Below are 119,427 nucleotides of genomic sequence, written 5' to 3' on the forward strand. Positions count from 1 at the left end.
CTTTGGCACCCAGTGTTCCCTTTCACAGCCAAAACCACACTGGCAAGGTAATCTTGCCAAGGGAGCCCAGGCGAGCCAGTCTCCTCCTGCCCCACACACCTCCCAGACCCATGAAGCCCTGCTAAGCCTCTCCCTCCTCCTTCCCAACCGTGCATGCAGACCCCCGAGAAGAGGGGAGGCCCCACTCTGTACACATGGCTGGGACAGCCCTGCCCCTCCCTAGGAGGAGTCCCCCCCCCGTTTCAGAAGTAGACCGGTGTGTGCCAGGGCAGGTGTACAGGCAAAAGCAGGCAGCTCTGCCTGCAGCAGGCCAGCTCCTCAGATGCGGCGTGAAGCCAGCAGGAGCTGAGGCCATTTCGCCCTGCAGACACTCAGCTTTCAGGTTGCATTGAAAGATTGTAGAGAACAAAAGCAGACGGGAGCAGCTCCCCGTTCCCTTTATGCCTCCCATCCCCTGCGGCTCACCGCGTGCCAGCCCAGGCACCCCGGGGTGTGGGACCACCCCGGGTGGCACGGCAGGGATCGCACCGCGATAACCTCCAGCGCCCTCGGAAACCCGAGGGGGGCCGAGGTGCCCTTCTGAAGGGACGGGCGCATCCTCCCTGCTCTGCCCGGTGCCAGCGAGAAGCCCATGAGCAGGGCCGGGGCTTCGCCAGGCTGGGCCGGGGTGGGAGCCGGCGGTGGCCGTGGCTCCTCTGAGCACGGCTGCGGCTAGTACTCCTTGGCCTCCTGCAGCTGGGAGAGGTACTCCTCCTCGGCGGGGTTGTCAGCACACCGCCGCCCGTTATTGGGGGGCCGGACGGCATGGTAGCGGCTCCAGTCGCCCTTGCAGAGGATCCAAGGCAGCATGTCCACCTTGTAGTGCAGCTCCGGGGAGAACTCGGTGCTGATGAGGTTGGGGACACCGGCCCCCTTGCCGCGGGTGATGAGGCGGGTGTGCTCGTCGTAGCAACAGTGCTGGGCAGCCAGGGTGGTGCTGTCGAGGGAGAGCATGGAGCGCAGGCAGAAGCGCGCCGTCGGCTTGTAGATGTCCAGGCGCTCCTTGGGGCCGCTGGCGTCCCGCCATCGGAAGCTCTTGCCCTGCTGCTCATCCTGCAGGTTGACAGCACTGTAGACGGCCTCCAGCGGGTAGGAGCAGGGGCAGCTGGGCAGGTCCGTCAGCACCTTGCTCAGGTACTTGGTGAGGAAGTCGCTCTTGCAGTTCAGCCACTTCTCACAGCTGTCCACCTCTGGGGGGGGAGGGCACCGAAAGGGTGAGGGCATGCGCAGCCCGCACCCCGCTTTACCCAGCTGCCTTTTGCCTGCAGCCTTGCCAGCACCACCAGCGGAGCCTGCAACCACCAGGCAGGAGCAGCCAGGCTCCTGGGATGAGCTGGAGCCAGGCTCCATCCCTGAAGCAGTGACAGAGGGAAGGGGTTTCGTGCTGGGGCAGAGCTGCCCTTGCAGGGGCTCTGCCTGGGGCACCCATCACTACAGGGGCCGGGCTGGCAGCATCCCCCCATGGGAGAGGGCACGCAGCAGGCTGGCCTCAGCCACTGCACTGCAAAGCAGGACAGTGTTGTACCAGGCCTGTGGGACGAACTGGGTTTCCCAGCATGACTGCCAAAGCCTGCACGTGGCAGTGGTTTGGGTGACTTAGGTGTGGACACTAGATGCGGGAGCCCTCGGCAGAGCCCTCCCCACCAGCCAGCTACACCTCCCGTGGGGTCTGGCGCTGAAGCCCCCAGTGCAAGGCAGAGGCAGAGGCTGACCTGAGTTGAACAGCTCTGTGGTGTTGTCGCTTTTGAAAGGCGTCTCCTCTGTGGGGAAGACCATTTCCCCCTCTGCTCCTTGAGAGGGGAGAAAAAAACCCAAAGAGCCAGGTTGAACACCAGGAAGAGTGGTGGGCTTTTTTAATCCGTAAGAGCACCAGACACCATTCCTCTTCCACCCCCTCTCCCACCACTGCTTTGGCAACACGGCCTTGTGCCTGGAAGGAAGGGCCAGCAGCAAGACACGCAGGACAGACCTGCCCAAGGCTGTGGCTTATGCAATCCCAGTGGATGGAGCTGGCTCTCAGTGTGCCTCAGGAGAGGATTTCAAGCTCCCAGTGTAAGAGAGGCGCAAGGAGTCGCCCACCAAGCTGGACACCAGCTCTACCACCGTTGGGCACCATGTAACTGCCTGGGGAGCCGTGAAGCCCCATCAGAGCTTCTTCACAGAAACAAACCCCTGTGGTCATTAGCCCAGATCACATTAAACATAACTAGTTCTTGAAGCATGAGCAATGCCCAGCCTGCAGCGGTGGGGGACCAGCCCACACCAGGGTCGGACAGTGCCCAAGCACTGGTATGGCCGAGGGCTCACCAGGGCAGCGTGGCAGGTCGCAGGTCCTCGACTCCGTCGCTGTGCAGGCATAGCCACAGGACCGGGTCCTCTTCTGGTTGCCACTGCCACAGCTGATGCTGCAAGGGGACCACGGGCTCCACTCCTCCTCATCTTCATAGTCTGTGCATGGCAGGGGAGAGGTAGAGAATGGTGGACCTCAGCAAAGCCTCAGCAGGAGGGAAGCCAGCAGCCACCCGGGACCTCCCGCAGCTCTGGTCTGTCCCTTGGATGTACTTTACAGGGATGCAGGGCTGGCGCTGCCCGGGGCACATGGAGGTGCCCAGCCATGTGATGCCAAGCTGGCCAACCTTGTCCTCACTTGCAAGCCCAGGGAAGCCATCTCCAAGCAAAGGCTCTCGTTCTCATAGCTTTGCTCATGGTTGTACCAACCCAGACAGGCATCGCTGCCCATCCCCATCCTCACCAAACCTGCCCAGTGCACTAGCCATGATGCTGAAGTATCATGTGTTAGCAAAGGATGACTGGTTTTGGGCTCATGGCCGGGAAGCTGCAGGAGGGAGCTGCTGTGGTGCCCTGGCCCGTCCGCCCGCCAGCACCTGCCATCTAACCCTCTGCAGCTCCTCTCCTGGGGAGCACCCAGATCTGTGGCAAAGGCTTCCGGCACTGGTGCCACTGCAGGGACCTGCATTAATGGCAGCAGCACTTGCCATTAAACATTTACACCCTATTTCTCATCTGAGCATGTCTTCACTAGAGTCCACGCTCCAGTCTGATTACATGCAAGGGCAATTCCCTCTGGGACGCTGGCATGTCTGACTGCTGGCAGCACCAACTGAGTGCTAGCCTTGCTCCTTGGCATGCTTGCTTATTTTTTAAGTAGGAGCTGAGCACCAGTGTGCTGTGATCCCTGGTGCAGGGCTGCTCCCTCTGCAGTGAGACAGGGCTGCGGGTCAGGCAGGGCAGGGGAGGGCAGTGCCAGTCTGCGGGGCAGCTGCACACGCCCAGGAGGACTTACCATAATTATATTTTTCCTTAAAGATCCAGTTCTTCTGCCCAGGCCACTGCTGGTCCCAGTCACCACCCACCCCACTGAGCATGGACTCCTCCTCCTCATACTCTGCTGTGTAATCTTCCTCCTCATCCTCCCTGTCCCCTACATCCAAGTTGTCATCCTCTTCCTCCTCCGCATCCTCCTCCTCCTCAGTGGGGTTGGTGTATTCCCAGAAGAGGGGCCAGAAGAGGTCCTTGTGGGACAACCACTCAGAGGATGTCAGGGACCAGTCATTGCTTGTCTCCTTCAACAAGTCCATCTCCATCTCAGCCTGAGGATCATCCACCACTTCAATGGTCACCTGGAGGCCAGATATGAGGCAGGGCAGTGAGCTAGGGCACAGCCCTGGGACAGACCTACCAGCCCATGCCCCTGCCTGAGAGGCCAGAGATGCTTTGGGCTGCAGGACCAGGCCATGAGCGCAAGAGGTCTTGCCTTATCCAGAGGGACGGAAACCAGGACAGAGGGGCAGAGCTGGAGGCACAGGGGGGCTGGTGGTCACCCACAGGGACCAACACCACCCTTGGAAATTGAGAGGTCACCCCCATAGGAGTGTTTGCTCATGCTCTACGGAGAGGGGCTGGGGGGGCAGGGAAAAGGCCATGAGCAAGTTCCCCTGGCAAGGAGCTTGTCTGTGCCAGCTATTTGCATCTGGTAGTTACCAAGAAGATAGATGGCAGCGGCCACACGGACCCCACTCACGAGATCTTTCCTCTTAGGGAACCAAATGAGGCTGGGGAGCACATGCAGCACTCGCCCGCATCCCCCCGTGGCCTGCCCAGACCTGCTTCCCACCTGGATGTTGGGGTTCTGGGCACTCAGGTCCATGTTGGCCAGCTCTGGCAAGCTCTGCAGGTCCAGCACGAAGGGCAGGCTCTCCTCCCGGCCAGCACCACCGGGCTGGGGCACCGCTGGGCTCCTGGCAGCCGGCTGAGCCACCCCACGGCGCCTGTGCCGCCGCGGGCCAGCCTGCCCGCTCCGCCTCAGCCCCCGCGCCTTGCCCGATGGCGGCAGCTCCTCGTCCCCCGCTGAACGGGAGTCGGATGAGGCAGAGACCTGGAGAGGGAAGAGGTGGTGAGGACATCTCCTGAGGGTGGGTGTGTGGGGAGCAAACCGTTGCCCAGTAAAGGAGAGTCTGGTCTCCTCCACCAAACGGTTCTTCCACCCCATCTTATTGCAGGATCAAGGCAGTAATTAACATGTTAATTAATCAAGTTAATACCCAGTGGCCTCTGCTGTGCCAGGGCTTGGCCCCACTGCACCTGAACAACCTACAGGTAGACTCAGGCTGGTGCTTCCCATCCCCACGACCACTCTCTCTGCTCCCCTCTGCTGTCCCACTGCCCATCTTGCCTGGCTTTCCGCTTCTTGCTCTCCCTTTTTGGCCATTGCTTGGTCCCTGGAGACGGGTAACGGCAAGGGCTGCTTCTGCTCACAGTTACCAGAGCTCACGTTTAATAATTTTATATGTTTATATTAAAAGTTTATAACAAGGGCTTTATGACAAAGGGGAAAACCTCACCTAAATAAGTTGTTCTGTGGTGTAGGTATTAGGGCAGATGACTTCAAGCAACAAAGGTTTAACTGAGATTTCGGATGCTGCCCAAAGGCTTCCACAAGGAGGGAAAGAAACTGATGGTAGATATAACCCAGCTACCTTTATCTCGCTGGGAAAGGGAAGATGCCCAGCCGAATAGGACAACAAAACTTACTTGCCAGCGCTGCCAATGGCTCTAACCGTGGCTGCCGCTGTGGTGGCACGTGGCGCTTCGGGTCCAGCCCTGCCCAGGAGGCGCAGGGGGAGCAGGCAGGGACCCTTGCCAGGGCAGCAGCGCCAGCCAGCCGGCAATGCGGGGAGGCGGCCAGCGAACCCTGCCAAATGGCCGGGGTCACACCGAATTCCCACGTTCCTCGTCCCCGCGCTCGGCACGCGCTGGCATGAAAGAGTGCGAGTCAAAGGGCCAGCAGGCTCCAGTGCGCCTGAGAAACCGGAGATGGGAACAACTGGCAAAGCCCCCCCGCAGCATGGGCTGTCCCTGGGAAGGTCTGCAGAGCCCTGCAGCTCGAGGCTGAGAGCAGAGGTGCCCAAACCCCCAGCATCTCCACCAGCGGCTGCCTATTTCTGGCTGCCCAGCTGAAACCCCCTTTTGTTCCCAAGCTCTCGCCCTTCGCGCCAGCCCAGCTGAGAGCCGTGGGATTAACGAAGAGAGCGGCATGCCCCCTCCCCATGGAGGGATGCAGAGAGGCATTTCTACCTGCAATTAGAGCCAGATGGTTTGGGGAAGGACTCCCCTCCCTTTCATCCTGATCACTGGAGCACTTCAAAGGCAGCTGGAGCCTGGCCAGGCTCTCATGAGCGTACACAGCCTGTCCCCAGCCCTGTGCCCGCACATCAAAGCCCTCAACCCCCCAGTCCCTGGGGGAGGGAAAAGAGCAGCAGGGACGCTGCTGGTCCCTTGGCTGCTGTCCAGAGCGGGCTGGATGTGGGGAAAGGCTGGTGACAGACTTCACCAGATGGGCCCAGAGGAGAGAGGGCTGCGGGGAGGAGGGAGCCTGTGCTGCCTGGCAAGGTGTGTTTGGGGCTCACCCCTCTCCCTGGCCAGGAGGGCTCCTGTGACACTGCTGGCAGCAAACATGGGCACAGACAGACCCCTCTGCCTGCACCTTCCCCTCCCAGCTCCCTCTGCCCTCATCCAAAACTGCAACGGTTTTGGGAAGGACCCATGGGAAGGATGCCCAGCTCTGCCCCAGCTTGTCTCCTGGTCTCAGCCCCTTGCCAGGTCTCCTCTTGTGCCCAGAGTCTCCCTGGGAGGCAGCAAGGAGGAGTCCAGGTGGAGCAGAAACAGCAAGGGGGGGCTGAGCAGGCAAACCTGGCCATGTCCCCATGCTGGCCACATGATACCACCTGCCGGTGCTGGGTTTGCTGCCAGCTGCGCGTGCCCAGCGCAACCCCTGCACAAGGGGCTGCCAACAGTCCTGCGAGGCTGGCGCTCCTCCCTAATTTGCAATGAGCTTTTCGGGGCTGGGTAAGCTCATTTCACAGACGATCCAAATTTAATACACATGGAAAGCAAGGTCTCCTCTAGCAACAAGATCCAAGCTCACCCAAGGGCATCAGAGCAAGTGAGCCAGGAACAGACTCCAAGTCTCCAAACTTACACTCAGTGCCTAATTCAGATTTTACGCCCAAACAAGCTCAAGAAATTCAGAGTACTGTTCCCACAGGGAAAATGTAAAACTACCCCAGGGGAACTGGCTGTGAGAGTGTCACAGGGTGAACAGATCTCCCTCGGCTCCTAAATCCTCTGGAGGCACAAAGACCCCGGGGGTGTCTGCCCTGGGTGGCCCAGAGTCCTTCAGCAATGGTCACTGCACTCTACCACCCAACCCTTCCCTCCTGCTAATGTCTGCATTGCTCCAAGGCTTTGCTGGGTTAAAATTTGTCCCTGCATCAAAAGATGTCCCTCCTGAGCAAGGTCCTGCTCACTGCCCTGCCCCAGCCAATCAAGCCATGGATTTTAGCGAGGTCTTATGAGGCCCAGTGTTCTCTCCGGGTCAGAGCATCCATGGCACCACGATCCTGACGGGAAGATGTGTCTTCTCCGGGCAGATGTGTCTTCTCCGTGTCACCAAGGGGCTCCTGCCAGCCACACAGGCAGCTGCCCTCAGGGATCGCAATCCTGCCGCGTGACACGCACCCTCTCCTCTGCCCTGCCTAGGGAACAGCTGGATAAAGCCATCAAGCCCGGAGCTAAGCCACTGCAGTGCATCAGCTAGGGGAAGAGAAGAGCTGGCCTGTGCAGAGTGAAAACTCTACTCCCCCGCTCTCCATGGAGCACAGGAGAAAGGCTGCAAATCGTCACAGAGCTGGTTGTCAGCAGCTCCCTTCTGCTGCTGCCAGGGAAGGACACTTGCCACCACACTGCAGAAGCAGAGCGCGCAATGCCGGGAAGTCATCAATATCTCACAGCCGAGCTCCAGCCTTTTCCTGTGACCAGCCAGCACCAAAGGAAAAAGCCAAAGGGGAAATTGCTGCAGCTCCTCCTGCATACACTTGGGATATCCTGCCTGGCTGGGAATAAGGGCTTCCAGGGCAGGAACCCGAGGGAAACTCTGGGGCAGCACTTGGGAAAAAGCATGCACTTTCCATTTGTGAAGACCATGTTTAGACTGAAGGCTATAAGCAGGATCACACCCACCTCCCTACCAGCCCAGGAGCCCTTCCCACATAATCCAGGCTCTCCCACATGTAGGACTGACCACCTAAACACCTTGGGGCACAAGCTTAGCAAAGATGTTAGGAAAGGGAAGGAACTCATCAGCAATTCACCCCAGTGTCGTGCCTACTTTGTACATAACATGGGTGACAGGGTGTATGGAAAAGGTGTGGGGAAAGGCCACACATCATTTCTCTAAAGACCGATGTTTTCCCATTTCTAGTTCACACACCTCTATTAAAATTGCTTGGAAATCTGAAGATGGTGAAGAGAGCAGCTGCAAAACCATGTCAAGGGATGGAAAGACTTTTCCAGTGAAAGACTTGCACAATTCAATTTGTTTGTTACATTAAAAAGAGAAAGCAATGACTTGATTTCCCAGTTCTTTAAGGCAATAAGCCATTCAGGCACCAGAGACTCTCTAATCCAGAACAGAAACACATAATAGGAACCAACACGTCCGAGGCAAAGCCAGACAAATTCAACTGAGGAATAAGGATCGTGCTTTTAACATCGTAGGTGATTAACCACAGGAACAAGCTAACAAGGAAAGTGGCAGTATCTCTTGTGCAGACAGTCAAACCCATGTCACTGGGCTCAACACATATGTACCACATCTGTGCTAGGGAAGAAATTCAAGGATCTAGTGATTTCTTCTGGTCTTAAAATCTGTGATTTTGCTATAAACTTCTCTAAGACTCTGAACTGAACCTGGGTTAAGAAAGCAAACGACTGCTGTTCACATGCTGCAGCTCTTACATAAAAATTATTAGAGATGTGACATCTCAGATCCTACAGCAGTTTGAAACCTGAAAACATCAACAGACTAGTCCCTGTGCTGTACTGTCCTTTGGCAACCAGGGACACCACTGTGCTGCCACCACAACCACAGGTACTTGTCCCTCCAGCACGTTTCTCAGCATCTCTGTAGGCACTGCAAGTTGCCACTGAACCCACCGGCAGTGCTCTTTGTAACTATATACATTGCTAAGCAGACCTGCTCTTCATCATGGGGTTAAACCCAAGCCAAGTACACTTGAGATAACTCCCAGGGAGCAAAGCACTGCTGGAGCCTGTGCATCAGCAGTGTGGAACAAGCGAGTCCCCGGCATAGGACAAGCTCAGAGGATGCAGCTTCCACCCACCCCTATCCGAGCCAATTAGTGAGTATATAAACTCGTTCAGCTTGAAGCAAAGAAACCTGTGCACATGGGAGTCAGATCAGAGGCAACGTTCAGGCTGTGCTTTGAGTTTGTTAACACTGCAGTGAAGAAAATGACGTATTTGCTAAAGGCCGGTATTGCACTGGGCTATAATTATGAGGAATGGGGGGTTTTGTTGCTTAATCATTACTGCTTGTGTTAGGCTTCCTTTGAACAGTTTTACCACACTGTACTGAAAAAAGAACCCAGCAGAGGAACTATTGATCTTTTCCCAAATAGATCTGAGTCTACACAAGCATCTTCCTACTCTTTCCCCCAAGCTCTCTGCAAAATTATTTTAAAATCTGTCCTGCAGTTTGTTGCAAACTTGCCCACTTATGAATTAGCCAAGTACAAAATAGAAATCAGAACATTTTTTTTCTTTTTACCATAAAACTTTTCCTTCCATATTCACCTAAATGAGCTGCAAAGATCTGGAGAGAGCTTTCAAAAAAAAATTTATCTTCGGATTGAAACCAGGCAGGAACAACTCCAGAGCAGGGTTTTATTATAAAGCTATGGAAGCAGAGGGATGCTGGTTGGTTGCTTCAGAAGGAAGCCCGGCCTGTCTGGGGGCAGGTCTGGGGCTGTAGTTTGTGGAAAGGCTCAGGGCAGTTTTCGCTGGTGGGAGTGGGAAAAAGGGAAGGTTCTTCCAGTGCTAACAAGTAACACTGTTAAGTCTCTTTAAAATAAAGGAAAGCTGAACAGCAGCGTCATCAACAGGAACAAATGCAGTGTGCTACGCTGCCTCCATCCCATAGTGCTGAGCATGCTCTCTCCTTGATGACCCCACCACAGACACTGCTCAAAGAAAGGGCTTTTTTAGCCCAGCCAGCTGAGACCGCCTTAGCCTCCCGAGGGCTGTAGTTTGATCCTCCTGGCTCATAACCCATCCATCAGCACATTACCCATCCACGGGCAGTCTTTCAGCCAGATGGAAAATCCACTGGATGCACATCAGGCAAGTGACCTCTGCTACCCACCAGCTCATCACCCGCTTAACGGATTTCCCAGAACTGCACCAAAGCACAGAGTGCTTCTAGAGGTGTCAAGAGCTGGGTGGGTACCTACAAGAAAACGGGGAAGGCGAAGATGTCACCCAGTCCCTGTTACTGTCTGTAAGACCTCCTGAGCCACAATCCCAATGATCAGACACAGCACCTTTAGACTTATAGGCAAGTGGTTTAGCAAGAGCCATCACTCAGGGTTTTGACAGGTGAGCTCTGGAAGATATGCCAGAGGTAATTTAAGGCAGTGGATACCTCCAGCTGCCTCCCTCTTCTTCTGCCCTGGGTTACATTCCTGCCCACAAAGTGGCTGTGGCACAAGTGGCACATGATCTTCCAACTGCTCTACTCACTGGTCTACATCAGGGTCAACTCGCACTTGAGTGCTGCTTTTGTTTGTTTTTTAAATAAAGACACAAGCATCTCCCTTTAGGTTTTGGGAGAGTTCTGCAAGTGCTCGTGGAACAGACAAGGCACTTGGTTATCATGCTTGCGTGGGCAGATCCTGTTTATGACAGACCAGCAGGAGCCAGCAGCAAACTGTGGGCTGTGCAGATAATTATTATGCCCTCATGATTATAATTTTCATGCAGTTACCAAAATACTTTAGATCATATGGAATCACTCTCTTTTCCAATTAGCTTCAACCCAACTGTCTTGAGTAGGGAGCTGCAGGAGGCAGCATCAAAGGCTTCCTCATGTCTCATTTGTTTTCATGTCTCACAATTGCGACAACTGTAATCTCAAAACTCTTTCCAAGGTTGGTGACTCGGTTGCCCCTGAGGCAGAGCCAGCCCTGGAGCAGAAGACACCACAACACGGAGAAGCAGCAGCATGCAGCACCGTGAGGAGCAAGGACACAGCATAGTTGACTTTGTGCAAGACCGAAAACGGGGCGGTTGGCCAGGCTGCTGTCAGTGCTCCTCAACTGCCCGTCCCTGTTGGCACAGCCTGGCCCTGCTTACCGCAACTGGCTCTTCTGCAGGCATGCTGATGAGTAACTTCCCCGTGGCATCCTCAGCCAACTCCCCAGGTCACTTGTGACGCAAGGCAGACAAGTAGGAGCCTGGTGGCTTTTCGCCTCTCGCCGTGCCTGGCTGTTGCCCTCCTCAGTGTGACAGGCAGGTACTTCTCTACCATGAGTATCTTCTCCCGCTTTAACACTGAGACTAATGCTGTAAACCCCCCATTTTGCAGACAAAGGAAATGGCATGCCCCAGGTCTCTCAGGTAGCCTGCTGCAAGGCCAGGAATAGATGCAAGTCTCCCCTGTTGTACTTGGAGAAGGCTCTCAGGAAGGTCCACCACAGCTCAGTTTCTCCTCCCCACCTGCCCCCCAGGAGGGCCTGCCCTGCCTCCCACACAGATGGGCCACACAGGCCTTGCAGTGGAGAAGCTGGGGCATCTGGTTAGCACCACTGACATGTCTCAGCACAGTAGCCAGGGCTGTCCTCACACCAGAGACTCTGCCTAAGTGCACAGGTCCAAGGGCCGACCCTTGACAGGTGGTGCCTGCGGCGAGGAACCCAGCCAGTGGCAAGGCACCCTTACCTGAGGAGGAAGATACCCCTGAGACCTCTGCTGCAGCGAGACCAGCTGGGAGCTGCTCAGATAGAGCACAGCAGTGGGTATAGGAGCAGGGACTACACAGAGGGGTCCCTCAGAGAGGTGAACAGACACACATCCATACCCTCTGGTGCTCTCTGGCAAATGCTCCTGCTAGGGCATGTGTTTTCTGTTAACAGAGTTGAGCTGTAATAGGCATAAGCTCTTAATGCGTTGGACTGAGTTGCTGTTAACTTGTTCCAGCTCTAAACCCCATGTGCTTCAGTAACCATTAACTTGTTCCAGCTAATGATCCACATTTGTTAGCCTGCACACTGTAACCCTCCGACAGCTCCAGCTGCTGCTTCCTTCCCTGCCTCAGCCCAGGCAAAACTGCAAAAGGAAAAAACCCCAAATATAGCAAAGCAAGTGCAGAAACAGGAGGGACCAGACCAACCCCAGCCTCCCCTCGCCCCCCCCCCAGCAGTCTGCTAGAAGATGTTGCAGTGAGGGGGAGACACAGGGCAGGTGGGAGTGCAGGGGGTACCCACTCCCCTTGTCCCACGCAGGGTGCACAGGCTGCCCCCCACCCCCCACAGGCAGAGGGGCAGGGAAGGCAGCCGACCAAACAGATGCAAATCCATCGGGGATCCCTTCAACAACAGACAAAAAGGGCACCTGAGCTGGACTAGGAGTATCTCCACAGCCTGCACAGGAAGGGATCCAGGCAGGGATGCTGCGTCTCGGCTTTCCGAAAGGGCAAAGCTGGGGTGACGTGCAGCCAGCAGCCCCTGCCCCAGGTGTTTGGCTGCAGCTCCCCAGCCCAGGGGTGAGCGCAGCTCCTCTCCCCAGCCCAGTGGCAGGATTTAATGACTCCATCATGTCAGTGTGGAGTGGAGGAAATGTCTCGGTATAGGGAAACCTTCCTCTCTGGCTCCAGTCTGTGTCATTCATAACTCAATTGTTCATACGCTTTTCCAGGACAGTCCCTGTTACTTCTAAGTGCCTCACCAGAAAATAATTACTTTTTTTTTTTCCCCACCAGATGGAAGCATGAGGCTTGTAGGGCTGCAGAGTCAAGTCCAAAGTCAGAGAAAAACTAGGGCACATCCAAATTGGGAGCCCCACTTCCCCAGCATCTTAGTCCCCAGTTGAGCCCTCCTCTTCCTTTTGGCCGGTCACTTCCTAGTGGGACCTCTGCTGCAACCCCAGGACTGGTCCCCAGGGTGGGCACAGACATGCAATAGCCAAGCTGTAATCCCAGGTGCGGGGGAAGCCAAGCCGACCCTGAGATCCCCACAGCAACTCTGGGCAGCCCTGCATCTCCTCCATCGGAGGCATGAGGGGGGCCACCCTGTGGATGCTCCCCAGGAGAGAAGAACTAGATGGTCCCCTAAGGGGGATCTTCAATTTTTAAGGAGCAGCCAGCTTAACCATGTAATGCAACCACAGTGCCCCCAGAGGGGAGGGGGTGGGGGTGAATAGTGGATGTGAAGACATCTGTGCAACACCTTGTTTTGCTGGAGGTGCTGCATGGCACTGCACAGCTGGCCTCCCCTGGGATTTTGGCTGCTGCGGGAGCAGATGCAGGTGAAGGGGAGGGCAGGGAGGGGAGCACCAAAGTGGTGGGAAGAGAAGACATCCCAGGGAGACGAAGAGGTGCTGCCCTCCGCTGGTGGGACACCTCCTGCAGCACCTCCCGGCCATGCCACAAATACTATTCCCTCGCCCGGCGAGCGCCTCGGGGCTCAGCGGCCAGGAGAGAGCCAGGGCTGGCTTGCTCGCCCCCAGGCTCAAGCTGCTGGGGCTGGGATGGGGGACGGCTCACCTGAAGGGCACCGTACCAGTGCCATGCACCAGCCTCCCACTGCGCCCTACATGATGGAGGCTCCCTTGGCTGGGGACGTGTTCCCAGCCCTGCCTTGCATCTCAAGTCCTGCGCGCTTGATAAGGCCCTGGCAGACCGGGCCAACCAGCAGCTCCTAATCCAAGATAAACCCATGCCTCACCACCTCTTCCCTGTGTGCACGGGCACTCCCTGGCCGTCTGCAGGCAGGTCCCCACCTCGCACCCATCCAACGGCACCGGGGACCAGCAGAAGGCAGCAATTTACTGCATTGTGTTCCCTTTGAAGCTGTATCCTTTCCCTGGAGACTAAACCAACCTGCAGCCCCCTGCACTGGTGCCCTTCACACCAAGAGCCACCTGGGACTCAGAGGCGGGTAGGTCACCATCTTTTTGGTGTCTTTGTCTCATTAGTACTGAGATGATGTATATCTCATAACAGCTTCTCAGACAAGCCCCAGGAGCCCCTACACACAGGGAACACGCAGAAACTGAACTGCTTAGAAGCAACACCATGCAGGCTGACTTTTACAGCTGGCCACATAAAAGCATCCAACAGCCCAATGAAGGTTCCCTGCAAAAATGGTCTACCAAAAAAAAAGTCCTTGCGCTTTTGCAAGCTTCCGTCTGAAACAGAAATATTTTCACACTGAAACATGGCTGCGATCTCTTCCCTGCTTCTTGGCTACAAGCTCCGGTATTTCATACAAAAACTGAGCTTCTGGCTGACAACATTTGCTTTGGAGGAGCTGGATGGCACGGGCTACCTTGCTGTCGTCACTGTAGCTCAGATTCTCCTCAGGCTTCCCTATGGGAAGTGTCCGGGCATCTTGTTTGGGGGATTATTCTGAGTGCAAGAATATTTATTGATACTATGGAAAACAGAAGATCCCTGGTTTGCACTCCCTACCCCTAAGACCCTGACAAGAGGAAAGCAGGAATTAATCCCCAGCACACTCCCTCCGTTGCGTCACTGGGCTTGGAGGGACCACAGATGGAGGCAGGATGAGTCCCCCAGCCTGTCTGTCTTTAAGGAGAAGGTCTGCAAGAGCCGGACACTTTGGAGAACTCAGAGAGAGGGCCGGGCAATGCCCGGTGGAGCGATTTATGCCTAATCTCTTCCCCTTACATGTGCCTTTTACAGGAACCCCTTTGATTGTAACAATGGGAACGCAGCAGACCTATTTGTGCAGTGAAAAGGGAAGAAGCCCCCTTGTCGGGCAGCTTCCCTACACCCAGCTCCCCTTTGTTTCTGCTCCTGCCTCAGCCCCAGGGCGGGAGGGTTTTCAACTGTGTTGACTAAGATAATTTGGCACTCTCAAAAGGAAATTTGCTACAAAGGGCGAAGCACCTCCCTGTGCACAAAGAGCCCCTTTCAGAGCGGAAGGATGCTTCAGTGCACGTTTTGTACCCACAAATCCGACCTCCGCCAAGGACAAAGCCAGGGACAAGAACGCTTAATTGCTGAAGAAATGAAAAGGTAAAAAGCACATCCGCAAGCAAAATGACTCTGCTACTGACACAGCCCGCAGTGGCCGCGGAGATCTGGCTGTGCAGGCAGCCAGCACCGACCCGGCCGCCCACTTGCACCCCGGCTGAGCCCTCCCGACGGGGTGGCAGAGCGGCGAGGTGCCCCCACGCAGGGCAGACATGGGTGACAACGCGAACTGGAGATCTGTAGCAGGGCGAGACGGCTCTGGGGACAGCTAGATCCTTTTCGCAGCCGGACAGCCCTGGGGGAGTCGAGAGGGACCAAGAGCTGGGGGGAGGCACATGGAAGGCTCCTGCAGACCTCCATGCCTGCGCAGGCAGGAGCCACTCTGGGCTCCTGCCAGCCCATCACCCCACTGGTGTCCCCAGGCAGCGTGTCTAGGCTACGTTAGGGCTCCCAAATGACAGGGCTACCCCGACTTGCAGTCTCCTGACAAACTCCACTCAAGCCCAGCTGATATTTCCCTTTAACACTTTTTATCTAGTACAGCCACGCCACGTCGCCTTGAAGTTCCTTTACTCTCCGTTTGCTGGTATCTCCAGCCAGGTGTCGCGTCACCGCTATACATTTCATTCTTAAGCACTCCTCTGCACTCAGACTCCCTATGCACAGGGCAGGTCGATTTAAATCAAGACTGCTACCAATGATTTTTAACGAGCAAGCAAAACATCTTGCTGTAGACCTTCGGTTTCAAACCTAGTTTCCCATCGCTACTCTCACTGCCTGATGTAATCAGTAAATAATACATACTGTTGTTATTCGTTTCCTTATTTCTCAGGGGCCAGGAGCCAGTCATACCAGGTGTTGTACAAACCCACTGATTCGCAGCCAACTACAGCCCTCATGCTACACTTGGTATTTCATTTGTTGCCCTCCGTTATCTCTTACTGCAGGCGCCAGATTTGCTTTGCTCGCAGCCTCAGACCAGGGGAACTCCAACAGCAAGCTCCAGCCTGGATTCTCACCCTGCCCCTGTCCCAGCCCTGCAGTAACACCCCCGGGTGCCTCAGGGAGCTCGCTGGTGTTGCTTTTGGCCCCCTCTCTCAGAGCTGTTCCCTCCGGCGAAGCAGCACCCGCCAAGCCCACCAGAGCTGGGGTGGGTGGCTTGGACCCTCCATAAAACACTGTTGGCTTGCTCTGCCGCACCCCATCACCGCCAGGATGCTCACTACCAACACCCCCATCACCGTTACCACTGGTACTATTATTTCTATGCACAGTTATTGAAGCAGTTGTGTTGGTTCACACAGATCTAATCACTTCTAATGTTTATATTTCTAGTGTGTTAGAGCTTTAGCTATTTTCGATTTACTAGAAGAGCACTGGAACCGATTGGTATCAGTCGGAAAGAATCCAAATATGTATTAACAATGCTCAAAGCCAATATTTTGAAATCCAGTGAGTTTATCAAAACATATTTTGCATTTAAGCCCCCTGACTTCCTAAATAAACAAACCATTAAGCAACGTGATGAGCTGTCCCTTGTCTCCACAAGGGACACAAGCTTTTCCAAGTGTTCAGTCACGCAAATCTGAAGAGCCGCTGGTGTGGGTCAGTGCTTGGACCTGCCACATTTCTGCCCACATCAGTGTGATGCATCCAATCTGCAAAAGCACTTTCTAAAAACCCTGCTGTACACCTGTCTGCTGCTTCAGAGCCCACCTGTCTTCCCACATATCACCAAAAAACCTCCAAATGAGCAGGTATCTTCTCTCGTTAGATTTCAGTCACAGTTTGGAAAGAAAGTATTCTGCCTTTTCAACTTCCAGTCAAATAGACTGAAGAAAGTCTTGCTACATCTGTTGCTTATGCTGGGCTCAGTGTAACTCAGGCAAAGCTTTTCTGCACAGTATCACAGCTGAGAAAATGTAAATCCAAGTGCTTGCTCCTTTGGTAATGGCTGGAAGTAATGGATCCTGACTGAGGTACAGGACTTTGGGACATACCGGTAAGGTTATCACCCAAAGATAAAGCATGTGTTCCCTCCATCCTTCCTGCAATTATAAAACTTTCTAACTCAAAAATTTACTGAAAACCTTAATGGTTTTAATTCTTCTAAATTATTTCAGTATAGAAGTGCAAGTCTGAGGCTCAGCACAGATTATAAAAATTCCCATTCGATTCTGAACCAAGGAAAAATGTTTGCTTTAAATAAAGATGTTAAATTAAAATAAATCCAAGTTATGAATTGTTTAATGGTTTTGATTGTCTGTCTGCTCTGCTCCGACATTTCTATTTTTTTCCTCCTGGCCCCCTTCATTCTACCCACATCTGTAGGGCATTACCCAGTGTAACCAATACTCCAGCTGTGGCTGCCCTGCTGCCATAGAGACAGGACCTATCAGCGCTGCAACAGGAACCATCTGTGTGTATGACCCAAAATCACTCTGGATTTTTTTTTTTTTTTAACCACCATACCGCTGTGCTGTGCTCTCCGCTTTAGTTCAGCAGGGCATGACTACTCCAGATTCTCCCCCGCGTGCACCAGAAACAGAGGATTTCCTCCCAAAACACAGCTAGAAGACACATGCCCGTACATGCTTTCTCCCTGACATGTGAATTGTGCAGCCAGTACCCCGAGGGATGCAGAGTATGCACAGGAGCACCAACAGACCGCCCGCAGAGGAATCCATTCTTCATCTTCCTCCTTGCTCCTAACCTAACCTCCACCCTCAAACCTTTGCCTATAAACTTTTATGTTTGTATTTCTGCAAGAAGCAAAGGTCCCGGGGACAGAGGCTGCGCTGTGTAAGTGCCGTATGTGATCTTTGGCTGGCCACACAACGCTCCCCATTCACAACCATTCAAAACTGGGACTGACAGCAGCTTGCCCTGCTTCCTGATGTATTTTAGACGTCAGATTAAAAGGAGCCCTAGATTGTGCTGCAGGGTCCTGCGGTGAGGACCTACACAGCTTCCTAACATGCAGTTTGTCCCTATCTTATGCCCCCTGCCACAGGGCTGCAATACTTTCCCAGATTTCAAGTGTAAATCCCTACTCCCTCTGCAGCCAGAGCCCAAGCACGCTCCACCTGGCATTCGTCTGGCGCACGAACCGGCATCTACTTCTATGCTTGAAGTTTCACAAGTGAAGTACAGCACCAACATCGTATTACCAGTGCTATAGCATGTAACATCCCCAGCAGTCCTCTTTGCATCTGCTTGGTCCACACTCCAGTCAAAACCATTACTAGGCTCGACTGGTGGCACTTGGCTGGATGCAGCCCGTGCCCTTTCTTGCCTGTTGGCCAGGCTTTCCATGCGGCAGATTCCTCCTTCACACTTGTTCCCTGGATTTCATGCTGGAATGGAGTTTAGTGCATCTGACAGGAGCTGCCGGCATGATTCCTCCACAGATCAGCACCATGTGCTGGCAATAACTAGCAGTAAGGCATATTCCCATCACTCGGCATCTCCTCTGCCAGTCTGACTGACAGTGCAGATCAAACCTGCTGCTTCCCATACTGCTGTGTATCGCCAGCAAGGGCTGAGCTGCTCTTACCCTGTCCTGCTCAGCCTCCTCCCATCGCCACTTTTCCCACTTATTCCTGTCATCCACTTTTAGCAGTAGCATTCTTCAAAAGGGTATTTTTTTAAACACAGCTCTGCTTCCTGAACCACTTTTTCTCCAGACAACAGTTTCAAGATGGAAACAGCTTGTTTTAACCGTTCAGTTGTCTGTCTGTCTTATTCAAACCCTTCTCCCCGCACTCCTGCTAGTTTATTTCTTCCCCATTCCCTTCCTGTTACCCCCATCAGGTCCCACCGTTGGTTCCCAGTCTGCCCGGTCCCTCACTGCCCGCTGAAGCTTCGCCTTCCACGATCCGCGCTCCGAAGCCAGCGCTGGCCAGGATCCGGCTCTCAGAAGAGCGAGAGCTACAGCCCCGGGACCACCTCCCCCCGCCCCGGCCTGTGGGGGCTCCCGAGGCCGCCTGCCCGGGGGATGCTGATGGGGCGCAGGCTGAAGGGGCGCAGGCTGCTGGGGCGAGAATGGAGCATGACCACTCTGGAATCTGCCCCAGGATCGCCGCAGCGGGGAGGAGAGATGGTGGCTGAAGTCTGTCACGTCTTATTTTTGTAGTAGCGGAGTCGTGGAGTTCCTGGCAAGCCCCCAACCTTGCTCATTTTACCGCCGGTCGGGTTGCGGCCGGACTCCGCGCTCCTGCGACGGATGTTGCCCCCTGGAGGCAACGGGTCTTCCCCCGCGCTGGGTCACGGCACTCGGCCCCCATCTCCGAGCACCGAAACCAGCCCCTTTCCTGCAGCCTCCGTGCAACGCAAAGGCCCGAGGCTGCCCGAAAATCCCCAGGGCCGGGAAAGGGCTCTGCCCCTCAGCGAGCGAAGAGGCAGCCCCGAAGCGGGGAGGCACGAAGCCCTGCTTCGCCCCGCTGCCGCTTTTCCTCCCGGGGCTGCGGGCAGCCTGCCCGCGGGGACACGTGTTAGGTGCTGCTCCCTTCGGGGACGCACAACCGTCTCCGAGGGAGCCCCGATGGCCGCCCGGGTGGCCGGCCGCCCTCCTCAGCCTTCCCGGGCACGGGAGAGGGTGCGGAGGCTGAGGAGGGCTCGCTCCAGCACCCTCCCACCTCTCCATCCTTCCCCAAAGGCTGCCTTACCTCCGCCAGCTTGGAGCTCCTCTCCCTCGGGCTGCTGCTGCGCTGTCTCCTCACGGGCAGCCCTCTCACCGCAGCCAGGAAAGTTGTCAGGAAGACGAAGCCGAGGACGAGCACGACTTTCCCTCTCATCAGAGGCATCTCTCCCTCCCTCTCGCCCCACCTCGCACGCCCAGGGCAGGCGGCACGGCAGCACGCCTGCCCGCAACGCTACAACCCCCGTCCTTCCTCGAGAGAGCGAGAGGAGCAGGGAAAATTTTAAAAAAGAATAAAATATAAAATATCGCTGACGGGAAGTGAAGTCCCCCGCGGGTGCGTGCAGAGGCCGGGGCAGGGTCCGCCGGCCGCTCCGCTCCCCTCTGATCTCTCTTGCAGTTTGCCGAGCACGTTTCGGTGTCGCTGCTCTCCCGGCCCGCCTGCCGGTGCTACAGATGCTGAAGGGTAACTCTGAAAAGCTTCACAAGTGTGTGCGGGGCGGGGGGGGTAGAGGGCTTCGCCTCCCCACCTCCCTTCCTAATCCTTTCGGCAATCTGATTTCTTTTCCTCCTCTTCTCCTCCCCCCGTCCAGTCGCTCCCCGGTGCCGCCGCCGCTCTTCAGGCAACGCCGGGCACCGGAGGGCGGGCTGGCGGGCGCTCCCCGCCGCTCACCGGGGAGCTGCTCCTTCTCGCACGAAGCGCGGTCAAGCCCCTCCCGGGCGAGCGGCGCGGCAGCCGGCCCCGGGCACGGCCCCGCCGCGCCCCTGCCCCGCTCGGGGGCTGCCGGCGCTGCCAGACCTCCCCCCCGCTCCCTCCGGGCGCTGCCCCCTCCGGGGCGCCGCCGGCCGCTCCTCCCCTCCCGGCAGCTGCATGGCCCGGGCTGCCGCGACCCCCTCTAGCCGGCGCTGCCCCGCGGGGCGCTGCCCCTCCGGCGGGGCCAGCCCGGCCCGGCCCGGGGCTCTTTTGTTCCGCTGCCGGGCGGCGGCTCGCCTCGCCTCGCCTCGGCGGCGCCGGCGCCGGCCTTGCACAAGCCCCGCGGCACCGGACGCTTCCCTCCGGGGGAGCCCCGCCGCAGCGCCGGGGCAGCGCCCTCCCGGCGAGGCGAGGCGAGGCGAGGCGGGGCGGGGCGGCCGCGGGCTCCGGCGGCTCCGGCCCGGCCGCATGAGGTGGGGAGGATGGAGGCGCCCTGGACGGAGGGGCGGGAGCCGGGCCGCGGCCGCGGGGGGGAGCTCAGTCGCATCGGGGGTTCAAAGCCTCCCGCCTCGCCCCCGGGGAGGAAAGCTTTCGTGCGCGGAGCCGGATTCCGCTTGCAAAGGCCGCCCCCCTGCCCTTCTCCGGGCGGGGGCCGCGGGCTGCAGCGCCGGGGCTGGGGCCGCCGCGCTGGAGAGCGAGGATGGGGCCGCCCCCAGACCTGGGCCAGCCCGCGGCAGGCAGAAACGGGGCTCTGTGCTCCCCGGGGGAAGCTCCGGCTGCGGGAGGAAGTTGCCACCGCTCAAAATAAGTCTTTATTCATTGATCTGCTCTCTCCTAGATCTGCATCTTTCCTAGCCCCCAAAGCCCGTTGGAAATACGGTGTGGCTGTTTACTTGGGATCTAGAGAGCATCTTTTCCAGGATCTCCACAGGCGTTCATCAGCCTGTGAAGGAAATTACTAGGGAAATGATTATGAAGGAATTATTAGGGAAAAACACCGAAAGGAGGCTTTGCAGCCCGCTGAGGAAGAGTGCCAGTGCTGGCACAGACCCCAGAAAGGGACACCTAGCAGGGAAAAATAAAGTCCAACATTTCTACAGGAGCCTTAGCACAACCCTGCAAATCACCTGGGCCCATTTGTGCACCCACAGCTAAAAACAAGACCTGCACCTGCTTTTCAAATGGCGACATCTGGCTTGTGCAAACTTAGGGCTGAGATGAATCAAAGGAAATGTTTAAAACAAGACACAGACTGCAACACAGATGTGTGGTCAAGAATTCCATGCAAGATGGATCAAGAAGCCCTTTCAAACATCTCATTAGCAGCATGACAGCTGACAGCAGCCCAACTTCCGAGCAGAGGCAGCTTTACTTGGCTAGCACAGAGCTACAGCAGGCAGTTGCAGGAGTGCTGCATGTTGGGAACAGCAGTAACACCTGCAGACCTCTCCCTCCACAACAGAAGCTTCTCCAGACCGTGCATCAGGACTGTTGCTGTACGATGGACCCGAAACTGATAAGAAACAGCTAAGCATCCATCTCACATGCAAGGTTTCCTGGCTCTGGAGTCCAAGGCTAGAGGAGGACACTGATCTACCTGAGCTCTCAGACAGGCTATGGTTTTACCCAGCTATGCCAGTATGAAACTGGGGTGTTGGGGTTGGTTTTTTGGGGGTGGGGGTGGTAAAGGGATTGGGAAGGAAGGGGAAGAGGGTTTGGTCTCCCTAACAGTGGAAAAGTCTCATTAGCATTAAGAAAAAAAAAAAATCACAATATAGCATTTTTTTAAAGTCTTTATTATGCAGAACATAGAATATAGTTGAATGGATTTTTTTTTTCCCCAAGCAGTTTTTTCTCTGGTAGTTTTTTTTTGTTGTTGTTTTTTTAAACATGCATTGTTACCTTTTTAAAGCCAATATACCATCCATTTATCTTTTCCCTGTCCACAGAGCATCCAACTTCATGTTAATCCCAAGTGTAAAAAAAATTAGACATCTGGCATAAAATATTTCAGGGGGAGCCCATTTAAAAATTTTATCTAAAATGTCTTATCTACAAAAAAATCCAGTATATATGTACATTATAGCAACACAGAGGCATAAGAATACAGTGCAATTTAAGATGAAGTGCTGTGACTTGGTAATTCTGCCCAGGGCTTGTGGAAATGTGGGCCACCATTGGCTTCAGGGCTGTTAGCCTAAAGCCTCAGGCTCCAACGTTCCTCTGATCTCTCTCAAACTAGTCTGAAGTTAAAAATGCATTTAGCTTAATATACCGTTAGGGGGTAGCAGAAATACTGTCTGAATAGGATGAGATTTTGCAAAAAAAATGAATGCTTTACAGCAGTCAGATGGTTTGGTGCATGTTTCACTTCACCATGGGTATTTTTGGAACAGCATCAACCCTTAGCATACTTAAGTGAGACCTGTTCACCTACTATTGGTGAAATTAATTTGCTAGCTGCCACTCCTGAAGTCCCTCATCCTCTCAATAATTCTCCCACTTACAGCAGCCCAGGAACAAGTTACCGATGCTTGCTGCATAGGAACATCAGTGCAGAGAACTGCACTATTTTTGGCCTTCACATACAGACACCTCTTTGCTCCTTAAACAGCTGCTAGCCAGGGTCAAATACAAATTGAGCTGAACCTCTCCTTCCCTCCCAAGAAAACAGCAGTACATATTGCTTAACTAAGAGCACAGAGTATTCTTCCATGGGTTAAAATCCACTGCATTCTTCAAGGTCAGTTTTAATTTCAATTCTTCATACCAAGAGTCACAGTTTAAGGCCTTCAACACACACCACAGTCATCACCTCCTTCACCCAGCCCCTTTTGGGGACGTAAACACAACAGCTCCAATGCCTGCACCAAACACTTCTCTTCTTAGTGAAAGATAAAGCACAATACTTCACACAAACACTTCATGGTTGTGCTCTAGCTTCATGTCCAAACCCTTGAACAGGTGAACAACTGCAAGGCTGGGAATGTTTAGAGGAACACAAGCCATCACAATGGCATCTGAGTGGGTTTTTTTGTTTGTTTCTTTTTTCTTTGTTTTAAAACCACGTTCAAGTTACACAGGTCAAATGACTGGTGCTTTTCCCAAAGTGGTCCAATGCCACTTGGGTGCCAGGTCCAGTGCCAAAGCCAGCAAGGCACCTCCTGAGGTCTCGTACTAGCCATTCCCAGACAGCTCAGTGCTTCACCAGTGTTACAACAGACCGCAGGTACCTCAGATCTCTGTGCAGAAGGTGCCACCCACACAGATCCCAGCATGCTTGACACTTTCACAGGCTGAGTATAAACTGTAAAAATAATATATATAAACTGAATAAATTTTGGCTGAACATTGTATATTGGGATAAATCTCCACAAGTTTCCTTCTCTGTGATGCAGCAAAGGAGCTCATGCATAGCGCTCCAGATCCAATGCTGGAAGGTTTTCTCTTAGATGAAATTGAGAGCTCGTGCTCACAACTTTCCTCCAACCTTTCCTATGATCTGCCTGAATGGATAACGTGGCTTCTGAATGAGCAAACAGCTGCAAGCCAAATACTTTTCAGAGATAAAGAAATTAAAATTTGCACAGAAGGAGAGGAAGTATTTACTGGGTGTAGAGAAGTTTTAGAGGAGTGTCCCTCTGGGCATTGAAAGTTGCATTCCTGCCTTAGGGATGCTTGTTCAAGTACACATGAAAGATCCCTGCACAGCTGAGAATAAATGATGACTGACTGCCCCTTTTCTCCATCTCTGCTGTATTGGTCCTTCATCCATGCAGCACAGGGCTAGGTCACTGATATCACGGGCACACTTCCCTTTCCTGCTCTACGTGAAGGCACAACTCTGACAGTGGGTACCACTTCTGCACTCTTAGAGGAAAGAGCAAGAGAAGGATGGGTGATGCAATTCCTTCACTGACGGACTTCAACATGGTAAGATGTTCAGTCAATTCACTCCCGAGTCTTAGCCTAAAGCAGAAGTGTGCTACACCAGTAACCCAAGAACCAGAACAGCTCTTTAAGGATGCTTAGAAGGGGAAAAAATATAGAAACTAAACAAAGATTTAAATACACCATATACACAGATACTATACAAAAGTTTGTGTCTTGTTAAAAAAAAAAAAAAAAGCCCTGAATATTTTGACACAAAATCCCTTGGTTTCTTCTCTACCAAAGAACTAAAGAAAAATTATGAATCAGGCTCCTTAAGACAAAGGTCTACTTGGGAAGGCCAGCTTCTAAGAAGAAACAGATCTCTCACTCTTTACTGATGCTCAGTAACAGGAGCTTCTCAATTTTCTTAAAAGAATATGGCCATCAGCCTTGAAAACTATAATGGTTCTAAACTCTTCACTCAGCAGAGGCAAAATCTTGCTTGCTAAGTTCTTCAGAGAGGTACTGGGAAAGTAACTATTGTATATTTATGAGTAAGTTTCGCCAATGTACAGTACAAGGCAAAATCCTTTGTTCAAAAGCAGCCTTCATCTTCTTTTGAATTTTGCATCTCTTAAGAAATACCAGGAGTCATTTTCAATTAGAATGTCTCAGAAAAGTTGGCAGGGACTGAAGTCTATTTCTTAAGCAGCTTTTCTTCCTTTGTGATCTCTCAAGATTGGTTCATTCACTTCTACCACCAGGACAAAAAGGAGACAGATTTCTAGTCAGTACATAAATATCAAAGCAGCAATCCATCCTACACATACTGTGACAGCACACATGCTGTAGGTTTGCCTAGTACAAACCCGTAGTGGTCCTCCCTCTTGGAGGGGTCCCAACCCCTCCTGGGTTGTGGGAGCGGAGTTTTTTAGTAGATGTGAAAAGATTTTCCTGGCTTTCATGCTTGGTGAATTATTGACTTAGAAGTGCGAAATCTTGGATTTGTAACTTCTTTTTCAGAAGCAGTTTCAACAGGTACCAAACTTTGGCAAAACACATTCCCTTGAATAAAAGGCCTCCTGCGGGGGGTGGGGGGGAATTGCTTCCCAAAATGGATATGGCAGGGCTGAAATGTAACCAAGCAGTTTGCAAATGCTACTAACTGCCTGAATGATTTCTGAAATGTCTTTGCAACCCAGCATTTAGTCATATGCAGACAGCGTGACATAGCAGAAAGATACTAAATGGTAGAAGTTTTAGCATGAACACAATTTCCTCAGCAAGTGCAACTGGAATCCCAATGGGGGCCAGTAATTTTCAAACACTGACAATTTCAGAAGCGTTATACAGGAGTTACCTGAATTACTGAGATTTATCCAGATGTTTTTCTACCTTCTAAAGACAAACTGCCCTAAAACTGAATCCCAGAGACCAGATTAAGACTTGAGACTTCTCAAATCTACGATAACCCACTTCTAACTTAATATATCACAGTTTTCAAACTGACTTGACTACACAGCAGACACTAGCATGCTGTACGTCTGGGAATGCTCAAAACAGCTCCTTACTGACCTGTGCCTATGCCTTCAAGTTGGTTGGTTTTGTCTGATCTTAAACCATTCCATGATCAAGTCAACAGGACCAGGGCTGGAGTCAGAGCTTTCTGCACTAACCTCCTCTTGTTCCCTACTACAATCCAGAAAGTAAAAAAGCAATAATTCTTTGAGGTAAAGCTTCTTGAAGTCAGAAAGCAGGTCATCTGGTGGAATGCTAAAGCTAGTCCTGGGCAGAACACAGGTGAGAAAGTAAGCTCATGTAATTGCAGTTGACTCACTCTGTGGATGAACAAATGAGACTACTCCATAGCTATCAGAGTTGCACATACAGGTTACAGACTTCTTGGACTGTGCACACACTTTGCTCCAGAAGGCAAGCAAATAAACATTAGTGGACTAAGACAGAACAGTTACCTGGACTTATTTTGAAACTGACAATTTTACTACTTCTCATCTAATTAAATTTCTGAAATGCAATGGTAAAAGCTGAATCAGTGTTTTGAAGTTCTGTTACATTAAAATGCAACAAGATCTATAAATGCATGAAGACAGATATTCTATAAAATAGAAGCCAATTCTGCTTTAAATCACCAGATGTATTTGCAGAACTGCTTGCTTCTATTGACCAAAGTGATCCTTCCCTGTTAGTTGCAGAGTCAACATAAAAGAACTTAAAAAAAATTATTACTATTTTTGCAGCACCAGGCAAATAGCTTTGAGCTGCACTCTGCTTTAGCATTATGATGAGGAATCTGTTTAAATAAACTCCAGCCACCTGCAAAAAGCACTTTGTAACCCAAATTGAAGAGCTGGCCCAACACAATTGACACAATGTTAAAGCTTTACTATCTTTGCAGAAACCCTACATGTCCAAGGTATAAAACACAGAAACAAAGTATACTGCAACTGACTGCTGTTACAAAATTTTTGGTACCTCTTCAATGATCCACTCTGTTCACTGAAATAATTCAAGATGCAATGACTTAAGTAGCAGACCACTTCTAAGGTGTGCTAGAGCAAAGGTGTCTATTTAAAACTTTGATCAGAGTAAGACAGTGTGGAACTTGCATATAAAGATTCCAAACAGCAACTGGCTCAGTGAACATTAATTTGATCTCACTGTAACAGAAATGCAAAAGAATAAAGATCTCAAACTAAATGCAATTGTGAGGACATTCTTTCTTCAGGGAAGGCCTACACAGATATGCAGCTGCCAACCGAAACTTTGCTGGCTAGACAAAATGTAATGTGTGATACAAGAGTCAAGCTGTCTATACTCTTTGCATAAAAGCCTTGCACAACAAGGCCAATGAAGAACACCTCATATATGACGAGAAAGAGTGAATTAGTGTGGCAAAGGATAGCAATCAGTCTTTCACAGATCTGCATGAAATAAGTGGTTCTCCTAATAGTCATCCATTGTCTAGGCCTGCTTACTGAGGGGTTCTGGTCTTAAGAAGCACAAGGCTGGCTATGGTTTACTTAATCCCAAGAGCACCCTTCTAGAACTTAGCAGTGACTTGTTCATGGTTTTATGATAATTCTAAAGCAAGAGAAATTAACCTGAAGATGAGAAAGCAACACACACTAAAACCACCTTTTTCTTTTTTTTTTTTTTTTTTTTTTTAGACAGAAGTACGTCAGAAGGAAGACAAAACAGAGCCCATTTAAAAAAAAAAATTAACAAACCCCCTCTCTATCACTTACCCTATATCAAGAGGACAATTAGTGTCAAAACAAGGAGACAATCTGGAATCCATACTGGGAAGGAAAAGAGGCTAGAGTCCCAGAAGTCCTTCTGCCTGTGGCTTACAAAACTAAATAATGTTTGGGAACAATGGTCCTGTCAGTGACATGTCAACAACACATTTATTTTAAAAAGGCTAAATTCAAGTTTTAAACACAAGTAACTGCAAAAGAAAAAAAAATTTTGGTTGATTATCCATCTTGTTAAATATGTCAAAGTTAGCAATCAGCAGTTTCTCTACGAAGTCTCCAAGAACAGGCAGGTCAGCTCGCTCCTTACTGGGAAGGTCAGATACCTAGCAGTGACACTGGAAATGCTGCCATGCCAGCGTCACACATGCTCACTTCATCTCAGCCAGCATTTGGGAGGGTAATGGTGCATACAAAGTCTGAGCTGATCAGGCACAGCCAACTTGGGTTGCTGTGAACTCACTGAGACAAATAAATAAAAAAAGCAACAAGAAAAAATAAAGCCAAGCACCTCTAGGGCCAGACCCCGAAGACACAGGAATCAAAGCTTTTTTTTCCTCATCTCCCTATTTACAAAATGCCATTTAGAGCTGATGTGGCCACTTCAGTATTGTGAGGAAATGTCTTTTATGATAAGCAGTCATAAGTGTGTTGTTCATGGATGCTGTGGCCTATGTGCCACAGAGTGTCCCACGGGATGTGTCCCTCCCACCAAGGCACACGGAGGGAGTTCAGTCTTCTGTTTCTTCATATGTTGTCTCGTCAAACGGCCGGTCCAAGAGAGGTACCAAACGGTGACGGGAATATTTCAGTTGCAAAAGGTCCCCAACTTCATCGATTTCTTTTAAAGCCTGAGAAAGAGACCACAGTAGATCAGCAGAGGAGACAGATACAAGCAAGTTATCAGCACATCTTCCTTTTTGCATGCCTGCAGACTACTCCGACAGCCATTTTACTTAAGTAATTTTACTGTGCTAGAAGTCCGTAGCTTCAGAGGTGCATAGGATTTGGTTTAGATTTTAGCATTCAGAAGTCTTGAGACCAAGCGAGCAGCACTGGTCACTTAACAAAGAGTGACTCTGCACCCACTTGATTACTCCACTTCCAAGGCAGGATCATAATATCCAGCAATACTAACTCAAATTTCACAGTCGTCCCCCCCAAAAAAGCCATGACTATTCATAGAGAGAAAAACCAAGAACAGTGTTCCTCCCTCCCTGGAGATAGTAAAGCTGAAGCAGAAAAAAATAGACATGGAGGTTTGACTCCTCTTTATGCATCATTCAGTATGAAAATAACAGTTGTGTTAGCATACCATTTCTGACTTACTGTATTTTTTAAATTGCAAGATAGCAAAAGGCAAACTGCAATATTGTGCTAACAAGTGTCATGGTTTAACCCCAGCCAGCAACTAAACACCACACAGCCGCTCACTCACTCCCCCCCACCCAGTGGGATGGGGGAGAAAATCGGGAAAAAGAAGCAAAACCCGTGGGTTGAGATAAGAACGGTTTAATAGAACAGAAAAGAAGAAACTAATAATGATAATAACACCAATAAAATGACAACAGCAATAATAAAAGGATTGGAATGTACAAATGATGCGCAGTGCAATTGCTCACCACCCGCCGACCGACACCCAGCCAGTCCCCCGAGCGGCAATTCCCCCACCCCCACTTCCCCGTTCCTATACTAGATGGGATGTCCCATGGTATGGAATACCCTGTTGGCCAGTTTGGGTCAGGTGCCCTGGCTGTGTCCTGCGCCAACTTCTTGTGCCCCTCCAGCTTTCTCGCTGGCTGGGCATGAGAAGCTGAAAAATCCTTGACATTAGTCTAAACGCTACTGAGCAACAACTGAAAACATCAGTGTTATCAACATTCTTCTCATACTGAACTCAAAACATAGCACTGTACCAGCTACTAGGAAGACAGTTAACTCTATCCCAGCTGAAACTAGGACACAAGTTTATTGATGCATTTGTTATATCTACACTTGGTTAATTTGCATTGTCCATATACAACTAGACATGCAAGCTCTGTATTGTAAACAACATTGCATGGGAGGTTTTTGCCAGCCAATCCAAGGAATGAAAAAATGTTATTCCGGGTAGGATCCCAAGAATTTTCTCCCTTGAAAGCAAGTCCCACTGACTGAGGTTGCCACAAAGGCAACGCTCAGGCAACTGATGGCCCAGAACACTGCTAGTGAGCTAACAAAACCTTACACCATTTTGACCTGAATGCAAATGTTATGAAGTTTACCAGAGATCAAACATCTCCTAGCATAAGAAACAAGGAAAGTCCCAGCTCAGTTAATCATACTTTCTTTATGTTGCAATCTCTTTGATAAGACACTGGTTCACAATGGGGTTTGTTAAAAGCCAAACCCTAAACTTCAATTCACTTCTCTACAGAACACTCCTGGAGCAAGGTACAAAATAAATCAGTTGCTGCAGAGAAATTTGCAACAGTATGTGATGCTAATTATCCTTTATAGGCAAGTGACAAAGAAATGAGCTCAAAAGATGACTTCCAAGTCCAATGTGATTTTTGAACTCGAAGGTTAGCATTCTGCACTCCCTTGAATTGTAAATTTATTCAGATAGGTACATTCAGCATTCCTTCAGAATGCCACTAATTCAACATTAATGCTACAATTTTAACATGTTCTGGGTCAAATGCCTGTCTCTTGAGAATAGTTGGGAGATGAGGGTTAATATCCCTACATGCTTTTCCTTCCTGGATGGATAGTTCAAGTTTTTGTTTCTTTAAAAAATGGCCCCTCATGCTTGTTATATCTGGCAGCAAAAACCTCTCCACTCTGAAATCTGGGGGAATGACAAACCCAGAAGTTGGACCTCGGTAAAACAAAACCAAAAACAAAAGCGTGGGCACAGTTTGCCAGAGCTTTAAGTAAAGATCCCATATGGAAACAATTCAAGGTTAAATTTCTGTTGAAAGAGTCTGTTAACTGTTATTCTTAAATGCAGATTTAGGATTTTATTAATTTAAAACAAAAAGGACCATGTGACTGGCAAAGACTACAAAGGAAATGGCGTTGGTGAACTCTGACTTCAGGAGAGTGTAATATATTTTTCATCACTGAAAAGAAAGCACCAGCCCACAGGGATGCAGGTTATGAGGAACTTCACTCTGATCCTGAGCCAAATATTTTAAGGCAAGGAAGTTTTATTTACATAAAACGGTTAAAATTGTAACTGAGAACTGTTCCCCATCATGTGGGTTTACTTAATAAGAACAAGGAAGCATTACAAATATCAGCATTTACAAGACAAGCTTCTCTTCGCCATGCTCCAAACCTGGATAATTTTTTTTTTTTTCCCAGAAAAAATACCATACCAGACCTAGTTAGCATCCATGCACACACAGATGGGCTACTGAGTTCTCCCCTCCGTCACTGACTTGAAGAAGCACTCTGCCAGCTCTCTCCAAGTCTATTCATTACAGTTCTTTCTCCTCCTGGATACTGTTGCCACAGTTCAGCAGAGGGATCAGATCTGAAGGCTGCCTTAATGATTAGCTGCCTGAAATCAATCCCTTTTCACTGCATCACAAGAACGCACAACACAAAGTCACCGACACAAAGACTTGTTCCTTATTAACTCCTCTTGCCAATGTTCTGGGTTCAGAGCATGCAGCTGTTTTGAACCTTAAAGTGGATTACACTAACTTGGAACAAAGCCTCCACATACTGAGCTAACTCAGGATTTCTTAATTCACTTCAAAATTCACACCTCATTTTGTCCTGGATTAATTTGCTTAGGCAGACAAGCCCTAATATATTGAACAAGCATTTCCTCAATTTAGAGCATTTAGCACCTACAGACGTACTCAAGAAATGAGTCTTCAGAGATAAATGCACAAAACTTGAAACATTTTTTGGAAAGCAGAAAGACTTGTAAGTGAATTGCCAGGAAAAGAGCTTTTTTAAGTGGAGTAATAGAAGTTACAGATTGGTTTTAGAAGAGAGCACGTATAGTACTTACATAGACCCTGCAAAAGCAGCTTGTTACGGTGAAGACTCCAGCTAGTCATAAAGAGAGAAGATAAAGAATCTAACCAACAGCAAGACTGCATGATTGCTCAGGTAGTGCCAGCACATCAAGTTTGCATGTTTCAGTTGTAGCTCAGTTTACAGCAATATGATTTCAGAGACTTGAGTTTTCTTTCTTTTCCTTCCTCCCACCTCCTTCCCATTCATCTCCCCCATGTCCACCTGGCCAGAAGTTACTGCTCCCTCATTTGTGTAAGGCACTCGGTTCTATTACCATGCTCTGAGCCAAGTTTGTGATAGTATTAATTTTATACGGGGGGAGAAAGGAAGGGAAGGAGAGGGCCTTCTCCAAACACACACTTCAGAATTTTTATATGGAATAGAAACAACTGAATTGGGATAATTACGAGAAGAGTAGCAGGACAAGTAGCTGGGAAGGAACTCCTTAAGCAGTCTGCTGTCAAAGTGTCAGGGCAGAATCTCTCAGGTCTTACAAGGCACAAACAACTCAGAAGCAGAAAGTACAGCACCACAGATACATGGCAGGTTGTTTAACTGATACAGAACAACACTGAATATACATTATCAAACTGCACACACCACTGCCTTACTATTTTTCGTAACAAAACTGAAATAAAAAAGAGCCATTTTCAGCTGTTGATTTGAAAGTTCTGTGGCAGTGAAGTGTGAAAGTTTGAATCTTTTTTTTCTTGACAAGATATTTGTAAATATCTGTTTATAAGTCCCATTTGCTATTCATATATTGAAGTGTTACCACCTGATCACATCTGGACAGTGGGCATGATTTCCCCTTCATTACTCCATGATGACTATTCCCAATCACCTTCTTGTCCACAAAATGTTTGAAAATAGTTTCAAGGCTTCTTTCCTCCATCATTTTCCCAGGGATCAAGGTGAGGCTTCTCAATCTGCAGTTCCTCAGATCACACTTCTTGCCCTTCTTGAAGGGTGACATTTGCTTTCTTCCAGTCCTCAGGAACTTCCCCCTATCACCACGACCTTCCAAAGATGATAATCAAGAGTGGCCTTGCAGTGACAGCCAGCTCCCTCAACACTTGTGGGTGCATCCCATCAGGTCCCATGGACTTGTGTATGTCCAGTTTGTTTAAATGTTCCCTTATTTGATCCTCCTTCACACCAAGGGTAAGTCTTCATTGCTCCATATTTTTCCACTGATCTCACGGGCCCAGGATTCCTGAAGGCAAATCTCATCAGTAAAGACTGAGGCAACAAAAAGCACTGAGTACCCTGGCCTCTTGTATGTCATTTCTCACCTGATCCCTATGCCATTCAGCAGCAGCCCCACATTTTCTCTACTCTTCTTTTTGCTACTAATATCCCCATAAAAGCCCTACCTGCTGCATTTCATATCCTTTGACAGATTCAACTCCAGGTGGGCTTTGGCTTTCCTGACCCCATCCCTGCATGCTCAGGACGGTATCTCTATTTCTCCTGGGTCACCTGTCCCTGCCTGCATCTCTTATGTGCTTCCGTTTTATGTTTTTGTTGGTTTGTTCATCCATGCAGGCTTCCCAATACATTTGGTCTCCTGTAAGTCAGGATGGACCACTCTTTGGGGGTGGGTGGGGTGGGGGAATCAACCAGCTGAACACCTTTCTTTGGGATCATATCCTACGGGATTCTTCCAAGCAGGTCTCTGAACAGGACAGAGTTTGCTCTCCTGAAGTCCAAGGTCATGACTCAACCTAGCTTAGGTTCTGAGCCACAGAACAGCAAAGTGGGGAAAAATGTACAATGGAGAACTTTGACAGAGCCTAAGACAGCCCATGTACATGTCCATCAAAGAAGGTTATTCAGAAGACTCAAAAATGAGTGTAGTTACCACACCAAAACATACTGAGGATAGTCAGGCTTATTAATATAATCCCTTTCAACTATATTAGTTACAGAGTAACTTCCATCCTTAATTTTTAAGGCAGCATCTCCCAACTGTGATGCAGGCCTCCTTCGAGGGGACCTCTATTCCTGCTGGAACACGCTTACTGCAGGCAGGAGTCAGTAAGGCATTGCACGTGGCACAGGCTCATTTAGGACAGGATCATTTAAGATACAGTGCTCTGAAGCTGTAAACAAGAACTGGAATAGTAATCTTTGGAATAAAAATTCTCACTGGTAATCATGTGCTGAGGTTTGCACTTGCTTTTGAGAACATAGGTGATTTGAAGGTTCTCAGGCTTTTTCTTGCTTACCTTCTGCATCTAGGGTCAGAAGAAGCAGAATTTTTTCCTTCTAAAATGTTCAGTGGAAGGTAGAGCCTCTTAAGAGGGGAAGAAGCATTATCTCAAAGGAATGAGACTGTCTCTCTCACATCATTTAAAATAGGAAAAGAAAGTCCCTGAGATTTATTGTAGGCAGCCATTCTGCATTGTTGAAGCAAGGAAGAGAGATGGAATCATTGCCAGCTCTACTACACAAGGCTTTGAACATTAGGTTCAACTAGTTTGTATACCAAACATTGAACCAGTCTACAAATAATAGACAATTGTTGTACCTTGATGTATAGAAGGCATGAGCAAAAGGAAGACAAGACGAGACACTTACTGTATCAAGCATCTCTTTGGTATGAGCTGCAGACAAACAGAATCTGGCTCTGGACTCAATGATGGGGGTGGCAGGGAAGCCCACAACCACAACACCAATATTCCGCTTCAGCATCTCACGCCCAAACGCACTGCCAGAGAGAACAAGAAAGATCGTCAGAATTATATCAGTGGCAGCAAAGCAGCATGAAGGTTATGTTAACCCATACAGGCTTTTGTTGAAGCAAGCCTGTAAGACCACAATCCAGAGCTTCCAGTGCTTTCTTTTAGAGGCAGAATACCTGTTCACAAAAGCCTTTTTTTAACTAAATCCCAAGGTGGTCTTCCTCAAAAGGTTTCACTGTATTAAGTTCTAACAAAGCTGAAAGATGATATGTGGCAAAGGCTGGTCTTTTAGCAGGCTGTTTCTAAATGGATTTGTAACCTAAGCTTGGAAATCTTTCTGATAGGAAACAGGGATTTTGGCTCAGAAGTTTGGCTATACAAGCCTCCATGCTGCTCCAAAGCAGATGCTTCTGCAGTTTCAAGAGTTTGTTTTCACCAATTTAATTCAGTTAAAGTACATTGTGGTGTCACAGAATGTACCACTTAAGTGCCTATCATGGGAACCATTGAATTGCCACAGTAAATTGAGATCATCTAATCTGATAACAAATATTTTTAAGGAAGATGCAAAGACCTCATAAAACTGTCACACAGTATCTTCAACAAAACAAATTCTTGCGGTGAATGGAGTTAAATCCAGTTGGTGGCCGGTCACAAGTGGTGTTCCCCAGGGCTCAGTTTTGGGGCCAGTTCTCTTTAATATCTTTATCAATGATCTGGATGAGGGGATTGAGTGCACCCTCAGTAAGTTTGTGGATGACACCAAGCTGGGAGGGAGGGTTGATCTGCTTGAGGGTAGGAAGGCTCTACAGAGGGATCTGGACAGGCTGGATCGATGGGCCAAGGCCAATTGTATGAGGTACAACAAGTCCAAGTGCTGGGTCCTGCACTTGGGTCACGGCAACCCCATGCGACACTACAGGCTTGGGGAAGAGTGGCTGGAAAGCTGCCCAACAGAAAAAGACCTGGGGGTGCTGGCTGACAGCCGGCTGAATACGAGCCAGCAGTGTGCCCAGGTGGCCAAGAAGGCCAATAGCATCCTGGCCTATATCACAAATAGTGTGGCCAGCAGGAGCAGGGAGGTGATCAACCCCCTGTACTCGGCACTGGTGAGGCCGTACCTTGAGTACTGTGTTCAGTTTTGGGCGCCTCACTACAGGAAAGACATGGAGGTGCCAGAGCGTGTCCAGAGAAGGGCAACCAAGTTGGTGAGAGGCCTGGAGCACAAGTCTTATGAGGAGCAACTGAGGGATCTGGGGTTGTTTAGTCTGGAGAAAAGGAGGCTGAGGGGAGACCTTATCGCTCTCTACAACTACCTGAAAGGAGGTTGTAGCGAGGTGGGTGTTGGTCTCTTCTCCCAAGTAAAAAGCAATAGGATGACAGAAAATGGCCTCAAGTTGCACCACTGGAGGTTTAGATTGGATATTAGGAAAAATTTCTTCACTGAAAGGGTTGTCAGGCATTGGAACAGGCTGCCCAGGGAAGTGGTGGAGTCACCATCCCTGGAGGTGTTCAAAAAACGCATAGACAAGGCAATTCAGGACATAGTTTAGTGGGCATGGTGGTGTTGGGTTGATGGTTGAACTCCATGATCTTAAAGGTCTTTTCCAACCTAAACGATTCTATGATTAAAGAAATTAGCAGCTGTGACTTATGCGACGAGAGGCATGAAGATCTAGATCCTTTCTGTAATGACAGTGCAATTGTGGGTGTTTCTACAGGCCACAGGAAATGGTTAATCCTTTTTGAACTGACCTTGTCTTGAGAAGTAGCAATGAACTTAAGAGGCTTATAAGGATGTGTAAAAATAACATCCTTTTACGAGGTTTTTAAATTTTCTGACTTTTACTTCTGCTACAACTATTTTCCTTATAAATAGGTGCGTCCTGATACACTCCATTTTGTATCCATTTAGTACTCTCAAAATATTTAAAAAAACAGACTACAAGAGACAAAGAGAGGATGAAGTAGACCCAATGTAGATCCTAAGGGCCAACTCTCATCAGAGCTCTGTGTTCTTGCTCTTTTTTAAGTAAGTTACTGGCCCAACTGCTCAGCTAATAAAAATTTCCAGGGAAAAGATTGTACTGACTGGTAGAGCAGCCGAGCGGTAGAGACAGTATGCCTCTCTGTGCTGGACGGCACACACTGCAGACTCTACAGCACCCATAAAGGTTACAGGCCTTTTAAATTAAATTAGGTTATACTGAGAAGGGTGGAGGAAGACTGTATCTAGCTTCATGCGGAGTGCTAGATGATGGTTGTTCCCTCACAGAACCACAGTGCTTAGCCAGACTGAAGCCTAACTGAGCTAGAGGAGCACTAGAGATATTCAGTACGGCTTAAATGAAGCTCTGCTTTCCAAATTTAAAAGTGTTGGTTGAGCCCTGCATTTTACACAGGATGCTGAAAAGCAGCTACCAAAGTCAAGTTGTCCTTGAAATCAGGCTTTTGTTTATGTTGCAAAGATTTTTAATATATTCATTATATCCTGCTTGCAGAATTTTAGCCTTAATTATCCACACAGCAGCCCACAAGTCCATAAGCATTTATAAAGCTATGTTGAAGTTCTATTAGTATTTACAATAACAATACCTGAGGTATTAAATCCAGACCTCTTAAAAAAAACTCGGGATTCACCAAATACAGGTTGTTGTGCCCTGTCATGTCCTGCCCCTCTGCTTTTCCTTTTTTTAATTTTCAGAGTTTATCTGTGGAAATGTTGGCTGCTTCTGATCTAGAAGCTGGTTGAAAGATTCCTCCAGTGACTTTTAATCTTAATTTCCATTCAATTTCAGCTTCTCTTTAGCACATATATACACTTTACATATAAATAAAATGAAAAAAAAACCCGCAATTTTTAAAACATGGCATGTAGTGTTAAAATTGCTTCCCTGAAGTGCTTGCTTGCTGCCTCAAGCTACAAGCCTCGATTTTCTCAAGACCACTTATAGGAAGTTTCCGTGTTTTATAAGACTCAGTAATGATCATAAAAGCAAAAAACCAAACCAGTCTTTTCTTACACTTAGGGAAGTCTTAATATTCTTGTACCATCCTAGCTTTAAAGATAGATGAGAAGTTATCCTGTTAAACCTACCCAATTTTTGCTGGCATGTACAGCATCAGAGGCACAACAGGGGAATCTTCATTTCCATAGATGATAAAGCCCATCTCTTTCAGTCGTCTCCTGAAATATCTCGTGTTCTCTGCTAGCTGCTGCACACGTGCTTTCCCTAGAAAAGCAATTAAGATAAGACCGCGAACACAATAGTCATAAGTCACATGCATAACTGCAACACAAGACCTCTAGCTAAAGTACAAACTGTGAATGTGCCGCTTGTGCTTATGGAAGTGTTAAAATTAATTGCAAACTAGAATTCGCAGTTTCTTCTCCCTCATGTAATCAAGACTAATCACTCCTTTTCTGACAAGGCTGTAGCTGAATGGACCAAGACAAGCACAGCCATCAAGTCCAAGCACTCCCTAGTTTTTCCATATCAGGTTTTTAATCAAGAGGTACCTGGCAAAACAAGGCAGCTACCTGCTTTTAAACAAGATTCAAAATTTGCTCAAAATCCATTGGTAACTGCATCTTGAAGAGTTTGCTTATACTTTGAATAACTAATGGAAACCTACTGAATCAGCTGGGGCTGTTCACTGTGTTTTATCCTGCTTGCCTGTACTAACGGAAATTACTACCTTCCTCCTTAGATCTGTTTGCTGAACTGATCATGTGGCTGCTCCCTAACCTTTTTCAGTTAAAATGAGCTGGGTTTAAATTAAACCGATTACTTCTGATAATCCAGCTCACTTTGCATATGCAGCAGCAGCCAATTTATCATGTATTCAGCCAATTCTGTATGGATTTTTTTTTTTTACATTTGTCAAAATTAGTACACAGGACACTAGACAGCTAGCATAATTTAAATATTCCAGCTATTCAGACAGCCATAGGACAACCTATTTATCAGTTAATTAAATTCTAGCCTAACACAGTGTACTATGTTTCCGTATTGCCCAGAAAAAGATCCACATCATCTCACCTAAGCGGATGATAATGTATTTCTGATCAACTAATACTCTAATGTGCTTAAGAAATTAAGCACTATGCCATTGATGAGACTATAATAAGTAACATTTATAATTACTTGTCTCTGGTCCACAGACTACATTTCTGGATAATTGATTATCCAAACACTGCCTTCACCAGATGGGTGATTCATATACTGAAGCATTGAATCTACAGCAGCGTGGATCTATGCCACATAGTGAAGTCGGCTGCTAGATATTAATCGTCTTCTTTTAAAGTTGTAGATAACGTAAGGTGATTAACCAAAAGGAACACCAGGTCTCAGAGAAACATCCAACACCCGCATAGCTCTGCTCCAGGCCAGAACAAATGTAACTGTAAGAACCTATACAATTTTTGTAGCCAAGAGTATCAGATGTTCCACCCACAACCATGCAATCAAAGGCAAAATCCCATCAAAGGCAAAGCATGAGAAAAAAGGATAAAACCTGTTAAGTTTGCAAAACTTGGCCTATTATTAGTGGGTAGGAGCTGGTACTTTTAACAGCACTCACTGCCATTTAAGACATCTCTTCTCCTCCATTAACAGCATTATTTCTTAATCTTTTCTCCCCCAGAGTTTCTGCAGAAGCTTAATTCCTCTTCACCCAAAAGCAGTAATATTTCAGTAAAACACAAAGGCATCTTGTGCTTATGAAACTTATTTTTTAATTGGCTCACATCAGATCAGATCCTCTAGTGGAGACCCAGCTTTCTCTTATGTTTTCAGACCAATTAGTTGGTTATTTTAAATAACCCAGACTGCAAAGTGGAACCCCCCCCCCCAACAACAAAATAAACAGGCCTACTGCAAGGCACTACAGATAGTGGGCCAAAAGCCACTACTTGCATTTCTAACATTGAGACAATCAATAAACATGCAAGTGTTCAGAGCAATCTACATGCAGAAAAAAACTACTATGACACCGTCTGAGAAAGCTGCAGCCACATGTCTCTTATACAGAAATGCACAACTTCTGACAACATTTCAAGTCAGTGATGTACAACCCCATCAAAATACACATCAAATTTCACTACTATGAGAGTAGTAAGGTAACGTACACAGCTGGGTACCACTGCTGTGATCAGCCCCTCTCCCATGACCACGAACACAGCTTCTCCCATACATACATTCTCTCCATGCTCCCATAATGCATGGAGTTTACAGTGCTTCAAGCAGAAGGAACTTCAGTACCTTTATAGTTTTCCCCTCTACACATTCACACCCTTTTCCAAAGTTGGGAGCCTTCCAGGCTAAAGATTAAAGAGCAACCTTAATTTGTAGTTGGCAGCTGCTTCACAGTCTTCCTTAAACTCTTTCCCATAAAAAGAGTTTATGATTCTAGATTTGTCCTTACAGATTGAAGAGCACTTTGAGATGTAAACAAGTTTCATGCACAAGTCTTTCAGTTCTCTACAGAGAAATAATTACCTACTACAGCATCTGACAGATTTGGAAGACACTTGCCTTCTTCAGGTTTGTGGGTCTCAAAAGCCTGTCAGCTTTTACTTTGCTCCAGAACCATTAATCAATTTAATGAAATTATTACCTCTCTAAAAACTTGTCATGAAGGCTACCAACAATATTACCAAGAACTTGAAAACATATTCAGTGGTGTCTTCTCACTACCCACCACATGCCATTACCATCTTCTGAAGAGAACTGTAGTTGTGGTGAAGCAAAGCACCAGGAATCGAACAAGAATTGGGCACAGGTTCCTTGTCCTTTGCTTTCCTTTCTCCCTGCATCCTGTGCAACCACACTCCTCTGCACTTCAACATATTTAGTCTCCTATTCCACTATAAAATCCTGCACTTGAAGAGTGATGCTATGTGTTAATTGAATATGGTTTGCAATATTATGCAACAAGCATACACTCAGTGTTCAGCTCTCCTAACATTTACTGGTTCAGCCCCACTGGTACACGCTAGTAGTTAACCAGAGGGCTTGTTAATTGCTACTACCATGTTTCCTGGGACCACAAGGACAAAACAAGCAGTGCCTGGAGACAGCCGTGACTAGGTACCACTGCTATTCCCACTTGTACCCAAACGGTGCTTGAGCATTCAGGCAGGACCTCAAAACCCCCTTCCCAGTCCAAACATCATCTGAAGCTCAGAGCTCTGTCCACATCTGCTCAACTGTAGGCCTAGAAAGTCTGCCAGGACTGCAGCAATCCTCCAGCAGCTGGCTTTCTTGGCAGTATGCAGCTTCATTTTCAAGACCACGCAAAAAAGGCCGGCTCAGACACCACCCTGCCAATTGTTCTCACAGAGGAGTTGTGCAATGATTCTGGTAACATCCTTTCATCTAGGAAACTGGAATGTGATGACCTTCAGGGAGGGAAGGAAAGGGAGAAGAAAGAGAGTATTACTGGAACCGAGTTCTTCAAAAGGCTAGAAAACTAGAACCCCTTATCACAGCAACTGATCTGCAGTCCCTTATGGGTCCTGTGAATGGCTTAAACTAGCTACTGACAGACCTACACTGGAATTAAAGGATTAACTAATAAATTCCCCTTTGCTTTTATACCCTTTTGCAAGTTTCCTGCAGTCATAACAAGATTGCTCTTGCAACTTAGTAAAACACTTCCTTGCTTGTAGCAGCCTGGGCAACATTTAGTCTAAAGCCCACATGTATCCCCTAAAGAACATGCTGCCCTTGTATGAGAAGTAAAGGTCACACACCACCCAAGGGGGAGAAACACTGGCCCTTTACTACCCTCAACTCAAGAGCTGTAGCTGTGTGGACTCAGCAGAGAAAGAAAAAAGAACAGAGAAAAGAAATGCAACAATTGTCTCCACTTGGATAGCTAAGATGGGCTGAATATTTATAGCTGACAGTTTGAGAAGAGGAACGTGCTTTTACTTGACATAACATTATACCAGTCCAAGATAACAGGCAGTCACTTTAAATTAGGATTGCTCATTGTCATACCGACATTTTTTTACTGTACACCTTAAGTGCAGAATACGTGGTAAAGAGTTGCAGCCCTCCTACCCCAAGTGGTAATAACCAAGTGTGAACGCACAGATGAGCAGCAGCTTTGCTGAGGAAGTCACTCAGAGCTCCTCTCAAACCCTTCCTCTAAGGCCATGCCCATAGCATCATGGTTGTTATCTACTATACATGGCCAGGAATGCCAGATAAATGCTTTTGCATTTATAAACCCTATGCAACTTAACTTCAGACTTAACAGAACAGACAAGTCAGGCTTTAGAGTTTCTGCAGCAGAAGGGTTCAGTACCACCAGCTGAACCAATAGAGTAAGTAATGGCTGACTGACTGTAGTATTTTCACCATTCTTCCAATACTTAACACATACCTTCCAATATGAATAGCAAACTTTTGCCCACTTCTAAACAAGCTTCGAAAGATGGTGTTTCTACATTTGTGTGAGGGAAAGTATTTCTCTTTTCTGACATTTCACCATATGGCATATGAAGTCTTACAAATATATAAGGCAAGCAAAATTCTTCAAGAAATGCAGCTAGCACCTCCCTGAAAAAAAAATATTCCAACAGCCTAGAGAAAGCACTCCATTATGAATCTAAAGGCACATGAGACGCATGTTCCCCATAACCCTAGCGGAAAGTAAGTTACTATCTCTGCCAGGACAGATTCCTAGAGGCTAGAAGAATGACATTTCATCACTTGTGAAGGCCTCTGCTTTAGAGGTCATATTGTTCAGAAAGACAGAAGTTACAGTAAAAACATTACCTAGGAGATGTTTAAGCAAATTTCTTCTTGAAGCAGAAATTAAGTTGATACTTACCATAGTTATCTGCAGGATGAAGGGGGCTGCACATTCCACCACACCAAATCTAAAGTCTTCTTGCAAAGGGTTTATCAATGAGGCGCATAAACAGAGAAACTCACCTGTATTTAGCCTCGCTGCTCTTTACATCACAGAAGTTCATGCTTAAACTAACAGTCCAAATGCTGCAAGGATTCTCAGACAACTCTTATTTGCAAAAGGCAGTTTAATAAATACAGAGCAATTGCTCAGCAATTAAAAATTTTTTGCAAGGCCAGGATGAACTTAAGTCTTTAGAAAAAAAAAAATAAAAATAGAACACCAGATACTTCTTAGAGCTGAGATCTGTGTAACTTCTCTATTCCATGTCAAAAAAACATCTCTACAATGAACAAAGAAGCCCTAGAATTTGTGGAGGTTACTCTGCCACAAAGATCCAATATTTGTAACGTTCCTGTCATCTGTTAAGACTGATGAATAATCTATCATAGATGGTATTGGACTCAAAAGAAAATTCAGTTCAACCAGGATGCATTTGGTTTTCCCCCCCTCTTGTGATCTCCAGGCAGTAATTGGAGAGCAATCACAAATCTGTCCTTCCAAACAATGCAACACTTCATCAGCAAGGCTTCTTGAGAAATAAAAGGCATGTTGCATTGTACACAAACAGACTACCGACTGACACTGAACTCCAGAGGGGCAAACCAACTTCAGATGGGCAAAAAACCACAAGCAGGATTTTATCTGCTTGTCACACTACAGATCACTGTCACTTGGATCTAAAACAAAGATACTCGATGCAATACAAAGGAAGCTATATGTCCACATTTTTAATTAATTCTTATAAAGACTTCAAAGCCACATAGTATGACACATCTTTAAAAATGGTTCCTGAGCAGTGAAACTGTTAACTGTATGCACAAGCTGCAATACTTGGTGGTCAACAAATACCAGTTTACATTAGATAGCTATGATGAAGTTACTATATATTCTTTCATGAACTAATCTTGTGGCTGTTCAACACATTCGAGTTTCAATCTTGCAGTCTTAATTTAACCTATTTTTTCTGTTGCCAACAAGGACAACGAGGCTAAAGTGAGCCATTTCATGCCTTTATCTTACACACCAGTTGAAGGCTAATATTTTTTGTTTTAACGATTAAATGAAAAATTTAGAATAAACAAAAACTCTTGATATGAATAGATTGCTATTCAGTACATGCAGAATAATCCCACTTGATACGTATTTATTGCCCAATTACACGAGTCTCTATAACAGCTCATGCTGTAACATAATAGAATGCCCTCAGTTCCAGTTTTCATTGTGATCAACAAAATTAAAACATTTACTAGCAAAGATTTGTAAGAATTATGTGAGACCTTGTGAAGATGTATTTTGATAGTAGCACATTGCCTCTGATAAGACTCAGTACGTATCTAACAAGAAGTAGGTTTTGTTAAGAAGATTGGCCGGAACATATTAAAGGCATCTTTTAAATCACTGCAAGAAGTGAAGAAGATTAGGTTAATCTTAATATCAGATCCATAAGGCATCTTTGAGATGAAAACACTCCATTAATTCTTTGCACAAGAGTTACTTTCAGTCTCTAATGTAATTTGTTTCACACTGTTTCCCAAGCTTGTCCCACCTTACAAACTCTTGCCAGTGCAGAGGTGTTGGAAGTGAGAAGCATTGTATCACCTACTGACAGATGTGCCATCCTTAATTTGTGGCAGAATCATGTCTCTTGGTATTGCTTATTTCAGACAATGAAGGGATTTATCTGGCAATTAGTTTACCCTGACAAATACCACAGCTTTACTGATGTTAGCATGACCTCAGCAGGAATGCTTTACTAGGAGGGCTATCAATTTTGTAGGACTGCTTACCTGGGCAGGTTTCTTGTCCTCTCCTCTCCTGACAGCCACAATCTAGGGAATCTAATAAACCTTCCCTCCTGCCTTGTACAAATGCTTTCCCAAGATTAAACAAGTTTATTTTTTTGTCTGTCTTAGAAGAAAAAGAAATAAAAATCAAGCTAACTAAAAGAAGGTACTTGGTCAACTAAGTGCTCGTGCAGATTATGGTAGCTCTGTGTGCAAGTATACATGCATGCGTGTGTGTGAAAGGACATCAAAGCAGCAGATCTCAACATATTTTTTCAGGAAACAATGCTGAAAGGCATTTTATAACCTGAACAGTAATGTTTACTGACTGTTGCTAGTTACTTAAGTAACAACCAAGCCTCCATATTCTTGTGTGGAATAAAAACAGCTTGTGGAAAGGGTATGTTCTGTAGCATCTACTATCGTTCCCAAATGACATGACCAACCTACAACCCAATTTTATGGAAATCCCTGACCATGCAAGCTTACTAAGATTTTTACCAGACATGTATGTAATGAAGAGCCAGCTATCACTGGAAACAGAAAAGAGAGAAAGAAATCACAATCCATTATGAAGGCACAGAGAACAAAGTGATGCCGTTGTGTCCTGCTCCCCAAACAGAAGATAAGGTGGCTAAATACATCTTACATGGAAAGGATATGGACCAGGCTGCAACATTTCATGGTTGCTTTTCTGAGAGCGCCAACATCAATAACAGTGAAGACAAAGCACTATTTCATTAGCATGAATAGAGCTTTTTCTCCATATACCTTGCTATCAATGGGCCAAACAGAAGAAAATAAGTGTTAATTTCTACTTCAAGAAGCCTATATTCTCGAACATTTGGAATCATTTAAATCTAAGTAAACTGGTGATGAAAACTTGGTTGCATATATCATTCTCTAGAAGTTTGTTTCTTCAGGTCAGAGTGATGCTATAGTATATTCAAGCTTGTAAATTTTTCCACATTAAAACCCTCTTGTTTTTGCAAAGGCTTATACTTCCATTCTGTTTATTATTCCTACATTCTGTCTTTTGGTTGGCTGTTTCAGTGGAAGATATAATTCAGCATACTCTGTTTTGGAAACAAGCATTTTTCAAATCTCAACCAGGAATTCAATATTCTTCTGCTGATTTAACAGATTCTCCACTAAGCTTTCAGAAGCTAAGTTGCCTCCCGAGGGCTTAGGAAGATCTTTTGCAATGTTAAAATAATAAGTCAAGTTGTTTTCTGGACACTATATTTGTAAATACCTCATCATTAAAAAAACCACAACAGCCAATTCCTTTTTTTTTTTTGAGAAGGCATAAAAGCACTACTGCTTTTTTACTGCTATGAACACGTTTTTCATGTAAGATATAGAAAATTCCCTCTTCAAGGCTTCTCCTGAAAAGTACAAGTCAAGCATGACTTTTAACAACATTTGCACAATGAAAAAAAAAAAAAAGCAAAATTTTTTTAGATTTGCCAAGTAGCAGAAAGGACAAGCACAACTTGAGAATATCCGACTGGAAACAAGGGTCAGATTCAAAACAAAGTAGTATCTATTTAAGGACTATAGTAAGTAAACTGAAAACTTGAGAGAGTGAGATTTTAAACTAAAAAAACCCCCAAAACAAAAACAACAACAACACTGGAACACTAAACAAAATTTCAGTTCAATATTGATTAAATGCCAACACTTACCTTTTAAGGAAAAGTTGCACTAAGAGAGACAGAGAGAGTGTGATGTTGTTAAAAATGCTGTAATAGATGTTTAAGGACCTGGGATGGTAATACCTGCCAGAACTGATTTTAAAGTCTTGTAACATTATCTATCAGAAAGAAGACTCATAACATTAACTTACATCCCAAGGCAGAAAGGGAGATCAAGACTGACCGATTCATGTGCACAATCCTGCCAAAGGCAGCACTCACCTACACAATAATGGAAAAGTCAGCTCCTACAGCAACCTATTCTTTTGTCCTCAAAAAAAAAAAAAAAAAAAAAAAAGATTTACAACAGCTCAAAAGCAAGAAGGAGGTTTAAAGCAAAGTTTTCACTGGTTTCTTCTCAGAGATCATACTATAAAAGCTAATAAGGAAAATTTTGTTATACATTACATACAGATTTCTTATCTTTCAGAATATTTTTCCTATCTCATTGTTTAAGTTTCAGGGACAAGGTGGCTCCACATGTACCAGTCTGCTTCCTCGAAGTTTGCACGTGTGAGCACTGCACCAATGCCAATATTTGCAGTACAAATTTTACATCCTTTCCTTCAGATGCTGTCTGCAGATTTTCATTACAGTTCTTCAGAAAAGTATTATATGCAATTATACAATGTAACCTGAGATTGCACAGGGACATATTAAAATGTATGGGTCAGAATACTATATTCCCCCAGTTTTACATTATAAAGCACCAGCTCACACAGGCAAATACCAAGAAAACCTGCTGAAACAATGAGCATCTTAAAAAAGTAATTAGAATAATTCCTTAGCTCAGCACTATTACATTACTGTTTAATAGCTCAAACTCTAGCATTTAGCAAGCCAGTCAGGAGAGAGAAGCAACTCACTGGGGTTTTCTGCAGCACTGCTGGGGGGATCCAGGCTTGAAACAAGCTTGGAAATGGGAAGAGTCATTATGGGAAGAGTCTTTAGGCTTTATGTCTAGTCTGGGGTCACCAGAAGGACCGAGCATCTTCCACTAGGGGCCACTGCTGCACAGAGGGAGTCCATGGCCACCCTCTGCGGTATCCGAGGGCAGCTACAGACTCCCTACAGGCAGCAGCGACCTGCTGCCAGGATGCACTCCCCCCCCCAAAAAGCCTATACTGCATCATGGTAGAGCCGTGCTTAATTCATCCAGCAGACGCTAAGGAACCGCTAACTGGACAGCTGAGTCAAGTTATTTATTCTTCTGACACGCTTGCGTGCTTCCCAAGTTCACGGCTCAGGAGATGAACTACAAATAACATGGGAGGAGAAGCCCAGCTGAAGAGCCAGTGCACTTGAAAGCATGAATGAGGAAATCAAAAGACCGCTGAGAGCTCATGTTTGTTGGCCATATGGCAGCAGCATTAGCAACAATTTATTTTAGGAGAAGCGGTGAAGGGCTTGGCTCATGACCATTCTGAGTTAACCCCATGCCTATGGCTTTTTAACAAGACTGTATGCAGGGGATTTGCCTGGATTACATGGCTACTGAGTATGGAGCTGCTGCGGAGGTGATGGTAAAAATGCTCAGTGCATTAAAGGAGAGAGGAAAACAGTTAAATTTGATTTTAAAAATGGGCAATGGTAAAGCCAAGGAGATTCAGAAACAGAGAAAGAAGAAAAGAAAAATTATGGCTGATATTCTTGGCATTGAAAGGTCTCCAAAAAACAAAATTTATGCTAATATTAAGTATCTGTCATTGCATTTGCTATTAAACTAAACAGTTCCAGTGGAGTCTAAAGGCATGCCAAAAACCAGCTGGGTGCATGTATTGTGTACTCATTGAGTTTATACATACTGGTGAGTTTGAAGCCTTTGGCATATTCCAAAGCCCAGAGGAATATTTTTATATTTGCACTTTCTGATTTTGTTTGCAACTACCAGCTGCACTCAGAGAGCTCCAAGGCAGCCTGCTTGCACCATGAACTTCATCATAAAGAGATGCAGCTCTTGCCATGAAGACATCATGTTTATTGATGTGACTGGAAAGATATGATCTGTTAAAGAACTACCATTTAAAATATACTGACTTAAAGAGGTTTTCAGAAGAACTTTGGTTGAGTGTGTAATCATAGAATAGTTTGGGTTAGAAGCAACCTTTCTTTAAAGGTCATCTAGTGCAACCCTCTGGCAATGAACAGGGACATCTTCAACTAGATCAGGCTGCTCAGAGCCCTGTCCAACCTGACCTTGAATGTTTCCAGGGATAGGACATGTACCACTTCTCTGGGCAACCTGTTCCAGTGTTTCACCACCCTCATCATATAAAATTTCTTCCTTGTATCTAGTCTGAATCTACCCGCATTTAGTTTAAAACCATTACCCCTTGTCCTACTGCAACAGGCCCTACCAAAAAGTTTGTCCCCATCTTTCTCATAAGCCCCCTTTAAGTATTGAAAGGCTGCAACAGAGGCACATTCCCAGATGTTGTTACTAATTGTTAAAAATAACACATATTCCACAGTTTATTATTCTATTAATAGAAACTCTGCATTGGTGACCACAAAAGAACTTGACTGATGAGGCTGCACATGCACTCCAAACATCACAGTGGTAGTATTGCCCAATGTTGTTGTAGCCAATAAAATAGTATTTGTATTAACAGGGTAAGTCTGACTTCTTCATGCTGTCCTGATCTGCATATCATTTAAACTACAAATTCTCTGGAGCAGTCACGATCTCTGTACAGCAGTGAGCACAACAGTCTTGGCTCACGTCAAAGGTTTTCTGCAATATGGTGACACAAAGATGTTACAAAATGACATGGCAATAAAATCAGCTAAAATGGCTGCTCGGCCATGCACAGCCATGACAGTATTTTAATTATTTGATTAGTCATCTTTTGCCTCAAACAGCAGGCTTCATTATGTGAGCAGAGAGACTTTGAAATAAGATATATGTGTAAAGGAGACCAGCATGAATAAACATTTTAAGGAGTTAAATGCAGTATTAAAACCAATTGATTTAAACTGAGCCAATGTTTATCAAACTACAGGAGACAGTTTTTCTACAGCAAAACCCTTTTATAAGATCCTGAAAAAATCAAGCTTTAAAGGGATAGAAACTAAACTAATACAATGCTACTGACACCAGCACCACAGAAAAAACCAAACGGGTTAACGGACCATCCTGCCTCACATCTGGCCAATGTTGGCTCCTAAAACCAGCATAAACCAAACATTTAGTAATAGTTGCAAATACATAAAATAAGTAAATTCCACTAGAGATGTTTATAAATGCTGCAACTTTTACATTATTAATCCTTAGTCATTAAAGTGAGATTACTAATGTTATTGTTTTGCCTAGACTCAGTGTCATTTTTGTACAAACAAACAGCTAACACAAAGCAGCAATGGCTAACAGCAGAGTTCTGGGAGTAGAAAGGTAACATACTGGCATACTTCCAGCTACAAATTTTTACTGAGCTATCATGCGGCAGATCAGGATTCACATACATACCAGCCAGGCAATTCGGAACTTAAGGGCTGTCTACCACCACCACTTACTTATTTCTGCATAGAGCTGAACTAGGTATCTCAGTGGTTAAAAGCATATCCAAACTACCCTATAGCTCCTGTCCACGGAGGTGGCAGTGGGAAGTATCTAATATGCCAGAGTTCAGTCCAGAGGAAGAGTGGCTGAAAAGGTTTTGCATGGTGAAACTTGTTAAGGCTACAAGAAGGAAAATGACTTCTTAGTAACTCAATTCTTCAATTATTTTGTCTGCACGTACATTTAATCTTCTGGGTGCGCATACATCATCAGTAATCAACTTTCATACTTTCTGCCCTTGTAGTTGGCACAATGCACCTGCATCTACCCAAGTGTGATTGAAACAAGGCTAATTTTCAGCCTTACATGTGTCCTTTTCAGTCTCTCAACTACAGAATTCTGTAACCTACTGAGGACTCAGAGGAAGGTTACTATGCATGAGAATAACACATCAAGTATTTACATTCCTTAAGAACGATACATCTACAAATCCACAGGATAGAAGACTCCAAGCACTCCCTGTCGTTACAATTAGCCTACAGTGGGTCCAAGTCTTTAAAACATATGTGAATGAAAGGCTGCTTTATCAAATGTAGCATCACTACCAGATACCAGTGGCAGAGATTTTGATGAAGCTGTGACTGAAACATGAGATGACTGACCTGCAGATGTCTGAAAGACATTTTTAAGTTAGCTCAGGCTATGTTAGAATATTTTAGCAGAGTATGCTTCCACTACTACAGAAGAATCTTCTGTAATGAATCCCAATAGTCCGTGAAGGGACTGCAGCCACTGATAAACTGAAGTCTTGGACAAGACTTGATTGCTCTCCATAGTGGGAAGTTTCAGCTCCAAAGTACAAAGCTTAAACCAAAAATGCAAGATGGTAATATCCTGACTTGGGTGAAAAATCAAACATCATCAGGAAGAAAGTAGCTACTACTAAAAGCTGTCAGTCATTCTTCTGTAGGAGGATCAGCAGAAAAGTAATCCTCATAGAAGGGAGGAGAAACTAACTGTTGCCCTGATGAGGCATATAAATACAGTAGGAATGAAAACTGGAACTTGCCTTAGAGAAGAAGCTTTTTTTCTAGGGGAAACACCTTTATTGGACTGCTTTGCTACGTCAGGGCTACAGGGTGACTGAATGTAGAGAATGGCATCTCAAAGACATAAGTGGCCAAGGCAGATGCAAGAAACCTATCTAGCCAATGGGTAGATTTGAAAGACAGTAACCAAACAGCTACTCCAGAACTGCTGAGCTAGGGACATGTAACAGCTTGTACATGGCACAAAACAGCCTACTTGGCGAGATAATAATGTCCCCTTGAATCTTTCCTGCTTACCAATTAGCACATCCTTTAAGTGTAACGGAGGTGTTCTAGCCATGAGCTTCATTCAACTCCAGACAGAGGTTCCCAATGCTTTGATGAACAGCTCCCGAGCTCTGCACAATCAGATCTGGGAGTACATAACATATCTATGGTCTGTACAAGAAATGAGGTGCCAGAATTATCCTCTCCAGCCCAGGTCTAGTAGGATGGCTACTGCCATGTTGTATTGGTTTGTCAAAGACCATCAGAAGGAAACTCCTCAGAGGACAAGTCAGCTTCCCTGACCACAAGTTGGAAATGCACACAAGCAAACAGACATAAATCAGCTATGAAGCAGCAGGAATTGGTATCATTAAGAAGTGTCAGTGCAATGAGGTTATTCTAGGATTCATCTTACATGGATGATGACTCTGGAAACATCCACCCTGCACCTTTCCCTGTGGTCCAACAGCACTGAAAAGGGCATTTGTGGAATGTAAAAGAAGCTCTACAGGTTTATTATTCTCTGTGTAAAAATACAAAATGTCCCAAGATGCTGAAAAATAGGGCATTACTGCTGTGGGAGGTACCACTTTCACTTTTCACAAAATCCTCTAGGTTGGAAGAAATGTCTTGAAATCAGCCAGTCCAATCCATCTGCTCAGGCAAGGTCAGCTAGAGCAGGTTACCCAGAACTGTGTCCAGTTGGGTTTTGACTGTCTCCACAGATGGAGACTCCACAACCTCTATGGGCAGCCTGTTCCAATGTTTGACCACCCTCACAGTTTCAGTTTTCAGAAACTCCTTCCCTCTGACAAATCCTAAAATTATCAAAAGTTATCATTAACTAGATGCAGAAAACAGATAAAATTACCCACATTAATTCAGTTCTGCCTTGTACTTTTAGCTGCCTCCCACAACAGAGGTTGAAATTTCAAGTCTATCAGTTTGAGATACTAATAATAAATAATGAGCACTTCGCAACTTTTGCTCATCAACATGCTGCACATAACAGATATGAGCCACCTAGCCTAAATGGCTTGAAGCTGCAGAGGTATTTTGCCAGCAAAAGGTGAAAGCCCAAGCTGCCAAACCCCAGAATAATACACATCCGATTCTTACGCACCCTGGCAGTCAAAGAGTGAGACAAACTTGCCAGGGTGCTTTTTTCATTATATATAAAACGCTTGACTGAATTTTAGTAACAACTCAACATGGCTTCAGAGTTATTTTAACCTGTGGCCAATCTCCACATGAATGTCCAAACTGCCTAGCCACAGAAATAACAAGCATAGCAAAGCCAGGTTCAAAGTGTTTTCTCTTTGCATCTAAATCTAAGATAAATGTTATTCATGCCACACTGTGCAAATATAACTGCAAGGGCTCCAGCTCCAAAAATAGAAGTGGTAGGAAAGTAAGAACTAGTAATGAGTGGTATTACTCCTACATCTGCCCAAGTAATTAAGACTAAAATTCTTCGCAGAGTTAGTTGATGACACTTCCCTCTGCAGCAATTAGCCTCACAAAAGGTATCAAGAGAACTTGGCAAGAATAAGCTTCATCATGGTGTTGCTGAGATTAATTTTTTTAAAGCAAATAAAAAAAACAAACTGAGGAAATTTCTAAAGCAAAAGCAGTAATGTTTGGCAAGAGAATTTAGAATCTTGTTCTGAAATAAAAGAAAATCTGGAAGCAGAAACCAGCCAATGTTCTCAACAAATCAGACACTACAGTAAGTCACATTCAGTATGTTCTACTCGCAAGCATTTAAACCTGTCTTAGAGCAGTGTTATAATTTAGAGATGAGAACCAAAGCTGCCTCTCCCCTCCAGGACTCTTGTGGACATTTCTGTTTAACAATCATCATTGGCTCAGATTTTTTTTTTTTTCATGTCAGAACACAGAACCGAGCCTGAATGTATCATAGACAGGTTAGAAATAGTAATACTTTGGCTGGGACAGCAAGAAAAAGTAGTAGTTGCCAGGACGACCAATTAGCTAGCAAACCACCTACCACCACTCTGAACTTTTACTTATACATGCAAACTGACTACTTGGCAAGTTTTCAGAAAAGGAACCTACCTCCCTAAAGCTGCAGCAACCAACAAGTTTAAGTACAACCACTCCTTGAAAAAAACACTTTAATAATCTGCACTGTTGTTACTACTAGGTGAGAACTACAGCAACAGTCCTTGAGTGGTAAAGTACAATAAATGGTGCCAATTACACCTGAAATACTCAAGATTCCTACCGTCACTTTTTCAAGCTCTCCCTCAACAGAGTAATGGAATTGAACTTGCAGCAAGAATTAGCTCCTGAAAAATCCCATGCACTATCTTGCTTTCTGAATTTTTCCTTTAGAGGTATATCTAACAGACATAAAAAGAAGCAAAAGCTTTGTGACTAATGACAGGGAAGTATGTCATTTCCATAAACGATATTTCTTATTTTCTACCAATCTGGACATCTCTAAGTCATCCACTGCTACCAAAAACCTGCAGCCTTGCCAGGGCCATGTAATTTATCACAACCAGATGGTGTGCTGTCAATAAAGGAGGGGCTGCTATCATTCCAGGGCAGAATAATTACCTTCCCTTTGAACCAAGAACAATGTTTTCAATAAAAACCCAAAGCTGTTTAATGCAACTTCCAGGCTGTCAGACTCCCACTGTGCAGCTCCAGGATTCATTGGACTCTCAGAAGTGAAGGAGACAATTTGTTAAAAACCTCACACAAGTCTCTCAGAGAGGACATTGATGATATACAATTAAAAAAAAAAAAAGGCATTTTGAATCTTCTTTAGAAGCTTTTTGCATAGACTTTATCCATGACAAGTTTTACAGGGAAAGTAGCTGTACTGCATTAAAATGCTACCTATGTCCTCGGCCTTTTAAGTAAACTGTGGTAGATCTTCACTGCTCTGGTATGCACCTCTTCTGGCTCTGCATTTTTGCATCTCAAAAGCAGGAGTAGCAACATTTATTCTGGGGGGAAGACTAATAGGTAAGGGTTGTGAAGCAGAGAGGATTAAAGGTTAGTTAGCAAATGAAGCTGAAGAACTGAAAGCCGTCTCTTCCAGACCAAAACACCACTAGGCTGACATTCCTCTGACATCTGGAAACACATCCCAATTATACTGGAGTAATTCAGAGAACTGGACCTTGCAGTGTAATTAAACAAGTTACAGTACAACCAAATGGTACCTTCACTTTGAGCAATGCAAGAGACTGGATGAATTTCACTACATACTAAATTTCCCCTAGAGCTTCAAACTCTGCCAAATAAAAAGCAGTAATTATTTAAACACTCAAAGCATTTTCTGAGTCTGCTTCCAAGCCAAATCTTGACTTTCAGCTTCCCCTTCTTTCAACGGTACATATTTAATGAAGTGGTTAAGAAACACATCCTCTTTTCACAACAGCAGAACATTTTGTTCGTCTTGAAAAGCTAAAATAACTATCAAGCCTGGGAAATTAAAGGTGAGCTGCAAGCCCAAGTGCGACCATTTCCAGGAATTACATGTAACAGAATAGAATGGAAATGTTCATGTAGTTTTAGTTCCAGGATGGCAACAAACATTATTAAAAGATGGCTTAGCCCAGTTTACTCTTGATTGACCCTCTGACTAAGATCAAATCAGCACATTATTCTCCTCATGCAGCAGTTGCCTGAAGAATGCTACTCAGCTTCTACTACATTTTACATGTGATTTACAGCCTTAGAAGAAAAAGATACCCGGGCAAAGCATGATAGAAGAGGGAAAAAAAAAAAACCCAAACCCACAACAATTGAATAGCATTTAAGATTTTGCACAAATCTCAACTGACATACATTTCTGCTCATCACCTCCAGGAGCTGCAGACAGTAGCTGATGGCTTACCACCCAGAAGACCACAACTAATAAAAAAAGGTAAAAGATAAAGCACAAGATCTCTCAGTCCTCATAAGAAGCACAGTTAAGTGCCTGAACAAAAAGCATCACAAGGAAAGAATAAGTTGTCTCCTCTGTATGAACAAGCAAGGGAGACTCTTAGCTTAGGATATTGGGGTCTATCCTTACCAGAACTTCATAAACATAACTGGAATATCTCTTTGTTGTTCTTTCTTAATGAATACATGCAGTGGGGACAAAACACAATGGAAACAGCAAGTAACAAACTTCCACAGAGACAGAGATACATACCTATTTTTACTAACACTTAAAACTCTGCTCAGAGCTTGAGCATTTCTTGCACCTATGCAGTAGCCTTCAATGGAGATTTTGCAGGCTTTTCCAAAGCCCACAGACACAGGTGTGCGGCAACTCATGCCGAGTATGCAAAGGTACACACAAGAGAAAGTTCAATGTCCTTTACAAGGTAGAGGCCTTTGTTTTCCAACACATGCCAATTAGTCTCATCCTGATAATGAACCACTTCTGCTGTTCTTGCTTTGTACAATATTATTCTCTCCAACTCTGCTGTATTACACACAACAGTATACTACAAAATCATCTTTTTTGAGATCCCTGCCAGCTACAAAGCATTAGTGTTGCCACTGCTATTAAAGCTACTTTAATGAGAAAGTAGTGAAAATTAAGTACATATTGCACTGTCAGAAACCAGTCAATCCAATCAATCAAGCTCAAGGCAACTGAAGCCATTTGTGCTTACAGGAAGAAAGTACATTCAGAACTACCAATATTAACTGATGCATGGTACTGTGAAAAATTAAGCCATAGGCTACACCAGACCATAGACAATCACTGCTAGTTATGTCAGCACTTACACCAGGGCAGAACCAGATTGTAGCATGTTCAGAACCTTCCTCTTGATCAACCTCCTTCTCCAGTAAGTGACTGAAGAAATGATAGCAGTTTCTACTTAACACCATATTAAATCATGTAATACAACTCTAAGGACAAACATGTCTGAACAGTTTTGCTGTAGGTTTTACTATAACTCTTCCTTCTAGTTTGCATTTCAGATTCCTAATTAATCTGAACTTTCTAAAGCCAGCAATTAAATTAACTTTTTTACTAATTGAAACACCTTAGTCCCTCCTGCCACACAGATAGATTAGTATCTGCATTGAGATGTAATTAAATGAACGGGTCGGGGGGGGGGGACGGGACACAACCTACAAAAACCACACAAGGCACCAAAACTCAATTTTGCTGAGCTTTGTAAAGTGAACTTCAGTACAGTTCTGGGGAATACAGTTTTTTTAAAGGCTCCACTGGTATGCAACAACATGGGCACACTAACTAGCATTTTTAAAAATACCAGGTATTTTCAGCATTGTGATATAAAATACAGCCAATAGCTCATTCTTGGAAATAGTCAATATAGTCTTTCAAATCTCTCTCGTTTAAAATATTGCTCCACAAGAGGAACAACATACAACTCTGGTACATCCAAAAGACAGGATTATTTGTAATTTAATATGGAAACATTTCAGCTGTCTTAATACCAGGATAATTCCTATGCAAGCCTGGCATTTGAGACATGCCACATATTTGTCACTGAAGTGTGTGCATTTTTGTGCCCTTATGTGAGGTCCATCAGTTGATGCATTGCCCATAACAGTACCCCCTCCCACACATTCGCTCTCAGGTTGCTAAAGAGATTATTGGCCCTCTGAACCTAGAGTTTTTTCATCTGACCACTTCTTTGTTCTATAAGGCACCATACAGTCCTCAGGAGTTCACAGCTAAAGGGATACCAACAGCCTAACCTGGCTGTGAGCAATTCGGCAAAATGCATGTGTTTACACTTGTCAGCCTTTAAAAGAGATCTTAAGAACCACTGGGTTTGTAGCAGTAACCTTCACAAGGTTTAACACTTGAGCTGCAGTGGTTTTCCCCCCTCTTATTTTAAAAGCTGCCCTTTTCCTCTGTATACATAAGAAAGTGACACACAACAGGGATACAGAGCCATTAGCATCTCAGACTCGCTGTGTGATCATTAGAGAAAATGATTTGCTGACCTCAAGCAGTCTTTGAAGTCTGCACAAGCAGTATGTAGAGAAGAGGAAAGGATTACTTAGCCAGGCATACATCCCCTTAGGCCTGCCTCTGCAAAAAGTTCTGCTGGACTGATTCTCTCAAAACCTGGTAACACCTGGGCTGCCAAAAAACTTGTGGCTCTAGATAATGTTCAAGGACTGCTGTGAAACAGACTTTGCACATCAGTGTTTTATTTAAGCCTAGCGTACAAAAACTGTCATGAGACAAGCATTACTTTGCAGAAGTCTGAATTACTAATCAATTAGCATTGGGGAAAAAAAAATAAACAAAAAACCCCAACACCAAAACCTATATAGCTCTTCTATTTAGAAAGCTAACCACAATTCCCATTCACATTTACACAGGCTTTTATCTTATGTAAGACAGCATACAAACCAAAATGAATTGCTCACGTTGTTTATTGTTAGCAGCCCCCTGATTTTTAAAGATACAGAAATTACCAAATAGTAGATCCATATTGTATAAATAATCTATTTGAACTCAGTATCAAGAACTCAGTTTCAAGAGATGGGAAAGCATAATACAGTCTCTTGCCATTCCTCTGCATACTCAAAATGCACTGTGTATTACAGAAACCTACTTTTTTAAGACTCAGGGAAGTCTTAAAAAAAGACTGCTTGTTGCTAGTACCATCAGATTCCTTAATGACTACTAGAATTATGTTTAGCTGGTAGTATGTTTTTAAAATTTTTTTTTCCAGTATTAACTACAATGGTATACCAGCTCCAGGTCAGACTCTGCAGAAGTAGCAACTGTCTCTACTTTAAAGTTCGCACAGTGGAGAACAAAAGATCCCATGCTCTCCATTTTCATTCAGTGTGACTCTTCATAGGAAATCCACCTAGACAGAAGTAGGAGGACTTGATGTCTTTGGTGAAGAATGGATCTTGTCCAAGGCAAAAAAAAAAAAAAGCCCTAACAACAAACAAAACCAAACCAAAACATTGCCTCCTGTGAATGGCTGTCAGAAACACACAAGCCCTTTTCACTTACAGTAGAATTCAAGATAATGCCCGGTCTGGTAGAGCTGATAAAAAAAATTATCTATGAACTCTATTTTACCATTAAAAAGGAGAGAGAAAGTGAGACCATGTGTCTGTGCATCTAAAAATCAGTAAGACTGACTGCACACAAAATTATTTGATATGCAAAGCATTGCATAGGAACAACTCCATTTCGTGGTCGCATCACACTTACCTTCTCTAATATGTTCCAAATCCTGCATAACAATGCTGCAGTGAGACTAGGCTCATGAAGAGATCCAGAAGGGCACCCTAACTCCAACCCCACAAGCCACCACAGTATTCTTCCACACAGAACTTTTCCAGAGGCTGAATTTCTACTGAAAGCAACTTAAGTTCTCACTAGAGTATCATAGCTAAATAGAATAGCTATACAGGCAGGACCAAGTAACTGTTCTGTGAGAGAAAGTGAGAACAAAAGCACACTACCAGCTCAACTTCACTCTGACACTAGCTGAAGGATCTGCTGAGGAACAAGTAATTCCCACCCCCCAAGAATCCAGAAAGCAATTTCTGAAATATAATTCAGAAGAGCATTACTTTTTTTATGATTGTTTAGGTTTTATGTTTAGCTGTTCATGTTTGTTTACACCTTGTTCACTTTATCTGGTTACACTGCTGTCACACGGCTGAAATTCATTGCATCCTAACAATTATGATTTACAGTCATCTTTATTTTGAAGTTGAACGTAAAAAGCATTGGTTCAGATGAATCAATAATTTTAAAGAATGAGGTGAGGGCTATCCCTCCAGAACAAAGAAGTTAAGTTCATGTTGCCTGGGTACATGTATTAACCAACTCCGCATATTAACTACTGGGAGATTTTGTGGGATTGGTATTAACACTACTTACACATTAGCTCATACAGATTGCTTATTATCACAAATGCACAGTCATGATAATAACATTCATAATCATTGCAAAGACAGCTGTACATATCCTGTTTGACAGCTATTCTTGTGCCTTGCTGAGAAGAAAGTGAAAAGAATTGTGTGCTGGTCAGACTATTCTTCTGAACTAGTTATGGTGCCTCCACCATGAAGAATTCAAAAACATGAAAAAAACTTCATGCAGTTTCAGTAAAATTTAACTTGCCAAGTTAATGGAATTTTAGAGAAAAGCAAGCATTTTAAAACTTCTAATTTCTTTTTATTATGATACCTTGGACATTGGAACTTAAAAAACACACCTTTCCTCTTAAAATCTCAAGAATAAGACAAAGATCAGTGAAGAAGAGTCAGAAGGAAACAGACTCAAACCTTTGTACAACACAAATAGGTTGGCTGGCCTTCATGGCAGATTGAAGCCACAGAGAGAAAAACATCCGGAACACATACAAACAGAACATTTCTTTACAAGCTAAGGAATGTGCAAGCTTTGACAAAGCATATTATATAAAGGATGTTTATAATCTAATTCCATGGAGACAGTTCAGTGGCTTTACAACATAGCAACAAAGAGTGTGAACTATATTTTCCATCTGTTTTGTGCAGACTGTTTTTCTACAATGGAAGCCAGTATCAAAGCTAACTGTTCCTTGGGATTTTAAACAGCAACACAAGAGGGTAGAGAAATGCTCTTTGCCTTTGTAGTACAAGAGATGATGATCAAGGATATGGCCTCTTCATATGTTTCAACCAGAAAAATGTTACAAATAACTTCGCAGTCACCTAGTTTCAGCTAGCATCACTAACTGCCTTTACTAATTGTAAAATATCACACGAAAATATGTTGTGGTTTAACCCCAGCCAGCAACTAAGCAACACACAGCAGCTCACTCACACCCCCCAGACCCAGTGGGATGGGGGAAAGAATCAGAAAAAAAAAAGTAAAACTCATGGGTTGAGATAAGAACAGTTTAACAGAACAGAAAGAAAGAAACTAATAATGATTATAACAATAATGAAATTACAATAATAATAATAATAATAATAAAAGGATTAGAATATACAAGTGATGCACAATGCAATTGCTCACCACCTGCCGACAGAACCAGACAGATTATCACCTCCAGCTGAACATCTGCCATAAAAACAGCAAATCAGCTCCCTTCCACATTTTAAGACAGCTATAACCATAAAGGAAGGATTTGGTCAGTATAAAACATGAATTCAGCTTTCACTTAAGCATGAGAAGAACAAAAGTGCCAGCATTGTAAGAACTCCTTCCATCTCCAATTCATTTACAGTGGTAGCATAAAATCTCTGAAGCTGTCCACCTCAAAAAAGATAAAACAAATAAAAAATAGCATCTATTGTACTGTTATATATCATTAGCACAAGTTCTGCCATGCTGCTGCTGTTAGGCTGGAGTTCACCCTGTGTTATACAGCATAGATATTCTCTACATATATAGACTAGAAATAGCATAGTAAGCCAATTTTCTTTTCCCAGAACACAAAAAAGCTGTAGTGCACACCAGCTTTTCCAAGAAAAAGCATAATGCTCAAGTTTAAGAGGTCTGATCTACAGAGACGACACTTCAAAGAAAAAGGCACTTGAAACACTCCACAAGACATTACTACTATAGAAAAACAAATATGTATGGATTGTACAGCCCTCATGGCCACATTAGACTACCCTCAAATCTGAAGGGAAGTCATTAAACATTTACAACCTGTATTAGGAAAAATCTCACTATGAAAAAAATCTTTGCAAAGTCCCCCATACAGGCCTTCAAACAACCCTTCAATCTTCCTGAATACATCAAAACCAAAACTTAAGCAATCTTATGTACACTACCACATGGATCTAAGACTGTGCCTGAGCAGCAGTAGTTTCTCCCACTACTCCAATAAATACCATTACAACAGAACTATCAAAACCCCTGGATCCTACACACATGCTTCCCAGAACACAGTGTAATTCCCCCAGTTTACCAGATATCTACAGAGCTTCCATGAAGACACTGTTATGCAAATCCTTCACTTCATGATGAATTGTCAAAAGAATTCATCCTGAAAACGAGACAAACACTTTTAAGACAATATTTTTCTATCTACATAGCACCTTCCAAAAGTTTCTCTTGGTACTAAAATTTTTGAGTTAACTATATACCAAAATCCATGGACTCAACCAAGATATTAGGGCACAATTTCCACAATCAATAGGCTACAAGCTAGTACATTCTTCTTCCTGATGGAGAAAATCCCACAACAAAAACATGGCCATGTAGCCTTCCTCTACTCCAAACTGGGCTACGTTCCTTCAAAACATGGTGAAGGAAGCAGGTACAAGTATGAGGTATTACAAGAATTAAAATCCAATAAAAATTACTGCATACAAAGCAGGCTATAGCAAAAGCTCAGGGTTAGTATAGATGAACAGTTTGACCACTATACATGTGTCACTGAATGCCCTGTTAACAGATCAGCAGTAAAATAACTAGTTTCCATGTTTGGGTTTTTTTGTTTGTTTGGGTTGGTTTGGTGTTTTGGTTTTGGGGGTTTTTTTGGTTTGTTGTTTTTTGTTTGTTTGGTTGGTTTTTTTAAACTGACAGCTGCAATATTCACCTGTATTTAAATTAATGCATTTTTTCATGCTAGATGCAGTAGTCTGGAAAAAACCCACTCCTATGGTTTGAATTAAAAAAAAAATTAAAAAAAAATCACTAAATGTTAACTCCAGATGTTCCAATAACCTCGGGACTGTGAAAATGAACACGACTTCAGTACAAGTTAGCAAACGTACGAAAAAGTGAAGTTTTCTATAGGGAATGTACATACTTAAACTTACGATAGTACCACTACAGGCGTATTATTTACCATCTTTAGCCAGTTTTCCATGACTGAATTACACAAAACCTGTTATATAAAAAAGTCACAACTAAGGCAAGGATAACTTATCACTAATGCTGAAGGATGACTTTTAATTACACTGAAGTATATTCATTGCAAAGGCATTCAAAACCAATTTCTAAACTTTAAAAATGCTAGTCTTTTTTGCAGCTTGGTTTTTGGTTTGTGTGTTTCTGGGTTTTTTTGTTGGTTTGTTTTTAAAGAAGTAATTCAATTACCCACTGTAATAGCCTGAAGTTAGTCTGGAGAATTTCTGTTTACACAGAAGTAAGACTGCTAATGATTTGCAAGGTCTACAGCTTCTTATGTATGTTGATTTACATCCGAAAAAACATTTTTTATCTATACATTTCCCCCCTCTAATCTGCTACCTCTCAGCAGCTGCTGATCTATCTGCTTCCCCTCTTAGACCCATTCCTCACAGTGCCTCTGTTGATGCTGGGACAGAAATCAGCTGTTCATCAACTTCTAACCTTTTCAAGACCTGCAGGACAGAAACTGCCAATGTTGCTTCATCTGAAAGAGCTAGCCACCATTCAACACATTAACTTTGCTATTCCAGCACATCTCTGCGAAGCTTCTAGAAAATAATTACAACTTTACACTAGGAAGGACTTACACAGGTAACTGAAGTGGCTCATCTATCTATCTATCTATCCAGTTACAAATTCAACCCAAACTGTTCCTTTTGCAAATAATTTCAGTACCTCCCATCTTTCAAACGTACTTTTTTTCCCCTTTGTAAGCAGTATGACCACTGCTGATACTAGGGGCATCTCAGGTGGTTCTGTTGAGCTAAGACTTTGTAATACTTGAGAAAATGAAAAAACAAGAAGAGATGCAGTGACAATGCAAAATGAACAAATGAATTACTCAGACTTTTTGTTTTGTGTAACAGTGTAGGAGCAAAGGTGCATAGTAAGCATTCCCTGTACCAAGCAGCCACCAAGGACTGTTTGCTGAGATTTAACAGCAATAGACATACAATCCTGAACGCAGTTGCGACTTAAAAAACCCTCCTTCATAACAATCCTATCTGTGGAAATATCTCTAGCTACGTGTGCATCAGGGTGGAAATCTTTATAAATCAGAGAGGATCCAAGACATTTTTAGCTGTGCAAGAGCTACCTTTGACAACTCTAGGAAACCCCTCACAAAATCAAACTTGGAAAAGAAGAATTAAGCTCTGCTGTGTCCAGAAAAAAAGCAGAGCAATTTCTCCCATCTTAAATTCTCAAATACAAGAATATTCTTCAGGCAAATACTCAGTGGAGTATAGTTTTTGCAGTTTTACAGAAAGGTTATTATTTATCAACAGTATTAACATTTAGTTTGTCAGTATATTTATCCTGCCATTAGGCACATCTCTTAGGAGCACATGCTGCAATTCATAGACCGGACAAGGTATCCAAGTACTCAAGTTTGGAGCAGTTGCTCCAGTTAGCAACTCTGCTAACTGATCTTTTGAGATACTAGCTTCCCTATGGATCCCTTGTTAGCTGGTCATAAAAATTAGATTTTTTTTTTTTGACTGCATTGTTTTTTGAATTTCACATCAAACCAGTATTGAAGCATGAGGTTATACAAAATCCACAAGCCTTAATTTATCTTCTGAAACTCAAAGCCAGTTCAGCCCTATAGAGGGATTTGTATGTCACAGAAGTCACAGACAATGAGATACCCATAAGAAACAGCATAGATTAACTGCAGAGGACTAGCAACAATCTGTTCCTTCATTCCCTACAGCTGCATCAGCCACTGAAGTGCTGCTCTCAACTATAAAATCAGATGGGAAGTTTTTAAGTGCAAGAAACAGTATTCAGCAGAAGTCAGTTGATTTGTCACACTTCATGTCAACACCTTAAAAGTTTCTAACAGCATTGTTCCTGAAGCAGTTAGACTAAAGCACAGCAAGGCTTGATATTCAGTGGAAGAGATATACCAGCCAGCTATAATGTGTCCACCTTTGGTTAGAAACAGCCAGTAATCAGCTTAGTCTAAAATGAGACAAATAGAGCTAGGGCACCCATTCTCTTACCTGGATAGTGAGCAAGGCTGAGGGGTGGGATGTGTTTGACTATCCTACTCTTTGGCAAACTTCTCTGGGAGATGGCAGCCATAAACACTGGAGTACCATCTTCTGGCCCAACTGAACAGAAAACAGATCCATAAAGAAACTATGCCAGGAGCACTATGAAAGGCTCCACAAGCTTGAGATAATAATGAGATCCTACACAGAAGTAAGCTTTGACCAGTAACTGATACTGTAAGGTACTATGAGAATTATTGCATCTTTGTTTTAGCACTTACTCTGAAAATGCAAAAAAAACCCATCTGGCAAACAGACTACCTTCTACTAACAGTCTTGGTAGGAGGATCCCTTAAGGGCTAAGGAGAGTGAGCAGAATGGTCCTAAATATCTACTTTTCCTCAGTGGTACTAAATGGGACCTTATGGAATGGAGCACAGTAGTTTCCAAATGTCTTTTTGTCCCTTAACATGATTTTGATATACCCCCCCATACTGCTGGAGTTTTCACCTACCTAACACAAGGAGCAATGGGAGAGACAGGATGCCGCAAGTGTGTATGTGCTCTTTACTAACATATCCTAAAACTAAGAATTTCCACTCTGGAGGAGTTGGTTTGGTTTGGTTGGTTTGCTTTTTTAAATAGGAAGTTTATGTATGAAGTCACTGAGAAGGTAGCACCTGAATCTTTCACAGAATGCAGTCTTCACACATCTTTTTGTGAAGACCTTGATCCATTCCCATAAGAGGTTCTGCACAACATCTCAAGTTTCTCCTTTGACAAAGATGCTTATAGCTAAGAAGTTCATCTCATGGTAAAAACTATAGCCTGCAAATTTGCCACGTCAGAGCTGCCCACATCTGCCTGTACATCTGTTATAGCAGCCATACTTGTCCATCTCCAGTGTGCTCTCAGATCTACCCTAAAACTCTGCAATAATTGCAACAGGAAGGGTATTGAGCTTTCCCCATGTTACTAAGTTGTATTTGGCAAGCAGCTCCTGGTAGCCTGCCACCTGGAACCGCAGTGAGGTGGAAGAGTAGGCTTTGTGCCTGAAAAGGCCCAAACCCTGGAGGCCTTGCTTCTGCTGTGACTTTTATAGACTCGTTTTCCCTGCATGGCTATTTTCCAAGGATCCTGGAAAGATCAAAGCTGTGCATATAAAACCCACAATTGTCTCTACAATGCCAGATCCTGAACAAAAAGTTACTTGTCAGGAATATAGCAACAACCCTAGAAAAGACAAGCTATTTTCAGCAAACATTGGAGGTACTAAACATTCTGCTTCCAGCTCTTGGTATAGACAGTTATTCTGTAAGAGTACCACATCTGTTTGCACAGAGTACTTAGTTCTGGACATGCTAGTTGCAGGGCAAACGAGTTCTCCACTGCCTATTTAGGGCCTGAGTTTGGTGACACACTTACACAATATTAAGCCAACCAGTAGGAAGGCAAGCTTCAAAGTCTTAAGAAGCTTCAGAAGTATTTTATTGGCTTGGGTTTCTTTGTTCGTTTGCTTTTTTTAAATCCCAGCATCCATAGAGAAACAGTTAAGAAATCTTAGGAGCTGCTAGCCAACATGGACTTAAGAAGCATGCATACTCTGTAATACATTTTCCCCCATGCAGACAGCCTTGTAAACACAACTTTTCCACTACACAACAATTAGGCAATAACCTGAGCATTAACAGAAGCTTACCCATGGCAGCAAGAAGCTTTACAGGTTGATTTATCCTGTTCTTGACAAGCCAATTTGTCTTGAGCTAAACCCTACTGTTGAAGATAGACTGCAACAGAACCCGCACAATCTCATTTAAAAGTCATCTCAAATCTCTCCACTGGCCATATGCTCTCAAAATATGTTAATTGGCATGCAGGTTTTTCAGACAGCTTCTTCCTTCAAAGATTAAATCTGTACTATCTAAGGAAGTTTATTAATTCTGGGACATTAGCAAACATCTGCACACTAGTAGGACTAAAGTACACATTGTAGATTGTCAAGGTTGTCCATGTTTGAGAATTTTGATAGATCAGCTGCACTGATGTGAAATGGCACGAGTTGACCTAGTGCCAACCACATTTTACTTCAGAACCTGCTAAAAGTAGGCAAGGACAGTAGTTCTACTGGTCTGTGAGTCCCACATAGCCTAACACACCTGCACACAGTCCACACTAAGAGCTTCAGTTACACATTGTTGCTTGTTTCCAAAGAAGCTAGAAATATTTACATTATATGCACTTCACAGAATGAAATTTTGCCATGTGTCTGTACACTGCAGACACTATTGTAATACTAGTATTAATTTTTCTATGTAGAAAATTGCTGCAGGTGCCAGGGCTGATAATAGGAAGTGGTGCTTATGTGGGTCATTCAGGTATTTTCAAAAAACTCTACTCTAGTAAATCATGTACCACACCAGAAAGCATGAACTCTGTTTCAAACTATTTCAGAGTGCACATCACCTCATTCATGATTACTCCTGTTCAAATGCTTTACCTTAATGTTCATGTAGCATTTTAGTCACACTATTGGTAATGAAATAAGCTAGTGAGCTGCTACACAGTATTTTCTCCTTTTCCTCTATGAGCAGCACACCAACATTCTGTAGAAGTGTGGCACTTCAACGCTATTGAGAGTAAAAAGTGAGCCACACATTTTAAATCAAACAGTGTAAACAATGAAGAAAAAATGAAATTACTTCAACAAAGCCACATTCCTAGTTGTATTTCTGCTATGACAGATTAGTGTTTAGGGTATGAAGATAGAGGATGACAGCTCACACCTGAATAGAAACAGCAAGAACCAGAATGTTATGAGAACAAAGCAGGTGTACAGTTATAAAGGTTTATGAGCTCTTGCACAAACACCACAATGTTGATTAAAGTCCAACAGAGGAGGCACTGAAGAATTCTCACATTCCAATGCATAACACAAAGGGTACAGCTCTGCTCATGTCTGTAAACACTCTTCAAAGCACCAAAGGCTCAAAGATTTCTCCTGCCCAGCCCAGGTTAAAGTAATTTTTCTGGAGGCTTGCCATGCTCTGTGGGAGGGAAGTAGGGATGCAGCAACAAGCTGGATTTAAAAGATCCCCAGCTGGAAGCACAAATATAAAGAGTGATGTTTAAAACTGTTAGTCCCCTGGAGAGAAGCAGGAAACTCTCTTTATGACCCCCAGATTATTTGTTTTTCCAACAGTTTCCCAGCTCAGCTTGAGATTCTCAAGGGCAGCAACAAGAAAAGTTTTCACTTTGCTCAAATTAGTTTTGCCTGGTCCCCAGGTTCCCAAGGTGATAATTTAACACCTCATTAACAAGTGCATTATTGGAGGAAATTCAAATGAACCGATTTTAATGCTAATTGAATGTTTTCAACCTCAGCCTGCACAAGGAATATTTATTTCCCCTTTCAAATACAATAGCAGCCACTGCTTTCATTTGTGGATCTACTGCTCACAATGGCAAGGTACAAAGTTCATTTATAACTGTAAGCTACTTAAAATTCAATTCCAAGTGATGTAACGTGGGCTATTCCTTCTCTACCATTTACACTTTATACTTGCATGTAATTCTGGCTTATCTTTGGAAAGAAAAGGGGAATTTTACAAAATGTCCAACTTGAATAAAGCTACTAACTAGGCAGCTGATTGAACTACTGAGGTCATATCTTCACTTGAGAGCCTGATTAACCATATGGAGGTTAAAATACTAATTGCAGTCTTTTCTCCCCTAGAATTTAAGCAGACCAGGCTTAGTTTTGTTTCCAGCATGCTTCTCCCTGTGCATATTAACAGTATAGCAATGGTCCTGTCTTCTGAACAGCTCAGTTCTCTGCGAACACAGCTGTATGTTCTTATTCCCTGTGGCTATAATTGGTTTAACTACCTTTTCTGATTTAACTCACTCAAGTTTGTTGGACACAGCAATGGCAAGACTAGAAATACCTTTTTTTTTTTTTTAAGGTTTCCTCTGACTAGATGTAGTCAACCACTAGCTTGTCACAACCGAGGTACTCAGATGAGACAAATACCAATCAAACTATGTGCAGCTAACTGACTAGCCTTCAAAGGTTAGTTATTAATTTCCAATAGTTTAGCAGCTGGGATGGCCTATGCAATTGCTACCTCCATTGCTTGCAACATTAGAGCTATGTAGGATAACAATCCTTGGTTTCTATATAGTGCTCAAGACAGCACTCAAAATTTAAGTGCCACCTTGGGCAAAGTCTATCCACAACTTATTCTATATATGCTACGTATGGTACTGTGATTGGGTGTGGGATATTTGCCTCCTGAAACTGAGATGGAAGACAGTAAACTTGTTATACATGTCAACATGTATAATTACTATTACTGAGTTAATGTCCATGGAAGGAAGTAGTTCACCTCTTTTACAAGCTATTATCACCACCAGCTTTAGTTCAAATTAAAATACTCCCAGATTTAAGGCTCACCTTCAGTTTTTAATGCACAGGAGACCAAACTAAGTTTCATCTCTAAATCAGGTTAACCAGTTCCTAGACTGGTTTCACCTTGCATGTTTTGATTTGCCCACATCTCAGTCGCGTTACTTTATGATTTTCTTCCACTTGCCCCCAGCAATGTTATCAGGGCAACAAACAGGCTGGGTCCTGAACACCAACAGTGCTAACTGAACTCCAGTTACACAGGATATATCATGGGCTCTTATGTAAATGGCAGAAAGGAGCTGACTGGATTCCCAGCCCTAGTGAAGTTGTAATGGTGAAAAATCCAGCTTTCAACTCAAATCGAATGAAATGCTGAAAAATTCTATGAGACAGGTTAAGTACTTAATATCATAAATCCCAACAATGTCTCATTTACCAGGACAAGCAACAAGCTGTCTCATTTTCCCTACAGTCAATTTAAATAACCCAAACACCACATGAACAGCAAGAACAAAGTGGCTCTACACTACAAGTTTCCAGGACTCCATTCCAGGAATCAATTCATCATCTTTGTGTATACTATGACCCCAAAAAGCATGCTTATTGTGTCTTTTTATTATTTAAAAAAGCCCCTTCATCTACAAAACTATCTGAAGTTCATTCATCTTTGTGGCTGAACAGAGAAAGAGCAGCATCCATTGAACTGCTGACAAGCATCTGCAACACTTGCTTGTTAACAATTTTAACCACAGTGACTTTGAATAGGAAAACCAGCTCCAAAAATTTGCTTTTGCAAAAAGAAGCCTTCTCCATCTCTCCTACTCACCTTGCTCTACTAGATATCAAAGCCAAATGTGATATGCGAGATACCCATGTACATTGTCACTGGAGTTCTCTGAAAACATTCCATGTGCTCAAAATGTTCACCACTCTTGAGGACTGTTCCTTTGAAGAAATTCTCACAGTGATCACAAACCAAGTATGTTTTGTTTAAGACCACATGATGGTCTTCTAGACAATTACATGCAAGACAAGTAATGCAAAGTAAAATAAGACAGACATACAGCACTGAGCTAATAATGTAGAGGAGTTTCAGAAGCAGTACTGGAAGCACCATTACAAAGAACCCATAACATGGCTCTGCCATCGCGTTGGCTGTTGGAGCGTTTTTTGCAGTCTGGATGAAGGTGCAAGTAATATACTTTATTAATATATAATTATATTCCCATAACTGTCTTCAGAGAGATTGAGGCTTGATAGTCACATGCATAAACATTACAGAGAATTAACAGATTAGTTTGTACAGAATTGTCTCAATTCAGGCCACAGATTTGCATGCCATCCATCTTATGTTCTCAATAAGCAGCCATTCAGCTTTTCATAGCATCTGTATTTTGTCTGTGCTGCCTCCTACTAATATCCTATTTACTCACTGGCAAGATCTGAAAGGAGATATTTACTTTTTTTAGTTATGTAAAGTTTTAGTACCTACAACGCCTTATAGTGTAAGTTTAGAGCCTCCAGATGTTTCATTAGATTTAGAAATAACCTGAAGTATAAGAGCAGAGAATTAACTTATTCTTGCAAAATAATACACAAAAAACCCCTTTTGTCCTCAAAAACTAATTGCTTCCTACTACTTATTCCTCAGCTACAGAACATCTCAATCTGACACCACAATTTCCACAAAGGTTTGATGCCATGGAGAACAGCAGCTTTTATAAATAGTGTGTGGTGAACAGAAGCAGGCAGACAAAGAAGCCGCAAAGGCTCTTTTCAAGAAAGCATTCTTGAAGCCATTAAAAGATTTAGCTGTGGCCCAAAAAACAGGGTTGGGAGCTAGCAGTCTACTGTTCTGACTCCAGCTCCATCTCCTGTGCCCTTGTAAAATCATTGCCCTATCTCAGTTTTCCTTCATCCATTAGTTCACCTTGACTAATTTAAAAGCAGTGAAATTTGTAATACACAGTCAACTCAGAAGTGCTTACCAGTGACCCAGTTTAACACTATTTCTCTACTTGTCTTCCACAGTTAACTCTTACCAGCACCACTCTACTCCACATTTACTTGTAGTCAAACCAACTGCAGGCAGTGGTCCTCCAGAGCCCCACCCATAATTCCACAGAATCCAAACAGATTTTTCAGCCAAAGCCCTTAAACAACGAAAAAACTTTGTCATGCTACCACTAAGCAGCTGCTCAATTCACCCAATTGAACTTTTGCCAGCTTCGTCCACAGAAAATGCCTACAAAGTAATATTATCTCTAAAGCCTTAAGGCAATTAAAAAAAAATGCATGACTGGAAACAAGCACTGTGCAGAAAATTAACAGAGAAGCACTCTCATGCAGGGATCATCCTATGAGGTGCTTATCCTAGCTGAAGGCTGAGTTAGATACTTAGAAAGCCAGTAACACTTTCATGAAACCTGTAGTTGAGAAATCCTTTCTGTGTATGAGCAGGCAGGACTTTGGCTATCCAGCTGTTATATCCAGCACTTCCAAAAACTGCTGCAGTTCGTATAGAAATCGGACATACAGAGGCTTCTTTGAAATGACACAGCTTTCAAATGCCAAAACCACTCTTCTCAATAGAAAGAGTGACTAGGAGGAATTCTGGTACTCCTCAGCACCAAATTAGCAGGATGTAACCTGACACGTATTTTAAGCAACATGACAAAAAAAGGCCTTTGGAGTTTATTTTTTTGCCAAACTGGTTCCTGATCTGGTTCACCTTTCAGCTCTGATGGATCTTGCTGGCATAATGGCAACAGAACAGTCTGGGGTGGAAGTTGCTTCCATTCTCCTGGCTTGAATGAGTGTCACACTGTAGCCTCACAAAGGGACAAAAATGCCTTAGTTTGAATACTACAAACAGAAATCAGTTACACATTCCTTGCTTCCCACTTCATTAAGCAAAACAGATACTGGAAGAAACCCAAAACAAGCAACGCCTGAGCAGACCATGGACTGTTGGCAAATCATCAGCTAGAAAGAGCTCAAACAGTCACTTTCAAGAGGATGGCAAGACCCAGCCCTTTTGCACAACTTCTGATGTAGTTTGGAGCTTGGTTAATATCTGTTCTTGAGAGCAGCACTGGGGACAACTCTTGGCTGGTACAGGTCTCTTACATGGACCACTTGGAAGCAGTGCTAGCACAGGTAGAAGTGCTGCCTGGCTATACTCGCCTCAGTGACGACTTCTCTATTTAGCAACCACCAACACTAATTGCTGGCACTTAACTCTGTTCTCAGATAATGTAAGCAAACCAAATGAAACCTGTTATAACAGAAAAATTCCTAAGTCATTTCTCCAGCAAGCTTTTTCACTGTAGGAGTTACCTGTCAGGTTAGTGGATCAGATGACCCATATTCAAAAGCAAATACAGTTCTTCAGTATACACTACCACCTTGTGGCCAGATGCCTGAAACTCCCATAACTGAATATTTTCTGTAGTTTGAATTCTAAGAGCCTCAGAACTGAACACGGCTGACAGATCCTCAGCAAACTATACTGTCATCCTGTGTGAGCTGCTCACAACTTTTTAATTACCTGTGAAGACGGAAAAGTACCATACATGCAAAGTGCTGTACCATTTCAATTTCAAGGCAGCTTACACATCACAAGAGCAAGCTATTTACTTCATGCTGTAACTGAAGGAAGCTGCTACCTACTAGGCAAATGAGACATAAGAATTTGGTTTTGACTTTGAATGCATCGAGACTAGTACAGACTTCCCCTTTCTTACTTTCATAATAAAAAAGGAAAACCAAGACAATAAAGACAAATATGCTGAATTTCTTCTCCTTGTGCATTAAGTCTACTGATCTTGAAAACTGCCTCTAGCTCCCCAAGTAAAAAGGGATTTCAGAAGCATTCCCGTACCTACTTTAACTGAGGTGCAAACATCAAATTATACTAGAGATGAAAATCAAAAGCATTGCCCCTGCAGTAACCAGCACACAAGACTGTAAAAGGTACACAGCAAAATACTCTGAAAGCAATCTAAAAAGTGGGGCAGATAACAAAGGACAGACAATGGGGAAGAGAAAGAAGGAGGCTAGAAAAGCTAGACACAGAAAAAAATCAATACAAACCAATACTGTGTCTTAGATAAGACTAAGATGACTTAGCTCGAGCTGGAAATTCCTTATGCTGTTATTAGGCTGATCTGCCAAGCAGGACAGTAAATTGGTTTATTGCTCCAGAAATTCCAAGTCTACATGTACTAACAGATAGATACAAATGTGTCCACTGAATGAGTTATGTGTCAAAGCAATAAAAAGGCTCTGTTTGGCTTCCCCCTTCCACATGCTTACTGTTAGAAAGACTTACCAACAGTTGTACCATCTTCACCCATGATGCACTTCATAGAGGTGATGACTTGCTCCACAACAGGAGGTGACAGTGATGTCGCATACACAGCACTGTGAGAGTATGTCCTGAGGTAATCAATCAGTTCCTAGCAAAACACAAGAGGCATCAGACATTGCCTTCCCAGACTCAGAAAAATGCATTACTGTCGTGTCTTCGTCACAAAATAAAATGGGCCACCACAAGAAACCTCATTCAGAATGTGCTGGAAGAGAACAGGTATCTCAAGGATTGATTTTACAGTACAAGAAATAAACAGTTGAAAAGTGAGCAGCGGGGACATGACAACCCGTAATTATGTCACAGGGCAAGAATGTGTATTGATCAAAGTCAAATGCCTATGACAGACTTGTTTAGCTAACACCACCAGCAGTGGATTACAACAAGGTGTTGACATTACTCAAGCTGTGTGCAGGCTGTTTTTCAAAAGTGTTTATTATAACAGTGGGAGTATAAAACAAATGAAATAGTGGGGAGCAGGACCCATAGGTGCTTATGTATCATGCTCAATTTAATTGTTTCTCCATAAAAGTCACCAAATGGGAATAGGTCACAAAATATTTTCTCCCATTTATCAGCACAATATAAATAAAGCAGCAGGTGTAATTTAAGAGTGCAAGAACCTCAGCCTACCCCTCCTTCATTTCCCAGTTAAACATACCTGCTACATTTGTTAGAGGGAAAAAGCAGGTCATATAGGAACAGAGGACCAACACACAGTAGATCTAGGCTGCTTGTTGTTGACTGTAACAAAACCACTCTAAAATGCCCAGACCACTCCAGCAAAATATTATAAAGACCAGTATGAACGCCAGGACAGATCCTGTCTTCTGCTACCACAAAATTAGTCATGACGGCCCTGTAGATAGCACAAGCTGAGAACATGTTATAGAAATATGTGGAAGTGTTCAATTTTATGTCACTGTCTGCATGGAGTCAGAGTTAAATGAAAGGAAGTTGTAAAGGGACTTTGAAATAAACTAGGTAAGAAGATTTAGGGCCTCTTACCTCTGAAGCAATCCCTCAAACAGTAGCTAAAACACAGCTGCGAAGGACTCTTAGCTGCTTTACCTTACACCAAGGGACTTAATCCCACTAGCTCACTACCTTTGGAAAAATATTAATACAGTGCTTTCTTTTGGGGAAGAGGTCAGAGTAATTTTAATCCAACTGTAGTAAACTCCCAAAGAGGAACATCTGCAGGTCCCATCTCCACTTGGATGGGCTGAAATAATTGTCGCTATTAGTATCTAAAAAAATTATTGTCCTGGTAGGAAAATGGTAGAATTTTACTCTCAAATAAAGCTTAGATGCCTGATCTGTGAGACACATTTGAGGATATGAGAAAGGGGACACATACAATTGCCTAAACCATCCCTCCCAAAAGGAGGGGTTTGGCAAGGGCAACATTTTCTCACAGTACTTTGCAGTAGAAGAGAGTCAGTAGCCAAAAAACCAAACCAAAACCAAAACAAAAACAAACAAACAAACAAAAAGCGGGGGGGGGGGGGGGGGGGGGGGGGGGAAGTGTCTTTTTAGAAACCAAACTGTTCCGAGTCCAGAGGGAATCAATTCTACCAGACTAACCTAAGAAGAGGATTTTCCTCCAAACAGGGTGAAAAGCTTCAGCTTTTGGCATTTTTCCAGCAAGTCTCATTACAAGTAACATTAAGAAATCCCTGCTTCCTGTCTCACAGTAGTTCCTAAAAAGATATTATACCACTACTGTACATTCTGCAAACTGAGATGATTGCTGACCATGTGAGAACTATGCAATTATGAGGTATTTTACTAGACTAGACTCTCTGCATTGCACAGACTTTCACTGTACTAGACAGTATGTAAAATTAGGAAACAAATTACAATCAGGGTACTTGAGAAATAGATCAACTTTGGAATGCTTAGTGAAGGATGCCACACCACCAGCCTGAAACAGCCATGAGATTCCCAGCTTTTTACCTTCTTGCCCCCAATGTATCCTCCAGCAGCTCCAAAGCTTTTGGTGAATGTTCCCATCATAACATCCACATCTTCAGGACTGAGTCCAAAATACTCCACTACACCCCGGCCACTGGGACCCAGGGCACCTATACTATGAGCCTCATCGAGGTACAGATAGGATTTGTACTTCTTCTTAAGGGCAATCACTTCAGGCAAACGGACTATGGATCCCTCCATGCTGTTGAGAAACAGAAATTCAGTGTAAGTTTATTTAATGGTTTGGGCCTCCTTACAGAGCCTAAAGTCACTAAGCCTTCTTCACTCTTTCAGTAATTATGAACCCATAAAATTTGCTAGACACATTGTGTTGTGCAGAGGGATGAAAGGTAAATCCTTGCACCTGGAGCCCAGATCTCTACTTTCTACCTGTTTAACTTCTCTGGGATGCTGACATATGGGCTAAATAGTAGCAGCAACAGTAAGTTAAGGCAAAGGAATGTGTTCAGTGACAATTTTATAAATTAATTATCTCATTTTTACTTCCACCCTAATGTCAGTATTCTGATCTGACATATACTTACCTGTTGTTTTTAAGTTTAAGAACTGACTAGGCTCTCATTAGTAGCACTCCAAAACATCCCATTTTGTGCTGAAAGTCACTATGATTCAAATGCCTAACACAGCTAAGCCTACTACATGCTCCTGCTCACTCTCAGCAAAAACATTCAGTTTGCACAATTCCATTCACACTAGCATCATCTAGTGAGCACAGAAAGAACAGAATGGACAAGCAGTTTAAGACCTCAGCTCTGATGTAAATAATCAGTTGAGATTAATTAATTTCTACAATCTAATCAGGATGTGGGAAGCATTGTGATAACACCAGGTGCAGCTACAGTACTAGCAACAGAAAGTCCAGGATGCGAGACATACATAGGTCAATTTAATTCGCAGATGAGATTAATGAAATAACTATGAAGTGACAACATTCATAGTTTGATTTGGCAAAGGAACCCAAATACTAAGCAGCTAGATCTCATGTGGAGGGTCTTAGGAATATAAAGAATAGTTTGTACCTGTATATTCCTTCCACCAAGATAAGAATTTTTTTCCAGGGCCTCCGTGTACGAGGTTGCCCATGCACAATAGCATCTTTGAGCAGCTTCTCCAGGCTTTGCATATCTGCACCAGAAATTACTGTTAAATGGTACCAAAACAGCTACTAGCTTCAGCTTTGCAATGACTAAAGACAGCAATACTCCAGAAATGCACAAATTGCTCCATTGTGGAGGACAGACCACGCATAAGTCAATAAGCATCAGCTTCATCTAGCTGCTGGCCCACAGATGAGATTAAAGGGAATGGGTGACTGTATGAACTCCGAGGAAGAATTTAATCATCCTAAGCTAAAAGCACAAGTTAAAGCATTAGGCACAAACAGCAAACAAGGAAGCAAGGAAAAAAAAAAAAAAAGAAAAAAAGAAAAAAAAGGAAGGTATCTCATTGTGAGGAAAAGAGAAAGCAATTTAGGAAGTAAGCATGTCCTTGTGGATAGAAATAACTCAAAAAAGAATAAGCAAGCTCAATGATAATCAACTAAAAATAAGTACAAGATAGACCACAGTGGAGGACAGGAAGGGGAGCAAGTGTACATTTTTTATTACTTTGTTTCAAATTGAAGGGACTGGAGGTATGGAACAGGAAGCTACTAAACCAAAAACAGAAAAGGAAGAAAAAAGAATGACCAGTGTAGGAAAGAGGACAGTGCTCAGCATATAAGAAACTGGACAGATGAAGTTGTTAGTAGCAACGTATTCTGAAACTTTACTAGCTTTGGGCTATGCACACTTGACATGATCCTAGGAGACCTGACTAACGTGAGCAAATAAATACACATGAAATCGGTCCTGAAAAAAAAAAAAACAAAAAACCTGAGGAAAGGAGTGGAGATGGGAGTAATCAAACCGTAAAAACTGAAGTGCTGAGCAAGAGACAGATTTAAACACCAGGGCATGAAAAAAGAGCACAACGATCATGAAAAGAGGATTGGCAGATTAGGGCACTTGTAGCAACAAGAGAAGCTTGTAAACTAGAACTAGACTAGAAATTACACAGCAAAATAGGTCATTTAATAGACAGTTAAAAGACAGCTAATGTTCAGAAAAAGACAAAATGAAGAAGTCAGCAGTGGAGTCCCTGCCTCCAACAAATCTCTCTCAAGGAAGAAAGGACAAGTTTAGTGTAGTTAGGGAGAACAATGGAATATAAACTTCTGCTCTGATCTCTCAAGAAAGAGGGAAAGACTGCGAACTAGGTCTGACCTTAATGAAAAAGACAAACTGCAGAATGAGGTAGGAAAAAAATGAAAACATTGAACAAGGACTTTAAGGGGGATTTAAAATTTTTTTCCATAATTTCTAAAAAGCAGAATATGAATGAAGCCATTACTTAACTTCATTTTCCTGAGAAGTTAAGGCAGCATAGACTATAACAAGTGCAGGACTGACAACACAAACGTAACTATGAATTGAACATCATCTTGACAGGCCAAGATCATTGCTTGCATTTTGCCTTCTGATTCTAATCTGCCACTCTATTCTCTTTCACAGATCCCCACCACCTATAAGGTTTCTAGAATATCCCCCAATCTCACCATTACTAGTTTGTACCCCATTCCCACAGATCATCTGTTCTTCCTCATCACACCAGAGCTTCTAAATCCTTCACCTCATACCCAGAACAGTGACGCTGTTTGTCACCAGCTTTCTCTGAAATTCTGGAACTGGATGCAATGTTCAGAAGTATGTCTATACAAGTACAGAAGTTGAATGCAAAGCTTTTGTGATCTTGCCCAGCAATCAAGATTTATGAAGAATTAAAAAAAAATTAACAGAAAATCACTGAATATTACAGTAAGCTCTACACTTCTGTAAAGAAAATTATTCAAACGATAGAGAACAAGAAAGAGAGAACACAAAAGAAACAATAAGCACAGCAGAGGACCCACTATCAAGCAGGACAAAGAAAGGAAAATGACTACAGCCACCCAAGCTTTGCTGTCACCACCACATACTTCAAAGAAGGCAACAGTCATCATGATCTCAGAGATCGATACTACAAAGAGTATTAGGAGCAGCTGAAGAATGAAGATAGTGGCTTTACTAATTAAGGACAACCAGATACCTCTTTCATTGAGAATAAGAGAAGGAAACCTTAAGTATTTTTAATCTGAAAGTTATTCTAAATACCTCCTTTGGAAGCAGCTGAAACTAGCAAAGTGAAATTTCTGTGTACTTTGGAAACAAATACTTAAAGTAAGTAACTCAGTGAAATTAATCTGTGCTTCACATCCCCCAAACTGCTTTTGGAACTACTTTGTACCAATGCAAGGCTGTCTAGTTTAGCTAGGACATCTGTGTTCATAAGCTTTTTTTACTGTAGGATCATGTTGGCTCTGGTCCTAAAATTAAACTTGCTTATCCCCCAAATTGTAACCTAGACCACTACAAGATTGCATTACTATGTGACAGGGACTGTTAGAATAGTCTAACCATGCTGAGCTATCCAAGAAGCCATGTTAAAACACTAGTGCCCCTAGACTTGCCGAAGGGCAGCGTGTTCCTCTTCGCGTGCAGGAGATGCAAGCCAGAACAGCTTCAGGATAAAAATGTTATTAGTTGAGACTGAACATATAAAAAAATATCCAATTCAGGATGATTATATTCTCAGAAGCAGCAGTCTTCTGACCTTTCAGGTAACCAGCAATTGATTTCCTTGCATGAAATTGGATCTCTAACTATTAGAAGATAGAAGAGATTGTATCTGATCTATAGCATCTGCAGAAAAGCAGAGTCCACCATCTGATACTTACTGTTGTGCTTAAAGATTCGAATAGTTGCTCCTGACAGTCTTGCTCCAAGCACCAGTGATGCATGATTCAGTTCATCACTCAAAATCAGACAGCCCTGAATTAGAAGGGGAAAGAGGAAGATATTGAAAAGGTTACATTTCACAGCCAAGCATATAACACCTTTCAGCTCTGAACTGCTTGGAGATCATTTAAGGGAAGAAAAAAAAAAAAAAAGTGCACATTTCCAACATAAATGCAGCTAGTCCAGGCAAGACTTGCTAAGAAACAATTGGCAGCCTTAGTATGGCAAATAAAAATACACAACTGCTGTTAACTGAAAGAACCACTGAAGTTTCACTTTTCCCAGAAGTCCTGAAGCTGCATCTGCCTGAATATCTCATGTTGATGATTAGTACTCATCCTCCTACGCAGCCAGGCAAAACAGAGAAGAGCAGCTTGCCACAGTTCACTCAGCAACTCTACAGTGGTGCTAGGCAACAGGCCACCAAAGTCCTAGATTACAGACCTTATCAAAGTTGCACTACTTCTTACATTAGGAGGTAACCACTGACTAAACCCATGTGTGCTCAGTGGTACCAAAGGGACTAATTTTCTTTAATTAACAGAACAATTAAGTACTTCGTAGATGGAGGTAACATACAAGAGACAGGAAGTGAAAAACAAAATTGCAGAGTGAAATTGCAAAGTTTTCTGAAGCCATTAAATATTACATTGAATTTGTTTCCTTTTTCAAAAAAGGGAAGGTATATCCTTGGAGAAATATCAAAACAGGATACATCTGTTTTGAAAGCAGCAATGATTGCAGGTCAATAGCTGATATGCTGAACATTCAGTCACAGTGTTATCACTGTGGACTACAGGAATGCATATTGGGGGATTAGTTTGTAAGAGAGCAATAATATTTCTAAATGACCTTGGCCCACTCCAATTACTATGCAAATGTGCTGCAACTCTAGAAGTGACTTTAAGTTAGAAATCTGGAAAGCATGTCAAGATGCTGAAGATTAGACACTAAACACATCCTCATTTTATGTTTCTCTATTAACAACCGGTGGAGGGAAGAGTCAAGAACATTTCTTCTCTGCAATGAGAGTTACTAGAAGGGACTGCAAAAAGCATTACCTACAGTTACACAAGGAAGTGGCACAGACAATAGGAGTATTTTCTCCACAATAAAGGAAATTTTGCACTAGAATTGCGATGTACCTAGAAATATTCTACATCCTGGGAAAGCTCGAGACTGGTTTTCCCCAGAAACTGCACTAAATCAAGTGTTCAAACTGCTGTTACAAGGATTCACACTGCATATTTCAGAAACTTTGGCATAAGCAGCATGGGAAACTCCAACTAGCATTTGCTTTTTAGAACTACTATACCAAACAAGGAGTATGTATACTACGTCAGAGGCCATTGCTGTTAAGGATTACTGTATCAAAACCCGAATATAATAATCCAGTACTACTATCCTTCTTAAATGGTAGGAAGTTGAAAAAGTGATAGATTAAAAAAAGACGAATAAGAGATTAATAGCCTACAAGGAGCTTCTCCATAAAAACAAGTACAAGCTTTTGGTAGAGAAAGCAGATTTAACAAATCAACGAGCAGCCTCTTTTCACCTCCCTGTAACAGAAGAGGGCATTCAATTAGACAAAATAAATTAATTTAGAACTGAAGAGGAAGTAAAGAGTCTAGTATTGTCTGCCACTAGAGAGAGGGCAAAGGATCAGAGAAGCCAGTGGTACAGTACAGCAATCACTGATGATAATATGTAAAACTGAGTGCTGCTACTACAATGATAAGACTTCAGTTGCATTTATCAGCAAACTTACATGTGAGAGAGTATCCAGGAGAAGACTAACACTAATTGGAGATCACACTACTGGTATCAAGACAAACATATTCCAGTGAAGATCAGACTTACCAATGCATCCTACAAGGCAGACACAGAAACTGAAGTGAATGCCACATTTTACCACAGTGCTGCACACATGAATTGCATAATTCAGTCCCGAGCACTTAATTTCACAAACTAACTATACATGGAAATTAATTTGTTTTCTTACAACCAAAAAAAAAATCCTTCAAGCACCATTGCTCTAATTCCATTATCTAGCCCCTGTAAGTCCAGAGCTATGACAAAAAGCTCTGTGCTAAAGGCAGTACAGAATGCTGTTATTAGCTAGTTACCGTAACTACATTAATGACACTTACTCCAAAACAGGCAAGTTTCAGCATCTAGCTTACCCTCAAATGGTCTAACAACTTCTGACTACATAATCCTCCAATCTCACATTATCTGTGGTCTAGACTCAGCATACTTGGCAGTGACTGTACTAGGCAGCCAACAACTTGGCTGTCAACAGTGGGTCTCTCCTGCTAAAAACTGCCAGGTACAGAAAGACCTGTTTTTAGCGATGCTTCAACAGTGCTGAAATACAACTTTCAGTGTACACCAACTATACCTGTTTTCAGCATCTTCTTTGCAGAAGCTGCTGTTAACAAGCCATAGTGAACAGAGATCAACTAGGTAATGCTGATGAAGCTTTTGAATTCCTTTTGCTGACCAGTGCTGATCAGATTACGGGGTAGAGTTGGACCCTAGGATAGTCAAGTCATATTTGTTGCTATTAAAAGAGGATTCAGTAGCAACATAAACCAAGCGCTTAAGGGTTCACAGAGCAAAACCAGAACAGGTGGTCCAGTATTACATACATGTGATTAACTTTATTGCAGTGGTTTGTATTTTAAGCTAATTAAGTTGCATTATAGGTGCCCAGATACTATGTAAATAATGATTAGCTTCAAATCGTATCAGTGACTGTCAAAGAAACTCCTTCTGGCCAAATGCAGACGCCATTACTGATTATATTTGTCAAACCTCCAAAAATTCATGTTACAGGCAGCTTTGTGCCTGAAAATGTGTGTAGGACATACAGAGAGACACAAACAGTAGTTTAAAAAAAAAGACAACGAAAAAAAAGGAGAGAGCCCAAGAGTTTAATCAAGCATGAAGAATCTCTGGGCTTTACTGAGGACACTATCAAAGCATTGCCAAACAGGCTGTGCACACACAGCCAATTGTGTACTGGGTGGTGCCAGAATTCAGGATTTATGTGAGTCGTTATTTGCAGACAATCAAGAAATCAAAAGTGCAGTGAGAAGCAACTTCAGGCAGCCAAAAAAAGCATTTAGTGAACATTCTGAACTGTGAAACGGTTCATTTGACAAGAATTCTTTTCTTCAGAAGAGAGCATTTTCTGTTTGGAGTATTCACCTGAGTATAAGGGTACTTCTAGCATTATGAGACAGAAGCTTCTTACTACCTTATTTGAAGTGCACAAAACCTAAGTATGCTCATTATTAACATTACAGACTGCTGTATCCATTTACAAAGAGTTGGTTTAGTAAATGTGCAAGTTATGCGCATGAAAACAGGTATGTTACATGCCTTGGAATTTACTGTTCAGATTCTCTCAATGGTTGTAAAAACTGTTAAAGTTCAAATGTGAAAACTAAGGAGCTGAGTACGGTGTCTCAAGGATATTCTCATAAGGTATTAAAGATATACAGTGGGTCTCACAGAAATCATTTTTCTGTTGAAGAGAAAACTGGAGCAATGTGGAAGACAAAGAGCAGAAAAATGCAAGTAAGATATGTCAGAAGTAACATGTTGCTCAAAATCATAGCACTGCAGAAGTATTTGACTCCAGAAAGACTAGATTTGAAACACTGAATTTCTCTCTGGCATCAGACTCAAAAATGTCTTTCATTATGGAAAGCATCTGATATTTAAAACTTAACAGACCAAAAGAAAAGAGGCATTAGGTAGACAGTGCTGCTTCATTGTTACAATTGAAATAGCATGAGGGAAAACACTACAGCTAGTCAAGAAGAGATTCGTCAGGAGGAAAAGTTGCCGGGAAGAATAAGGCAACAATTTTATACTGTAGATATGATAACTGGAAGAATTTACAAAGTGGTCTCAGGAAGTGGAAAAATAAATAAATGGAATAAAGGGAAAATAATTCACTACACAGGGACATAGAATTCCAACAGCCTAGTAGTATTAGGCTAAAAGTGAATCATTTTCAAAAAGAGGAAACAGTTCCAGTACTTGCATTATTTTACTCTAAGTAGGAGCTTCGAGAACATGTATTTTGCATCAGAAGATGCAAACAAAGAGCTCTCTTCCATTTCATTTTCCAATAACGAGAAAAACCATAGTTTGAGATGCAGCATACTCAGGCTGCATTGCATACTGTTTTATGGGGCACACAGTAGACATCATGAGTCTTTACATTTGACCTTGTTTGTCTCAAATAGCTTTTCTACTAGGATTTTGCTCCTTCAGAGGAAGTATTTTTCAGCTATTGCTCAAAGATAATAAATTCTGTATGTACCAACATGCAATTCAGCTTATCTCTGTGTCTCACTGACACAGTCACTTCTTAGTGTCTCAAGAGCATCAAAATACCTTCAGGCAATCAGCCTGTTAATCAGCCACCATTAGTAGCCTGAGGAAGCAAGCCTTAACATGCTAGGCGCTCTCCCAGAAAGAGGGCAAGATCTGGACTGCTACTGGTCTCATGTATGCTGTGTTCCAAAAAGATTTTTGAAAAGGTTAGAGATGCATACTGTGACCTATAGTTTCCATAGAGAATATCTGCAGTAGTTGCCACTGAAGAAAAACAAAACCAAACAAGAAGCTTTTAGAAAACCCAACCAGCAGAATCTTTGTTAGGTAAGTTTTTGCTAGTGACTTAAGCCATACCTTGCCAACTAAGGCAGGAATGTTCATAGAGTTGGTTGCAAACCCCATTCCATATGCCATTGCAGATTCCACACCTAGGAACCTGGCAACTAGCTCTTCCAGCTCCTCATGCTTGTCCAAGTTTCCTGCACATAAAACAAATAAGAAATTCAGAATGAGGAGAAGCTTTCACTATTGCTATATTCTATGAGAAAAATTTCCACCAACCAGGCTGCTCTTTATTTAAAGGCCCATAAAGGGAACACTGAAAAAAAAAAAATAATATGAAAACATAAGTGAGCCAGCTGCTGTGCCATGTAAACTAAACCCAACAAGTCAACTTGTCTTCACTAAAGTAAAAGCTTCTTTATTGATTAGTCCAAAGTTCAAAAGCTGGAACAAGTAATGTTTCAAAGAACTGTGATCAGATTAAAGACTTTGAAACATACATTTGGGGAACATTCTATCTTGCTCCAACTTACCCATCTCCTGCCTAGTGCTGCACACCCCAGCTCCATACTGGGACAGAACTTCAGCTGCTGCTTCTTGGCAAGTCCCTGCCTTCTGTGCAAATCCAAGGTAGTTGTAGGAACCCATATTAATAATGTCCTTTATCACTCTCCCTGTGTACCTGTGTTTTAAAAACACCACAAGTTAGGACACCCACAATTAAAAAAATTAACTACACCTGAAGATTCTTATTTCAGTTTCCTAGAATATACACTGAAATGTTAAAAATCAATACAACCAACCATTAAATTATTTCAGTACTGCCCCTCATCATCAAACTGAAACGATCAGTGAAAAAGCTTTCCCTATCTTAGTCTCAAACTAGTTCCCAGAAGAGTTTACATTAAAAGGTAATTTTACTATCATATCTAAAATTGCTTGAGGCTTCTCAAACCGTTTGTTGTTCCTCTGACACGTCCCCCCTCCATCCCAGAAACATACAACTTTATTTTCAATTACAAAATAAGATCTCTAGATCAATTAACTTGGCAGCCCCTCAAGCAGGATATCCTCTAACCACAGAAAGGAAACGCATCTGGCACTGCTGTGCTAACAATACGTGACATGGAGATTAAGGAAGTTTAGCAGAAAAAAAGTTTTAATTATTTTGCCCTTGAAGGCCGAGGAGAGACATGACTAGTTTCAAGAAGTACTGTGCTGCAAAACTCTTCACATCAAACTTGTTATACGTCATTTCCAATTCGTAAAAATCCTTGTCCTTGCATTTCTGATTTTGTTTCTACAGACTACTTCAGTTCTGACTCAAGACAATCATGTTAAATTCAGTTTCAGGCAGCAACGTTTACTTCAAGTGTCAGGACTGATTCTAAATCAACACAAAGTCACAAGTAGCACTGCAATCCGAAGTATCTACTCTAGGTTCTGGTCTTCACACACAGAGAAGTATTGATTTTATTATAGGTGTACGCCCATGAAATATTAACACAGTCAGCAGCCTTACTAAGCAGCCAAAAGATTATACAAAAACAATCCCCTTGGCCAGATGCGTTTCAAAAGAGCAAAATTAATCGATTCAATCTGCTGGAAAGCTCAAAACAAACACAATTCACTGCACCTTTAACCTCACAGCCTGCAACTTTCTCTTATAGACCCACTACTTAAAGATAGTTGTGGGAAGCCTTGTCTTCAATTATGACTCACGTGAACGTCCAGTTATAGTCATGGGAAACTCTCTCCATCATGTCCACTCTGGCCCCTGGCACACTGCAGATCGGACGGTTCCAGCTGTCCCGAATGCGTGTGTAGAGGTTTCTGTTGTAGAAATTTTCAAAGTCCTGGTACAATGGGACAAAGTCCTGAAACACATCAAAAGCACTCAAAGTAAAAGGAAAATATATATTACAACAAACTAGGAATAAGCTGTTTCTGTCATTCGGGTGTAATTTAAAAATAAATTAAAAAAAAAAAAATCAAGAAAACTCAAGAAAAAGTTAGAGAGTTCTTCATCCCAAGCCCTGAAACCAATTCCACCCAAAGTGTTTTTAACCCCGGAAACCCGTGTCAGTGCAAAATTATTTGAAAGTGAGACAGCAACAGAACTGAAGAGATTTATCTGCTAGTGCAAAATCCATCTGCTAGATAGTAACTTTTTCAACCTGCAAATCTACCACATCCCCAAGATTTCCTCAACAGTAGGTGCTTATTTGTATCTAACTTAAGTAGCTCATAGAACCTAAAAGCCATCAACCACAACTAGAAAAAACAACCATGGCATTAGGTTACACTTCAAGTTAGAAAGCCCCAAAGAATTCTAACATATAGGAAAGGGAGTGCTGATAGCAACACAGAAACTGATTTGGGAGCTCCTAATGACACAACATGGTGGTGTTCTCTGAACTCAAATGGGACTTGAAATACCTTGGCTCTCTTTCCAGCTCTTGCTGGGTAGTGGAGGAGAGCATCTCTCTTGAAACACACAATAATCCCCTTCGTGAAATGCACGGGCATATAATCTTTGCAAGAGATTTGTATTCAACCTTCAGAGTTAAGCAGAGCAAGGGAACATGTAATTGCTTTTTGGCAGCAAACACTATGCATTGCTCTACTGAACACATAAAGAATTTGAAAACTGAGGTATTCTGCTGTATTTCATTCTGTACATAAGAAATGCATTTAATATAGCAGCACTAGCATTATTATAGAGGTTACTGTTAGAACTTTCCACAAGTTTTTGTTCTGAATCCAAGCTAGTAAGCTACATTATGGCACCTCTCTTCTGCACAGCTTCTTGGCACTTAAGTCCCACAGGATTTCTTTGCGCAAGCATTTCCTGAATTCTAGCTTCCCTTCCAACGTTTTTCAGGAAAAGTAAGTGACTGTCTTGAATGGATAACACACAAGAACGTCAAACTAACTGTGACAGCAAGGATATCTGAGCACTCAAGAACATTTTATTCTGGCCTACTTAAAATGCTCCAAAGTCATGAGATTTCCTTATTACTATTCAATTAAAAGGAAGTTTGACATTCAGTAGTGGTAAGAATGCATAATTCATTTGCTGCTGTTGGAAAAAAAACCAAAACACCCAAACCTTTTTAATAATCTACAACAGGAAAAAGTAGAATTTATGACAAAGGTAAGAGCCAGCATAGCATTTCTTCCTGTTTTTCACAACAGAAATAAATGCAAACATGGTGAGGGAGCATTTTATTTTTGGTGACAGGATAAGCAAGACAGACTATCTGTCTGACCTAATATTATGGTGCCTAACATTTGTACCACTGAAGCAAAACTGGGAGCATTTATGCCACTTAACAACTTCATCCTTTCAGTTTGGAGTAAAAGAACCATCTAGGTCCACCCCTTTGCATCCTCTTACCAGCAGCTGCGCAGGAAAGATGGAGCCCCAAAGTGCCAACTTCTAAGCAGACATAGTTGCACCTAAGCCCCCTTCTGATTTGCCTGTGTATAATGACATGCCAAAAAGGCAAAGATATCAATTTTCATCATCGGGAAAACCACCCAAATTTAGCCAGTGATCACTCCTCCAGGGAATCACAAGTACGTCCTTTCTCAGCAAAGACAAGACAGTGGGAACAAGATTTCTATGAGCTAAGATGCACGGAAGGGCAATTATTTCTTCCATCTTCCTCTACTTAAGTACAGTTTTGCATTACTTCACATCTGCCAGGTCTTCTCTGAGGGCTCTTTGTCAAGAGACATTAACGAGGTGGTAGGGCAGCTAATACAAAGCTGCAATCCCCTAGAAAATCATTAGTTTTCTGAAGTAGCTACACAGCTCTATCCCTCCTCAACTTCAGTCTCACGTTGTTCCAGGCAGAAAGTGGGTTTCAAGGCTGAATCACTAACAAACTGATCACTTCTACAATGGAGAAAAACATCTTGGTATTGACAAATGCATTTGAGAACTTCCTATATGAAAAGTTACATAGCTACTGTACTCTTATTACAAAGTGGTGATATGTGTGAGAGTTACCTGTAGCAGTATACTAAGAAGATCCTGATTCATGACACAAAATCAAAATAATTATCTACAAGTGTCTAAAACCCTCTGCTACATCACTTGTAGAGGGGTGGGGGAAGTGAGAGGATCAAAAAGAAACTGGCACATTAGAAGATCAATACTTGTGGAACCTGTACTTGGTATGTCTCAATATAATCTACTGAGATCCTTTTAAGCATCTTCAACTCCTCTTAACCATCTTTGCATGAGAATTCAGTTTTGCAGTAGTTAGTCAAGCACACTAACTATGTGACCCAGGAAACAATTGAGATTTTAGCCAAGGTTCTTGGCTAGGAGTGGAGGCTGAAAATGAGTCATTATAACAACTCAAGCAGGTATGCCTGGGCTGATACAGTTCAATCTCACCTCAGATTACTGAACAGATAGAACATGTTTTATTTTGAAACCCAAGCTGACAAAGCAGGAAGAGTAACAAGCTCAACTGGTGAGATAAAGACAATCACGCACAACTTGACACCACCAAGATATATAACACAAGTATGATCTTACAAGCCAACAGTATAACTAGGTTTAAAGTGATTTAACTGTGAAGTAGAGAAGTTCTCTGAACCTAATGGATTACGACAAGGAAAAAAGGTGTCTTAAAAGTCAACAAGAATTCAAGAAACAAATTATGGGTAAGGGAATTAAGGTCTAATACATGACACTAGCCTTAGTTTTTGGGGGTACCAAGCTGTAAGATTATAGCAAAGGGCTCTAAGTGAGGCATCAACTTAATGCCAGCCCCTTTGTTGTCTGTCCTGCCCCCCCCCCAATGAACCACCCTCAGCTAGCTCTTATGAGAAAGTTCCTTGGAATAGGACAGGCATGAAGTGTTATTTTGGCATAAATCAAAACTGGATTGTCTATTTCCTCAGTAATCCTAATCCCACCAAGAGTTATCATGACCCCACCAAGACATTCTCATGACCAAAGAGAAATGGTAGGGATATCTTGTCTTTATAAATTGGTACTGACTTACGGAGTTTGAGAGTACTCTTTTGCAGCTGGCATACAGGACCAGATGGTTTGCATGGTTGATTTGGGGGCTGGGTTTTTTGTTTGTTTGTTCCCCCCACCCCCATCTTTCTACAGTGTGGCATTTCAGATGGGAGATTAGAGAGGACAGTACGCCAAAAAGACCACTTGAATTCCTCACGGAAATTAAATGTTTTCTATCTATGAACCACAAAAAATCATTTGGGGAGCGAGGTGGGACAAATTCTATCAATCCATACTATTTCAAATTTTTGGCACGTGCAGCCACAGTGCTGTGCTGCAACAGCATCATACTGCTGGAAGCAATCACTGTCCCCTTTAAATGGCCTTCAGAGCTTATTGTTATTTTTCCATCAAGTTCTCATCCTGTTTCAGATCCAACACTCTAGCCATAACAGACCCCAAGAATATCCGCCCAAGATCGAACAACTTCATTTTGAGGAAAAATATTCTAGGAGTGAGTTGATTTTTTGAGCAATCTTAAGAGTAAGCACAGTCAAACAACTGCAAAGGTTACACTGTTTTCAAAACAGGGAGCAAAAGCAGCATGTTCTTTCATTTGAATTCATATGAACATGGAGCTAAAAAATCCTAAACAGCTCCATTCCTGTCGATTTAAGCCTAGAACACATCCTACAGCATTTTGCAGATTTAACTACATTGTATGACTAGATGTTACATTAAATTGGGTATGCATAAATTGATTCCAGGGTAATTCAGAATTGTTAATCTTGCCGCTTACCCATGCCTAAAACAGACTGATAATGCTTCAGAGAAGATGTGCTCACAACACTGGTTTCCAGGAAAAGTCCAGCTGCACATATTTTAAACAAAGCCAAACCCCATTAGACTATTTCCTGGAAATCAGTACTAGCAAAGCCCGTCCCTCTTTACCCTTTTGTGTTCCAATGGCGAGCGAATATTAGGTTTTCCTGGAATCATTAAATCTCAATGCAAGGCTCTAATAAATTCCAAGGAATTTACCCACAGTCAGAGAGTCCCAGTATAGACCTGTTGGAAAGCCTGCTCTTTAAATTAATTTGGTCACTTTTATATCACAGAATGGTTTGGGTTGGAAGGGACCTTAAAGATCATCTAGTTCCAACCCCTCTGCCTGAAGGCAGGAACACCTTCCACTAGACCAGGTTGCTCAAAGCCCCATCCAACCTGGCCTTGAACACTTCCAGGGAGGGGGCATCTGCAGCTTCTCTGGGCAACCTGTTCCAGTGCCTCACCACCCCCACAGTAAAGAATTTCTTCCTTACCTCTAATCTAAATCTTTCAATTTAAAGCCATTACCCCTTGTCTTATCACTACATGCCCTTGTAAAAAGTCCCTCTCCAGCTTTCTTGTAGGCCCCCTTTAGGTACTGGAAGGCTGCTATAAGGTGTCCCTGGAGCCTTCTCTTCTCCAGGCTAAACAACCTTAACCCTTTCAGCCTGTCCTCATAGAGGAGGTTCTCCAGCATTCTGATTATCTTTGTGGCCCTCCTCTGGACTTGCTTCAACAGGTCCATGTCCTTCTTATGTTGGGGGCCCCAGAGCTGGATGCAGTACTCCAGGTGGGGTCTCAGGAGAGCAGAGTAGAGGGGGAGAACCACCTCCCTTGACCTGTTGGTCATGCTTCTTTTGATGCAGCGCAGGATACAGTTGGCTTTCTGGGCTGCAAACACACATTGCTGGCTCATGTTGAGCTTCTTGTCAATCAACACCCCCAAGTCCTTCTCCGCAGGGCTGCTCTCAATCCACTCATCACCCAGCCTGTGTTTGTGCTTGGGGTTGCCCCAACCCAAGTGCAGGACCTTGCACTTGGCCTTGTTGAACTTCAGGAGGTTCGCACAGGCCCACCTCTCAAGCCTGTCAAGGTCCTTCTGGATGGCATCCCTTCCCTCCAGCATGTCGACCGCACCACACAGCCTGGTGTCGGTGGCAAACTTGCTGAGGGTGCACAAAATCCCACTGTCCATGTCACCAGCAACAGTGCCGGTCCGAATACCAACCCTGAGGAACGCCACTCATCACTGCTCTCCACTTGGATATCAACCTGTTCACCACAGCTCTTTGAGTGCAACCAACCAGCCAAGTCCTTATCCACTGAGTGGTCCATCCATCAAATCTATGTCTCTCCAATATAGACACAAGGATGTCATGTGGGACAGTGTCAAATGCTTTGCACAACTTCCTTTCGGTTTATAGTTCTGATGCACGTTCTAAGACTACAATATTAAGTGACAATTTAAGGAACGATTTGCTCTACTAAAATAAATTGCCCTCCAAAACACACAAAAACTGAAGGTGGCTTCTTTGGCGTTTGTTTTTATTAATACATTTTGGGCCTAAGTTTACATTATGCTTTTAACTGCGATCACCTCCAGAAGCTCACCACAGAAAATCCACATACTTCAATTCCATGACTTTCAGGACAAGTTCATTCAGCCCTTTATGAAATACTTCCTTGCACTACATAATTTTGTCTCGCTCACAAAGCAGGTCATCACACTGTTCAGCTACACAGCTACTCCTACTGCCTTTGCTTTGAGCTTTTCACCTAAGCAATTATGAACTATTTCAAAAAGTTAAAGCTAACCCTTTTGCTTGATACTTAAGAAAATCATAATCATCTAGTTGGCTCTTTAGAATTTAAATAATAAAAATGTTACTTTCCACACAGAGGTCACAAATCTGCCAGAGACCACCCCAGGATAACTGCAGGGCTCCTCTGATGTGCATGTATTAATAAAAAAAAAAAAAAAAAAAAAAAAAAAGTGCAAGTTCAGAGCCTTTTCTGCAGACTAGTATCTGCATTCCCTTACCAAAAGATGATTGGGCTGTCAGCCAGCAGCTTGATAGATTCAAATATTTGAAAATCATGAGAAATTTTCAAAACAAGTCATTGAGCAACCCCACCCACACAAGAATAAAACCTGGCTCCCACACTAGATACGCTGCAATGTGGTCTCATCAATTCATTTGCAGGCAAACAAAGCTTAAAGCAGCAAAGTGTGAGGATAAGTGCTATATATTCTAGACATCACATGATCGCTTTTCTATTTGTCCAATATCAGAAACAGCTATTCCAACCTAAGCACTAGAAATGTGATTTGGGGAGGTATGCTAGGCTGAGACTTCTTTGACACCAAAACTTTTTTAAACAGGATTTCATATTTTTCATTCTTACGCAATATTCACTGGCACTTCTTACTAGCTCCATCCACAGTCATCATATGCACAAAACAAAAAGAGAATACATGCCTCTCTTCCCTGCAAGCCATGACCAACATACAAACTCAAAGGGTTTCAGTTAATCTGTCTGGGAGGTATACTTCTTAAGTGAATGTCTTTCAGGGTAAGATGCAATGCTAAGTTAATTTATAAAAAATTTCAAGGCTAAATTTCTTTCAGAACGAGGATAATCAGTTACTAACAAACCCTGTGCTTCAATGTCCTTTATGACGATCTTTACTGAGAGCCTAATATCAATAATGTATTCCCAAATTAGACCTACTGCCTAAGGTCCTCCTTTTGTACACTCATGTAAGTGTCATGACTGCTCCCACAGAAAAGGGCTACTGTAAGCAGTCTTGCATCTTACATACTGGTAACAGAACATACATTTCATAAAAACTGTGCAACAGAAATAACTACAGTATAGAGTAACTACACCAACACCAACAGTTACTGCTTTATAATCCTCAAGTACCATGAGTACAGACCAATATTTAAACCTTTATTCTAATGTCTTGGTAGGTTTCTGCAAGTGTTTGACTGTTCTCTCCTGTACCAACTTCTAGTTTACACACAGAAAAATACAAGGGTGTCATGTTCTCAGGTGACATAAACCAGAGTAGCTCAAATAACATTAATGAACACAAGTTTCAAGTTGAGATCTAACCAGCAATCCTTATTCAGATATTGTAACTGTTAAAAGGGACCCAAGATTTTTACTTCCAGATTCCAGAAGCCAGTTTTGGAAATGGTGTAAATTTAAACTCCTGTACTTTTAACCAATATGAAATACCTATTACTCATTAAACTCCTATGAGGATGTTTCTGTTTTGGAATTAAGCACCTTGCTATGAATCAGCTTAATTCTACTTCACAACGCTCACTCAAAGAAGCTACTGTGAAGTAATTTTAGGCACTGGTTAGTTTACTGCATCTTAGCTAATCTAACGTAAGATGACATGCACTTCACTCCAGTGCTGCCTCCAAAAATAGCGTCCAAGGAAGCACTCCTTTTTTTTCTTCCCCCATCCCATCCTTGACTATTTGTTTGCATTAGTGAGATGTCCTTCCCGCCTCCCCTATTTTCTGCTAGCCAGCTGCTTGTGTGGCTGCACAGACAGCCAGAAACCAGCAGCTGGAAAACAAACTCACTTAATATTTTATAAGCCAGATTGGCTCCCCAAATCAGTTGAGAAAAACAGAACCCCGATCAGCAAGAGTAAGCCAATTCACTCTACCTTTGGAGTAAAGCTCACCAGTATTCACACTGTGCTAAGAGGCCTCACACTAAGAGTTAGCAGAAAATAGCTTGCAAACTGCAAGTTTAAACATTAGCTTTCTTAACAGTAATTAATTCCTGTGGGGAACAAAAGCCTCTAAAAATATTTTATAACTACTCAAAATTAGGATTATCTATTCCAGACTAACTGCTGAAACAAGCAAGACTTTTCACCTGGTAACAGAAGCTTTTGTGAATAGGTCTTACTATGAATTAATTCTTTTTAATTGCTATCAGTGAGTCAGGAGTCAGTACCTCAGAATAGTCACCAGCTAACCTGCTAGTACTCTGGACTCCAGATGAATTTAAAGTCATCCAGCTTGTGCTCAGGTTCTCATCCACAAGCTTTTCTTTGCAACTGCTTAGGCTAAACAGAATTAATAGCATGCTTCCAAATCAAAACACAGCCACCAGAGCAGCATCAGAAAGCCTCCCAGTGCTGTCAAACTGAAACCAGACCCTTTAATAAGCATTTCTTTAGCTGCTGATGCTGGCATATGTAGTCTCTCTACCCCAAATCCTTGTTTCTGCTGCTGAGGCATCTCAGTATGTTGATATAACTATTGATGCACCTTTGCAGTGAACCAGATGAGGGAACTGCTCTGCCAAAAAATAACCCAATTAAAAGAAATGTTACTTTGTTTAATGACACAGCAGTACTAGCATAATATCTGGGGCATTCAGAAGACAAGGAAAACAGCATAAAACTTTAAACAACACTGGTCCCTAAAGAAACGCTCAAGCTATAGCCTCAGCCACATAATTTCCCACTGACCATTATTTCCCAGTGGTTACCTTTTGTTCTGCTCTTTCTGTTGCATTTTGACACTTCTCAATCTTCCACTGCCGCATGAAATCTCGCAGATATCCAAAGAGAGTGAGAACACCATAGCCTACGTAGGTCAGCACAGCAACCAGCATCGGCGTTTCTTCAAAAGCTTCATTGAATGGCCTTTTGTATAATCCTCCATTGTGCACAATTTGACTTACCTACAGTAAAAATTTAAAGAGAGGCAGTTGTGAGACATTCACCCAAGAAATGACAGATAACCATTTCAGAGTAGTCCCTGGCCCTCCGATCAGCTATAAGCTCTGCATCCCCCCGCTCAGCTCAAAGTACTTCCAGCTAGGTTCAGCCATTACCGATAAATACTGTCGGTCTCCATATACAAGATTGCTAAGTTGTTGATATAACCAAAGTCACAGTTACCAATTTAGTGCAGCTTAATCTAACATCTCGTTAAAGTTCTTTAGCTAGCAAAGAGAGCATTGCTTACATCCAGGCTGACCAAAATGAAAAAAAACGCTTTTCCCCTTCACCAAGAACTAGGTAGGCACAAATGAAAAAAAACCAGTGAGGCTTCCCAGGTACACTACAGGAAAAACCAAAATAGAAATGAATAGTTTTATTAATCTAAACAATGTATTCTCAGGATTATGAGAATTGAAAAAGTAACTGGAAAATCTCAAAATAGATTCAACTTTGGAAGCCTATATTACTGTAACAAAACAAGCATAATCTATGTGTCTCCACAGCCATTAGCCTAAAGATGCTGACGTAAACACTGTCCTCATCCATGAGGTGGACATGACACCACAGACAAAAAAGTCATTGTATACAGCCTCAACATTGCATATATGTCAGCACACAGAACAAAGCAAGGCTTTCTGCATAAAATCCACAATAAAAGTCATCTTGCTACTTATGTATCTTCAGGAGATGGTAAGAGCTTGACTACATGTGCATATCCCTCTCAAGTACAATTACTGTAATACATAATACTTGTGACTATTACAGAAAAACTTCACAGCTACAAGGCAATGGCTCACTCAACACTGTGGGGGAAAACATCATGGTTTTAACTAGACTACTTGTTCGAAGAATTAAGTTAAAGATCAGATCTCAAAAGTCAATGTATCAAAACATAGAAAGCCAGCCATTAGATGCAAATTGCTATTTGTATTCGTAAAAGTTATAGAATAGCTACCCTATAATAGAATAGCTACGTGTGAAAGAACATTCTCCAAGACATAAATCCCCTATCTGTAGCATCAAAGGTGACAAGTCTTACTCCTTGCAGAGTAGATTTATTTTTGCCAGTACACCAAGGCTTAAGAAAGCTACGACCTATTAGGTAACCTGAACAGATTAAGACTGGCATACAATTCTGTAACTCTCATATTATATTTGGATACCAGAAAGATGTTGCCAGATGTGCACGGGAGCAGCTAGAAGACAAGAAGGAAACCAAGATAATACATTTCAATAAATGCCTGTATTAATAACATCACCATGCTGAAGAGAGGGCTAGGACAAGTATGTATCTAGGATGTTGCTCGTATTTCTCTAGACTGTACTCAAATTGCAGCTTACAGCCAGATATAATAAGAAATGTATTTTAAAAAATATTCTCATCAAAAAAACCATCAACACCTAGGAAAGAGGTTGATGCTAAATACATCAAAAAAGGACAACACCAAATAATTAATGAGGGGTGGGGGCCAGCAGACACAATAAAACCAGTTATTCACCTATGGCACTTATACTATCATATGGGAAAGGAAGCCAAAGTCATACTAACCTCTGTAACAGCTGATGAATCAATAATCACACACATACTTGCTGGCCTCACCAGACACTGCATTATTTGGAAAGTGACACCTGCTCATCTCAGGTGCTGGAGCAAGTCTGTATTTCAAGCCTGGCATTAATATCTTGAAAGTAATTTTTCAGAAGCAAAAGTCTGCCCTTAGGATACGATTATGCTACAGCTATGCAGTCACTGAGTATAAACTGCACTAGCACCTTCCTCCTGATACTCATTTCTACCTCTTACCTTTTACCAACATGGACATCCAGAAAAAAGTCTTAGAGCAAATGCTCGATTTGGTCACCATAGTTGTAGGGACTTTAGAACTGCTACAAGCATGGAAACAAAGACACAGTAGGAACTTCTCATTTAGCAACAGCACTTATCCCAGATGCAGATAACTAACTTGCAGCACTTTGAGGCCAGGTTTAATACTGAAGTAGTTTTAAAACATACTGCGTACAGTGGTGGCTTAAGTTAGAAAATTACCATGATTTGAAACAGGTGTAGGAACACTTGCTTACCACATTGCAGCTCAGATGATGGCAATTTAAAGCTTTAATGCAGGCCACAGGTTCATACACTGTTTTTGTCAGGAACAGTGTCAGCCAAAGGAACTGCCCCTGCCCCGCTCACTCCCACTTTGAGCTATCTGCATCACCCTCTGGCTTGCACAACTAAGGCTAATCTGGTATTCGGCATAGAGTCCCTCCAACACTGAACTGATCCAGGTTGGAAATATAATGGTTTGCAGAACATTATTTATTAGACCCTAATAGTATTTACAGCACCACTCCACAAACTCATTCAATGATCTCAGCAAACAAGAACCAGCAGCAGTTTGGGGAGAGAGGAGGGGCAGCAGCAGCATGACAATCAATGGGCTTGGTGAACCAATGCTGCAGAGGAAAAACCACAAAAGCTTTCTCTTCGCTATTACTCTGAAGATTGGAGATTGCTCCAGTTCACGAAACCATAGAATTTTATTGCATCCAGATCTGATTAAGATCATGCACCAAAGCTCCAATTACCACAATTTCACAGCCTGATGAATTAAAGTCGAATTTTGTGTCCTCACGCTGACAGACCAGGCTGTGAATAGCAGCTATTCAGGAGCAGGTACACAACACACCTGCTACCTGTGGTTGTCAACTAGTAGCTGACTTCTGGATAAGCAGACAGAAAACTGGTAGTGACTACTTCGCAAATTACCTAGTATCTAATAAATAGAGATGACACCAAACTTTTCATGTCTTTCCCAGGTAACTGGAAGTTCATCTGGAAGAGACAAAAGGCTACATCCTAAGGGTATGGATCTGAGGTCACCTAATAAATAAAAAACAAAACAAAACAACCAAAACACAAAAAACCCCTACTGACCCTGACACCTCCCCACCCCCAAAATCCCCAACACAAATCCAAACCTATACACAATTTTAATCAGAATAAAAGCATACCAATTTTTTCCAGGTCTTTAGAGGTGCCTCTTCTTGTGACAAATGCTAAAACTAAACAAGTTATTCCACATGGTCAAAACCAACATTTCACTGAGAAAGGCCCTTCTGGGAATACCTGTACTGATTCAATGCATACTCATTTCAATGCATAATCAATTTCACCTCCCAGTGTTTTTCTACCAATGTGCTTATACATCCTTATACTCTTATGTCAGTTACCATGTAAACTGAGAAGCTTCTATGCTATCCTATCTGAATTAAAAATTAAAGAAATACTCTGAATGCAATTTCACAGACTTTTCATGAACCATAGGGTGACTACAAATACACTCTAGTATTGCCTATAAAAGAGACATTTGTAGCCACATTTTAGATAAAAGCCTATTCATTTTTCCAGGAATGCCTTATGAATCCACAAATTAGCCTTCAAATGAAGGCTTACATGCTGCGAGCTCCAGGCCTGCTGCCGAAGAGCAGCAAGTTCAGTTCCAGAGACCAAGAAAGAAGGTGGATACAGCTTAGTGATCCATTTCTTTTTCTGGGGCGGGAAGCATGCAAGATTAAGAGTTTTATGGTTTCAACAAGTCTTATGATAAAGTGAGCCATGACCTTTGAACCAGAATATGCTGCATACCTAAGTGGAGACTACAAAGACAAGTGAGGGTTCACCTAAGCCTGTGGTTCAAAAAAGCAGGTGTATGCTCACCTGTATCTCTTTTCTGTACTGCCCAGACCACATGTACAGAGAAGAGCACCAGCACATTACGAAACTCAACTGCAGGAGAAAAATCAGAGCGCACCACCCAGCTGGTTACAGAAGGCAGCAAAGAGACGGCATTCTGAATCAGCCACAGGTAATGCCTGTGATGGGCCAAGCTCTTGGGGAAACCAGTCACATAAAACAGTACCGTAACAGTTACTGAGCAGCAGCATCATACAACTACTGCTAGAAAGGACTGCATTTGTCTAAGCAGAACACATCAGGGAGTCCGATTATAATTGCCTCCCCAACCTGGTAACAAACAGTTCCCATTCACAAGACATTACATTACAAAATTGGCTTCAGATTTAGTTCATCCTGCAAATTAGAAGCATTATAAGTAGCGTAATAGCATGTCTAGTACAGGCAGAGGATGGGATTGTGGATGTACGCACGTGCAGCACAAGCATACCCAACCTAATGTTCTTACCCAACTGCTGCACAGAGTTATGCTTTAAAGACCATGGTGGCCTCCAGACAGCATCAGATCTTGCAGTGCCTTAAGGTCAGGTACCATCAGAAGCAGACTCCAGCTCCACAGACAGAAAAGTTATTTCTGCCTATCCCGAGATATTAAAATTCTTTAACAACATATATGGAAAACCTCTCACACAATACCCTTTTTGCAGTTACCTTAGCATGATTACAGGTCATCCAGCATGAGGGACTGAATAGTGTAATCTACACAAAAATAGTTTTCATTTAAGCCACTCCCCTGAGCGTAAATTCACACTAGAATGTATCCGATTGCATGCTTTATTGATTACAACCTCCACTATCCTACTAGATGTGAAGATAACTCCTTTATCAGTGCATCAAAAAAACTGCAATTCATGAACAGCAGTTAGCAGTTAACTTGCTTTTACTTCACCATTGTCCATCTTCTAAATTTGGACAGCAAGATCTTCAGAGATGTACCACCATACCTCACCCTGTCATGGATTTACAAAGGAGGAAATGAAACCAGCAAACATATACAGATTTTAGTGTTACTTACGCTTTCAGTGCCAGCACCCAAAACAGGGCACACATGAGATTGGCATTATTCTGAACCTGACTTTCTTTTCATTAAAAACTTATTTCTCAAAACCAATAGGAAAAAGGGGTTTCGGTATATTTGCTATACCTATGTCAGCAGACAACTTCGATAAGAACTCATCCTAAACAAAGTCAGCGTGGTAAAAATCAGCAGATGCAAAGGAGCGCAGAAGCAGCTGAACACTCTCAGACTGAAAGGTACCACACTTAACTTTCAAAAGCATTAGAGAAGGAAAAGTTTCGTGAAAAGACAAAAGCCATGCTTAAACACAGGAACATTTGCAGACAATACTGTAGACAACACACAGGATTTATCACAGGAATCTGGGTACAGACATTGCATGGCAGGCATATACTTCAGGGAGAGAAGATGCTACAAGTGCAACATGCACAGCACACAGTAAGAGAGAAGCACACAATAACTGGTTATGCTGCTACCCTGGGAAAACCCTAACACTGTATTAAAGAGGCTATCTCATTTCATACTGCCAGGAAGAACAAAATCAGATGAACTTTGCAGACGTTATATAAACACCTTAAAAGGATTATTTATGCAGGAACACAACTTTGCTAAATTCTTATTAAAATTTAGTAGCTTCTCATTGCCACATACCACATATAATGCAGAAATTTTACTACCAACTTTGCAGCTTTTTTTTTTTTAGAAACATAATGTGAAAGACCACTTCCATGAGTTACTTGCTTTTTTGTCAAAGATTCCTGCCAACTATAGGGAATGAAATGGAAAGATACAGGATGCACCTCCACTCTCAAAAGCGGTCATGTTTATTATAAAGGATCGAGGGAATCAGCACTACAGCAGTGAAAACTCCATACAGGCAGCTGCTCTAAGCTGGTAGGGTATTCTGTGGTAATTTTGCTGTCACCTCCAGCCCTTTTCCTTGCACTGCTTTGTTCTTAGACTTCAGATCTCAGACTGTTGCATGGGTAAAAAGACCAAGTATTTACTATCAAAATTAGAATCATAGAATCATTTTGGTTGGAAAAGACCTTCAAGATCATCGAGTCCAACCATTAACCAGCCCCCTAAACCATGCCCTGGAGTACCCTGTCCAGTCGCTTTTTGAATACCTCCAGGGATGAACTGACTTGAATCACATTTTAAGCTTTCAAAAAGAAAAAAAAAAAATCACGGGAGGGAAACTTGTTTTACAAAACAGACTTTAACACTCAAGTGTATTCCTAATTAAATATTTGTTCTTGTTGGCAGGTATTATGAAATATTTTGGTTTGCAACTAGTTACTCCCAACAAATTTGGCATTCCTTTGTTAAGATGCACTTGCCACATCTACACAAATGGTATAAATCTTCATAATGTTTAAGTGTTGTTTGGGCTTTTTTTTTTTCCTTTTAGCAAGTGAATGATGCAATTAAGTTTGGGGTTTTTTGCTTGCTACATATGGCTGACAATTTGAATCCTACTGAGAATATACTTTTTTCTGACAGTTTACCTTAAACCTAATATGTATCCAGTATGTTCAGTAGATTTTAGGTGTACAGCATTTTGACATAGAATTCCTTAACTGCATGCTTAATTACTAAATGTGTTTTACAATAAAGATTTCCGAAGACAGCACAAGTCTGTAGTGGTTCACTAACAAGTCAATCTCTAGGCTCTCAGATACCTCTGAAAGCATTCCTAACGTACTTTAGAATTCTTTCTCACTTACTTTTACAGACATTAAACCCCATTACTTCCTAAACTTTTCAACTCCTGCTTTCTCAACTCTAAGTATTCCTCAAGACTATATTTTTCAATTAAAAGTGGTTCTTTTTCTAGGAGTGATTTCTTAATGAAGGCAAAACAACTGGAAACCTCATTGAAGCTGGGCCAACGTTTTATGTTCCTCCCAGAGGAACTGAAGTCAATAGATAATTAAGATAAAGCTTTTTTTCCAACAAACTGAAAGCATGACATTTAGGAAAACAACATTTCTGCTGTATGATTAAGACAGGAAAATACAACATGACATATCACTTAAGTAATTACAATAACAAAAAATGACCTTGCATACATTTATAACAATTTATTCTAGTATTTAAGGCTTATCACCAGCTAAATTTGAAATGGCAGTCCCAATATAATTGAAAGATTTTAACACTTCATCCAAACTGACATCTCAGTAGCACATATTCAAATCTAAGAGAAGCCAGTCACATCAACAGCTACCATAGGTGTTTGTTTTCATACCAGTACAGATACACAAATTCTCAACAAGTACAACACTGGCACTACATCTACGAATTTAATATGATGGCCTCAAATTTTCATTTAGCCAGATAAGATGTTGTGTAGCTATTCCCTCCACAAAGGCTTACAGTCTTTCATAACTGAATTTGGTATTAGAAAAGTATCCTCATGCACAGGCACACTTTTTCAGAAAGAGTTTTGTCAATTTTCTAGGCCAGCCAATTTTCTACTCACTTCAGTTTTACATTACTGGCACAATAAATGCAGTCAATCAAAAAGCCAAGCAAGAGGCAGAAAGTAAGAATTTCCTTCCTCAGCTCTGATGCAAGCCTCAGAGTACATGCTACAAGCCCTAAGGCACACATTTTCATAGGGGTTCAAGGATTAAATGCTAATGTCTAGAGCAAACTCTCCTGCAATCCAGGAGTTTATCTCTGTAACCGTGGAATAACCAAGGTTGGAAGGGACCTCCAGTGGTCATCATGTCCAATCCCCAGCTCAAAGCAGGTCTAATTACAGCAGGTTGCCGACGTCCATGTCCAGTCTAGTCTTGAACACCTCTAAGGATGGAGGTTCCACAAGCTCTCTGAGCAACTTCTTCCAGTATTTTACCACCCTCATGGAAAAATTATTTTCCTTATATGTAACCAAAATCTCCCATTCTTCCAAATTACATCCTATTGCCACACACTTCCAAAAGTCTGGCTCCATCTTCTCTATATCCTCCAGCCAGCTAGTTGAGCCTTTTCCTCCTAAGGTTGAACAAACCCAGCTCTTTCAGCCTCTCCTCATACCTCACGTGCTCCAGCCTCTTCTGCTTCTTGGCGACCCTCCACTGCATTCACAAATCCATGTGGTTATACCAGCATCTTTCTGGGGAGCTCAAAACTGGACACAGTACTCAAGATGCAGTCTCACAAATGCTGAGTAAGGAGGAATGATCACTTCTTTGTGAATAAGTTAATGAGATTTAGTTCTTTAGGATCAATTTTTTTTCTTTTTATCAGAAATATTTGCATTTTAAATTTGCACGCAGATGTGAAAAATACCCCACAATTCTGTACTCAAATTCCTTTTTATATCAGTGGATAGGGCAGTTATTTAACAGCTTTATCTTATCCTAACATTCATCTGAAACAAGGGCTTATTCACATTGCTGCTACCACTAACTCACTGTAACAAGAAAAACTTCCAGTTTGTTGCACTCATCTTCATAAGTGTGCTCTCTCAAAGAAGTTACACTAACCTGGATTCCAGCAAAAGCACCTATAAAATCAAGATGAAGCCACCATTCCCCTGCATCCTGAAGCATCTCACAAGATGAGCCTACAAGTAGTATGACTGCTCTCTCTAAAAAAACCGAACACAAATCACAGGACCGCACAAGCTGTTTTTAGCACGTATGCACCAAAGCTTTCAGGAAAAAAAAAAAAAATCTATGCTGCCCATTTTAATAGCTGTAAGAATTCAGGACTTGTGACAGTTTTAAAGGAATGCAAATCCCACAGTCCTCCCACTCTTTTCAACCAAACTATTCCTTGTCTTCCTGAGGAAGTAGTATGAGACCTTGTTTACAAAAGCATGCAATAATCATGTACTTATTACAAGTGTGCAATAAGCTATCTGGAGATTGCTACAGCATGGCATTTGAAGACCTTCTAGAAACATCAGGGAAACTAAAATTTGTTTATATTATTCCAGCTCCTATCTAACTGACTTGGAGATACCACACACAACAGAAATTAAGAACTTGACATCTAAAACCTATATTCCAATTGTTTTTTTAGTTTGAGATTATTTCTTCTTCTAGAAGCGTAACAGAACCATTCTAAGGTGAAAAGCTCAATTAAGGAGTCAAAAAACCCACATTACTAAAAATCTGTTCACAATAATAGGTAGATTCCAGTAAGTTATCATAGAAAATAAGGGCACCTTGTTCCATTAAACATGTCCCAATCTCCCTATTTTAAGCATGACATTTTTTTTCAGATGCAGTATTAGAAAACCATTAGCCATTTGCTTCAGAGCAAAACACTCCAATGGAGAAATACATTCCAGTTTAAAATTGCACTGCAGAAAGAAAAAGCAATTTTCCCTGCACTCTTTATTATTCCCACAAGTGTCTTGATAGATCCTAAATACCATTTTTCCACTGAACTCACTTAACACTCTCTCCAACAGACCAGAAGGACATAAAAAGTGGAATCATGCACAACTTGAAGAGGTAGCTTCACTGTTCTTTTATTTGGATTTGCTTTCTTTCTCCTGGCTGTGTTCATTTCCTCATGTCACGACAATACCCTTTGAGATGTCAGGCTTTCATCTTACATAGTGCAGTATTACACTGAAGCATTAAATCAGTTTTGAAACCATCCATAGATTACTATTCTTCCTAACCATGCACTCCCTTAACTGTACACAGTCAGAAATAAGTTAGTTACTTCTCTCCAATATCCCACAATTTTTAATTGCCAGATGGTTCTTCAACCTCTTTTAATTAAGGTGCTTATAGCGAGATCATTGCATTCACTGAATTTTAATCTCTAAACAGATTAACTGTTAGCAGAATCAAAGTAGTTTGAACACAGGAAAAGAAAGAGCTGTTATTTATCTTAGTATTTCAACAGAATGTTATTCTAATATGCTGAAACCTTAACTTCAAATGATTACTTTCCTAGTCACTGATGATACTTCATTTATCTCCAAGGTAGCCAAACTTAGTTACTACACAGTCTTAGCAGGTGGCAAGTTCCCCTCTCCTCTTACCAAGGGGAAGGATTAGCAGTTCAGATCCCAGCAGGAGACAAAGTAATACAACCTATTTAAAAATTAAGATGAACAATTTCACCCTCTTCTGCTCATGCTGGAATAACAGTAAAGAGCCCATGCTATGTTAAATACCAGTCTCTCTCTGTGGAGGGCGTTGTAAGGAAAGCCTGAAATCTGTGTTGTAAGAATACCACCCCTGAATCTAAACTTTTTTTAGGGTAAAAAACCCCCCAAAAAATAAAAAAAACCAAAAAACCACAAAATTTACGCAGGTAACCACAGCAGAGATGTCCTAGGTAGGGGCAGACTCCTTTTTTCACATCATTAAAAATGGGTAAAACTGTCCTGCACTATCAAGCCCTACAAGAGGGCATGGTGATGTACTACCCTGTCTCTAAGCTCTCCTCTCGCAAGCTCCAGGCTTTTCCAGATAAATCACCAGTGACTGCAACACTTCTTTATACAAATGGCTTTCCTTCCCCCTCCTCTTCCCATCAATATATTCATTTTATCTAGATCTCTTCTTGCCTATTACTTGTCTCAAGGACCCCATCATAGGCTTTCTTGCAAAAGCACCTTTTTTTTTTTCCCCTCATCATTACTTTTCTGTTTTTTTTCTACTAAGTAGGAATTGCACTCTCACATGTAAGCTGCCTCCTTTTTGGTACTTGGTTACTTTGCATTCCATAGATCTCTCTGCTTGCAGATTTTCAAGTGTTGTATGTAGTATAGATATATACATACACAGACAAATATATTCAACACATGGTAAGCATTAACATGTTTCCCTTCTCCTGTCTAAAGGCCCAACAACCAAAATTCAAAACCCCAAAGGCCAATCAAGTAGCCAAATCTGTGATACCCCAGAGACCATATCTTTGGCAGCTCTAAGCTCCCATCACTGATGCTATCTGAGAAAGCTCTACATGGCTAGTACCCCTAAACAGTCACTTCTTCCAGTCAGGTTCTCATTTAGATCCTCATTTTGAAAGTTAGCCATCTGGCCCACATAAAATTATGGAGAAAAGAATGCAAGACTCCTAATTATAAATCTCTGCTTGACCAGAAAGCAGCTGCCAGAAAGATATAAAACTGTCTTAAATTCTTCTTGCATCCTCTGACAATGCCACTACACTCTGGCTTTTTGCTAAGATTTCTCATGACCACTTTTCCAATGAGCCTTCCCCCCCTTTAGAAACAGTCATCTCAAACGCCTCAGGCTTCCAAGACATATTTGAGCATAGTATCACAGGCAAGCTACTAACTGAATAAAACGTCTCATAAAACAGCAGGCTTTTAAGCTTCCTCAGTTTGACATTGATGGTTTTTCCATTCACATGCTGCATCTCCCACGTTTTCCAAACACACAGCTGAACAAAATCCTTCAGGAAAAACCTTCCTTACCATGCTTTTCTATTCTTGTGAAACAGAAGAACATAACTGTTTTCAGACCTTCTTCTTTAAAAAGAACAGAGGGGAAAAAAAAATGCTCACAGAAGAACACTCACCACCACCATGCTTGGTCTTAGTGCAAAGATTTACACCTTCGTTTTTATAGTAGGCAGTGCTTGGTGTTTGCAAGGCAAGACTACAAGTGCTATAGCTCCCCGAACCAGTACAAGGTGACGCTGCTACCAAACGAAGGTATTGTACCCTCCTCCTCCATTTTTTCACTCCCAATACTGCACTATCACCTCCCAAGTGCCAGGGCAAGACTACAAGCGTCCATCCAATGAAAGAAATACAGTAAGCATCCTGGGTTAAAGTTAACTCAGGGAAAAAAACCCAAACACTTCCATTTTATCCTGCATCAGTTCTCAGTCTGGTTCATGCAGTGATTGCACAAGCCTACACTGGAAAAAACAGAAGGGGCAGCACAGGAGTGCAAACAAGGAGCAACAGGAGGGATGAGAACGGAGGAAGGCTTTTCCCAAGCAGCTTTAGGCATCCAAGGGAACAAGACCTATTCCATACCGCTGGGATTGCCTTCATGAGAACCATAAAGTACCTTACACTATAACAGAGAAGTTTAGTGTTTTGGAGAGAAACAACGGGAAATCTGAAAGCACAAATACACGCTCGCGTCATAGGGTGTTAATACAGCTGGATGGGAAGTGCTGCATCAACCTTTAACTCTTCTGTAGAGAGAAGTCCCTACTTAAGGCTACTTGTACCCGTAGCCCTGCGCGTCACACCTGCAACAATAAAACAGCGGCGAAGAACTGCTAACATCTTTTCTTCTAAAGCACAGACCTACGATAGTACAGCGAGGTTTAAGTTTAAAGCTCTGCTGCTAACAAAAGCCTTGCAGTAAAGGTAGAGCAATGACTCGAGGGCCAGCCGTTTCACAGGAAGTCTCACCAGCCTGGCGAGCAAAGGCCCAGCAGGCGCAGCCCTCCGAGGCAGGCCCGTGACCGAGGCACTGCCCCCTCCCGACCCCAGGCGAGGGCCGGGGGAGGGCACAAACCCGACCCCCGCCGGCCCGCGAAGTTCTGCCGAACTCCCGAACAACCACACCTCGGCGGCTTCCCGGAGCCCCGGCGTGCGGGGCGGCTGTAGGCTCCCCCGGCTCCCCAGCCCACCCGGGGGAGCACTGGCGGCTCGCACAGCGGGACGAGGCAGCGGGGCGGCAGCACCCCGAAGCACCGAGGCGGCGCTCGCCTGGGAGAGCGCGCCGCGGCCGGCCCCACAAGCCCTGCCCGCCGCCGCAGCCCCCGAGACGGGAGACCAGCACCCCCCGCCCCGGTGCCGGTGCCGGCCCCGCCCGGGCGGCGGAGGGCGCCCGCCACACACACCTGGGTGTCGGGCGCGGGCAGGCCGCGCACGTAGCCGTTGCGGAGCGCGCCGTGGGCCGCGCCGCTGCAGCCATTGGCGCGGGGCTGGGCACCCAGCGCCGCCGCAGCCCGCTCGGGCCGCTCCATCCCGCCGGCTCCGCTCTGCCCCGCTGCGCTGCGCCCGCTCCGCCGCCCCCGCCCGGCCGCGCCGCGCCGCACCGGAAGCGCGACCCGCCGCTTCTCCCAATCGCCGGCGGAGACGTCACGCTCGGGGACGGGCTCCTCAACGAGGCATCAGCGCGCGCGCGAGGCTGGCGGCAGAGCCCAGGGAGAGGGGGGCGGGGCCCGGGGGACGGGGCCCAGTGAGAACCCCGCATGCCAATCAGATGGGAGGAGAGCGAGGGGAAGGAAGGGGCTTGCCCAATCGCAAAGCAGAAAGTTCGGAAGAGGGTGGAGCCAGAGGTGAAAGTTGTCCAATCACTTGGCAGTGATGGAACCGGGAACGAAGAGGAGGAGATGAGCTAGCCAGTCACAGCGCGGGCGGAGGGTGGGGCAGGAGCGAACAGCGGGGTCCGTCCAATGACAGGAGGGAGGAGCAGGGCGGTGGCTGAGGCGGCAGCCAGTGGGCAGGCGCCGGGGCGGGCTCGCGGGGCAGGGTGTGAGGCGGCGGCGCGTGAGGGGCCCCAAAGGCCGCGCCGCGGGGCGGGCCTGGCCCGGCCCGGTCCGGTCCGGTCCCGGTGGCTGCGCGGCGCTGCGTGGCTGTGGGCGCGCCCGCCCGGGCCCCGCCTGAGGCCGGGCAGGGTGGGTGCGGGGGCGCCGGCCGTGTGAGGCAGCCCTGCCCTCCGGGGGGCCCCGGGCCGTCCGTAAACGCTTTCCTTGACGCGAAGGGGGCAGCGCCGCGGGGCGCGCGGGCGGGTGCTGCTTCCATTACCGCCGGCGGCCCTTCACTTGGGGCACCCCGGTCGCTGGAGCGGGGAGAGGGCCAGGGTGGGATGAGGTAGCCGGGGAGCCTCTCGCCTGCCCTCGCTGGTCCGAATCGAGGGAACTGATGAGTGAAGTAGTTCCTTCAAGACCCGGGGGGTTGCCCCAGGACACGCAGGCCTTGGGCTGTGTCGTGATGGGATGCGCGAAAGATAGTAATCCCTCGCTGGTCTGATGGGAGAACCCCTGGGTGAAACTCCAGAATGGCTTTTTCGGAGGTCAGAGTTAATTACTGTAATGCCCTTTCCTGCCTAGGATCAACTTGGGAGAGTTTTATCTTGGCTCAAGTCCACCGGAGTAATGAAGGACCTGATAGGAAACCCTGCGGACAAGCTCCAGGCGGAGCTTAAGTCAATAGGATTTAAATTTGGGATTAAAAATAGGTGTATGCTTGGCTGCCTTGCTGAGCTAGTTTCCCTGACAGCTGAAGTTGCCAGTCTGTTCACGCTGCCTGCGGCTGTGTTTGAAAATCATCATATATTTGGCTAGGAATTTGAGTATTTTCTGACAGGGTTTGGAAATACATACTTCATTCAAAGACCAGGTAAACTTAACACTGTGTTTTTAGTTTAAGGGTAGGTATTATCAATCTTAGTATAGTTTGGGTTACCAAACATCAGACAGACACCACCAGAGGAAAGGTGCACTGCAAACCACAAAGCATCTGTATTTGTGCACTATTATACAACTTGTATACGTCTTGGTGAGGGAGTGGGAAGGGAAAGGCATCCAGAGGTTTCTGAGTTGCAGGAGTGTTAATTGGTAGAAAGGAAACAGCCTAACACGTTTAATCGCGTACTGAAGAGGTGGGAGAGTATGTCCTTTGATTCCTCCAACGTAATTGAGAGGGAAGGGCTGTGGTGTTTCTTAGAATGTAACTTGAAACAATGAGAACAAATCACAGTTAACACAATGGAAATTTAACAGGTTTAAGCAGATGAATTTAAGAGAATGGTCTCATCCTTTTCTTTCTGATTTGCTACTATTGTTAGTTATTTTTCTGTATTATAGTCACATCTTGGAGCCTCTGTCACGGATCTCATTGCAAATTCACATTGACATGGAGTTCCTAACAGAAGTGAATTAGCTTCTGTGAAAGACAGTTTTCTTCCCTCAAGAAGACTTGGGAGAGCTTCACAGCCTGGTTTCAGCCTATTTGTAGGCAGCAGTTTATGTCCAGTATGCTTCAGATCTCTGGATCACCTTTGGACAAAAGGGGTTTTTGTAATGAGGGGTGCAAACACAGGCTCAAGGGTAACAAGCGCAGGCTGGGTGTGAGACCTTGTTCCTTGCTGTCTGCGGCCGCTCCCATATCTTGACTGCCACTAAAGCGGGTATGGACTTGCCTGAAAAGCATTCTTTCTTCACCTGGTTTCGGTATGCAGTGAGACAGAGCCGTCAGCTAAGATGGGATGGGCCGTGTCCCCTTTCTCGTGCTGTGGGACAGCAGCAGGGGGGAGAGTGGTGTTGCTAGGAGAGACCTAGTGATCAAAGCAGCAAACACCCCTGTTCAGCATTTGGGTGTTTGTGCAAGTGGACTTGCTTCAATGTAGGTGCAGTTAGGAGTGCTGGTGGGGAAGAGGCACAGGGACCCCTCTTGCCGCTGAGCTTTTTCTGAATAAGGAGGGGAGGGCTTTTGCAGAGTTGAAGTGATCTATGAGGAAATCAACAAATATTATAATGAAAAAAGAAAATAAGTGAGCAAGTGAGAGAGAACTGTACTAGGGGACCACATACTGTAGAACTTTTTCTGTAGGATTTTTTCGCCTGTTGCCATAGTCAGCTTTTGGCATTTTCCTCCTGGGTCCTCTCCCTTTGAACAAAACAGATTGAATTATACTGACCAGTTTGTGCCACAGGGTGCAGACGGTCCACCAGCCTACACTCACAGGGTGCATGTTGGGCAGCACCCTCCACTCCCTGCCCACCTGCGTACAGAGGAGTTTCATCTGCTAATGCCTTACTTCTAGAGAGGATGAGCTGCTTCACCTGCCAGGCACTGGATCCCACTGCCATGTTATCTGTTCAATTAGAGCCCAAACCCCTTCCACAAGTAGGTACCTGCAGACTGGTTACTTCATCTGTCCTTAAACCCTTACAATGCAATGGTTTCAGTTTTGGTTTTGGAAACACGGGAAGAAAAAACATTAAGGGACCCACCAGTTGACTCGTGCAGGACCAGGCAGACTCACACAGCGGCTGCAGTGCTCCTCTGCACATGGGACCTTATCGTGTTGCCAGGACCCACGCTGCCCTTAGCGTGCGGCCAGCGTAACCTGGTGTTTGAGGAGCATCTGGCCCCTTCTGGCACAGCGCAGGGGGCAGGGAAGGCCACGCTCACCATGGGGCTGCAGTAACAGAAGAGCCCAGGAATCCATGGAGACAAGTCCCAGCATGGGGGTGCCAGCCCCGGGCACAGCTGCTGCCACAGGCAGCACCAAGCGCATCCCACAGGGCACCTGGAGTCACACCTGCGGGCAGCTCTGATACGGCTCTGTGTGACATGAGACATCCGTGTATACAGGTGGTTGCAGCTTGTGCCTCTGGACTATGCAGTTGCAAAACAGAGGAGCCAAATAAAGTCAGAACAGCAAATTCCAGTTCTAAGTTTCCTTTTAGGTCTCAGGAATACTATTCCTGTGAGCTGGCAGAGCAAACAGCCTTATTCAGCCAACGGAATGAAGCAAAGGACTGTGTCAAAAAATTTAATGAGTCAAAAGGAAGAGTGGACCATAAGTAACAAGTCAGATGGGCAGGGATTGCTGTGCAGCAGGCTCATATCAACAGAGAGCTTACAACACTGACATGAGTCAAGGGGTACTGTTTCTAACCATGTGTAGGTTTGGGGACCACAAAGTAGAGTTGTGAAGTTTGGAGGCAGCAGAAGGGCAAATTCAGAAAGGAACAACTGGGTAACCACTGGGACAGAGAAATGTAGCAGAAAAATTTTCCACTCCAGCGTCCCAAACAGAGAGAACAACTGTGAGAAAATTGGGTATTTGAAGATGCCAGCTACACAGAGAGTCTTGATGGAAGGTCTCAAGTGGCTGTAGTCAGAAATAAACCTAAGCCTTTGAGTTTTATATTTGCAGTGCAAAGTCAGAATAAGCAGTGGCTCAGCCATTGCATTCAAGGCAGTTAATAGCAGGCAGGCTGCTCTGAGAGAGAACAGTCTACATTCTTCAGGTGCCTTTCCTCTTTTTCATCTTCAGTCTGCAGGTGCAGGCTGAAGTAAGCACAAAATGAGTGCTGAAGGTGTAATTGAAAAGGCTGCAGTTTGGGCAGACCAACGCAGTGTTGTGAGGTGCGTATTGTTTCGATTTCTCTTTCACAGTTACAGCAACCTAGCACTGAAACTGCATGGACTGTGCTGGGAAATGACTCCAGGGGAGCAGTGAACCTTGGTCTTTAGCTTGGGTCTGAATGGCAGAATGCCTGCCTGAAGCATAGGAGAAGAATTAGCAGAAGTGTGGAAAGCTCTCTGGGGACCTCATAGCCCTTGAAGAAAGCAGGTAGCTATCAGGGTGCCCCGGGAGAGAATTTGTCAAGCCCCTAGCTAAACTTCATGGAAAGCTGGAGACGCCTTGGCATAGTTCATAAGAGGGAGTGATGCTTGGAAGGTTGGCTAGCCTGGTGTAGGAATGACCATCATTTGCCCTCAGCATATCTTGATAAGTAGATAAATTGTGAATGCCCGCAGCAGATTGCTTCCTTCTGGTGGAGGCAGGGGGAGGCAGGTACATCTTTCTAATCAATGGATTTGGTTTAAATTTAGCTAAGCTGAGAATTATGATTCTGCTCCAGGAGAGAACCTCCCTGTCCTTAACACTTTCTGCTGGGAATGCTAAAATTCTAGGCTCACCACAGCTTCTGTTTCACTGGCTCAGAGAATAATATTATTCTGGAAATATTTAACCTCTAAAGATATACAAAGGTAAAAGGACTGTTCAGACTTTCTCCGATTTTTTGAAATGAAGCCTTGACTGAACCTATCTCTGGGCACTGATTTGGGCCAGAATTTGTAAACGTCATGAGCTGTTTGCTGTTCAGTGTGTTTGCCTGGAGAAACCAGTCAGGCTTGCATAACATCTTTGTGGTGAAATGGCAAAGGAGTCAGGATGGGAGGTTTGTGATCGGAGATGCAAGAGGCCTGAGACGATATACCAGGGGCTGAAAGATGTGTATTAATATGGCTCTGATGAGCCGCAAGAAGAGAGAGGTGTAAGGGGGTGGGATGATATGTGTAGGGTGTTGGCCAGCAGAACAGGGCATGGGAGGGAATCCAGTGTGGCAGAGAGGTTTAATGACAGACTGACTTAACCCCCTGCAGCTGTTATTCCTTTTGATACATACAGCTAGCCAAAAGTTTAATCCTTTGGTTAGGAGAGTAGATAACTGTATTTACCTTTTTTTTTAAAGTTACAAAATATGTATAGGGTTTTATTTCGAACGGTGTGAGGGAATCAAGAAGCAGGACACCATTTCCTTGCTCATGGCTCCAGCCTTCTCTCAGCCAGTACTGAAGAGCTGTTTTTCCCTAGGTTTCAGTCAGGCCAAGTCATACCAAGATTGGCCTAGCTTTGTTTGGTGTTGCCTTCTCTATGCTTTATCCTCTTTTCGTCATGTCCCCTGTCCCCAAGACTCCTGTGCAAAACTACTCAGAAAGTCACGTCCCTGTCTGTCCCCATTCCCCCCACCCCCAGTTCAAATTTCTGGATGTTTGCCTCTCCTTTGGGCAGTGACGTGCAATGTTTTGGAATGGAGATTGCTGTTTCTCTGCAATGGAGCTAGACTGTTATCTTACAGCTAACTTAAGGCCAGCAGTATCATCCACCAACTTTCACTATGTTTCACCCAACCCATGGCAACACCTGCTTTTTCTGGAGCCTGCATTTTGGATCTTTCTTTATGCCATCACAGCAGAACTGTGGGGTGATGTGTCTTCTCAGGTGACTTACTGGCACTGTGGGACCAACAAAGGCTGTAGCTCCAGGAACCCTTGTACTTGCCACTGAGAGAAGCTGATATGGGTTAAAAACTTTCCTAGCAAAAATGATGAGTTTGGTCCTACCATGCAATTCACCTTATATCTGTGTCAGATACATGGTTTAATAGAGCAGGAGAGGCAGGTTTGGGAATGAATGGCTGAGATGGGATCAGTTATCATTCTTGGCTTATGTTGGCTTTTGTAAATGGAAATACGGCCTGGCAGAGTCTGTGGTCAAGATACAGGAGTGTTGGCAGAATGGAGGTGCATTCACTGCATATTTACTTGGGCAGCAGTGGTTGGAAGCAAGGTAATCTCAGTAGCTTCTGAGCTCGTATTTGGTTCCTGTGATATGCTGTTAATCACCCATACTGCTTCAGCTTTCATGTCCATCCTCCATGGACATTCACTGTCACCCATACCTATTGCTGCTCAGGTTGGCGAGTGGTGAAGCAGCGTAGTAGAAACTTTCTTTAGGTCTCAGGTTCAGTTGCTTTCTGATAGTGCTTCGTGCATCTAAACAGGTCTCAGTCCCCTAGGTTCAGGGCTCCCTAGTGCATTCATTACTAGCCCCTCCATCTCAATCGCATCGGGGATTTGACCTTGCATAGTTGACATGATGGGGCTCCTATTTAATGACTTGCTCATTTGTCTCCCTGTCTCTAGCAGTGAAGAATGTCCTGTGGCTGTAACCTATGACCGGGGTCTCTGCCTTTTCTGCCACCCATGCTGGGTGATATTGAGCCAATGAGTTCATTTTGTTTGTGGCTTGCTTTCTTAGTCCATAAAATGAGAGTAGTGAGACCATTACCCTCTGTCTCCCCTCCCCATCCAGGATGAACTGAAAGGCTGCATCTGTGCGGTATAAACAAAGCCCTAATTTACATGTAAATGCATGTGATATCGCTGTAGCAGCAGAGTTGTACCAGTGAAGCCCTCCTTGTGTGCAGGCAGCTTATGTCAGCAGAATAGGGCTCTTTTTTGAGCAGAACTTTTCCAAGCACTATCAGCTACATCAGCAAAAACATTGAATACCAATATAACTGCATCCTCATTAGGACCTAGAGCCCCATGATATTTTCATTCCTAACTTCTTTTTAGGTGCTTAAATACTTTTGAGGATCTGGGCCTATGACTTTTGGTCCTATGGAAGTGACCCCAAACCCTCCTCCCATCAATGCCCTGGTGAACAGGTTCAGAGCAGACATGGTCTCACTTTGTCAATGGCTGCAGAGTGCTCTGAGAAACTCCAGTAAAGGGCACTGAGCCCGGCAGAATGTGATCAGGCTGCTATGGAGCAGCCTTCAAGGAGGACCACAACTGGTTCTGCTTATGCTGCTTCTGACAACGTTGTTGGTACTGCAGGAGAGTGGACAGGTTCTTCCTTATCACCTGGTCCTGTGTGAAGAACAGAACTAAAACCAGTGTTCCCTTGAAAATGTGTCTTTGTTGATAGTTTTTGTTTCATCCCTTACTGATGCTGTTACAAGGGTGGCACCTGGGAAGACAGTATACTGTAGAGAAGAAGAGAGACGGTGAGGACAGTACTCTAGCACCTGAGTAATGACCAAACCCTAGCTTGGAGAAGGAAGGAAGGAGCAGTTTGTTCCCTTTCAGGTACCAAGTACAGTTTTGCAGGTTCTCATTCTCCTGCCTCTCCTCTTTAGAAAAAACTGATGGAGATAGACAAATTGACAAAAGACATGGCTAAAGGAGTTTTTTTTTAATGCTCAGCTTTCTACCTGCAGAATGAGTCAGTTCAACTCACTGATCCAACAGAAAATTATCCCATGGAAAATTGACTCGTTTTCCTTCAGGTCAGTGAACTGAACTAACTTGGTGGCTGGGGGAAGGTGGCCATAGATTAGATGTAAGGGGAAACTACCCTTTCTGTGCAGTGAATTGCTCTTGAATTACAAATCTGGTATTAGGAGTGATCAGAGCACAGAAAGAACTAGCTACCTGAAGCTCAGCCCAGAGGAAAATGTCAGTACAGGAAAACAGAAGGCTGCTGCCTCTCCTTTTGGCAAGGATATTATTATCTGGATAGAAGAGAGAGAGGCTTTGCCATACAGTGCAATGGGGTAAGGAAGAAATTTAACAGAATCCTTTACTCATAACTAGGTAGTTAAAACCTTTCCCTTCAACATCAAAGTAAGTAAAAGCCATGCTTAACTTGAAGAAAGGAAAGATGTTAGAGGCTGTGCCCTACCATAGGGGAAATCTGCCCCAGGACCAGGGATGGACGCTTGGGCTTCCATCAGACACAGTGTGATGCTGCAGGCAGGAGACGTACTGAGCGCTCGAGTTGTCTTTTTCCCACTCACACTGCTCACAGCGTGTGTGTTGATCAGCATCAGTCAAACAGGGTGGGAAGGCTGGCTCTGTTCTTGCCCCCCAAGTGCAGGGGAGAGGTGTCTGTGCCCGACAAGTGTAAGAGGCAACTATGGGAAATGCCAATATTCACAGCAAAATCACATCTCCAGTGAAGACGCTGCAGGCCCAAGTGGCTGCTGTATCGGGCATGGCCATAAGAGGGAAGTGTGTGCTCAGGCATTAGGTGTCTTTCACCGGGCTGGAGGAACCCCAGCTGGGTTGGTTGTGGGCTCTGCAAGCAGCATGGTCTCTGCTGGGGTCCCACCTCCTGTGCAGGGCTAAAAGCAGGGCCTGTACCTCCGGAGGCACCCGAGCTCAGCCACAGCCAGGCGTGCAGATAGTGATGATGGGGATGGGGAGAGAGGGGAGCAGGGTGTGGGAAGGTGAATTGCCATATGCAGGTGCCTGTCACTTCTGGAGATGGGGGAGGATGAGATGTGCAACCCCGACCAGTCCTAGGAGAACTGGGGCTGCCTTGTCCAGAGATGCTGGGCAGCCAGGTGGGGAAATCTCATTTCAGTTGTATCCTCACATATGTACATCTGATCACTGGTTGTGTTAGCTGGGTCATACTCAGATTAGGGCATTCCGCCCTGAGGTTGGTGATGTTGAGGTGCTTTTAGGAGAGGTAGGGACCTCAAGAGAAAGAGAGCTGAAGTCAGCAAGATGAGCTTGAAAGATTTTTAAAGAGGAGGGTGGGTCCAAAAGGATAGGGGCAGGCATCTCTGTCAGCTCTCTAAAGGAGACTTTTTGCCTGAAGCACTTCTCAGAGCATTTTGTAGGCCACATGAATAAAGCACACAAGCTATATAGCAGTAACAAGTGGGACTTGGTTGTTAGCAACCCTGCCAGACTCAGGTGACTGTCACCCTCATAATATGGGCCATCCCTGACTGCCTTTGCTATGTGCTTGTTAAAACTCAGCACAGCACAAGGCAGAAAAGAACACTTGCACCATGCAATATGGGAACCTGAGGCTCCACCAAGTCTATGCCTGCTGGTTCCCGTGGGCCCTGTTAGCTGGAGTTGTCATGTACGTATGGCTGAGGAGTTTCTACTTGCCACCTGGCCTGGCTGAGGGCAGGTCTGTGCCCTCCCTAGTAACACTGCCCAAGCTCTAATCATACCAGCACCTGCTGGAAGAGCTGAGGGAACCTGATGTGCCAGCGGTAGCTTGAGAGAGGTCCCCAGGCTGTGTCTGGTGGTGTAAGTAGGAGTGGAGTTTCATCTTTTTATATGGGGTGATACCTGGCTGTTGTGTGGCAGAGGAGTTAGGGACTCAGCTCATGGCTCCTATCTACCATGCTCCTGCTATGCTATAAAATCAGTCACTGCTGTTCTGGACTTCTGTTTCCCTGCTATCAGTAGGGAACTGAGCCCTCCTGCAGGGATCCACTGGTTGCTTTGAGGAGAAACGGAATTGAGATTGATTTCCTATAGTTACCTGCCAAGAAGTGTGAGCAGCAGGTTCCTGTCAGGAGCACTGAATGACCTGACCACGAGCTTCCCATGAGTTGGCACTGCAGAGAGACACACAGTCTTCTCCTTATAGATCTGCTTCTTGGAGACATTTTTTCCTCAGAGGCAGAAACAGAGGAAAATGAATGAGATGGAGCTGAATTTATTCCTTGTTCATGCCACAGCATGAAAACAAAATGCATCCAAGAATAAACTGTACAAGAGCTGTAGGCAGGTGCTGTGGCAAGGCTGGGGGAGACAGTGTGGGTGTGTCTTTTGGCACCTGGCTGAGCATCGGTTGATCTTGTGCTTATAGAGCATTTTATGCCTGTGCAGCAGAGGGACCTGTAGTTGTAGGAGCAGGGACTGTAAGCCTGCCTGGTTATCTAGAGGCACAGGTGAGTGGGAAAGAGCTGAGGGAATGTGTATTGCTCAGCACACACATATTGTGTGTCATACGTGGGCAAGGGTGTTGCACAGCAGGGGATGTAGTATGTGTGTGGGCTGCCGGCAGGGGGTTGCTGTGGCTGCGGATACACGGGCGGTGTGCTGCCTGTGCTGTTGGCAGGGCAGATGTGCTGGGAATGGCTGCATGTAGTGACACAAGAGGTTACTCTGCAGTTAAATGAGGTGAAGAATTACCATGGCGACCACGGTCTCCTCTCCATGCCAGATGCCAGCCTCCCAGGCAATAATGTTTGTGTGTTGTTCTAAAAGCCCCAAACTCACTGTCCCTCTTTTGACAATGGGTGAGGACCACGCTGCCTCCTCTCCAGGCTGGGAGAGTGATAGACACTGGCATATGGACGTGGTTTCAGCACACTCTATCTTTCAGCAGAAGGGAGCCACTGTCTGGGTACCTCCTACACTGGTGGCCGCTGCAGTGCAAAGACAGCAGGGCTGTGGTTTGAATTACTATGATACATTATGGTTCTTGCAGTGTAGGTCCACACAGTGTCCTCAGGAGCAGTGAAGTCTGAGCCAGTTGCCAGTTCTTAGGCACCTGCTGTGCATGTGCAGAGAGCTGTCTTGTGGAGGACCTTGCACCCATGCTACAAGAGAGGTGCTCTAGGGAGCATCACAGTAAACAACTTCTAGCACCACCAGCAGCTTGGAGCTCACCAGCGATAGGTACTGCAAGACTCCATGGATAGACAGAAGGCAAATATGCACCAGAACATAAAGCCTCCGTGCACCTAGTGTATTCACACTTGCTATTAGTGCCCACATGGATTATGTTTTCTGTTCTTACTCAGTTGGATCAGATCATGTCCTGTGCTATAGCCCCTGGCAAAGAAAGTACAGCTGCATCTTTCAGGTACCACAAGACCTAAGGTGCATTCCTCGGAGACCTTAGTCCTTTCATCTTCAGAGGCCTTATTTCTTTCATCAGCTCTTTAGGTTTAGTGCTCAGTGGTCTGTGAGGCCATATAAATCATATCTCTCCTGTGCTCTCAGTTAAAGGACTGGGGAGATGGTTGCTTTGTGGTCTGTGGGGAAAACTTGGAGGAGGAAAGGCTTTGTGGCCTAAAGTGTTTGAAAATGCTTGGTTTGGGGAGGACCACTGGCGCATCCTGCACAGACCCATATGCAAAAGCTAGAAACAACAAGCCAAGTAGATGGTCATGCTGGTCCTGTAGGCTGAAGTGCCACAGGAGACCAGGGAGGTGCTGTAAACCAGCAGGTAGGTCATCATGTCACTTCTGCTGCACTGAAACATTGCAGACATGCAGAACACAGCTTGAGGCAAAGGTCCACTGCTTCTCCTCACCGATGTGCCCATTGCAGCACCTTCCCTTGAGTACTCATCTTTTCCCTTTAAGGGTTTTTGTTTAAAGCACAGAAAAGCATGCTAGACACTGACAAACAGGTACTGTCATCTTGTAGAGGGCTGGCAAAAGAATAAATAGCTGCACTTCAGTGGAGGTGAAGCAATCTCTCCACATAGCAGAGATTTGTTAATTTGCACGGTCATGAGGTCTCACTGGAAAGATATTTTTAAATGAAAAAGCAAGGAAATGATGCAAAATAGATTTGAGCATATTCCAGGAGATAGTTAAATTTTTCATAGTGAAAACTGGATAATAGATCAGTCTGTGTGCTATGAACATCTCATCAAAAAAATACATCACAGGAGGCTTCTGCTATCTATTCTTGGCTCAGCACTGACCTTGGCTATTAGATCTCAATTAAGCAAGTATGTGACTAATGTTTCTCTCTCCCTCACTTTTCTGCTGCAGAAAATAATATTCACTGAATCAAACACTGAGTACCTGCACACTTACTTTCCAGATGGGACCCATGGTTTCTCAGTGGGTTCCACGTCACCTGAAAAAACAGCATTTCTTGTGTGAATTCCAGGGAAAGGAAGTATTAAAGATCTGTGGAGCCAGGGATTGCAGTCTTCAGCATTGAGCAGCCTCTGCTGTTCCAGAACAGTGTGCAGTGATGCTTGCAGCTACAGCGGAGGGTGAGTAGGCCACTGGGATCAGAAAGAGCATGCCGTATCTTCACTTCTTTATGCTTGCTCACTTGGGATCCTTCTTTCCTTTAATTTCTCCCTTATCATTTTGTCCTTGGAGATGGGAAGAAGTGCTAGTGGATTAGACAAGGGTAGTAATAAGCCAGGAGATGTACGCAGACTGGTTCCACTTTCAGCCCAGGTAAATGCTGAAGCATCAAAACAGTGTGCCAAGCTCAGATCTCTCTTGGAGCACAATCACAGCACTGGGCCAGGAAGGGCTTGGAGCAGATCATATCCCTACACTCATGTTTGACATCCAGCAGCAGCTGTCAATGGCAGGAGCAGCCACAGAAACAGTTTTTGGAGAGGTGTGCTCCTGCTGTTGACAAGTGAGGATAGGGCGTTGGGAGGGGATGAGGAGTTCTCTCTGCCAGCTAATTACCTGTGTTGCCTACAGTTGGGATTCAGGCAGGGAACAGGTGATGTGGCAGCATCTGAGCTAAAAAGAGGGAGGAGGCAGCAGGGAAAGGACAGATTTTTGTTGTACTTGTTCTAGCACTGCTTGGAGGCAAGAGGAAGAGCGAGGGGAAAAAATGGACAAGGACACGCTATCTCCTACAAACTGTCAGTCCTATGGGGACCAAAAGAGATACCACTTTGTCACCAGCGTTGCGATGAGGATTTGATGGAGCAATGTCAGTGTGAAGAATAGAAGACAGGTCTCCTACATGGTGGAACAAAACCCTTGCTTTAAAAGGACCTGCGGCATGTTTTCAGCTGCGTGGGCTTGAAAAGGGGCTTTTTTGTGCACAGCATTCAGCTGGGTTTAGAATGGCTTCACATTATTTGCAGTAGTGTGGCTAAAATCTTCCTGACCCCCTGTCATAGACACCTGACAATCAGCACTTTTGCAAAGTCACATTTCATCATAGCAATGAGAACGAGCCAACAAACTCAAACCAGTCATTACAAGATTGGTGCTGTTCTTTGACAGTCTTTCCAGGTGCTGGCTATATTTGACAAAAGGTCAGACTAACATCTGACATTCATCTTACAGGAATGCTGTCTGGAAAGCCAAGGGGAAAATGCCAGTGTATATGAAAGTGTGCTGACTGGAGTGGCAGAAAACTGTACCTAAGCTTGATCTCAGCCACTGGGACAAGGTAAGACTACATCAGATCAATTCTTTCTGTTGTAGAAAAGATGGGACGTGCTACGCCACAACTGGGAGTGAGAAGGGTGTTAGATCTCGGTGCTTGTCCCATATTCAGTGTATGTTTGTTCCTTTTTCTCTGCCTACCTAGGCTGTGAGCAGTGACACTTTTTCCTCATCCTTGGAAGAAACTATTGCCAAACATTTTTTTGTTACCACTACTGCTAAGAAATTCTCAATGCTCCACTCAGGTTTACTTTTGTTCAGCTCCATCCCATGATTCCTAGCTCCACAATCTCAAGATTTGTCTAAGGAGCCATCCCCTTATGAACCAGAAAGTCTTTCCAAAATTTAAATTCTGTCTGAAAACAAAGCTAACTCTGAAGCTTTGGCAACAACCAACACCTCTGCCTGGACTGATTGTTTTTAAGCAAGAACAGTGCTTTGAAAGATGAGTCTCCTTTCCAGGCTGTGTGCTCTCCTTTGGCTCCTCCATCAATTCAAAATCAATAGCTGCCTCTGATTGCCCCCCTCCCCTCCAGACCCTGCTCTTTGCTACCTCATTTTGGTTTTAATTTGCCACAGCAAAATTGCAGTCATTTTTCCCCCATCCTAATTAAGAAACCTGTCTGTTAAGGAGAAAGAAAACAAAAACAAAACCTTCTTATCTAAGC

General features: G+C 43.9%; 2 protein-coding genes across 2 annotated transcripts; both read right to left on the minus strand.

Moving 5' to 3' along the window:
- Positions 1–578: 578 nt before the first annotated feature.
- ISM2 (isthmin 2) lies at positions 579–20,304 on the minus strand. Its single transcript, XM_052782836.1, has 6 exons — positions 19,300–20,304; positions 4,175–4,435; positions 3,344–3,680; positions 2,347–2,487; positions 1,752–1,829; positions 579–1,229 (listed from the first exon to the last, which is right to left on the minus strand). The coding sequence occupies exons 1-6, from the start codon at positions 19,435–19,437 to the stop codon at positions 712–714; spliced, it is 1,473 nt and encodes a 490-aa protein (XP_052638796.1). The 5' UTR covers positions 19,438–20,304; the 3' UTR covers positions 579–711.
- Positions 20,305–23,506: 3,202 nt separating this feature from the next.
- SPTLC2 (serine palmitoyltransferase long chain base subunit 2) lies at positions 23,507–105,545 on the minus strand. The gene is made up of 12 exons (XM_052782837.1): positions 105,356–105,545; positions 92,528–92,722; positions 83,908–84,062; positions 82,719–82,867; positions 82,258–82,382; positions 77,487–77,580; positions 74,692–74,797; positions 73,634–73,853; positions 71,636–71,762; positions 36,915–37,050; positions 33,714–33,843; positions 23,507–27,964 (listed from the first exon to the last, which is right to left on the minus strand). Exons 1-12 carry the CDS (start codon positions 105,479–105,481, stop codon positions 27,845–27,847), a joined length of 1,683 nt encoding a protein of 560 aa, XP_052638797.1. The 5' UTR covers positions 105,482–105,545; the 3' UTR covers positions 23,507–27,844.
- Between the last annotated feature and the right edge of the window lie 13,882 nt (positions 105,546–119,427).

Source organism: Harpia harpyja, chromosome 3 (genome assembly GCF_026419915.1).
Source record: "Harpia harpyja isolate bHarHar1 chromosome 3, bHarHar1 primary haplotype, whole genome shotgun sequence".
Taxonomy (NCBI): domain Eukaryota; kingdom Metazoa; phylum Chordata; class Aves; order Accipitriformes; family Accipitridae; genus Harpia; species Harpia harpyja.

Bases quoted from the DNA above. Each gene is read 5' to 3' on its own strand.
- ISM2 (XM_052782836.1), bottom strand. From the start codon at position 19,437: ATGCCTCTGATGAGAGGGAAAGTCGTGCTCGTCCTCGGCTTCGTCTTC. The intron at 2,488-3,343 runs GTAAGTCCTCCT...TGCCATGCACAG, and splicing joins TAAGGAAAAATATAATTATG to ACTATGAAGATGAGGAGGAG. The intron at 1,830-2,346 runs GTGAGCCCTCGG...TCCCCTCTCAAG, and splicing joins CGACCTGCCACGCTGCCCTG to GAGCAGAGGGGGAAATGGTC.
- SPTLC2 (XM_052782837.1), bottom strand. From the start codon at position 105,481: ATGGAGCGGCCCGAGCGGGCTGCGGCGGCGCTGGGTGCCCAGCCCCGC. The intron at 84,063-92,527 runs GTAACCACTGGG...GATGTGTTTCAG, and splicing joins CAGAAAGAGCAGAACAAAAG to GACTTTGTCCCATTGTACCA. The intron at 77,581-82,257 runs GTATGGCTTAAG...CTTCTAATTCAG, and splicing joins TTCCTGCCTTAGTTGGCAAG to GGCTGTCTGATTTTGAGTGA.